This window comes from Pinus tabuliformis, chromosome 8, assembly GCF_031772625.1.
Source record: "Pinus tabuliformis cultivar Carrire ecotype Pingquan chromosome 8, CPIR1, whole genome shotgun sequence".
Taxonomy (NCBI): Eukaryota; Viridiplantae; Streptophyta; class Pinopsida; order Pinales; family Pinaceae; genus Pinus; species Pinus tabuliformis.
The window spans coordinates 1,932,518,674-1,932,662,852 of record NC_142294.1 but is presented as its reverse complement, the minus strand read 5'-3'; the positions used below and the strand labels follow the sequence as shown (position 1 = coordinate 1,932,662,852).

General features: G+C 38.7%; 1 protein-coding gene across 1 annotated transcript; it reads left to right on the top strand.

Moving 5' to 3' along the window:
- The first annotated feature begins 105,416 nt into the window (after nt 1–105,416).
- On the top strand, nt 105,417–107,835 carry LOC149244234 (uncharacterized). The gene is made up of 2 exons (XM_089371478.1): nt 105,417–106,820; nt 107,776–107,835. The coding sequence occupies exons 1-2, from the start codon at nt 105,417–105,419 to the stop codon at nt 107,833–107,835; spliced, it is 1,464 nt and encodes a 487-aa protein (XP_089227604.1).
- Nucleotides 107,836–144,179: the final 36,344 nt, after the last annotated feature.

The window sequence follows — 144,179 nt, the reverse complement described above, 5'->3', positions numbered from 1 at the left end:
GGGGGGTTCTTGCATATAACTCTTTGTGTCCCTTGTTTCATGAATTGCTATTATAACCAACAATAAAAGATATTTTATCACGATTAGAAATTTGTCCTTTATGCACACTAGATTTGAGTAGTCAAATTACTATTTAATCCTAGCTATTTAAAATGATATTAGAGATTTCAAATATATGTGTGTGTGTGTGCATGTGTGTTTTACCTTTTAATATTTTCCCTACAGAATCCATCAAATGCTATGGTATTATTGACGGGGTGAAATGCATCACCAACGGTTATAAGGGGATCTTCCCAGAATAAAGTCTTAACTAGACTTTAGTCCCGCATCTATGGTCTATTAGTTAGCTAGGGAGGCTTGGTCCCCGCAAGCCTCGTGGTCCAATCCTAGGCATGACTATGTACACTTGAGAGCTGCTCCGGGCGCACTTTTTTTTTTAAAGGTCCCAACTAGACTTTACATCATTTAGAATAGGAGTTCCATCCAATATGTGGGCCTGAATTCCACCATGTTGTTTGAGAATTGGTTTTGGATGGATTGAGCGAGAGAAAATCCCAATAAGATTTCCGATAGAATGCAAGTTAGAATAGTTTTATGAAATACTTTAAGCAAACGATACAAGGAATATGACAACAACTAAGTAAATGAACTTGAATCTCAAAGAAGGATTGTTAGAAAACTTTGATTAAGATACAATGGATAAAGAAATGTATTGATTACCAATTGTAAATTATCTCACAATAAAAAACATTCATGAAGGTATAAATCAACAAACAATCTCCAATAAGGCGTGAGTCTCCAATTAACGAAATAGCTCATTAACTTTCAACATACAAACAACAATCACATACCATTAAATCACCACAAAAATGGTCTTACAATGTACAATAACATGCAAACACACCCCTTTACCCTCGGGGATGTGTTCACAATGTTGACCCAACTTCCCTAGAACAGTTAGAGAAAAGGGCTAATAATTTATTGTCTTTCTTCTAAGTTTTTGAAAATCAATTTAGATTTCCTTATCATATTTATCTCAGCAAAATTTTTCCAATGATATAAATTTTGTCCAATTTGGACTCGAGGATTGCAAATTATGATCCTCTAAAGTCTTATAATTCAAATTTGTCACCTCACTTTTCTGCCATGTGGCACCCAAGTGGTCCCTACATGGCATGCCACTATACCTCATTCTTGTTCAATGCCACTATGCTTTCAGAGACATCGGAGACAGTTACAACAATATGTTAACTTCGGTTCCTTGGCATTGTCTTTTCAGTGAGGGGACTGTTAGAAGGTTGGGTCAACTCATCATTAATTTGAATAATAAGAGGATTGAATTGCAAAACGCAAAAAACAGGGAAGCTAGTGGTCCCATAGACTATAGCTAGTCTCGCGGACGTTAAAATTTCATTCACACACACACACACACACACACACACACACACACACACACATATAGTCTATCGCCATTCAACAACCCGCGTTTTTCTGATTTATCCAACGATCAACGAGACCTCCTCCTCCCCTTGGTGACGTTATAGGGGGGAGGCCCCATTGAGATCCTAGCAATTGGTTGATCAACAATGACGATTCAGGCAGGGCATAGCCCTCCCCTCACTGACGACACAGGGGAGAGGGCCTGTCGACTGTCGATGTGATGAGCCAATCTTCGCTGTTTGATGTGATTCACGGGGAAAATCTATAAACTTCCCCTATGACCGACCTCTAACCTACCCCGAGGCTACCAAAGGCTTGACCCCCAACCTGGGGTTAGTCTGATCTTGCTCGATCATGTTGTTTGGTTAGATGCTGAGCCACATGGCGTGTAATGTTCAGGATGACTAGCTCGACCACTGACTTTCCGACTTGGATGGTCCCACTAGTGATATCAACCTATTTTGCAAGTCCTTTACTTAAAAAACTTTGAGAGTTTCCTCCTGGGAATTTACATAGGTCTGAACATTTCGACCCTTCAGCCTAAGCAGACTCGCGCTTCATGATTTCCCTGCATCCCTCCGACTTAAGTCAAATTCCTATACATAATACAAGTTCAAGTCACGAGCTTTTGATTAAGACATTCAATATTACAGGGGCTATTTTAGAATTTCAATATTTTTCCTTACACCATTAACGTATCATATTTATCAATTTATCCGTGCATGTAACCATTGCTAAATAAATCAGGCATTAAGCCCATAATATTAATGACTCAACTCAACAATATTTACACACACACACATATCTTTCCTGCAAGAAGAACATCAATTTAGAACCATGGTCACAAGAACCATTTATTCATATTCCTATGATGAGTCATCAGAACTTCATACTTTTAATTACAAGATAGCCATACAACATTCATGCAATCAATACAAGATTAACTTAATAGTATAAACATAAATTTCATGGCACATGTTACATATGAAGAAACTTATCTTGAATTAAAACTATAGTTGGGCAACTGAGTTTGGGACAACAACTCTCCACCCAACCATAGACAGGCTGCAACCAGTTCTCAACTGTAGTTGTCACCCCCAAGCTAGATTCCAAAGACTAAGGTGGATTTTCTCAAGGGATTAAACTCCAATTGCTAGTTAAGATAGGGATTTTAGAAGTTCTCCCACCTCCACCCACCAACTGTTCAAGCGGTCACAATTGCACAGGGAGTCCATAGGCTCGTTACCTCCACCCTTAACTAAACATAAGGGGGTCTAGACACTTCACCTCCACCCTGAAAACATATAACATAGTGGTTCCACCCAATGAAGGGAATCTAGAACTCACTGCGAAAATCAGATGAGTAAGGAAGGGAGACTTAAGAACTTTCCCTCACTAGGAATCCAAGGATCAAATCTCCATCTCAACTGTTAAGGAAATCTAGAGAAGACCATCTACACCCTTTAACACCAAGGAATCCAGAGCCTTATCCTCACTTGAAGAGAGTTCCTTTTGTGCTCATGTTTCTAAACAGAGATATATATGTATGGCTATTCTTTGTGTGTTTTAGATGCGTAGGATTCCTTCCCTCTGGATGTATTCAATTGTCTCTAAGCCAAAGTTATGCACAAGTTCCCTATAGTCTCCTGCATAATCTATCTTTCATTAACAATTGCATCTCTAGGAAAAACTTTCCCACAAACCATGATTTAACAAAAAAATGAGTTCTTCCCACTACAGGTTGGTTGTTCCACTATTTCTCCACCACTTCCTTCACACTTCTCGTTGTCATAAATCATCACTGTTTTGATGGTATTGCCTCCAACATTCCCTTTGTCTCTTGCCCACCATGATGCTGTTTTGAATGGTCATGTCCCATCCTATTTTTTTGTCATCCTCTTGTCTATTTTCCTTACAGGTTGACTTCCACTATTCCAGCTGCCCGTGCAACCCATCCTCATAAATTTTTGTCCTTTCCGCCTTATAAATTTTTCCAAAGCAACATGGTTTCTTGTCCTTCTTCTTTAGCTCCATTAATTTAGAAAAACATACCATTTGAGGCACACCAACCAATATTCAATCACTATCATAAAACAATTCATATTTCTTGTAGCAACGAAAACTCAAAACAACTGAAGCAAGTAACCCTCCTCAGCCTCTGGAATCCGTTTCCCTTGAATCAACCCATTTGTTTTTTCAAATATTTACATTGCACATGTAAGTGCAAGATAATAGGGGCTATCACATAACACATGAATGAAATACTTGTTGTGGCCTAAAACAACTTTAATAAGCTGAAATATTCAATGCACCTTTAGACAAAGCATCCATAAGATCCAATAGTGGAAATGCTAAATTGTCCCCTGATCTTCATAAGGAATGTACAATATTTCCTCTTCCAAGGTGCTCAAACGAGTCAAAAACTAAAATTACTTTCTAACTAGCCATGATGGTATATTTATACAAAGTGGAGTGACTCTTCACCTCCTATGACCTTTCAACTTCCCTCATGAATTTTCATTTTCCATATGAATTTTCCTTTTTTTTTTCTTCCATATTCTAATTTCTATTTCATTTTTAATTCTAACTTTATTTTATTTAACATATTACATGAAAAAAAAAAAAAATTCCCTTCATGAAACTAATCTCATAATGGCTAAGGGTGATGCTTCAACTTGAAACTCTTGATTTAGGTGAGCATGCCACGCTTTGTAATCGACTGCAATGGATTTGAATTTGTTGGATATTAACCTTTCGAATCTACTTTCACATTTAAGAGCATCAAGTATCATTGTTCTCATATCTATTTGTGCTCTGTCAAAAAATGTAGATAACATTGTGTGCAATTTCGTGGGTTCCACCACGTGTTTTGCAATGATCTCTCTCACAGGTTTTAGGTCCTTCTGAGCAACAACTCATTTTCTTGCATCCATCATCTCTTGAATTTCTTGCCAGATATCCAACTCCAGTCTTACTATTCCTCGTGCTCTGATTGAAGCTATTTTGTGAGACCTGATAAGGGATTCTAATGTGCTATGAGCTACCGATAGATACTCAATGTCCTAGCCACATCTCTTCCCAACTTCTCTTGGGATTTCATAGACATCCTAACTTCCACTTTGTCTCGTTCCTTACCCATTCTATCCTTTCTAGATAAGTTTGTTGGTGCATCAAGATACTTTTTGCCCTGTCCATACACGAGGTATACTACAATCACGACTTTTTTAACAATGCACCTTTTCCCTTAAGCTCATTTTGGACATTAATTAACGAGGAAGTTGTATTTTGAAGAATAATCATCTCTTTACAACTATTTCATGATGTCTTTTGACACTCTTATCTCGTCTAATGCACATGTCTTGAAATCCTCATCATGAGAACTTGAGAATGTCAAGACTTGGATTTCTATGCAAATCCTTTCATTCTCTTATCATAAATTGGCCAACTTCTTTTCTAGTTCTTTCACCTTGTTCACCAGATGCTCAATGTTCTCTTTTGCATCAAAGAATGTAGACCCTGCAGAAGCTATCACCATATGATTGTTTGTAGTATCTACCAATATATCTCTTTTTGTGGTCATTGAGATCAACTTGGCCAGTTCTTGGGCTAAGCCACTATGCACCTTTCTTGAACAATCTTATTTGAACCACAATCGAATCTAAAGCTTGAAAGGTCTAATACTTGATTTTCTTCTTTAGCCAGGATACCCATTTCTCCAAGTGGCATATTTCCTTCGGTGAATGAGGTGGCAGACTCTACATCCAAGGGAGGTAATATGACTTGCGCTTCCTTTTGAGTTTGCTAATTGTCTAATTTCTTCTTGCACTTGGCTTGTCAACCATTTCTTTTGTAAGCCTTTCTTCTTCATGTTTCTTTGACACTTCCTCTTGTTTTCTGTTTTCTTCTTCTTGTCTCTTCTTTTCTTCCTCTTGTCTCAACCTATCCTCTTCGTTTTTCCTCTTTTTCTCCTCTTCTTGTTTCTTAGCTTCTCTTTCAACTTTCAACTTTTTCTTTCTTTACCGCCTCTTTATACCTTTCTCCTTTCTAGGCAAATTTCTTCTCCTTGGTATATCTGTGATTGGAGGATTTCCCGTTTATGTGGCGACATTCGTGGGTTGAGAACTTCTAATCCCCTTTTGTGCATCTATAGCCTTTGAAGCGTTGTAAAAGTTCTTGACTTTTTCTTCTTCTTCATCTACGCTTGGAGTGTATGGCCATATGTACTTATTTGTTTACAATGATTTGTAGTGATGCTCCTAGAATCATAATATGTACTTATTTGTTTACAATGATTTGTAGTGATGCTCCTAGAATCATATTTATGGAAGCTTAATTGATCGAACTCAAAGCGTTCCAGATCACTGGCTTCTACCTTTGCTTCTCTAAAACTTCAAACGCAATATGTGCCTACATATATTGGAAAACGGGATAGGAAGCCTTCTTTGCATGGACTATCATTCCTGGAAGTCTTGTTGTGACTTGGTATGAAACTTGATACAAGACTGTTTTATTTGTAACAAACATAGGAAGCTGTTGAGGAGCCTTGTAAGCTCTGAATACCTTGATATACGTTGAATTTGCGGGTGTGAACCAATCAACGATATCCTGCAATACTGCTCAAGCTTTCTCTAACATACATGGAGAATCTTTGTTGAAGAGTACATAATATATGGGTGAAATAAAACTGTCAACAATTTGATGGTACATTCCCCTGTAGTCAATGTCCCATAGAATCTTGCAATATATGTGAACATGTGGTATGTCTGTAGCAAAGTTCCATATCCATCCCAATGACTCAAACTAACACCTTGCGCATATGGAATTCAACATATATGATGCCATGTAAATTCAGGCTATGTTCCTTTGGTGGCTTCTGGACTCATTTTACATTTTTCGTGATGGAGGCTGTTAGAATCTCTGCCCAATTAAATATATTTGCATTCTGAGTACATGTGTACATCATTAGTACCCAATTATATTCAAGCATTTTTACGTCTTGCCTACCATAAAATCTGCAAAACATTGCTACCACCATTAGATTTGCCTTCCTTAGTAATTTGGTCTTGTAGATCCCATTAGATTGGTACTAAAACTTATTGGGATCTTTCCACCAAGTCTTTAGGATGTCCTTGCTAGCTAAGGAAAAATATTAAACCACTTTGCTGTAAGGGACGCTCGATAACTTTGCAGCTTGTAATATTCAATGACTTCGAGATATATGCATGTTGTTACATCTAAACCATGACTATCCTAGTCATTTTTTATATCTATTCACTTGATTATCCATTCAATAGTTTTGGCACATGGTAGGAAGATAGAGTATGCTGCTACTTTGTGGAGCTAAGAGTTATTGACATTATGATACACTTCACTATCCTCTTCATATTCAGGCACCTCCTTTTGAGCAAATGATTGATAGATATCATACCAAGTCATTGGAATTGATTTGTCAACATAACAAGCCATGTTTGCATAGATGGGAATTGAGATTACAGAAATTTCCACTGCCCCTTCTTCACTTCTTGCAATATCCTTGCTTGTTCTTTTCTTCATTGGAGAATCCATATCTCCCGTTGATGAGGAGACGCTTAGGAACTCGAAGTATATGGTACCTAACATATAAAAAATATTCATGATAACAAAGAATGTTAACAAAAACCAAGTATAATTATAGTGTGTTGCGTAGAGAGTATCTAGTAAGTGTGTTGTTGTAAAAACTATAAGAAAATATTGCATTGAGGAGGGGACACGCTACAACAACAAAACTTCAACTTTGACATGGCATCGTGGCACATTAAAAAGAAATATATTGCAATGAGGAGTTTGCGTTGTTGCACAAAGAAAGAGTGAAGTTAGAGGTTTGGCCTTGCACTGTACCGCATATATGGAAGAGATAAAAATCAGTTGTGGAAAAAGCTATAATAATAGCTTAGTTTAGAAGCATCGTTGCACAAGGGAAGGGAAATTATATATTGAGAAGGATTGTGTCACTGCACAAAAGTTTGCGAGGAAACCGGTTGAGCTTAACGTTGTAGTGTGAAGAGAAGACTTAGTCTGCACTATGGGATTATGGAAGAGAGAAATATAAGTGTAGATAAATGTAGGCTTAGAGGGCGAGGGAAATTTAAGACTAAAAGATGTGAAATACACACCATTGAATTACATATAAAGAAAAATGGGGGCATTAGAAGGTCAAAGGCTAGAAAGTGAAGAATCACAGGGAAGGCGAAGCGCCAAAAGAAAAAATATGATAAGGAAGGGTGCAAGAACTTACCTAATGCCAAGCGTGACTATCCAACTCCTAGCCCAAATGAGATCTCCAGTGGCGCACATACTACTAAGATTCCTTGCAGTGACAAGCTAGAGGCTTTGGCAACAAGAGAGTAGGGTAACAATGAAAGGGGTGTCTTTTCCTTATATAGGTTTATAACGCGTGCAAGATCTTGGAAGTGCATTAAATGCATTTGCGCGAGAAATCTTGCATAAAGTTGTAAGGCAATGTGCTAGGCTAACTGGTTGCTTTGCATTGGTGAGATCGTTGGCAATAAATGTTTTGTAACACGCTGTAGAAATTCCTTGTATATTAAAAATGCAGATTGTAATATGCGAAAACAATTGACTTTAATCTACTATACTCATCAACGAAAACAATAAACGATTGATGAAATCATGAAGCATATAAGAGAAATAATTCAATCACACATAACACAATGATTTTCTAGGGAAAGCCACAACTAAAAACCCCTGCTATCTGTATATTTCATTAATAAAAAAGTATGAGAAGATTACAATGATTTTCTCAAGTCCAAGCAACCTCTACACTATCTCTATCTATCTCACTGATTCCCAGACAATCTCAAGCCAATACTTAGCTAATTCTGTTGTCTGCCAAGATCCTATTATCCTTGTGTTGTTCCCTTGGGAGATAGCCCATATTTAATTGGGAAATTCCACAATTATGAATTGCGCAATTCTCATACGCCTTCCTCTGATTGCATGCACCACCTGTACAATTCAAATGATTATACAACTGATAGTACACTATCCCTAAACTCCAATCTCAACTGGGTCTTTCTCTGATCTGACATGCATGAGTTAATTATGAGTGAATCTTTAGTTTACTAGTTGATAACTGCAGGTTACACCCCACTACTGCAGGTTACACCCCACTACAGTAAGTTACACCCCACTACACAAATTTACAACCCACTACAGTAAGTTACACCCCACTGCTATAGGTTACACCTCACTACTAGATCTCCCACTAATTCCTCCATCAGTTGGAACTAGTTTAACTGACTTTAACTCAGTTGGACTAAATTAAATAATTACAACTCAAAATAAACTCAACTAGTGCTCCTACTTGTAGGAACTCTACTTGATTCTAGTGAGACCCTTAACTCAAATTAACTGAGATAACTAAGTCAATTTAACTTAGTTAACTATTACAAGTTGTCATGAGATGTGGAATTACAATTTAATTCAAGGACAAATTGAATTATGATTTTTTCTTGATTCTATTTTTAACATTTCTTGTTGTTATTTTCAACACTACCTCTCAACAAGAAAGGAATTCAACTCTATTTCGATCCTGTACCTTTGGAATGTTCTGCATGCAACACTTGTCACTGTTGTTTTTGCTAATGCAACATCTGCAACCCAAAAAAAGCATCCAAACAAAATAAACTAAATCAACTGTGTCTGCAACTGTCTACTGGGAAAACTGGGTGCTGCTGACTTTGTTACTGAGCATGCTGCTCTGCTGTCAACACTGCTCTGCACTACTCAATATTTGGCTGACACTAATCGTCTTTATACGGAATACTGTGGGCCCCCGTAGAATGGTAATGATCCATGAGACAAACACACCTCAATGGAGCTTGCCCAAATTTCTGCAACTCTTGGTACTATTGCTTCACATCACCCCACCTCACACCAAGAGGTATGGATGCATGTGCTCCCTCTTCCCACTTGGATAAAAACCCCCCCTACTAGAGGTCTCTGCTTGAGTGGATATCTCCGCTCAGTCTCCTCTTTGCTTCTCCAATTGTGGCTGCTCCACAACTTGTTGAGGCTGCTTGTTGAGAGGTAATTCATGCTCCCTTTCAACCACCAAGTCTCTAACCTTTTCCTTTATCCTCAAGGCTTTGCATGCATCTTGTACCTTAAGTGCATACAAGTTCTTGACTAGAACACTGATCTGTTTCACCTGTCCCATGGCGATGTGTCTACGGAAAACCTTTCCTTTGCTAAATATCACATCGTATCTATTGAAGAATCTAGGGAAAATTAAGTTAATGATATTCTTCTTGCTATGATACCTATTTGTGAGGCTTTTTTTTTTTTTTTTAACTTTTTCTTATTATCACAATCTTCTCTTGATATTATTAGAGTGTGTCTTCTTAGTTCATCAAATATCTATCAAAACAAAAGAGACAAGAACACAAGAAGTTGGCTTTCTACCAGGGCCAAAACCTCTCACTCTTTGAGAGGAAAACCCGCACAAAATTCTTCTTATAGAGATTCCAATTGACGAATGTCAAGATCATGACCCTTGACCTATTATGACACTCCAAGACCAAGACACCAATCCTCTTCTTTGTCATTTATGAGATCATCATCACTGCTGCTTGGACGAGGTCATCATTATTGCACCACAACGGTCATTACAGTTGCACCATTGCAACACCTTCATTGAGATCATTGCTGCTCTTCTATTGTTGCTCCTCCATTGAGACTTTCACCATAACACCGAGATATATACATATATATATACTGGGATTTTCATCATACTCATGACTATGTCTTTTATGATTACTTCTATGCCCAAAATATAGCTACAACTTAAATGTATGTCGAGATAGAGAGTGATACTTTAAGATCTTCCTCTTCACAAGAATTCCAAGACTATAAGGTTGCTTCAAAGATTGCTGTATAGATAGGCTGAGACTGTGATAATCGAGGAGATGCATACTATAATCATTAAGACTTGAGGAGGCCGAGACATCACCTCTATCATCTGAAAAACACAGAGGTCCTTCTCCATCCGAAAACCTTAACTCCTATACTCATCCGAAATTTTTGAGTCACTGTACCTATCCGAGATTTTAGAGGATCTGAGTTACTATTTTTCCTGTAATGCAGATTCATTTCACGCCTATATATAGTGGTTAGTCTTGTATATAAGCCGACATGAGTGAGGTAACCTTTGTGTCTCCTTATTTGAGCCGACATGACTGCTTTTTATTCATTTTGCAGACCAACATGAAGAAAAGGATTGTGCTTATCATTTGACACATACCTAAGAAGGGTTCTTCCTGCATGACATTGACTCTTTGACCTTTAAAGATAAATCCTAAGGCTCTCAATGGGAGCCATCTATACATAAAAATTCTTTCTCATGAAACCCATGAAGCAAGCATAATAATAAATTCATTTTCTTATTTAAAAAAATCATAATTACAATGTCATTATGAAGACCGAACCTAGTTACCATTTTTTCAAAATTAGCCATGGTCTTCCAATACCGTGATGGAACATGATTCTTCTTTAGTCCTAGAACATACATCACATCTGTGAGTCTGAGAGGGGATCTAGACTCCCTATGAAAAGTAACAATACCGCACTATACCTCCCATCATTTCCAAACTCTATGTTTTGCTTGAGGTCTTTCTCCTTCAAGGCACTGAAGAGATCTCTATTCCCCGTCATATGGAACGAGGCACCGCTATCGAGATACCACATTATTCCCATTATAGTGCTTGCCATGCATGCAATGAGGGTGAAATCAATTTCGAATTGTGAAGCTAGAGCTTCACCTGCTGCTTCTACTACATGATCCTTGTTGTTTGATTTCTTCTGTGGGCATTTCGTGGCATAGTGCCCAAACTCATGACAGTGAAAACACTTGATGTTCAACAAATCCTTCTTCTTGCTCCCATCCTCTCCTTAGGATTTCTTTCCCTCGTATTTATTTTCTTTGCAGACTAATGAAAAGTCCTCTTCCATTTCTTTGGATGAGGTCCCATCTCTGTGTTCTGCCGAATCTCTTCTTGCACCAAGTCGGACCACAAACACTCCCACTCTAGTAGCTTCTCCCTCCCATTAAATGAGTCCTGGTAACTGTGCTAGCTCTTGGGAAGGCTTGGAAGTGCTAGGCTCATGATATCATCTTCATCAACTGTAACACCGACACTTACAAGCTCATCCTGACATTGAGTGAACTTGGTCAAGTACTTCGGCATTATGTCTCCCTTCTCCATCTTGATCTTTTTGAGGTTGTCCTTTAGTGCCAACTTCCTATGGTCAATGCATTTTTGAAATGGGTTTGTCAAGGCCTTCCACATTTCAAATGGAGTCTCCCTACTGTGGAGGTCCAAGACAATAGTATCTTGAACTCCTTCTAGGATAATCCTTCTCGCCTTTTCCACACAATTTGTCCACTCTGCCAGATCCTGAGAATCAACTAGCTTAGGAATATCTTTGTATATGAATTCCTTAAGCCCGTTGTCTTCCAAAACTACCTCCATTCTGTCCTTCCAAGCAATATAGTTCTAACTACCCTCAAGGAAAAATTCAAGTCTTAATCCATAGAACAACATCCTGCTGGCTCTGAAGTATGATACTACAAATTTGATTTCTCTTGCAAAAGACAAAATCATATTCTCGTCTTGTATAGTGATTTAAGCTTTGATACCATGTAGAAATTCCTTGTAGATTCAAACTACAATTTGTAATATGCTAAAACAATTGACTTGAAACTACTCTACTCTTAAGCGGAAAAAATAAACGATCAATGAAATCACGAAACATATAAGAGGAAGAATTCAATCACACATAACACGATGATTTTCTAGGGAAAGCCACAACTAAAAACCCCTTCTATATGTATATTGCTTTAATAAGAAAACATGAGAAGATTACAATTCTTTGCTCAAGCCTGAGAAACCTCTACACTATCTCTATCTATCTCACTACTTCCCAGACAAGCTCAAGCCAATACTTAGCCAATTCTACTGCCTACCAAGCTCCTACTTCCTTGCGATGTTCCCTTGGGAATTAGCTCATATTTAATTGGGAAATTCCACAATTATGAATTGTGCAATCCTCATAGGCCTTCCTCTGATTTCATGCACCACCTGTACAATTCAGATGATTATACAACTGATAGTACACTGTCCCTGAACTCCAATCTCAACTGGGTCTTTCTCTGATCTGACATGCATTAGTTATTTATGAGTGAATCTTTAGTTTATTGGTTGATCACTGCAGGTGACGCCCCACTACCGCAGGTTACACCCACTACTGTAAGTTACACCCCACTTTTGCAGGTTACACCCCACTATAGTAAGTTACACCCTACTGCTGCAGGTTACACCTCACTGCTGGATCTCCCACTAATTCCTCCATTAGTTGGAACTAGTTTAAACGAATTTAACTTAGTTTGATTGAATTAAATAATTACAACTCAAAATAAACTCAACTAGTGCCCCTAATTGTAGGAGACACTCTACATGACTCTAGTTAGATCCTCAACTCGAATTAACTGAGCTAACTAAGTCAAATTAAATTAGTTAACTATTACGAGTTGTCATGAGATGTGGAATTACAATTTAATTCAAGGACAAATTAAATTAGGATTTTTTCTTGATGATATTTTTAACATTTCGTGTTGCTATTTTCATGATGCGCCACACTAAATATCAGAAATGTATAGCGCTAGTGAATAGCTCTGCGATGCACTAAGGAGGAACACAATGTGTCAAGGATGAGAACCATTTACTCATTGACTTAGGGACATAAGAGGATGTTCATTCATTGAAACAAAAAATGAGAGGGACTCCAAATTTTAGACGCATGCCAAAAATTTGGGGTTGTTGTAGCTACTACAACAAGTACCTAGGGTAAAATAAGATTCTTAGGGGCTCAAGACCAAGTCAAATTTTCAACAACAATTGACTTGCAAAGAGAAAACATGTCACAAAGTGAGATTTGAGGCTAGGCTGGGGAGAAAGCAACTTTTTCTCTTAACCACTCAAACTATACCCAATTGAAAAATTATATATATATATATATATATATATATATATATATATATATATATATATATATATAAAAATATTATCTAACAATGTTCGATCACTTCCAATATTTTTTTTATCCCATTGTTATCAACCTAATTTCCATTATTAGAGTCATTTGTAGTCATCATTATGTTGTTGACCCTTTTTCATATCCTTAGCCTGTCATTTTGAGATCTTTTGAGCGCAAACGTTCGCTGAACACAAGTAATTTGTTACCTATACTGGTTATTAGTGTATTATTTGAGTTCAAAGTATCATATTGATGAGCCCCCAAATTAGGTAACTTATTGGGCTCATTTTGCCTAATTGTCCTTGTTCAATCCTCCATTTTTCATAGATTATGCATGTTTTTTAGTATGTTTGTGTTATTTGAACGAATAAGGGTGGTCACTCTACCTAGGAGGCTAACACGTGGTTATTTCAGGATTTTTGGACAAATTTTGGAGAAAAACCAAGCAATCATGGGTCAGCTGACAGCGAAGCTTGAGGTGAGGATTCGTAGGGAGGTTGTCTCTTGCATTAAATGGCCTTCCTCGAAATCTCCACCCTCAACACCGAGCTCCACAGGCCACCAAAACGAGTTTTAAAGGCAGCCAAGCAATTTTTGGAGGAGTGACTGTTTACTAGCAGTTGGGACAGCCGAGTCCCTTGAATCTAGGAGGGCTGCTAGCCTGTTGCGGGGAAAAGTATCCGACTCGGATGACCCTATCCCTACTCTAAGGGTGACAGTCCTTAGCAACAACTGAAAGTAAAGCTTTGATATTTTCCTTTATGAAAGTACAGAGAAGGAAGAAAAGATTGACCAACCGGTGTCTTTCGCTTTTGTCGATCCTATCCTCTCTCTTTGTCTCTTGTTCCCAGCTCCTTGCTCTCTTTGCCGGTCCAGCTACACAAAGATCCTGCACAAACAAGAGAAGGAAAACTACAAGAAACATGTACTCAATACTGATGCATGGATTAGAGTGAATCAGATATACAAGTAAATACAATACATCAATGCAATACAAGTATATAGGAGAACATTCAAAGCTTTATTGATAGAAGTAAAGGGTTCTGAGAAGGTTACAACCATCAATGGCTCCAATCCAGCAGCACCTCCCCAGCAGCAAGAAATCTCCTCTTCCCCTCTATAAAAGCAATCACCCAATAGCTCTAACTGTAAACCAACACACTTCCTTACTTTGCACAAAATTCCAGCCTCCCTAGACCTCATAGAAGAGCTCTATATATAGGATAGAAGAAGAAAGGATGAGTCAGCTTGAGACTGACATAAAGCTGCCTTGTGTCCTCTCCCTCTTCAGTTAAACTTCAGTTCTTGAGTCCACTTGGAGATCCTTGCTTACACATGGAGATCAAGTACCTCTTACTCATCACAGGGCGAATCCCTTGAACCAAGTGTCAGTTTGGAAGCTTCCTGGGCAATTGACACCTTGCAGAATGACTGTGCCACTTGGCCAATCTCGCCCAGCGCAGGTAGCCTTCATTAGATTTGACTTTCAGCGCAGGTACAAGGAGGAGCAGTTGCATTCCAGCGCAGATGCTCAGTGGAGCAGCTGACATGATCCAAAAATAGCCTGTTTTTGAGTGTTTTCAGGTGGAGAACTGATGGGAAGTGCTGTGGTTTGCTGACCTTGTTCTTCTAGGGGTAAGAACAACATGTTTAGGGACTGAGGATCCCTGTAATTATTGACATTTCATGCTCCATGCTGCGAGGCACAAAAATGTCTATAACAGTTGCCCCCTAAAGTATGAGGCCGTTTATCGGGTGAAATGCTTTATCTAGAGGGTCCGAAGTTCATTCCAGTGCTGAGGAGGCGCCATGTAATACAATACAATACAATACATTATTTTTCATTTTGTTTTCATGATCTAGCTGAGGCGGGCATTCCCATGCTCAGCTTTATAAATACATTTTGGTACATAGAACAGACGATCGTCTGATGGTAGACTGATAATTCTCTGCTGAAATTATCATCCTTTGAGTAGGATGATCATCTGCTGCAATGATGTACATGACAAATGCTTTTATATTTCCTGAATATGTATCGCTGCCCGGATGGATGAAACTAGATCCGGGGTCTTCAAACTCGTTCGATCTTCACTCTAAGTACAAGTCGATCCATGTGAGAATTTCGCTGAAGTCGAACATGGAAAGACATCGCTTGATTACCGGTCAATGATGAAAACCGTTAACAAGCGCGAGAGGAATCACCGATAATGATAATGACCCTCAAGGTACTGCAGTACAATTCACGTGGCGTGAATAAAGGACTTGGCGTCGAACGCCACGCAAAATCTTCTGGTCGAAGGTCATTGATGTATACCTGTCGCCGGAAGTGAGAAACTTGCCATTGAGGCATGCAAGCTTCAAAGTACTGATGGGGTTGTTCCTAGATCAACTTCTTGGATAATGAGCTGAAGTCGACAAGAAGCGATCCGTCAAAGGAGGGCCTTAATGAATCCCACATCAATGACACGGAACGGAGCTAATGATTTTAGTGGAGGTGAAAACAAACTGTGATATATGATTCAGGGTGGCGATCATGAATGGATGAAGGATAATGTATGGCAGTGGATGGGACACGGTTGACACTTTCAGAATGACCTCTCTTGAACATATAACGACACTGATGCGATGGATCGGTAGCATTACCCCAAAAGTGGACGGTTTGGCGAAGACCATGGTGATGAGACCGGTGAATGAAACAACCCAACCCGATGTAGTACGGAGAAAAAGTGTCATGTTCAAGAGTGACTTGCTACCATTAAACTTTGATGTTCTCCCAATTTTTCCCCAGTCATTTCTGACCAGTACCTCTTTATTTTTGTCAAGCTTGAGGAGGATAACATATGCTTGTTCTATAACCTGCCCTTCGGGCAAGCCCATCGCTATGATTTAACGAGCTTAGCGATAGGGAAACTCGTTCTCGTCTAAAGACAAGTTTGTCGCTATTTAATCATTTTAACGAGTCTAACGACAAGGAAAACTCGGTCCTTTTCATTTTTAGAGAGTCTGAAAAGGTACATAAAGTCAACTCCAGAATTCCTTTTTCGTCATCTAATCCCTTAAGTCCGAAAAAGTATAAAACAATACAGAAGGGATGAATTTTCGATTGCTTTAACGAGCCGAACAAAACAAGCGCTCGATCTTTTTGTGCAATAATCCCTCAGGTCCAAAAAGATTAAAATCTAGAGGAGGGATAGCGTTCCGGTTGTTTAACGAGCTGGAAGGCCAAAACTCGGCAAACTTTTCATATTTTACGAGTCTGAAAAGAGCTCAAAGAGGACTCGTCTTTTGAGGAACGAGTGATGAACAAGGATAGCAGCAGATTCCAGGTACAGGTTGGAATTCTCCAATCACGGCAGTGTCACAAGGATGGCTAGGTGAAATCACTCTTCGCAGATGTTCCTCAGAATGGGTAAACACACATATGGGGGTGAACGACCGGCCAAATGACAGTGGAGGTGATGGATGAAAACACGACCAAGGCTTTTAAGGCTGATGAATTTACGATCGCAATGGTTATTTACCGAGATAGGTTCATTTTTTAATGAGCTTGAACTCTGGTGGAAACTTTTGCTCACACTTTTCTATTTTTTAACGAGCATAAATTCCGTGGTAAAACTGCTCGATTCATGGTCAAATTTGATTTTTTACTTTTACTAGCTTTTTCTTTTCAAATGTAGTACTTCACCATCAATTGCTGCAACAAATTTTGTTAGAAATGGATAACATTTGCATGAAAATGAGATTGTAACCCTAATATTTAACTTTAAACTGTATAAAAAGCTATAAAAAGGTGTTTTTTACCCCTCATTTACCATTTCATTTGCATTTTGCTGGTTGGAGCTCTGGAGGTGCCTCTTCTTCCTTGATTTTCACCAGCTGATTCCGGGAGATTCTGTGGACGATTTTCGGCGCCGTTTGGACCAGGTAGGAGCTAAACCTTAGCCCTTCACTTTCATGGTTTCCTTTTTCAGTTTCATGCACATTTTTCAGGGTTTCTGAGCCCCAGGGGTTTCATTAAGGCGCCCTGGCATCAGCGCAGGTTCTCCTTTCGAAACCTGCGCTGTATGTCAGGTTGTCTTGAGGCAGACTGCGCCTCAGCGCAAGGGAGAGACTCTCTGCCTGCGCTGGGCCTAGAAAAACTGATCCTGCATGTGATTTTTGATGATTTTTCGCCAGTTTATCATCAAAATTGGGAACTTACTCCTTCTCTTGTTTGCTTGCAGGGAACTTTGAACAAAATGTCCCTTACATGGCGAGAACGAGAACATGAAGCAGAGGACATGGTTGCACTCCATGACCCGGTCACGGTGAACGCGCTTCGGAACTGTGGCCTACTGAAGTTCTTCCGTATCTCTAGCATGAGAGCACAGATTTCTTTACTGCAGTATATGCTTGATGCTTGGGATCCTGTTAACCAAGTATTCCAGATTAGGGGGAAAACCATCCCTTTGACCATAGAGGACATGTACTTCTTGACTGGGTTGTCAAGGCGGGGTACCCCCATTTCTTTGTCAGGTACGGCTCGAGGGACTAATTCCACCAGAGACTATATTCGTCAGTATTGCCGGGAAGGTTCACAGCCGAGCAAAGACGGCAAGATCAATATCCGTGACATCACTGACAGGTCTCTTAGATCCATTCTGTTTACTATTGGTAGGATGGCCGGTAGCGCAGCTTTACATGTTGCCAACAGATCTTACATGCAGCACGCCTTGGAGTGTCTCCAACCGAAAGTGTTTAACTGGTGTGATGCAGTACTTGTTCAGATGAAAAGTCAATTGACCAAGGTAAAGGACGGGAGGCTGAAGAACTTTGGATTTGGTTCTATTCTGACCGCCTTCGCCTTGGAGAAAATCCCATTGATGCAGCCTCAGTACATCATACTTGACTTGCCTTCTCCGACCGAGCCACGCATGCAGAGGTGGGTTGACCACATGTCCCGACATGCTGGTCAACCTCAGATTACTTTCACTGAGGCTTTCTTTAGGTGGTTCGAGCGTCAGGAGATGGCGTTTTCTGAGTATCCATATGTGGGTATGGACTACCGAGGTGATCCGGACTTGGCGCTACCGGATGGCGAGCAATGGGGCGCTATTGGTAAAATCTTTGACCATGTTACTGTTTATTGTTTTTACTCATGATGTTATTGTGCAAAACTGATCAAACTCTTGGGTGCATGCAGATGTTGGTCCTGTTCGTCCAGCAGCTCGTCCACGATCGCCAGTTGCTGCCCCAGCAGCAGAGCCTGCTAGGCGAGTTGTTATTCGCAACCTTGGTGATACTGAGATACTTGCAGCTGTGCAGGAGCAGGTCGAGAGCCTTACTCGTGGTCTTCCGGATGTACAGATTGACGAGTTACCTTTACAGTTGCAGCGGCACACTATTGGCGTGCCTAGACGATGGACTCGTCTCTTGCGCATGATTGCACAGACCGTGACGTACTTTCATGAGCACCACTAGGCTAGGGTGCCCCCTAGCATCTTTTTGAGTTCTAGGTCATACGACCAATTTTGTTTTGATTACAGCACATCATGTATAAACTATAAACAACTTTATATATTTTGATTTTCGGGGTTTATCTTGGTTTATTTGCAATCCACTTGCATAGCACCGATGCATCTCTCTTTTATATATGTTGCAAATGTCTATCTAATACATAGTTTGCTAATGAATCTGTTAATGTGTTCAAGTTTCTGGAAATATGCTGGTATTGAATTGAATCAAACTCTCTTTCCAAAATCTTAACCCTTAAAAACATTCGATAAATAGCTGTATTGCGGACTGAATATATACCAGTGAGTTGTAGTATCACAAGTTGTGAGTCTAGCCTAACAATTAGTCGGCGTATACCATGAGCGATGGTATCAGAGAGGAGTTCAATCAACGCGCTATACTCAGCGATGTTGTTCGTTGACTGTCCAATGCACACACCTCTGAAACTCACTAACTCGCCGCTTGGATAAAAAATGGCCCAGGCTGCGGAGGACAAATTCCGTGTACTACGACTTGCTCCGTCGGCATATCCCACATATGTCTCAGAATAATTCGACATCTGCAACAAACGAGAAGGGTGGATTACTAAACCGAAACAAACACTTTAGCGAAAACAAAATACAACAAAAGCACTCAGGTTACTATTCAGGCATAGTAACGCTTGAGGTACAACCCGTTGCGGGGTTGCGCCAGTGGTATCCCGTCATAATCCATTAACTCGTAGGCTCCTTTTGCTAACACCCTTTTAACAATATAGGGACCCATCCATAAGGACTTAAATTTTCCTGCTCCTAATTTGTCGGATTCTTGGTCGTAAAGCAAAACCAAGTCACCCTCAGAGAAGATACGAGGTTTGACATTCTTGTCGAACTGCGCTTTGACTCGTTTCTTATGGGCTTCGTTCGCCAAAGCGGCGTCACGACGGTTTTCATCCAACTGGATCAATTCCAAGAAACGAGCCTCTTCTTCTGAGGTTCCGGGGAGGAGGTCAATTGCGAGTTTAAGAGACGAAATTTCGCACTGGATCGGTAAGACTGCCTCCAGGCCATACACCAATTGGAATGGTGTGAACCCAGTGGCGTTCTTTACCGAGGTTCGGTAAGCCCACAATGCTGAGTACAAGAGTAGGTGCCATCTTCTTTTGTGAACCCCGATCATCCTTTGCAACATACGCTTCAGGACTTTGTTGATTGCCTCAACTTGTCCGTTGGCTTGTGGATAATATGGGGTAGAGCTGTCGTGCGATAGCCCTAGTTTGGCAGCTAACTCAACCATCATGTGATTGCGAAAATGCGATCCATGATCTGTCACTATAGCCTGCGGAACGCCGAACCTGGCGACTACATGATTAAAAAAGAAAAGGGCAGCTGTTTCACCAGTGTTATCCAATGTAGGCATCGCTTCGGCCCATTTGGTAAAATAGTCAACAGCGACTATAATATACCCATGCCCCCCGGTCGAGGTGGGGTTACATTGCATGAAATCGATGCCCCACTTGGCGAAAGGCCCAACAACGACTATAGGCTGCAAAGGTGCGGGCGGTCTCCTGGTTTTGCTATCAAAGATCTGACACGCATGGCAACTTTTGACAGCTATTATGCAATCTTTAAACATAGTTGGCCAGAAATATCCTGCTCGTAAGATTCTTTGTGCTGTTGCATATCCAGATTGATGCCCCCCGCACGCGCCTGAATGACAATCATTCAGGGCTTTCTCGGCCTCCTCATGGGTAAGGCACCTCCTCAGAACCGTATCGACACCACGACGGTAAAGTGTATCACCGACGATCATGTAGTCTTTAGATTGGTATCGTATACGTTTCCGTTCCGAGTGTGAGGTATTAGGCCTAAATTTTTGGGTTTGGAGATACACAATGATGTCTCCATACCACTCATCGCTTACTGATATCAGAAACAAATTTTCATCCACGATTGACTCTTCTGATGTTTCATCGTTGGACGACGATGGGAGATCGCACAATAATTCCGCGAAAACTAGAGCTTTCTTCGATTTGGATTTTACAGAATCCAGATCAAACTCTTGAAGGATCGCTATCCACTTCGAATATTTGCCCCCAAGCAACTGTCGCGACAGTATATACGTCATGGGGTTGCAATCTGACAGAATGATAGTTTTCGTAAAGAGGACATAATGTCGAAACCTTTGAATCGCTTGAACAGCAGCAAGCGCTAGTTTTTCAACATAGGAATATTTACTTTCTGTGTCATTTAAGTTTTTACTTAAATAATAAATAGGATGTTCAATTCCATCGACTTCTTGCACTAAGACCATCGCAATGGTCGTATCTGCTGCAGCTAGATACAGGTTAAAATCTCTTTGATAGTCCGGGGCGTACATTAATGATGCTCTTACTAGAGAATCTTTCAGAGCGTCAAAGGAAGCTTGCGCAACCTGGTCCCAGACGAAAGGTACATCTTTTTTCAAAAGACGAGTATAACCTTTGGCAAGTTCTGCGTAATTTGGAATGAACCTCCTCAGAAAGTTTGCTTTCCCTTGGAGTTTCTGAATCTGGAGCAAATTTGAAGGTGGAGGCAAATTAATGATTGCCTGAACCTTACAGGGGTCGAGACGAATCCCATCCTTAGAGACTACAAAGCCAAGTAAACGACCAGAACCGACGCAAAACACACACTTGTGCGGATTGAGTCTTATCTTGTAGTGTCGGCAACGTAGAAATATTGCTCTCAAATGCCGCGGATGATCAGTCCGCTTCCGCGAATGAGCCGGAAGATCGTCGAGGTAAGGTTGAACGATGTTCTTGATGTCATGGAAAGCATAATTCATTGCCCTCTGAAACGTCGCCCCTGCGTTCTTTAAACCAAAGGGTAATTTTCGATAAGCGAATGTGCCCCACGGACAAATAAATGCAGTCTTAGACTGGTCCTGTGGGCGGATATTTATTTGATTATACCCGGAAAATCCATCCATAAAGGAAAAGATTTCACATCCGGCGCATTCATCAATTATCTGGTCGATGAAGGGTGTAGGGTAGTTGTCCTTTGGACAAGCTTGGTTTACATCCCTATAGTCGACGCACACTCTTATCGTCCCTTGTTTTTTCATAACAGGGACAATATTCGATACCCAATCGGTTAGAGGAACCGGGTAGATGAATCCAGCATGGAGAAGTTTTTCAACTTCTGCCTTAATGGCAGCGGCTTTCTTGGGGTGCACCTGCCGAAGCCGTTGTCTTACTGGTTTGACATCAGGATACATTTTAATCTCATGTTCAACTATGCTCGAGTCAATGCCTGGCATTTCATCATATGACCATGCAAAGACATCTCTAAATTCGCGAAAGAGAGCACCATATATTTCCAGTTCTGAAGGGGAACAACTTTTGCCGACATGAATATTCTCTACAACATCAGATTTTGTCGAGATGTTTACGGCTACGGTCTCTTCAATATTGGATAGGTTTCGCTCTGAATCCACCGTATTTACAGTGTTTGTTAGGAATTCAAACACTGAAGGGTGATATAGGTCGTGTTGAGTTTCTTCTTCACACTCTGGAAGAAGGGAACGATGGTGATGATCATTCCATGGTGCCCCCTCAATCATCATTGATTGTAAGATTCCTTCGTCAGTCCCATGAACTTTTGACCATGGATCTAATGGGGTACCATATTCTCCAGACCTATCTACCCAAACGCTTGACGAGCGTTGATTTGGGCTCGCCTCCCATGCCTGAAATATTGATTGCTACAATATTTCTATAGGGCTAGGTGGCAACACCACTTGATAATCCATGACGACTTTGTCTCCTGCGACCTTTGAAGAAGATACCATGTTGCATGTTGCTACAAACGGGATATTCCCTACATGGAAAGGAGGTGGCAACGCGAAAGTTCCCATCATTGTGGGATCTTTTAGCAAGCCTACTCCGATATCTTGTATTGAATGGTCGCTCCCATGGATCAGGGGAATGCTTCCAGTAACTTGTGAACCATTAGGGAGGAAATTCTGCTGGTCGACGACCGTAATCCCTCCTTCAAACGAGAATGCGATCTTCCTAAAATATGTCGACACTACAGCTGCCATGGCATATATCCATGGTCTTCCCAGTAGGATGTTATAGTCAAGATTGCCATCAATGACTTCAACATCAATTTCCACTGTTTTTCCTCCTAGTTCAACCTTAAAGTTATTTAGGATACCGTACGGAGTGTACGTCCTACCGTCAAATGCTTTCAATGTCGTCGAAGATCGCGACAAGGTTGGAGATCCAAGAGTTTTCCAGCAACTCATCGACATGATACATGTCGAGGCTCCCTCATCAATAATCGTTCTATGAACAGTTTTGTTGAGTGCTTTCACTTGAATAAGGAAAGCTAGTTGCGCTGGTAACTGAGGATCATATCCTTTGTGATCAAAGGATACAAGATTGGAATCTTTAGGATCCACTCCACCAATTGCTGATAACAATGCCTGCCTTTGGGATGGACAATTTTGCAGTACCTCAAGAGTCGACATAGCAGATGGCGATTGGGCCAAATCTTCTACTATGTTATAATGCTGCGCCGCTCTGGCACGAGGATTAAATGTCGACTTGTGTACTACTCCCTTAGGTGGCTTTATTGTTAATTCATGCGTGAGGGGGGGTACAACTTCTGCCGAAGTTGTTGTCGAACTACTGGGTTGATCTTTCCCTTTGTCGTTCGACACCGGCGGATTCCCATAATCTTTATTCCTGGTCGAGATCAAAGCATCATTTTGCTTAGAAACCGACAACATAAGCACTTGAGACGGGGAAGCATTTCCACTATCAACCATATTTTGACCTGGGTTGGGGAATGGATCAGTCAACACAGCTGAAGTTTGGGAACTTTTAAAAAACCTCTTTAACTCAGCTTTGAACGGACAGTTCTTTGTCGAATGATTTTCATCGCATATCTGACATGGATAAAATTGTTTCCCTTGCCCAGGAGGGTTCGAAGAAGTTTTTTGAGGGGATGACTCACCCTGTTTCTTCTTCTTCCCTTTGTTTTGTTTCTTCTTGCTCCCTGGTTGATTGGAGTTTTTGCCTTTATCCGTAGATACAGCATTTACCTCCGAAGCAAGAATCTCTTGATTTGCCTTTTGATTCGAAGTCTTACGGGCTTTCTTATTTGAATCCCTTGTCGACTTAGCGTTTGCAGTTCCAATCACGCCATCACCGGCATGAGAGTCACTATTTGATCCGGGAGGAGGAGGGATTGAAAATTCCGGTCTGGGGGCATCAGGTATCTTATCATAGAGCGTGCCCGACTGAGTATATACTAAGTCCAAATATTGAGCACGAGCAATAACCTGCTCCTCTGTTACGACGCCTCCCTTGGCCACATCTTCTGTTATAGCAGGAAGAAGCGACTTTATAAACCACTCAGCTAATAGCTGATCTGGAACATAGGTCTTTACCATTCTGCGACGACGACGCCACTCATGTATATGATCTGATATATGTGTGGCCGTTGTCTGCTTGAAATTGGTCAAGATCTCTGTTCCAGTTTCGTACCTTATAGGTAACTGAAAGTGTGTCAAGAAAGTCGTGGCTAGGGAACTAAAATTGTCGAAAGAGGCTCTAGGTAATTCAATATACCATTTAGCCGCCGGACCAGTCAATGTCCTCTGGAAAAGGCGAAGCCTTATCGAATCATCATTCAAGGTATTCGACGAACACCACAGATGGAATGTCATCACATGATTCGACGGGTCTTCGCCAGGATTTCCATTGAATTTAGGAATGTTCGAAGGAAGTTTGTGAGGAATCGCTGGCCACCAATGGGCATAGGCGATCGGATCGTTCGTCAATCGATGTAAATCTGGTAATTCTAGAGTTGCCACGAATGGCAACTGCTGATTCAGGTTTGGCGAGGCGTACCCAGGATACGACGGAATCGCCTGAGCAGTAGGCCTTTGCATACCAGCATAATGCAACTGATGTTGATATGACTGATATGGCTGGTGGGCTTGGCCACTGTAAAGTGGTTGATTTAACCCGTTCTGAATATAGGGTTGCCCACTATTCGCAAAGATTTGTTGTTCAGATCCCTGGTACACCTGTTGAAACTGAGGTTGTCGGTATTGCACCATCCATGGTTGCGAAGCCATGTTTTGCTGTGTGACACTAACCGACGGACCAAGATGCGGGGTTATGGTTCCCGTTTGTGTCTGTGTCGTCCCGGCAGTTGGCGATTGTGGTTGTGTTGCAGGTTCAATGGGCTGTTGCATTACAACTTGGGGTTGACATACAACAGGCATCGATTGAACTTGCGACACGGTTACAATTGCTGGTGTCGTCGGGATACTAGACATAGGTACACATTGTTGCATGGAATATACAACTCTTGGTTGTTGGGGTAACATAGGTACCCAACCACTCGTCGTTACTTCAGTCAAACCTGAATGTTGTTGAAAACTGCCGTATGGGTATCCCCCGGAAGGGGAAGTGAAAGGGCATATTGCCCCCCATACGGTAACAATCCGGAACTCAAGGGTATAGATTGCCTTTGAGGACTGGATGGCCCAAACTGATTTCCAAAGGGATCAATTTGTCTAGTTTCAACATAAGAATTACCGGGTATTATACCGGAAGAACAAACTGGAACAGACCAAGTTGTCGTAATAGTCCCTGGGTGGACTCCTTCTAGCTGATGAGAGCTAGTCGGGACAGCTGGTATGCCGGCAAACATCGTTGGATTGACAGCAGGAGCTTCTGCTGTCGCTGTGTCATTTGGCACAGTCCTAGATGTCGACGGTTGCTCAGACATTTTAAGTCTATCCAATAAACTGCCTAACGATTCTACAGGAACTTCCTGTGGCGATGGACAAACTTCTGATGCAGAAGGAAAAAGAGTGGCGCCTACTCCAAAATGAGTTGGAGTATTTGCTTGCTGGTCCTCTACGATTTCCTCTATTGCAATCAGACCAGGAGGAAGAGGAAGACCGTCAGGTCCGTAAAAGATTTCTGGTGCCGAAGAAGGGGTTGCTTCGACAGCGACAGTTGTTTGAGCAACAAGACTCTGTGGACCGGTTTCAGATGGAACTGGTTCAGTTATGCAAGTACTTGTCCTCAGACTGGGATCAGTACAACTGTCCCTCTGTTGCTGTTGAACTTCTTCAATAGAGGCAGGGATTCCAGAAATATTAGGAGTGACCAGAATCTCAGATGTTGTTGGAACTGTTGTTCTAACTTTAATGGGAGATTTTGACCCGGTCAAGCGAGTTTGCTTTGTCCGTACTACTCTCGATTCCGGAGACAAAGACGGTTGACTCGCGAGTCTCCTCGAACGACGGAGTTTTAATTGACTTTCCTCCACGGTTGCGGATTACTTGATCAACTAAAATACAAAAAGGGGAATTATGTTTCCGTATTGAATGAATTTTATTAGACGCTTTTAGACACAACTTTGCTTTTTCATGTTTTAAGAGTCGAGAAAAAGCTAAAGATGACTCTAGTCGCCTTCGATGTATTAACGAGCCCGAAGTGACAAATGCTCGGTTGGACCTTTTCAGTTATAGAGTTTGAAAAGGGCCAAAAGAAACTGCTCTGGAGATCTAGGCAGAGGGTGTGCCAAACCTTTCGCGAAACCACAGAATACGTTTTACGGTACGGGTGGTCGATCTTCGTGAATGCTGTGTTCACTGCATCGCGATCAGTAGGGCGGCCGACACGGCTTCCTAAGGATAAAGGATAAATGCCTATAGGGGTCTCCCAATATACGCGACGGTACGCGGGAGCACAAGTCCGTATTAGTGCCACCGACTCTCAGGAGGAATCACCCACCTTCGTAGAGATCGACAGTCACTATGTTTAACGACGCCGAAACACGTCTCTACCTAGACCTCTATTGTGAGCGTTATGTTACAAAGCGTTTTTAGATTCATTCAATATATTTTAAGTTGATCTTGTTTAGCAGTTTGTCTTTCAGGATCACCACGAGATGTATTGGTACAAATTCCTAAATGCAGCTAAAATGATAAGCAAGCTTTACGATCTTTTTAGCTTTGAAAATCCTAACTACTGAGGGGAGAGAAAAACATAATCTTTCCACACAGAGCACAAAGCACAAACTAATGCACTTTCTCCTAGATCAATCACGCAAACTTATCAAAAAATGCAAATGCAAGATGCATGTATTTCTTTTCTTTTCCCTTAATGTTGATGTAAGACAAAAAGGAAACTGTTGTATAACTTTGAATCTAATTTCGAGCGAAAGTAAACAAGCTTGTCCAAAATCAAAAGACACCTTAAGATCGACTTGATTAGACACTGGAAATGTATAGATTCAAACCACAAAATGAAAAACAAACAAACTCAAACAGCCATGAACAGTAATAAAACTAGCTCTTAAGACCACTATGACACTTTTACAGTTCAGGATCTAAGAGGCCACAGCTATACTGGTTTGCTTTTCACAATGGGAAACTGTGACTGAGACAAGAAATACTGAAAGAACAATCACAGTTTCATCACACAACTGAGGCGGAATAATGTCAAGGAAAGTTGGTTTACAGCAAGTACAATGACAAGCAATCAGCAGCAAAACAACAGTGAAAACAGGGCTAAGACACAGTGGGAAACCTCAGGAAGACATAGCCTAACTGGATCAGCGCAGGCTCTGGTCTGTCAAATTGACTCTCAGCGCAGTTCCCGAAGGGAGTACCTGCGCTGGAATGCAGACTGCCTGTGGACAGCCTGCACTGAGACACGAGAGTTGCGTTTACAAGGATTTCCGGGTCATAAAAAGCTCAAAAATTCACTGTTTTTGCTGAAATAAAAAGCTATAGGTCAAGTACAAGCTAAGGGATGATCAAGAGGATGAAAAGCTGTCACAAAGAGTACAAGAGTCTTTTGTAGATCAGCTCTTCAAATCATGAATCTGCTCAAAAAATGAGCAAGAGTAGCAGCCCCTCTACTTCGCTTTTGATATAGTCAAAAGCTTTTCGATTCGGTACTCTTTGGTTCAGGAAATGAATAGCAAAGATACTACAAACACCAACAAGATACTAGGCTCCCCAGTGGAGTCGCCAGTTTGTTGCGGGGAAAAGTATCCGACTCGGATGACCCTATCCCTACTCTAAGGGTGACAGTCCTTAGCAACAACTGAAAGTAAAGCTTTGATATTTTCCTTTATGAAAGTACAGAGAAGGAAGAAAAGATTGACCAACCGGTGTCTTTCACTTTTGTCGATCCTATCCTCTCTCTTTGTCTCTTGTTCCCAGCTCCTTGCTCCCTTTGCCGGTCCAGCTACACAAAGATCCTGCACAAACAAGAGAAGGAAAACTACAAGAAACATGTACTCATAACTGATGCATGGATTAGAGTGAATCAGATATACAAGTAAATACAATACATCAATGCAATACAAGTATATAGGAGAACATTCAAAGCTTTATTGATAGAAGTAAAGGGTTCTGAGAAGGTTACAACCATCAATGGCTCCAATCCAGCAGCACCTCCCCAGCAGCAAGAAATCTCCTCTTCCCCTCTATAAAAGCAATCACCCAATAGCTCTAACTGTAAACCAACAGCACTTCCTTACTTTGCACAAAATTCCAGCCTCCCTAGACCTCATAGAAGAGCTCTATATATAGGATAGAAGAAGAAAGGATGAGTCAGCTTGAGACTGACATAAAGCTGCCTTGTGTCCTCTCCCTCTTCAGTTAAACTTCAGTTCTTGAGTCCACTTGGAGATCCTTGCTTACACATGGAGATCAAGTACCTCTTACTCATCACAGGGCGAATCCCTTGAACCAAGTGTCAGTTTGGAAGCTTCCTGGGCAATTGACACCTTGCAGAATGACTGTGCCACTTGGCCAATCTCGCCCAGCGCAGGTAGCCTTCATTAGATTTGACTTTCAGCGCAGGTACAAGGAGGAGCAGTTGCATTCCAGCGCAGATGCTCAGTGGAGCAGCTGACATGATCCAAAAATAGCCTGTTTTTGAGTGTTTTCAGGTGGAGAACTGATGGGAAGTGCTGTGGTTTGCTGACCTTGTTCTTCTAGGGGTAAGAACAACATGTTTAGGGACTGAGGATCCCTGTAATTATTGACATTTCATGCTCCATGCTGCGAGGCACAAAAATGTCTATAACATAGCCCCCTCGTATTGTATAAGTAGGAAGGCCTCAGCCTTCGTAGTTTACTTTTGGAACTATTGTTATTTTTGCACTGTAGTGCTGTCATTTTGCTCAGCCTGTTTTATTGTAGCTAATGCTGTACAACTTTCATATGATGGTTATTTTTGAATAATGAGAAGCAGCTTTACTTGGCATCAGATCTGAGTTCTTTATAGGAGCCTGCAGCTCTTGGGGTTGGGCCCAACCCGAGTGCTAAGGCCTCCTCTATGTATTGTTAGTTGTTCTTTATGCATTTGCAAAAACATTTCTGTTAAGTAGATTAAAGTTTGTTGATTAACTAGGTCACTGTTAATGGTTAGAAAGACTTTTTGAGTGCTCAGATTTAGTTGATAGGTTGTTAACAGAAAAAGCTTCAAGAAAAGGGCCATCAAACATCTCTGGTTTCACCTCTCCTTCAATAGGATCTGGAGCTGGGATCAGGATAACTTTGCTGCCCACAAAAACACTGATTTTGCTTTGCCATGCAATCACTAGTGTTTGATATTCATGTGTAGAAGTTGGTTACAAGTTCAGACTTTTGCTTGCTTAGTTGAATGAGTTAAAATACATGGTTTCATTGTAGGTCACACTTCTGTTCATTCTCTTTACTGTTAGCTAGCAGATTAGGTCAACGTAATTAGTTTTTTTTTGAATTTACAAGTCTTCGTTGGATCAGTTGGAAAAACGCCTTGCAGAGCGCTTGTACCACTCCTTCATCTGTTTATTCTCCATCAGCACCGTCCACTCCACCCTCTACTTAGCATCCTTGCCTCCCCTTCGCCATTTGCTCGCATAACCCTAGTTTTGTGTGTAACATTGCTTCAGTCTTCCCTGAGCCAAATCTAGCCATCCACACCTGTCCACAACTCCATCCACCGAGTTCTAGACCATCTCCAAACCTCACCCTACCTCCACACTCACTCCTTCACCTTTCCCTCTCCATTCATCCACCAAAAACCTCATTTCTGAACATCCTGTAGAAAATCGCAGACATCCTGTAGAACCCCTGCAGACTTCCTGTAGAGGCTCACGAATGAGGTTTCTTGATAGCCAAACTCGGTGAAACCCTATGGAAGGGTGTTAGGGACCCCTTAGGCCCTCTCTGAACCTTCTTGACCTCCTCCAAGCATTTCTTCTCGCCCATCCACCTCTGCACAACAAAAAACAGTCAAATCATATGCATAATAACTCTGGCAACTTATTCAAAAATACAAAAAGATGTTTTTCTCAGATGTTACTGTAGAAGTAGCTTAGATACATGTATTTGCCTTTCTATAAGTCAATGGCATTTCTTTCAGTAGCTTGCATCCTCTTTCTTGCATCAGTAGGGTTAGTTGGTAGAATTAGGGTATGCTAGGGTTTGCGTTTTCTTTTAGCTTTTCAGTGTCTTTCTGCAAGTAGACCAACCTTCTTTAAATTAGCTTTCGTCCATCGGTTAAAAAGCTTCTTCTCAGATCTCATAGAAGTTGGCTTGAGCCCCTAGCAGACTTGTGCCAACTGACCAAGTGAAAGCTGCGGCAAGAGCTAGTACTTGTGCATACAGCACCGTCGCTTCCAAGTTTGTTACGAACTACCGGGTCGATAAAAGTAAAGAAGGGAGTCCTAGGAGTTGTAGCATTATTGCTGCAATACTGGAGCTCACCACATATTAGCCTTCTCTAGCCAACATTTGCACATTTTTTTGGAACTCTCATTCCCTAGGAGATTTGATCGATGCTTTATCCTCATGATTTGGCGAGGGGTGAATTCTTAGAGACGTTTCCTAACTTCTCTTCCCCTAAGAATTTAGATCAATTCCCCCAAGTAGTCCAAAAGGCCAATTTATTCTCATAACATCTAAGGGGTTAGGCTAGTTCTGGAATTCTAGAGCCTAAGCTAGAGATCATTGTCACTATTATAATCAGAGAACGAAGGTTAAGGAAATTGGGTTACCAAGCTAGAGGATATGTTTCCTTTGTGTATTTAATGTATACCATGCATTAACTTTGATTATTAATGTAAGTTATTGATTTCCCTCCTCATTTTATTGATGATACTCATGCTGGTTTATTATATGAGCTAATATGGCCTTTGCGGAAGGAAATTGTCCTTGTTTGGTGGTGGTTGTGTGTAGGGTACAAGATTAAGGATTGTTTGGTGGTGATTGTGTGTAGGGTAAAAGATTAAGGATTGTTTGATGGTGATTGTGTGTAGGGTACAAGATTGAGGATTGTTTGGAGTGAGATCTTTTTGTGGAGACAAAGCTCTATTGATTTGCATCATGCTCAACATTTGTCGTCAATTTGCAAGGGATTAGGTCCTTATTCCTACTCTTCTTCTTGAGTAACAACAAATGCATAGACGAATGACATTGTATGAGGAAGTTGATTGCTTTCATGCTATTACAATTTGGTGATCTTTAAGGAAAAGGTCACGAAGAAACAACACTTGTGGTTGTGTATTCATAGCCATAACAACTAATCTTTAAATAATGTTAGTAAAGTTACAGGAAATCATAACACCATTACCCAAACATAGCAATGGAGATGTTTTGATTTGAATATTTTGTTTTATTAAAAACTCATAACAACCATTTTGCTGAAGGAACCCATCAAAGTTGGCCATAAAATGAGTTGAGTTTGAAATGTGATATAAAATTTCAAGTTGATTAGTTAGTAAATGAAACATAAACCATTTCCATAAAATTATTTATATGAGCATTGGTCGTACTGAATAAAGAACAAGGGGCCCTTATTTCTATGTCAAGGGTTGTGAGTAACTTAGTCCCTATTGTTTGAATTAAAAAATTGAGAGAAATGGATAATGCCATTCAAATCAAACTGTCAAGAAGACATGAAGGAATGTAATGCTTATCATCATTAAATATTAGAAGGACTAAGACATATTGTAGACTTCAAGAAAATTGCTAGTGATACTATGTTAGTTACAATATAATTAACTACACTTGATATAGCACCAGAAACACATTTTACAACTCAATATAGACTATATACAGTGCCATTTAAAATGCTTTGTTCTAAAAGAAACAAACAAAATGCAATTTTATTCCATCCAAAATACATAAAACATTACAACTTATAAGCAATCCACCATGCCAAACTTTCCATTTGTGCTCGAGTCTTTGTTACATATTAAAATAAATGTCGAAAAATTTATATAATTTTCTTACATGAAGAACAAAACATCTCATGAACTTTAAATTATCAATTTTTTATATTACATTCAAATAAAAACAATCTTATATGCTCATAGAAACACATGCTCATAGAAACATAGTGTTTTTGTAGGACATAACTTTAGTCTCAAGCAGTGGTGCCTCCAAACAATTAACATGTAGCATCTAAGATTTTTTTAAAATAATACAAAGTGGTATGACAATGTCCAATATAATTGTCTTTTTTACCTTTAAAATATTACCTTTTTTGTACAATTAAATAGGTGCATGCAATATTAAACTATTTCATATTTCTCTAATTTAGAAAATGAAGAAGTGAATTTTGCATTTAGCTTGCAATTTAACTTAGAAATTGAAACAAACCACTACTCACTAGTATTAGATGAAATTTTCATATTCATATTACATTGTAAATTGATCGTTGTTTTAGAATGATAATAGTTTTGAGAATCACAAAGTTGTTCTTATGTAAAGGCAAGCTTCTATATATATAAAATGAGAAAATATGGAGGCACCATTGTTTTAGGAATTAGTCCATATTCAACAAAACACGTTGAACATATTCAACATTTCCATACACTAGGTTATGAATGAATCCTAATATTGTTGTTGGATCACTTTTTAAGGATTTGAAAATAGAGATCATAAGCCAAAGCTGTATGGAAGTGGATTTTTTAGTATCTAGTTCAAACTATTTGACTCTTGAGAGATATTACAATTGTAAATCATTTAAACATCTAAAGGAAAAATAGCATCGCAAATCAAGCTTGACAAGGTTGTTACACAACTTTGGCTAGAAGTGACTTATTGAATATATGGAAAAATGAATATTAAAACTATAAGCCAACTCAAACCAATGAAACAAATGGATCATACAACAACCTTTATAACAACATACAACAACATTTATAACAACATAAAAAAGTGCAAAAGGTAGTTACCTTTTCGATAAGAGCTTTGTGGCATTTTCACTAGGAAATTGAAATTCTTGGGTTAAGTAATTGATCTTTGAAGTTAACAATGCCACTATGTTGAATTCACATTTTATTTTCATGTTCATGCTCAAAATTTTCTTCCACACCTTGGTTTGTGCAATCTTCTTTTCAAGGCCACAAAACAATAATGTTATAACTTGTCATTTCATAAATTACGATAGACACATAAAACTTCAAAAGAACCATAAATACAAATTCTAGTAAATCCATATACAAAACCATACATATTTGGATTGATAACTTTTTTGGGGTTTCAAGGCTACATTATTAAGTGGAAACTCACTTTTCATGCCTACACAGATCAATTTCCAACTCCTTGATCAGACTCTAGAATCAAACACAAAAGTGTTAATTGTGAGAATTATGAAAGTATGAATACTAGTTAAATCTTGAAACCCTCACCATAATATGAGTATTTGTAATATACCTTTCCAAATGATCACTTTTGGAGACTGATTTAATAGCCTATTTGATTCCCGTAGGCTATAGGGGGAAATGGGATCAATGAATTCTTTGAATATCATTAGGGTGAAAAGAACATGTAGAAGTGAATAATTAAGCTAAAAAGTGACTATGGAGAAAAAAACTTTGTAAAGTCGCCTTATATTATTGGCAGGGAAATAGGTAAAAAGGGAGATCCATGGTATTTTGATGACCCATGGTATTCTAATGATAAAAGTTTTAAAAGGAGAACTAGATCTCATTTTTGAGTATACATTGGCTATTATATTTGATAATTGAAATGATAACTCTTTGAGATTGAGTATAAGGGTGAGAACCCAAGTAAGGATTGGTCTTCGGTGGTGAGACATCCTCCCTAACTAATTCTAAGACTGGTTTTGGTGGTGAAACCATCCACCCTAAGTTGTTACGAGGAGGGATGATTCAAATTTCTCACTAGTGCTCAACATTGAAGGTAAACATACTATTTTGTAGGTCATTATCTTCTTTTGGAAGTGTTGTAGCTGCTACAACCCCCTTCCCAAATTTTTCCCATGCTTTGATTTTGGAGCCTCCCTTTGGTCATGAGAAGTGTAGTTTTAGGATACCAAGACCACCCTTGGTCTTATTTTCCTAAGTGTCAAGTTTACTTCTAGGAGTTATAAGTGCCACAACCTCTCTCTCCTTCATACCTAACTTGCAATGTCTTAACTATGCATTCCCTTAAACAACTACTGGACACTTCATGATGATAATCAATCCTTGTCAACAGTAACTATGCAACTTTTAAAGATAGACAGTGAAAATTTTGTGAAGACAAGTTTAGGCATGCCTTGATGACACTGATTGCAAGCCTTGATCTGAAGGATTGCGCAGTTCATTATGGTAGTTAAAAACGCAAGTCCTTGTCAGAGTGAACTGCACAACCCCTTGTGACAGGCAACTATGCAATCCATTGTGGAAGTAAACTGCACACTCCCTTGTGGCAGTGAACTATGTAGTTCGCAGAGTTAGATAATTGCACATCCATTGAAAACATGAAGTGAAAAATTCCCGATGATAGCCCATGCGCACTTATAAATGGTAGTGTGGCATTCTTTTTCAAGTTGTTATCTTTAAATGTGTTAGTTGACTAAGTTTAGCTCCATTTTCGGCATGGCCTAACCCTAACTTCGCGAGTGCTTATATATATAATAATCCATACTATAGCTCATTCTGACACTCATCTTTGGAGTTCTAACTGTTCTCATGAGCACAAGGAGATTTTGGTTTCATTTGTGCCACTTTTCTAGGTAAGATTCTTGGCTATCCCTTTTTGTTCCTTTTGCTTTCACTTTGTTGCTTTTGCTTTTGCAAGTGTTGTTTTTTTCCTACTTTTCACATAAAAAAATGTCATTTTAGCTATTATTAGCTTTTGCATGTGTCTTTTTAGTATTTTATGCTTCTTTTCTAGTGTTAATTCACATTCCATGTCTTTTTGTATGCCAACAATCATTGTTGTTAGGTATATTAATGCATGCTTGTCTTCTTACTTTCATTATCTTTCTTGCTTGATGTGAATGCTTGTTTGGATGAATCTCGAGCTGATCTACATCCTTCCTCCCTTCAATTAGCAGATCTTGATCCTTGCTTTCTATCAGAGAAAAATGTGTATTTCCCAAAGCCTCCTTCCCTTTCCAACTATGCTTTCCACATTTCTAGTCAACAAATGAACCCATTTTTTCCACTGCGATTGTGAAATTCACAATCCTAGGCCCCAACTATGCATCGCGCATTCCAAACCAATAGTGAGGTCCCTCCTTTTCCACTGCCACTGTGAATTGTGTAGTAGGGAAGCCTCTCTCCATCAGCGACTGCACATTGCATAATCATAAGTCACAATGTCTTTCTCTTACTCACCAAACCTACACAATCCTCTCTTAGTCACTACACAATGACCATTTCCAGTGACCAGTGAGTTACTTTGCCTCTCTTGTGCTCAATCATTGTGCAATCCCCCCTCTCAGTGGTTGTCTTCTGCTTGTGATTGATTGATAATTTAACTGATCTTTTGTGGAACTGACTTGCTGTTTCCATGAGTGAATTTGATTCACCCGGTACTACATATCTAAAAAAAATCATTCTTTCATCATCCACCAACACCAAGCCTCCAACTACAAAGAAGAGATCATCAAAAGAGGCCACATATAGTAGTGCCAAGGATGTTGTGGATAATACTTTAATATGAGTGCCCATCATGGAAGACACTCAATGCTTTATTGATAAATATTAGACTATTACATGTCCAATCATCAAATATGTTTTCAATATGAAGGAGTTCTCATAGGATCTATGAGATAGGGAAGTTTATGAGAATGTCAAGAAATCAAGGTTCCACAAAGTTGCTTGCCGTATCCCGTGTTACCTTCTGTTGATGCCATCAAATGGATACTGCAGGGTCTAGACACCAAGAACATGGTGTTTAACAATATCAGTGGGAAACTAATTTCCTCTTACTAGCAACATGACTTACACTTGTAATACAAGTTACCTAAGCTTGAGAAACATTTGAATTCCTAGTTTTATGCAACTTGAAGTTATTTGGACATCAGAGAAGTGATTAGGTCATGGTGGAAGGAACCAAATAAGTTTTTCCAGAAGACAAATGGTATATGTAGGAATAAGTTTCTCAAGAAGGTTTATCAATACCTAATGGATATGTTCTATAGGATATATGGACAAAAGAATTCTGTGACGAGGGCTAGATCTTCATGCTTTATCCACTTGTCAATAAGGAAAAGTGTTCAACTGGGAAAATATTTTGGACCAAAAACTAAAGGTTAATGTGATGAAGGTAAACGAACCACCATAGGGAAAATAATCATAATTTTATATGTTTTCCTACTTAATAGATTGTATTTGTTCCTGCCATGAGTTCCCAGGTCTAGGCTAGAGGTGGACTCCAAGAGAAATCCTTATCAATGTTCATTGTAAGTTATTGTTAGAATACAACTATAAAGGATAAATAGTTATTAATTTATTTTATTATAATAAATAAATAATAATAAGTTAATAAATTAATAAATAATAATAATAAAAATAATGTTAAATAAATAATAGATTTATTTTATTTGAAATTTAAATAATAAACTATATATATATATATATATATAAATAAACAATAATATAATAAAATTATAATTAAATACATAAATAATAATAATATATAATAAATATAATAAATACCTATCTAAACAAATAGGTACTTATTAAAAATAATAATAAATAAATAATAGGTTTTCTTCATTTGAAATATAAATAATAAAAATATATATATATATAAATAAACAATAATATAATAAAATTATAATCAAATAAATAAACAATAATAATATATAATAAATATAATAAATTCCTATCTAAATAAATAGGTATTTATTAAATTATTTTTATTTATTTATAATAAATAAATAAAAATAAATCAATAAATAATAATAATAATAATAAATAGATAATAAATTTATTTTATTTGAAATTCAAATAATAAATTATATATATATAAATAAACAATTATATAACAAAATTATAACTAACTAAATAAATAATAATAAATAATAATAAATATAATAAATATAATAAATACCTATCTAAATAAATAAATTAAATAAGTATTAATTAATTTACCATTTATAAGCCGACTACTAATGAAGACAACAATGATGCTTTTCAAATAACTATTAATAAGCTCCGAAATTTTCACGCTCTCTCTTCTCAAAAACAAATCTCATTGCCCCGATGATGGACTCACTAAGCTAGTCCGAAACGTTGGTTTCAAAACTGTTCACAGGTTTTTCCTCAAAATAAAAAAAACTATAAAGGATTTTATGAAAATATTTTTGAGCACTTCTTCATTGCATTATATTAGATGATATTTGAAGTAGAATCCCATTTCAGGTCTCATGAGGCTAGAAAAATAGTCATAGAGATAACATATTGGTTTCTTTCGCCTCAAGGCACATACCTTAGAGTGTTTGGTTCTCAGATGCCTCAACATCTTTTGCCAAGGTATGTGACTGACAAAGTGGTCATGTAGGAGGGCAGATACCAACTTAGCACAAGTCTATCTCAGTTGTTGTAGAAGAAGAAGAAGGCACCTTAGCCTTCCTTTCCTCTACAAGTGGGATCCTATGAGCTCAAGAGCTTGAAGGTTGCAGAAACAGAAGTTGAGGAACTTTTTTGCCTTAGTTTTGGTAATATGGGTTTTCATAGATATGATCCTAGGGGTGTGTGTAAACAAAATTATGTAAATTTTCATTTTTCTTGGCCATATAAGTCTGATTGCTGAGAAGAAAAAGAAAATATAAATAATTGGTACAATGATTCCCAAGCACATGCATTGGGTGATGAGGTAGGCCCTTCGAATATGTCTCACAAGCAAGATGTTGTTCAGGAAGGGAATAAATAAGAAGTGCCCATTCCGGTCATTATTACTAAGCCTAAGACGAAAGGTGTGCATGATCGTAAAGAGGAGAGGACCTAAAAGTTTTGAGTAGATACTACTATTACTAAAGGGGAAATTGAAGTAGAAAAGAGTATAAAGTAGCTTGAGGAATCGAGGAAGAAGCAAAAAAAGGAGGAGCATAAACAAGAAGAGGAACATAAGAAGAAAGAAGAAAAAGAAAATAAGGAAAGATAAGACATGTACAAAAGATAGGAAGAACTAAGAAAGAAAGAAGAAGAAGAAACTAGAAGGAAAAAACAAGAGGAAATATGCCAGAAGCAGAAGGAAGAAGAAAAAAGACAAAAATTGTTTGAAGAGGAAGAAAAGCGGAAAAAGAAGTTAGAAGAAGAAGAAAGAAAAAGGAGGTAGGATGAAGAGTTGGAAAGAGATATAGAGGAATAAATGCAAGCCCAAGACTTAGAGGCTAAACAAGAGGAAGATAACCAAGAGGCAGACATTGTACTTATTGCAGAACAAACTAGCTATCAACCTCCACCTCCTCTTACTAGTGGCCACATCCCATTCAGTGAGATAGCAATATCTCCATCACAAGATGACTTGGTCATGGATATTTCCAATCTTACCTTTGATCAATTGAAAAACATAATAGTGCAGGTAAAGCGAAGGTATTTTCTAGATGACCTTGTTCATCCTATTTCCATCCACACAAAGAGGGTAATCATGCCAAATACTTGGAAGAATCTAAGAATAGTCGCAATAAAAATGCAACCTTTGCAGAAGCTACAAAAGTAAACACTGATATCTTGATGAAATAAAATGAGCAATTAGCAAAGGAGTTGGTTTTTTCAAAGCAACATATCGATCATCTCCTTGCTAAGAATCAAAGGTTGTCTTCCATTAGTTCTAACAGGAAGGAGCTAAAAGCAACGATATTTGAGGAAATTCAGTCATTGGGAGACACTATGTGACAAATATATGAGGAAATGATCACCCTTCACAAGGCAGTAGTGCCTTTGCATGCAATACAAAAGAAATTGCGAGAGAATGTAAAAGTTTTAAAGATAGTTTATGCAACCATTGATGTGATCCAAGAATGAGACACTAAGTATAGAAATTCACCATCAGAGTTGGTCAGGAAGACAAGGCATGATGCTGAGTTAGAAAGATTCGAGCTCTGGACGCTTATACAGGGTATTAAGCAACTCAACACTTATGTGTCCAACACCATATCCACCTACTTGCGACTGTATCATGGGTTGCAATCCTTGGTAAGAGTGCACAAGATACCTTCCGTTAGAGAATTTTTGAAAACAAAGGGGAGAAATGTTTTCAGGAAAGAGATAGAAGAATTCTTGAGCAACATGAGAGAGGTGACCATTAAGGGATATTTATAAGTTACAAAGGATAATCTTCTACAATTAGTAGCTGGACTTGCCAAGTTGAATATGAAGTTGTTCTTATTCTGGAACAACATTCAGGCTGGTTCCAAAATCATTTATCTGGATGCGATGGAGGGAAGATTTAGATATAATCCAGATCTCCCATCAAAGGTTGAATATATATCAACACAATACAAGGCTTGGTACCAATATGTCACATCATAACTACATGTATAGGCTGCTAAGCTATAGTTTCCTCAAGCTCAAGCATGATGTATTAGTTATGTCTTATAAGGCTTTAGCCACATTTTTGTCTTGTGTAATTTTGTATTTCTAAAATAATAAAAATGAAAATGCGATGGAAGTCCAAGAGTCACATAGTGAATATGAAGAGCTATTAGGTAAAATAAGCCCTCATAACTCAAGAAAAGGAGGGAACTTAGAATTGGGAGCCTTGTTTTCTCTAGCTTAGCATAGGAGTAAATATGATCCTTTGGAGAAGAAAGTGGTAACTTCATGTTCCACTATTGGGACTAGTGTAATATCATTGTATTGTGTAGTTGGAACTTTTCACTTAATCATAAAAATATCTCAGAGCCAATACAGTTTCATGCATGTATCATGGATATTGTAGGACTATTATTTAATGTTTGCAGTATATGTTGTTTCATACATGCTAAGGTCAATGAACTATTTTTTTATCTTTATTATATAACTTATTGAACACGTATTGTAGTTGATTTCATGATCATTGTTATCTTGTGAAATATTTTACAGGTTAACTAATGATTCTTTCATGCATGTGTGTGTCTCTTTTAGGATAATACTATTACTTTTCTTCTAGAGGCTCACCCTCTTTCTCCTTATGTGAAAGAACCACTCATGCATTACAATTGATATTTCACAAAGCTTACTCACTAGTTATCCTCAAAGTTATGTGAATGCCCTCTTATGCTGTTTGTTGCAGCCAAGGCACATCCTTCAGGATCATTTAATGGAAGATAGGCCTATATTTGGATGAGGCTCCTACTCCAAACAATGTGAGGTCTAATTGGGACTTCATACAAGGGAGACCCCATTCCCTGATGTCAGCATCCAACACCATAACAAGAAGCCAAATACCTCTCTTGGAAGGCTGAGTTATCTCTTGGGAGATCAATTTCTTTGGGAGACCAAAATTATATTAGAAGCCAAGCTTGTTTTGCATAGAGGCCGAGCATATTTGGAGCTTCATACTCCTTGGGAAGTCACTTTTTTGGAGGAGAAACTAAGTTTATTTGTGGAGAAGATGCATTTGTCTTGTGGAGACTGAATTGTTGAGTAAGGACCGTGCTACTTTGTGAATGCTACCATTCCTGGGCATAAATCACTTCAACATTATCTTTGTTAGCCATTCTTAAAGCCAAAATGTGCCAATTTTTTGAGTTATTCACAAGCTCCAAATTTTGTATTAATGGAGTGATTGACATGTATTTTCATGCTCCAAATTAATAAATAAATTGACCGAGTTATTATTGTTCATGTGCTGAGTAAGGGTTTCTTATTTGAATACATGAAAATATTTGAATAAATGTCTCTACCATAAAAGTACTCTTCTTTTCATACAAAGCGTTTGAAGAAATATTTTCATGCAAAGTGTTTGTGAAAGAGAATTTTGAGAATTATTGCAAGATTTATTGGCTTATTTTGGCAAGGGAAATTAAAATGGTATTAGAGCTATGTATTCAACCAGCCTCAGGGGTTCTTTCAATTTATTTTCTTCAGAATTAATTCTCTCAACGGAAAAGATGAACACAAAGTTCTTGCAAAAAATTAAAGAATATAACAGGAACCTAACCAAAACGCTAGAACTTGTCGGACTATTGAAATTCCAAACCATACCAAAAAAAGAATCATGACACTGCAAGAAACAATGAAGGACTTAAAGAAATGTGGGGACAAGATGATATATGAACTGCTGAAGAATGAGAAATCAATCTTACCAGCGCAATTGAATCTATTCCATGAAAAATAAGTGGAGCATATGCAATACCTACTTCCATTCCCAACAATGAAACTACATTGGGAAACAAAGTATTTGCAGATGTAAGGGAGATAACTCTTGTTGAAGATGAAATTTTTCTCAGCCAAACTAAGAGGCTATATGCAATGGATTATGAAAAATAACACAAATTTAAAAGAGATAGCCAAAGACGAGAAGTTTCATGGTTTTGAGGAGAGGGTTTCTAGCTTATTTCTGAAACGAAAAAGAAAAACATTGGTACCAAAGAATATTTTTGTGCGTTGACTGTCTCAAGATAATAAAAAAGTATCCATGGGACAGGTTACAATCGATACATATGCCAAAATAAAATGTCTCCAATATTGTGCTTAAGAATGGGGAAAGGCTTAACACAACACAAAGGAAACACATCAGACTTTTTAAAACTACTATTTTTTATTAGCACAAGGGTAAAGATACATTTGGAAAGAAAGTTTTCAATATACTCGTCGATAAGGATTACCCAATTCTAGAAAATGGATAATTTGCAGTTGGCATGAATGGGAAAATTTCTAGGCAATTGGTTGTTGTTTCTAACCCTCCTATAGACCAAATCAGATATGGTAGCAGTGGTAATCAACCTATTATTGAAGAAGGGGGTGATAAATACATAGTTATTCCCAACTCTCTCTCTCTATGAAAACTACAAAGAAAATGTGAGTGATGATCAACCTATTAAGCTTTGATTTATCCTAATCCTTGATGCGCACCTGTTCTCTTTGATTCTAATCTAGAAGTTAGGATCAAGGTTGCCTTAGGAAGTGGAAGTCAAAAAGTCCCTACAAGAAAGTTACTTAGTGTTTCATCCTAGCTAGTAAAAGCTCTTCACTAACACCTTGACAAGAAAAATGATAGAAACTTGACATAAATGCATTCATTTTCCATATGTAAACTTGAAGAAAAATGTTTCTAGTGTGATACTTTCAGTTATAGAGGTATTATCCTTTTACCGGCTAGGCTTTGTAGCAACGATTGGTACAATATAATACTATTCCCTAATAAATACTGGGGAAAAAAATGTTCATGCTTTAAACATTGGAAAAACATTGTTCGATTTTTATTTTAAAGGTTGGACCCTAATCCAACACTATCATATTATTGAATCTATAGGTATATGGTTAAGATATCATGCGACATGGACCTAGTCTCCCATTCACTTTCTAATGTCAACCAAGTTTGAGGCAATGGAACATGGAAATGCAGAGACATTAAACATTTGAAAAGGGGTAAGGCCAAGGATTGACCCTTGAACATGGGTGTTGTTGGAAATCATTGGATGTGCACCTTCATATGTGTCGATGGTGTGATTGTGTGCGATGATTAAAATTTTTCTTAGGACAACCATTTCACCTATGCTAATGACATTTTTTCCTTCACTCGATGCAAGAAGAAATTGCCACATCAACCTTTGGAAATTTCTTATTTTTACTTATGATTCTCATTACAATTCCAAGGAAAAATTCTTAATCCTGCTAGTGAATTACTTGGCATGGGTTTCAATATTTGAATTTGGGCTTATCAAGTGACGAAAGGAGGTTTATTTTTTGCAGACCTCATTGTAGACAACTTTTTTGCAGTTGAAATTATTACGACATTATTTGTAACTTACCTTGATAGAAGAACTTACTACTTGGTGGAAAAACACCACAACATTTCTAAATGATATATTTTCACATGGTTCTTATTGATTCCCTTCTAATGGAAAAAATATTAAAAAAAGGGTTTTGCAGACTTGCTGACATTGTAGATGATCCGTCACTTGACATAGTTAGTGCAAAGGACATGTTTGAATCTTTAATTCTCAAGGAAAAACATATGGTTGGCTTAATCTAGCATCTATCAAGTCTATCCCAAATCAATTGGATGTATTGGTGGAACAAGATAATGCTAGGCCCTTCAAGGAGAGGGAAATAACTATTACTCCGGAGTTCTTTCTTTTTGATGTTATCTTTGAATTCGTGAGGACTTTGGAAGATCTTGTTGTTATTGATTTCAATGCAAATCTTGTTAAGAAGCTTATAACATTCTTTATGGACAAAAATGACAGGGATAAATAATTTTCCTCTGTTGGGTATGTGTTATATTCTTTGCACGACTAGACCCCTGAATGGGGTCCGGGGCAACATCTTGAGATTTTTTTTATGCGAACCCAGTAATGATTGGGCGGACTCAAGGATGGTGTGCGGACCTACCCATGGTATTGAACATGTTTTTTGTGCATGGTTTTTGGCATGATGGTTTCTTTCCCATGGTATTTTATAGATATGGTCAAGGGAACTATGGTTATGTTCTAATCTAGGGTTAATGGATTGGGGTTTATGACTGCTTCGAAATGTATATAATGTATAATGTATTGTAACATTGAAAGAAAAATAATGGAAAATCAATTTGGTTTTATCAGTTTTGGGTTCCAAGAGAAAATCTCCGTGTATATTTTTTTAATATCTTGCCATTATATATTTTTGTTTTTAAGAATTTGTTTGTAGGTAATTTCTACACATGGTTAAAACCTACTACTTCTTCTTTACTGTCTATTCTCTATACAAAAGTGTTTCCAGTTGAAAATGCAAAGGACAAAATTAACAAGCCTTTAGAGGAATTTGAGACAAGAGGACGTATTGAAGAAGCATGCCAATGTATTCAAGATCTTAATATGTCATGTTAGAAACCAAAAAAATATTGAGATGGGGGTCGAATGAATTTTTTAATAATTTTTAACAATCTACCTACTTAAAGTGAAAATACTCAAGATTATAGTAACATTACCATCATACCAGTCTCGTAAAGTCCGGACACAATATTTTAACTGTGGAAACCCAACTTGGAAAACTACAATCTCTTTTTAATTATGATGCAAAGTAAAGCTACAACTTCAGATTACATCAATTTCTGTAGGGTACAACCTACCAAAGGCTTCAACCTCCTTTCTCTCTGTATGCACCAAATTGTTGATTTTTTAGGCACCAACCTGAAAGAAGCACCAAATCCCTGTTTATCAACACCAATTGAAAGGAAACACCAAATCCCTGTTGTGCAAGCACCTACCTACACAATGTTTCAGATCCCTCTTTCATTAATTTTTAAATTTATGTCTTGAAGCTTCTCTTCTACAAAATATTTTTGAAATAATTCTTTGTTCAACTCTTTCAGACACCCATTCAATACTCTCTAAAGATATGCTTTATGTAATGTTATTGTTGCTTATAAGCTTCAAGCTTTATCTTTGATTTTCTATTTCTTAGTTTTTCAGTTTGACTTCGGTTCTGTTTTTAGAATTAACTGATATTCTCTTTATTAAATTATTTGATACTCTTTACTAAATATTCATCTTTGTTTAACTCACACAGAATATTTCTGAACTGTGGTTCTATTTTTGTTGTCCGTCATTCCTTTTGATTTTGGCATTAGAGTGCCAAAATTAACTTTGCAGAATGCAAAATTTAATTTGCTTGTAGAAAACACAAATAGCTCAAATGCCAAATTTCTTAGGTCCTTACCTTAACATTAGAAGCGCATACAACCAAGAGCCATAACCATCATCTTATAATCTTCAGGCACTAAACCTTTTATCTGGTATCTAGGTGTTTTTAACTCCCACTTTCAAATTCTTGGATGTGTTGGCTAAGCTAGATATCTTTTGACCCAGAACTATGTTAGATGGAACCATGTCCAATTCAACTATTAAATATGTGTCTAGTTATTTTAATGTTTTAATGTGTGTATATGCTATAGACTCTCAAATGCCTAGATAAATCTTGCTGTTGCGTACTGTAAGGATGCCACCATTGTTTTGAGACAAAATTATTGTATGTCACTATTTTAGTCAAAAGCTATATATATATATATGCAAATACTAATAATATGCCATGTAAAATTTCCTATGAATGGTGCCACTTGTCACCCAGAAATATGCCACTTAGCCACCCAGTTAGGCCAAAAACACTTGCCACATGTCATATGTATAGACCCACCACATAATCAAATTAACCATGTCATGAAAACCTATTTTCCACATGTCACTTTATCATTGGGCCATGTTGTCTGTTTGTCGCGTCACCCCCACCTATTTTAGTATGGAAAGGGGTTTAGATTTTGTGTTTTTTCACGGTTTTTCTTTGTTATTCAAAAAGGTCCTAGGCACCGAATTTCATGTTACTCACGATACTTGTTGTGTTGGAACTCTAAATCTGGGTATGGCTATCTTTGGCTATAAGCTCGACAATAGGTTCAGGTTGTGGCTCAGGCTTGCTTGATGCATCTTTGAAACTTGTATATGACCATCACTCCCCCCCTGTCAAATACAAGGTGAGAAGTCAACGAGAACTCAACTACAAGAATTTTCAATACTTTGAAAGAAATTATGAATTTATGTCTAGAACATTTTGTCTCATGCCATTAGCCCAAGTATGCGTCTCGGCTTAAACCTCTGTGGAGAGATGTGCTGTTTCATGTTTTCCTTTTTCTTAGCTTAACAATTCATGCATGTTGAAGTCAAAACTCTTATTTGTTTATGCAGTCAAATAATATTTCATGATATCACTACTACCAGATTATGACTTCAACCTATTTTTCCTTCATGACTTTTCCATACTTAATCCATACAATAACATAACTCAACTCACTAACCATGTTTTTTTTTTTTTTTTTTTCTCGCTAAAATACTAATCTATTATATACAGAACAAAAGAAACAGTACATTCAAGAGATGCATCCTCAGAGGCCTGAAATTGGCACTCTGGTCTGTTTGAGATCAGACTGGGCTACCTTCGCAGAGGTGCCATGACTATTTGAGACCTTCCATACTAGTGTTCTTTGTACTTCAAAAAATTTCATCCATATCATACTAGAAGGCCCACGCAGGGGCAGCAAAATATCAACTACAATATCCCACGCAGGGGCTTCAAAAAACTTGAAACTGACAAACATTAAAAACTGAAAATATGAACCGAACGCCGAATTAAAACCTGAGAGTCGCTGAGGCTGGTGAGTCTGCTCAGGAGACCAGCTACTCCTCCGGTTCCTCTTCGACGATCGGATACCACCCGAATCCACCAATTTCCCCCGCAGAAGGGCAGGGGTCAAGGTAGGTGTCGGCCTGTTTGGACGTAGATGCCTCCTGAGGCTGGATACGGCTGGGGGCCTGAACCGCTTCCTTCCCCGTCGATGCCTGGACCACCTCCACTTCCTTCCCAGGCGAGGCTTGGGCCAATTCTGGCTTTTCGCCCTGTTGCATCCCTTGGTAGCGGTGCTCATCATTGACGGATTGTGCCTCCTCCAGAAAAAGAACTGAGACATGGGCATTGATGCGGGGTCTGTCCATCGAGCTATTGAAGGAAAAAATGGCTGAGCCGAATGCAGGTGCAGGGGCTGAGTCCTGGTCCGGGCTATAAGAGTCCATGAATTGTCTGGATTGGATAGGATGGGCGGCAGGAAAGCTATGGCAGCGGCAGCGACAACAATAGGACTGGGAACCTTCAGCAAGTGCCCGAGAGGAGCCTCCTCGTGAAGTTCCTCGTCGGCTGAGCATATGCTCACGGGGACGAGCCATTGCTGCTGGCGCACTGAGACTGAAGATCGAAATGGGGTGGGGAGTCGGCAATGGCAAAGAGGCAAGCGGGAAGCGAGAAATGAAACAGAAGCTGAAAACACACAGAGGTCTTTCAGTCCCAGAATTACAAACAAAATACACTGGAGCGGGAGATAGTGCCTCCGGGAGGGCCAGAGACCATACCAACACCTGAGCAGAGAATTCCGAACGCCAAGCATGAAACTGCTTGGGCAGAGCACCCTCCTCACCTTTCTTAAACCCTGCCACCCATTCTCGAACCGCAGATTCCATAACTGCTCTCTGCTGACGGATCTGCAACTTGAATGCGACAATGAATGCCGACTTACGGTAAGCCTCGACCTAAATACCATGGCGGCGAACTGACGGGGGAGAATGTCCTTCTACCTGTGGCATCACATGCCGGGCATGTGTCTCCTCTCTATCTGCTGGCATGTCACCCGCATCCGGGGAACTCACTAACCATGTTAAGCTAACTCATTATCCTATCTTTTTCTCCAAATAAAATTTGATGGTGCAAACTTGTCTCAGGTGCCATTAGAGCTTGAAATGCTTGGAAACTAGCTTGTTGGTGAGAATTCCTCAAGCATAATAATTTCTAATTGTGAAAACCATTTTGAGAGAAATTAGACAAATCTTGTTTGAAAATTGGTTTGTTGTGGACAAGATTTGCAAATAGTGAAAGATATTAAAATTCCATCTGATTTCCATTGATCCTTATGTCACAAATTTTCACACTTGCTATTCCATCAAAATATTTCAGTCTTGCTCATTATCATACAACTTCCAAGCTTCTATTTCTTGGTTGAAAACAAGCTACAAGTACCACATGATCAAGATTATATAGTGATCTTTTTTATTCAATTCAGTTCAACTCACCATTACGGACCAAGTCAATTCTTATGCCTCTCAGGATGTGATTTCAAGGAACTTTAAGGTTGGTGAAGTCACATTCATTTTCTAATTTTTAATCAACAATTCATTCAATGCTGTAACAAATGTACTTGGAAAATTTATTATTCATTTTTTTGCTACCCTTATATGTCCTTCCCTATTTATTATTTTTTCCGAGGATAAAAAATACCTTTAGTTGGGTGAAACATATTCACAACACATTCTAAGAGATGTCCCATATTCTGATGATGCATTTTGATTTCTAGAGAGGTTCCCTTGTGAAAAACAATGATATGGATGATTTTCTCACATATGACAAATGTAGTTACAAGAAAATCAGTAGAATTTTGTACTCCATCATTCATTTTCATAATAACACTCCTTTAAATTAAAATATGAAACTTGGAGAGTGTTGATGATCATCATGACATAGTGTAGCTCCTATGTAATCTTCTTAAAAATGATAAATAATTTATGATCAATGCATGATCAACTCAATTGATCTAGCATTGTCAAATCTACACCATTTACATGTATTCAAGTCCAAATAAAGAAAAATAGAGACATGTGTTTTGATCCCAGTATAATCATGTAGGAACCATGTTTGCAATTTTTTTAGAAAATGCATAAGGTTGTGTTGACATGTTTTTAAGGTAGATGTCATATTTTATCACTGTGTACATGTAAGTGAAATTCAAGTTTTTTTTAGCAAAAGGGAATTTTCCTTATTAAAATAAAAATATAGAATTGTATTAAAGTGGAGAATGAGGACACACATCCTTTCCCTTTTGAAGCAATTAGTTTGAGCTTAAAATAAGTCCAGGCGTGCATATTTGTGCTTGAAAAAATGGCAAAAAGGTAAAAACCTACTTGTAGCCTCACACTAGAACATTTGAAAACAAATCAGTGATAGTATGGTGATACAGTTATTTAGCAATATTTTTTTTTTGTTTAGCATGGATACTATCATCATTTTTGTTTTCTTAATGTAAATTCCAATTATATTTCTATTAATTGAGCAAAGACAATTTTGAGGCGTAGTTACATACTAGCAACAAATATCTTTTTTTTTTTCCTTGGAAAAAAGTCGTAATTTCTATTAATATATAAGAAATTACATTTTGTAGATGCTTGAGCATATGCATGTGGAGGCAAGTTGCCTATCAAGTTCAAAAGAACAAAAAAGATCCAGATATGTATTCTCCACGCAGGGAGCCTTGATATCAATTCATCTGAATTCCTGTGCCTGTTATCTGAATAGACAAACTGTATCAAAATTTGTTTCTGTCTCTTCTCAGAGAGAGAATTAAAACATCAAAATTGGTACCATATGTCTTAAACAGTAGTTCAAGTGCAGTAAAATATAAATAGCATAATATATACAAGTGTTTATGCAAAAATAAATGGGCCTATAGCCCATGTTCTCGGAGATCAACGAAAGGTTTGTGATAATGCTGGTAGTATGTCCCATCGATCTCTTCCTGTATAAACCAGTCATCGCTCTGTCTAAGTGCTGCCTCTTTGGATAGGAAATCTGCCCCCGAGTTGCCCTCCCTATAGATGCGGAGTACGTGGACTGCCAAATGGAGACAACTTCCAACAGATCTTCTGAAAAATCAACGGAATCGAGGTCATCCATGTTGACAGTTGCACCTAGAAACGGAGGAAGCCTCGAAAATGTTGGTAACGGAGGTCGCAAAATGGTAACGGACGGCCTGAGATAATGACAGGAGTAACAGTCAAGCCGGGTAAAAAATAGAAAGGTAAAAACAAGCAATAGGTAAACCCTTAAAACCCCCGACAGGTTGACAGGAGAAACAGAGAAAAGTGGGAACCGTAGATGATCGTGTGCGGCCAAGATGTCGTCAGGGGTTAACTGAACCAGGGCGAGGGGTAAACTGTAGTGTAGGCAGTACCCTGAACCTCATCCAAACCCTTCGCGGAAACTTAACTGCAGTTGCTCCATTTCTCCTCTCACTCTATTCAGTCAACAAGAGAAAGATATGACTGAAGAAGAAGAAGAGTTTCTTTTTCCAATCTACTAGCAACAAACGTAATAAAGCCTAATTACATTATTTCATCATCCACAACTGTTGCAATTTAGATCCAATCTTGGAGCAATAATGAATAAAGGGTCATGCCAACTAATTATCTTGGTAGATTTCACTCAACTTAAAAAGGACTACAACTATAACAGGAATTAGGTATCTAAAAAAGACTAGAAATAATTAAGAAGACCTAATTGACAATAAGAGTAGTTTCATATTTGAAGTAAACTTGTTTATATTTTGGGCATACATATGCAAGGGTTATGAGCAACATTTAGTGGCAATGTGTGAAAGGTAAAGCCACCAATATTAAGAGCAGTCCATGGCAACTTGTCTGAGGTTTAGAAAGAGGTTTTAACCAGAACTATATCTACTTCAAGAATATGTATAAGCAACACATAATCTTGGTGCTATGTTTTAATTTCATGCCTTAATCACAATGACAAAAGAAGTACAACAATTTTGTTGAAAATTTGCAATTTACAACATTGCATTGAATTTTTTGAAATGCAAAAATTGATTTCAAAATATATTTCAAATGAACCCATTGGTCATGAAATTTGGAGAAAAATGCACCAAGATAATATGAATAATCCTAACAAATTTTAAGTCGAACCAATTCATATTTCTTGATAAATCAACCATCGTCACCTACAACCATTTTCCATTTTTCTCAAGATTCATGCACATGTTGGTTGAAATTTTTGGTGAGAAAGCATAAAGGTATTATCAATAAACCCATTCATAGTTTGAGAGAAAATGGATGATCAACTCTACTATAGGAAATCTTACGAAGATCTTGTAATCATTTATTCATATGCATACTAGCTCAACCTCAAAGCTAAAATCATCCACATGGATTTTGTGCGCAGACTTCATGAGATGGTTTCATACCTATTTAGCCTATCTAAAATTTAGTAAGGAAGACATTAACTCATGGTCAAACCTAGAGTCAACCACAAGTGAGAGACAAACAATAGGAATGTTAATAAATTTGCTGCAAGGATTGATATGATGGGTCAGAGTATGAGTAGGGAATATAAGATTTGGTTGATATACAAACTATTGGGTAATCACTCTACATGTATGCACATGCTTGAATTCTCAAGTTTATATTTTTGCTAGTGAGTAAAAGGGAGAAAGATGCTTTGTTGTAGCAAGAAAGAGAACAAGTCTAAGAGGTAGGGGCTACCATACAAGAACCAACACTTCTAAAACTTGTGGTTACTGCACAATAACTAACCATAAGAAACTCAACTACTATTCAAATATTTTTCAATGAAAAAAACCCCATTACATAGTTCAATAAAATCAAATGCAAGGTTTCATGAGGAAATGCAACATATTCAATCGGGCAAAATTTGAGTCATGAAAATGGCCATCTTTTCACATCATTTTTATTGTCTTTCCATAACCTTTCCCTTGATTTTATCATTTTCTTCTCTTCCATAACCTTGTTTTATTCCATTTTTATGTTTATATGTGGGATTAGCCTTAATATTTTCTAATGCATTTATTTCAATATTTTAAGTGAGTTTATTATTAAATATTAGAAAAATAACACACTTTCACTTATTTTTGAAAGTTGGGTGAGTTTGGTGATGATGATAAGTTATATTTGGAGATTCCAACAATGAAAATTTTTACCATTAAGGTCCAAATTTGATTTTTCTCTCCAACCCTTGAAGATTCAATGATGATTTAAGGGGATAGATCAAGTATTTTGGATGAAGAAGAATCATGGAAGATTTATTAGAAAATATCCCCAAGATATCGAAAGAATATTTTTATAGATATTCCTTCCTAATTATTAGCAAATGATTGTAACCACATGATAGATATGTGGATCAGAATTTATATTGGTTATCTTAGTTTTTGTATAAATAAGACTGCCCACTCCATTTCAAAGGGAGTCTTGGAGCATACATCCAATTTATGATTTAATAGAATAAATTTTGCTAATAATTTCTCTCCCATATATTGCCATTCTCTAGTTTTAGATGTAGTATGTTTTGATTTCACATTGACATTAGAATAAAATTTATGTGTGTGAAAATATATTGTTTTAGAAAGGTATATCACACTCCAAATATTCTAATTCTACACATATAGTGTTTTCATTTTACAAGTTTATGAATTTTGGATTGATAATAAATGTCACACACTTTATGCAAATAAATTCCTAACACAAGGTCCCATGGCTTTGGAGAGCACTGATGAGAATCATCAATCTTCATTAAAAACAATGAAGCTACCAAAAATCACTCCAAGGCAACATATCGTAGGTAGGTGCACTCTTGTTCATTTAATGCAGGTGACCTAATCTTAACATACACTATCACCAATGACACCTTAGGCCTAAGAAAATTGGTACTCCCTAGGTAGGATGATTCATCGTTAAGATTTGCCTAACTTGGTGTGGATACACACTTAATCACCCTAAGGGTGGCCTCCTCAAGTACTTTGCCAATGGGTATTACCTTTTAACTTGTAGTTATTCTAACTTGAGTATCTATATGATCAGGGACCCCATCATTTATACATTATCAATTTCTACATTCAATAGGTTTTTTAATCTTTTTATGAACACTTGATTTTATGCCACTCCTAACTAGTTTTTCACTTTCATGATTAGACAAATGGGTAAACCATTGAAAGTTCACCTTGGTTTTTCCAATGGAAACATTCGATGGACTGAAAATCTTGTCTCTGTAACTTTGCCACTTATTCACCATCACAAACATTGCTTCAATAAGGTGGAATATGTTTAGGGCCGACCATGAATAACCAAGATAAATATGTTGTTGTAATTGGACTATTCACTAATGCAACTCAGCTACATATCCATCATCTAAGTGTAAACTTAGATTCTTGGCCTATTGTATCATAGTTAGTGATCCATGCTTGTCTAGGAACTATTTACAAGTGAATTTTCTATATATATTTTTAAGTCCATCACATTCATACATATTCCTAGAAGTGCAAGTCAATTTATAGATAACATTGTAAATGATATACTAAACTCACTTCTATCACATTAAACGTTATGTTATCATGATCCATCTCATAGATGCATGCATGTCATTTATCATCATAATGGTATATCAATAAAACATGTAAAATAGAAAGTAAAAAGTACATTCACATTCATCATGCAAACACATTAAGGTTGATATATATATAAACACTTTTAAAATGTACATCTTAGTGATACAAAAAATTGGCCTTCAATATGGTTGCACCATCAAAAGATGTGTCATATATAAAAGTGGGCTACACACATATACAAAAACATGTGTTTCTATACATAACCTACACACACACACACAAAATGTTGGCCCTCACTATGGTTGCATCACCAAAAAAGGTATCATTTACAAAAGTGGGCCACATCCATATATAAAAAATATTCTATACACAAGCACTATAGTGGCAAGCGCTTGGGATACCTCCTTGTTAAGGGTGCTCCACTTGCCCCTCCTCTTAGGGGTCTCCTTCGTCTCCTTGTAACAATCTTGGGTTACTAGCACTCATCTCACAAAAGGAAACCACTCTTGAACTATGCTGACACATGCATCAATGATCTCCTAGCTGAAGTCAACCCATCTCGCCTCTGCTACACCATGTAAGTTGATGTCCAAATGTTGTCATAAATCAACCATATTTTCTCGGATCTTTGTTGCTTACTATTACTTAGCCTCCACTAGTGGGTCCAAGCATTGCCTTTTCCCTATAAGGCACACCTCAAATCATGGTGACCCCATCACTGCCCCACCATATCTATCTCCCTAGGAGCTAGTATTTATTCCTTTGTAGCGGCTACTAGGATACCTCATTCTATAAGTATATCACACCTCCTTGGTCACACATTTGCACATAATAAACAAGTTACCCATCAACAATTTTTTTCAATGTAAAAAGCAAAAAGTATTAAAAGTAACAATAAAAACACATACACTCACCCATGGGATCCTAGTCCTTACCTAATGGAAATACATCCTTTAGATACCACTATAGGTCCATACCCATGTATGGATACTCCAACATAATCCAGGTCACCTGAACTCTCCAATGAAAGAAACCAAGAGTGAAATGTCTCCCCACCTTACCTTTTCCCATGTTGATCATTAGTTTTCCCCATCTCACCTCTACCCATGTAAATCATTAGCTACCCCCACTTATTCGTTAAGGGTTGACGCAGGAGCATTACAACTTCCAAACCATTAAGTCTTAAATGTGAAAAAGCTTCAAAAAGGGGTCTTTATTTTTTAGAAGAATTTATATTCTTCTATGTAAATAAATTGTATTTTTTGAGTTGAGATATTTTATGATTTTTAGAACTGGATGAGTCATAGTTTTAGAAAATCTATTGATATTAAAGATTTTATCTATAAGGAAAAATAAAATCTTCCTTATAAAGCCCGAGGGATTCTAAGGATAGATTTGAGTGATTTTAGAATCTAGGAAAATCTGATTTATGGAGTGATTTTAGGATCTAGAAGAATATATGATGTTTCTGAATTCTATTTATTGTAATCCTATGGGCAATAAAATAAGAGAGTAAGTGTGAGGAAATGAGAGAATGGCCAAATGAATGTAGAATTGGGCCAAGAGAGGGAGAGTTTTTGAGTATTTGTGTATGTACATATTTTAATTAATGAAATAGAGTTTCATACTTTTTGTATATGAATTATGTACACGCATGATCACTTGAAGAATTCTAGTTTGTGTGTGAAATCTACAATTAATATGAAATTGAGTCTCTGAATGGGTGTATTATTTAAGTATAATTGAATAACAGAGTTGGGTAGAATTCCATTTGGAATTCCAACTAGATCAAGCTTGAATTTGGGTAGAATACATAAGGATTCCAAATTCTGTAAAAGTCTTTATGACATAGAAGTGGAACTTGCAAAAAACTTCATATTTTTACTACATCAAAGTGGTATCAAGGCAAGATATGCTCTTTGGGAAACACAGATCTAAGACTCTACCAGACTGAAAATTGCTTATTCAAAGAAACACACACACAGCCATGATCTTCACTTTAAGCAAATTCTAATGTTAAGGGTACGTACCTAAGGTCCTACGTTCGAGAAGGCCTTTAGGGTCCAAACCCTTCTTGGAGTTCCCTTCTTCTTCTTTGACCTGTAAAACAAACAAATCAAAGAACACAATAGTACATGGACAAATACTTATATGAAAACCATCTTCATGCTATAAAGTTAGTTATAAAAATCTTTAAGTAACTACTTGCATAAGAATTCAAGACAAGAATCTCATAAGCATAAAGAAAGATTGTTTCGGGAACCAAGACGTGTTTCTTTTATATAAAGGCAAATAAAGTACATATAACGGAAAGATATCACCTGAAACACCTTCAGCAGGCTCCAAGCAAATCTTCCTCCCGGATTCGTTCCAGCCTCAAGCCTCCAACAAGAGCTCCTTCCAAGTCTTACTCAATGATGACATAAAGGATGAATGATCACCAATACACATGGAAACAAGGGTTTCCTATGCAAAATGGGGGAAGTGCAGAAAGCACCAAGGACTTCAGACCTGGTCTATGGGGAAAATCTCAGCATAATAATCTTGCTCTTCTTTTCTCTCTCCCTTAGGCCTTCCCTTTGATGTCTTTTTATACCATCTCCAAAGTAGTTTTTTAGTTAGGAGTTGGTTGGGAACAGTTGGGCCACGGGCACTAACAGGTGATCAGCAGGTAAAACCCGCGATCTCCGCCCGAAAATGAGGAATTATTTATTTTTTAAAGTGTTTTAATACATACACGCGGGTTGGGTATAGACATACCCGCGTGTACACGCGTTTAACTCAGGGCAATGTCGCGTATAGGGAATAAAACACTGTTTTTTAAATTTTAGGACCAGGTCTGGAAGGAGGGGTTGCCCTAGGCCATGAGTGCAGCATCACAAACCATAAGAGTGAGATTTGGAGCTATAACAGATGCCCCCTAATATATGAGGTCAGAAGGGGAACATGATGGCCGAAATATATTATGTAAGTACATGGAAAGGAACTCTGTCGAAAAACCGAGGAGGACTACACCAGAATTCAGCCTGCCAAGCCACCGAAAGGAGATCAGAAAGAAACACTGTCTGAGGCGGGCATACCCATGCTCAGGAAAAGTAAAGCATGTCCGCATAGCAAGTACAAGCAGATCCACTAAGTATACAAGTATAAATGACTGGAAGATACATAATGGATCATCTGATCATAATAAGTAAGTACATGTCTGAATATCACATATAAGACTATCAATGATGCTGAAAGATGCAACGGATCACTGATATCAAAGACTGATCCCAAAAGGTACCAACTGAACATGATGGAATAGGATGGTACTACACTGCAAACTTAGGTGCCAGCATATAGAATGTCGCCACGACTGACTGCAACATATAAGGTGGAGTGGTATCAACTAGTAGTAACAGGAGCAACTGTCAAGTGAACCAATGAATGCTGATACAACCTGAGGTCTTCACCGACCGCCGTGGTACATTTCTACACCATGGGAATAAATGATCTGAAGTCGACCATGTGAGAAATCGTTTGATTACCGGTCATTGATGTATACCGTTAACAAACGCGAGACTACTCACCGATAATGATAATGAGTGTCAAGGTACCCAGTACAATCTAACAAGTGTGAATAGATGAGCTGAAGTCGAACACCTGTAAGAATCTATCGATCAGGAGACAATGATGGTTTCCCATTGTCGATAGCGAAGGATCTGCCACTAATGACTGCAAACCCCAAGGTACTGCCAAATGGACTCTAGATCTTTGCCCCAGAGCAATGAGTCGGAGTCGATAGGGAAAGATCCGCTAGAAGGAAGGCATTAAGGCATCCTCCATCAATCTAGCGCGAGTGTAACCCGTAGGCCAATAATGTGGAAGGAATCAAACGAAAAAGATGTAGTAACCCAACCGAAGTACGTTTCCGGCGTACACAAGATGTGGCTAGCGCACGGCAGAAACCCTCTGAACCAACCAATAATGAAAGCTGACACAGAGGCGAGGTATCCACCAATAGGGTCAAATGGAAACCAAGGTACTGCACGAATCCCAATGTGTGATAATGTATGCTGATGTCGAACACAAGGGAAACCACTCAGTCAAAGACCCATGATACTGATCGATGCTGAGCACAAGGTGACCTATCAATAATGAAAATAGGGCCAGGGTGCGGCTCTAGGCCTGTCCTCAGAGCAAGGTGTCGTCGTCGATAAGGACAAGACCCGCCAGCAAGAAGTCAATGGGGACCTTCTCAAACCGGCACGAGTAAAGGACCAATATAACTGATGTGATGATAGACATGACACTGACAACCAGGGATGGCCGACTGAAAAATGAGTCAAGAGACACCGCAGAAAGGCCGACTTAGGCTAACTTCCCTTGAACAAAAGCACGACTCAATGTGACTATGTGGCAGCATATGATGAATCTGTATAAGTTCGTCATGCAGGAGGCACGAACAAACCCTCCATATGATTGGAAGAGATAACCAATTGGGGGAGAACTGACTCGATAACAAGGTTATGGCGTACCTAAGTCAAACTAAATCCCACCCATGCGGAGGAGACTTTGTTTTGAGTGCTTTGTTCAAGGGCGACATGACTAACTCTAGCTGCCAACAATAAATGGAAATAATGTCCCTGTTCCCGCTCTTTTTTGGAATATTTAATTTTTTTGTCTTTTTCTGATAAGCCGGAAAAATAATAAAAGAATGCTATGGTACAGTGGAAAGAACGAGTGTCGGTGAAACAGATGATCTAGTTCCTGGGAAAGGAACGTTCCTATGCTCAATGCAGGGAGGTGAAAACTAGTCAGTGATACTCAGAGGTATGTTCCTTCCACGGATCTGGGTATGTCAAGCTGCAGAAGTCAAAGGTATGCAAGGTTGATTTTGCAGACGTCATGGTCAAAAGTTGGCTTAAACACGAGTCCAAGTGAAGCCGGCTCTAGGCCAAAAGGTGCAAATGGTCAACATGCAATGCAAAAGTACAACTCGACACTCATAGGAGCCTCTAGGGTATAAGGCCAGAACGAAGCGAAGAAGCAAAGAGGAATGAGTCTTCAACGCATAAGTCATGGCGGGACTACAGAGGACTCCCGAGCCTACTCAAAACGAAGCAGCATGGGCAACAAATTTCAGTGAGGTGCTAACTAGGATGCCCATGTAAAAGGATGGCTCTACCATCGTGTCATGATTTAAAGAATCGGCGAGTGAAAATGGTTAACGAACCATAACACGATGGGGTCGACCCTATGGAAGATGTATCGGTCAAATGGAGGCTAGTATGCATAATGCAACGGAAAAATGGTGTCCCTAACCTATATGCCAGTGAGAACACGATACCTGCCATGACGGGTCAACAGTCATGGAACCGTCTCGAATCGTCGAAAAATGTCCAAAATGTCCTGAAAAACAACCCAATCTCGACATTCCAAGCTCCCAAGTTAAAAGTGACATGAAACCAAACAAAATAAAATTTTGAAAAAATTTTGCATTTTCAAAACTTATAAAAAGAAATTTTGGACTTACCATTTTCACCGTTTGACTTGGAGAGCAAAAATTGTGGAGCAAAAGGAGAAAACTTCCCTGTGACTTATCCAACCGTTCAAACTTGCCGAAAACTTCCAGGTAAGCACTAAACTTGTCTTGCAATTAATTGTGATAGTTTTTTGGAAATTGATGTTTTACCGTTGGATTTTTGCAAAAAATTCCTTTGCGGCGTACACGCGGGTTGGCTATATAGAAATCGTGTATACGACGGCCCTACACGTGACTGTATACAAAGGAACCCGCGTGTGCGCAGCAAACTAATCTTATACACAAAACTAACGGATGGAAATGATTTTTTCTTCCAGGATGACTCTCACATGGCGTGAAAGAGAGCACTCAGCCGTGGATAGTGAAGTTATGAACAATGATGAGGCATTAGACGCCCTATGGGGATGCGGGTTGCTAAAATTCTTCAAATTGCCAAATATGAAAGCCAACACGCGTTTGCTCGAGAGACATTGATTATTGGGATGTCGATGAGGAAGCATTCATCATTGATCAGATGCCACTCAGGGTAGAAGTGGAAGATATATATTTTATCACGGGCCTTTCCCGAAGGGGAGAGGTAGTACATTCCCGGGGCAGGACATGGAATAGCCTCAGTGTAGATGACTATGTACAGATTTATTGCCCGGGTCATCGGAAGGTCGGGAGTCAGATCTCTATCCCACATGTGGCGAGTTTGTCACTTAGGATAATCTTGTTTACCATAGGTCGAGTGAACGGATCATCCTCACTACATCAGGCATCACGGGTAAACATGAGCGTGGCAGTGGACTGTCTCACTACAGTGTTTGACTGGTGTACTCCTCTCCTTGCCAACATGAAGGAACAACTCACTTCTATCAGGAGGGGACAGACCAAGAACTTTGGGTTCGGAACCATCTTGTGCACTTTCTTCTTCGAGAAGGTTCCCGCACTCCGCCCCAGGGTAGCAGTTTCCATCAGTAGTCCACGTGATCCACGCATGGGCCGGTGGGCTGACTTGATGAAACGTCTGGGGGGTGGGGAAGTCCCTAGGAATGCATTCGACGATGATTTCTTTACTTGGTGGGAGCAGCAGATCATCGCCGTGGATGACTACCCCTATGCCGGACTGGATTTTCGAGGAGATCCTGATCTAGTGTTACCACCAAATGCAGCATGGGGCGAGATTGGTAAGATTTTTGATTTTTATGATTTTATGATTTTTTTGGATTTTTCAAATATAATGATGAACTTTGAAAAATATTTTTTGATGAGATTCAAATGAATAATATGATGATCATGTTCCAGACATTGGGTCCGTACGACCAGATGGATTCCCGCGGCATGGACGGCGTGGCCGAGGAGCCGAAGAGGCGGCTGCGGATACGGAACGGACCCTGAACAACGTCCAACGACACTTGGCGAGACTGAGCTGCCAAGTACCGATGGCCGAGATAGAGGACCTTCCTCCGGATATGCAGCGTCATGTGGTTGGCATGCCACGTGCTTGGGTTCGCATCTTTCGGCGCGTGGCCCACGCTATAGTGACATACTTAGATGCTCATCCTGAGCCGAGGCGCTAGATATGCCTGACATGATTATGGGCATTTGAGTCCCAATTTTGTATATTTTTGGACACACATATGTACACTCGAGGCGTTTTATGATATATATATATATATATATATATATACAGTTTGACTTTTTGATGCATGATTTTATGATGATGAATGATTGATATGCCAGTCTAATGCTTGATTAGCGATAGAATCAGCTAACCAATTTTGAGATCTTGGAATGTGCAAATAATTAATGTAAATAAATGATCTTTGCAACAACCTCACCCTTAAATATTGGCGATATAATAATGGATCTCTAACCCGATAAATGTTACTTAACTGAGACACTATCAATTGAGAATCAAGATATACTACCAACGAGTCGATCCCATAAGAGATTGCCTCAGATAATAAATTGATAACAGCTGTATACTTGGCCATATTGTTTGAAGCAGGACCGATACACACGCCTCTCGATATCATCAACTGACCAGTTGGGTAATAAAGTACCCAAGCTGCGGAAGCAAGATTCCGAGTGTGCCGACTAGCACCATCGGTGAACCCAAAATAGACCAAATCATCCATCAGCACCTGCCACAGCAGACCAAAAAGCACTGATATCAGAAAACGCTCGACAATATATGTATAAATATATACATAAAATACAAAGAAGTCATTACCCAACCTGAACTAAGCAAAGTACTTCTTTAGGTAGAGCCCGTCAGGGGGCTCCGCCAACTTACTCCTAGGGATGTTTATAGGTACGACGATCGAACCAATCAATATACTCTCTTCGGCAAATGAATGTGTTGGAGCCAAAGGGACCGTACAAACATCACTAGTCGAACTGGAGGACCGAGATTCGACTTCACGCACAGGGGCATAAAAGTGTAACCGACGATGTAAATCTTCCAAAGGTTGATCTACGGCCGTCATTGCTTCGAATATCGCTTCATCCGATGGAAAAATAATATCCGAGCAATCCGATGCAAAGGTGGAATCAAGGGTCCGAAAATGAGCCACATCACCATCTATTTCTTTCCCAAAGGAAATAGTAGAATGGTTATCTACAGAGTTATCGATAGATTCGCATCTAGGTTCCATTGTAGATATAAGAGATTCTATTCCACCCACCTTGTCGTCACCTTATGTGGTCGCAGATGAAGCTAAGGTTCCAGGGTTCGAAGAATAAGGAGTTTGGACAAACTCTCTCCGTAAAGGATCCCTGGAGGATGAAATTGTATCTATACCAACTGTAGGAGGGGGAAGATTAAACGTACCCATCAATGAAGAGTACATCCCGACTCCTAGACTCTCGGTAGGCGGACGAGGGTTACCCACTAAGGGAATAGTAGAGTCAGAGTTTGCTTGAGGATCAACTGGACAATAGTCCAATTGGTCAACCTTAACGATTTTCCCCTCATGAGGAAAGCAAATGACACGAAACAGAGTCAAAACCACGGCATCCATCTCGTATACCCAGTTCCTTCCTAAGAGGAGATTATAGTCTAGGTTAGCATCTATGACCTCTACTTCAATATTAACGACCTTTCCTCCAACACATATAGGAAATGCCGGGATAATCCCGTATGGCCTATGAGAGTGACCATCAAATGCTGTCAATAGGGTAGGTGAAGGAACAACCGACGGTGATCCAATGGCCTTCCAGCATGACATAGACATGACACATGTGGAAGCTCCCTCATCTACAACCGTTCGAAAAATATTCGTTTTCTGGTAGGTAGACTTTATCTGGAAAGCCATGTGATGAGGAAGTCTCTTTTTGACATTACTCATATCAAAAGTGAGAGCTAAGGAGTTACTTGGATCTACTGCCCCCATTGCCGATAGAAAGGCACTTCGTTGAGCAGGACATGACTGGAGAACCTCTAACGCGGACATAGCACATGGACTCTGGGCTAGATCCTCAACAATGGAGTAATTCTGGGCTGCCCTAATATTAGGGTTGATAGTTGCGCGTTTTGCGGAACCTTTCGGCACTCGAGGTATAGTCTCAACAGAAGGTCGCTCAATATGAAGTGGGTTGTTAGTTTCGGGAACTGATTTACCCTTAGAATTTTCACCTTCACCATAATCGCGTGACCGTGTGGCCACATTAGCGTGAGCACCCATCATGAAAACATTCGATGACTTGTCCCCTTCCTGGTTGCCCCCTGAGGAGGTACCAGGGTTTGAACTTGCGCCAGCAAGAAGTTGCTGCCCTTGGGGGAAAGGGTTAGTTAACACAGCTTGGGAACTAGAAGTCCCTTGCTGTCCTAACAAGCGCTGAGCGTCTTCAATCCTAGGGCAGAGATGAGTTAGATGGTCTCCACTGCATAACTTGCAAGGAAACTTAACTTTCTTTCTCGACTCATTTCCACCACCACCGGCGTTGTTGCCATCCAAGTTCTTCTTCTTACCACGTCCTTTCTTTTTCCCATTGGAATTTTGATTTCCTTTGGGGTTATCGGATTGGACGGCGTTAATTGAAGAAGTTTGGGAAGCGGGAGGATTAGACAATGTGGCTTGGTTGTTAGAAGCAGTTTGCAAAGACAACTGCTGCAATTGATTCAACAAGTTCACTGTAGATGTGTCTACTGACCCAACGATACCGTCCGCGTGCGTACCTGGCTTCGGCTTAGCTAAATCAACCTTAGATCCAGGAGCATCTGGCAAGTACTTTTGGAGGATCCCAGACTGAGAGTAAATCAGTTCTAACTGCTGGGCCCTGAAAATGGCTTGCTCCTCAGAATAGACCCCAGACATGGAGACATCCTTGGAGATCTCGGGTTGCAAAGACTTCAAAAACCACTCTAGACGGTACTCCGGAGGGATTTCGGCTTTAATGAGCCTCTTTCTCCGTCTCCATTCCTGAATGTGATCAGAAATGTGGGTTGCCTTATCCCAACGAAAGGTGGCCAGAAGTTCGGTTCCGGCGTCATAGCGGACAGGCAACTGGAAGTGATTTAAGAAAATATTGGCTAAGTCGGTGAATGATGTAAAGCTGCCCCCTGGCAACTCTATATACCACTTGGCCGCATTACCAGTCAAGGTGCGCTGAAAGAGTCTCAACCTAATCGAATCCTCGATGAGGGAGTTGGATGAGCACCACAGATGGAATGTGGTCACCTGGTCGCCCGGGTCCTCACCACTCTTCCCTTCGAATTTTGGAATGTCCGAAGGGAGTTTGGTTGGGACCGGAGGCCAGGCCGGATTATACCTGATTGGGTCGTTTGTTAACTTTGTGAGATCTGGCAAGTTTAACGTTGCCAGAAACGGAAGCCTAGGAGGACCTAGGGGATTCCACCCAGACTGGGCAGAACTCCCAAAGTTTTGAAAAGATTGTCCTGGGATTTGGGAGGCACCAGGCTGCCCGAAGTGACCAGTAGAACCGGCTGAACCAAAAGGCAAGCCTTGTGGTCCAGCAAAATTCGGAGTTTGACCAACTCCTGTCGTATAACCTCCATAGCCCGCAAAGTTTCCTCCTAAAGAATGGTAAGGAGTTGATAACCCCTGATATGGGTTCCAAGCCAAAGCAAAGGGAGGAATACTTTGAAACGAACTAACCGTGGTGTACGGCCTATTCCCTTGTTGGCCGATAAATGGATTCCCAGTTCCTGCACTACTAACCCCAGGTTTATTCCAACCTTGGAAAGGATTGCTGCTTTGTCCTATGGAAGAAAAAGGCATGGATCCTACCGTCGGGTTGGAATGTGGTATATGACCACTTCCGAAAGGAAAACCCTGGAATGAAGCTGATCCGCCCATCATGGACGTAGCGGCACTAAACGTAACCGATGGAATACCCTGTGATTGGGTGCCAAAAGAGAAGAGTCCAGTACTAAAAGCATTGGTTTGGGCATTTCCACTCGTGGACGGAATGGAGGTAGACCCAAGTAGAGATGTGCTCGCAAAAGATCCAAACAAGGAAGTGGAGGGGATGGAAATGGTTCCTCCCCCTTGCACCGATGTAGGGGTTTGCATAGTCGCAGCACTCGTAGAAGCCATGCTTCCAGTAGTGGTCATGAATGGTAAACGCGTAGCGTAACCTGGACTTGCTGGTCTATGTGACGGAGTCCCAACGTATTGCAATACGTCTGGATGACTAAATGGTAGAGGAGAATTTGGAACCACTAATGATTCTGAAAGTTCTTCTACCTCTACGTTATTCTCCGCTTGAAAGCGAACTCGAGAAAGGACTGGAGTGTCCCTCTCTTGCTTAGAAGTACCAGGCCTTGCTTGGCCGCTAATGTCCCCGAGAGGAGGATCAATCCCCGATGCGTCAACCGGCGTGGGACGGACCCCACCGGTAGTACTGCCTCTGCGCCTTCTAGGAGAAGGCTCTAAACTTGGTGGCAAGAGACCACGAAGTCTTCGAGACCGTCTTGGAGATCGGTCAGCCACTTTGAATTTTTTGTTATAATCTAACTAAAGACTCAAAAAATTAAAAGCTAAGCCGACTAGGAGCACAGAGAACACACTATAAAGTCCCTAAAGATACAGCCAGTCAAACAACTTCCAAGTATTTCCACTCCGGGTGATTAGGACCGGACACCAAAATACGAGAAAGTGAATCAAGGGACCTTCCGAAGATAGTCTGGGATGATGAGGGCCCAGTCCTATCAGCGAAGGTATCAGAGGAAGTTACGCTGACCTCCTAACAATAGCCTGTGCCGGTGCAAGCCCCCAAGCTTCGCAAGGGTGCCCTCCAGTAGTACTGTCGAGAGTGATACAACGTCGACCTCAGGTGCCACGGGATTCCCCTCCGCAGCCACCTACGCAGATCCCTAGGAGAGGCAACTATGGATACCAACTCGTCGCAGAAGCCAGGCGGAATAGTCGTGAGGTAAGTTCAGACAAGTAGGAGAGGGGGTATCTCTCTTCCCTGTCTTCACAGACCCTCGTGCTTAACTCCCAGATCCGGAGCTTTCCTGGTCTTCCTAACGCTATTGGATTTACTCTCGTTAATCAGACTCTTATGTTTGACGTTTTATGTGGCCTTGGAGAGTTAACTCTCCACTCGCCTAATCCAAGGCCCTAAAATCCTAAACTTGTTGGTGTAACTGACTAAAACAAAAAAGTTCTAGTGGATTTTAATTTAGCGCTTGATTTTATTAGGCTGTTCTTTAAGTCACAAGGTAATGGAGATGAAACTTGTGGTGTTTTTATGGACGCAAAAGAAATTAATAAAACTTAGCTACATGCACATGCACTTTTTGTTTTCGATGAAGAGCAATTTCTATGAGGTTCAGAGGTACTTCTAATATAAACAAATTTTCTTTTTCTTTTTAGACTCCACACTCACAAAAACTAACAAAACTAAATATGCCTAAAAAGAGATGCAAATCTATCCTAATGCAAGAACTATATGTGGATGCAAGATTTAAAGACTACTTCTAAAAACAAAGAAGGAAAGTTGCTGCTTTACCAAATTTTGTCTTGCCACTAAAATGCTTAGATAGAAGATGATGTGTTACCAATCATTTCGTCCAAACAATAAAAACAAGTTTTAAGATAAAAAAAAAACACTTTCACTTCGCAAAAAAGGAAATCAAATGAAAAGCAAGTTTAAGAAAGCGAAACTCAACTTTCAAAAGATTTTCTTTCAATCAAACCAAAAAGTCTTTTTCAAAGGAAAGCTCTCAAAAATATTGACACCAATGATTGATAAATAGGCAACCAAACACTTTTGTGAATTGACACCTTTCAAATGATGAAAACTCAACAAAAATAAATGTGTTTGAAATCGCTTTTGACAATCAGAAGCAGCAATGAAAGTCCAAAAGATCAAAAGACAAGTTTCAAGAAAATGGTATCAAACAACTTTCCCGAAACGAAGGAGCAAATGGTCACAAAAATGGTTTCGTTAAGCAAACAAAAGGGTCATCAACACAAAAATGAACACAAAGCTTGAAATCCAATCTTCCTACTCTGCCAAAACAGAGCAGTCAAGATTCTTAACCAGAAATCTTGTGTGTCAAAGATCAATGACGCTTGCAATCAACGAAAACAAGACTAATACTCCTTATAACTAGAGAGAGTTCAGCACAAGATGCCCCCTGTTAAACAGAGGACTGTTACTGGAAAATGACTGCTTGAAACTGACCCAAACCACCAGACAAACATTCAGCAAAAAGAAAATTTATAAATCTTGAAAATTATATGGTATACGCGCCTGCAGTGATGTGTAGAATGCGTGTACACGCGACTGTAACTGAGGAAACCTGCGTATACGCGGGTTTACTTAGTACAACTTGCGTATATACACTTCTGTAATCCAGAAAAACAGCGTATATGAAGACTTTCAAGAAAAATAAAAACACAGACTGAAAAAACTGGAAAAACTTAGAGTTCAAGAATAGATCAGACAGTCAGAGCCAACAAACAGAGGGGCTGAGCCTTGATTGGCTTGAAGACTACCCAAACTAGGAATAACAAGAGTGTTGTCCCCAGCGGAGTCTCCAATTCTGGTTGAAGGGAAAATACCCCTAGGGTCCTTTGGGTTAAGAGTCTACCAGACTGAAAATTGCTTATTCAAAGAAACACACACACAACCATGATCTTCACTTTAAGCAAATTCTAATGTTAAGGGTACGTACCTAAGGTCCTACGTTCGAGAAGGCCTTTAGGGTCCAAACCCTTCTTGGAGTTCCCTTCTTCTTCTTTGACCTGTAAAACAAACAAATCAAAGAACACAACAGTACATGGACAAATACTTATATGAAAACCATCTTCATGCTATAAAGTTAGTTATAAAAATCTTTAAGTAACTACTTGCATAAGAATTCAAGACAAGAATCTCATAAGCATAAAGAAAGATTGTTTCGGGAACCAAGACGTGTTTCTTTTATATTAAGGCAAATAAAGTACATATAACGGAAAGATATCACCTGAAACACCTTCAGCAGGCTCCAAGCAAAGCTTCCTCCCGGATTCGTTCCAGCCTCAAGCCTCCAACAAGAGCTCCTTCCAAGTCTTACTCAGTGATGACATAAAGGATGAATGATCACCAATACACATGGAAACAAGGGTTTCCTATGCAAAATGGGGGAAGTGCAGAAAGCACCAAGGACTTCAGACCTGGTCTATGGGGAAAATCTCAGCATAATAATCTTGCTCTTCTTTTCTCTCTCCCTTAGGCCTTCCCTTTGATGTCTTTTTATACCATCTCCAAAGTAGTTTTTTAGTTAGGAGTTGGTTGGGAACAGTTGGGCCACGGGCACTAACAGGTGATCAGCAGGTAAAACCCGCGATTGGGCCATGGGCACTAACGTGTTTATGAGGATACTACAACAAGAAGCTGAAGATCAAAGATGCAGATGGGTGCTATAAAAGAAAGTGAAATGGCACAAGTCGCAGGTGAAGATGAATCACAACTTGAGCATTCAATAGAGGGAAGAAGAGCACGAGGTAGCATAGTTGGAGGTTTGCATTTGCGAACTGGAACAAGGACCATTTATTGATGAAGATGAATATGAAAGAGTTAATGAGATCGAATGATATCATGATTTTAAAACCAAATAAATGTTTGTGAATGTAGGTCATGCGGGTGTAGATGATGGAGAGTTTCCTCATGAAGGAAATACTGAGGAAATTCCAAATAATGGAATTGTGGATGAAATTTTAGGGTAGAGGAAAGAGATATGGACTTCAAGGAAGAAGCAAAACTTTTAAAGGAATGGTAAACAAAGGACATAAGTGATGAGTTTACAAATTTAGTTCGAGGTAATTTTAATGATTTGTGTGGAGAGTTGAAACTTCTTGAGGAGAGATTAATAAATCAGAAAGTGCATATTCAACTTGTAAAGTTGAACCTGGAAGAAGAGGAAATTATCTCAAAAAAGCAGTAACGAGGAGGAAGTTACAAGGCTTGAGCAACATATAGTGAAGTAGGTGTATAAACTAGAGTGTGTTAAGTGTCTTGAAATTAATGTGGACAAAGAAGATGTGCAACAACAAGCAAGAGAAGAGAGAAAGTTTCAACAGTCAAGGATAAATGTGGATGAGGAAATTGAAAGGTTATGTATGCTAAGGAAGAGGATGATGAGGAGAAGGTACAACAAGAGGAAAAAGGATATCTAATAACAAATTACAACTAGCTGAGAAACTTTGAATCAACAAGGTAAGTGGAAGAGAACAACATAGTTTGGAAGCCTAAAGAAGTGAAGGAAACATTAGTAGTAGGAAAACAACATGCTAAAATGGATGCACAACTATAACACAAGGTTTGGGATCCTGGAGGATTCAAAAATTGATGACACATGACCATGAGGTCATGAGATTTTTCTACCTTGGGAGTCTGATGTGAGAAAATTAGAGCTTCCAAGCCATTAAGTCTTCAATGTGAAAAATATTCAAGAATGGGTCTTTATTTTTTAGAAGAATTTATAATCTTCTCTGTAAGTAAATTGTTTTTTTGAGTTGAGATATTTTTAATGATTTTTAGAACTAGATGAGTCACAATTTTAGAAAATCTATGGATAGGAAATATTTTATCCATTAGACAAAAGGAAATCTTCCTTATAAAGCATGAAGGATTCAAAGGATAGATTGAGTAATTTTAGGATTTATGAAAATATGATTTATGGGTGATTTATGGAGTGATTTTAGGATCTAGAAAAATATAAGATGTTTCTAAATTCTATCTATTGTAATCCCATGGGCAATAAAAGAAGAGATTAAGTGTGAGGAAATGAGAGAATGAATAAATGAATGTAGAATTGGGCCAAGAGAGGAAGAGCGCTTGTGTATGTACAAATTTTAATTAATGAAATAGAGTTTCATACTTTCTGTGTATCAATTATGTACATGTATGATCACTTGAAGAATTCTAGTTTGTGTATGAAATTTAAAATTAATATGAAATTGAGTCTCTAAATGGGTGTGTTGTTTAAATATATTTGAATAGCAGAACTGGGTAGAATTCCAGCTAGATCAAGCTTGAATATGGGTAGAATCCATAGTGATTTCAAATTTTGTAAGTCTTTATGAGATAGAAGTGGAGCTTGCAGGAAAAATCATATTTTTCCTACATCAAGCATCCCTTCGATCCCCTGCATGAATGTAGACCTATGGGTATAAAAAAACCACTCATACATAAACGTAGTAGAGGATTGAGCTAAAGGAAAATCCCCCTTATCGGTGTGGATGACAATGTGTCAATTGAGTTATTATGACTTCTCTCATGATGAAGTTCCATGCAGAAAAATGTCCTTGGAGCACCCGATTAAGGACCACCGTCTAGTCTTTGGTAAGTGATCCACTACATTCCAAGGATCCATATATTATCACTACCATCACAACCACTGCCCATGTGGCCAAGTCTCAGATGGAGACACTTACTGTTGACTCCCCCACCACACCCTCATCACTAGAACAATATTTGACTGCTAACTGGTGAATGGTCGTTTCCCCACCCACAAGAGGCCTTAGATCAAGGCATGTCTTCCCTAAAGGGGTGTCCAGTCACAAAGTATAGGTTTACATTGGCAAGAAACTCTAGCCTATGACCTTGCACCTCAAAGGTAGGTTTATCCTATTATGATATCTCAATCAAGTCTTGCAGCAACTCCTCACAGGAATATAATAGGAGGCAATCAAAATATTTTAGTGGGCCATAACTAGCTAGCTCAAACTTTGTGATCAATTCATCCCTAACCTTTGTATGTAGGATGTTATAATAATTCTCTTTCCAATGGACATGCATCACCCTATTTTATGTGAACACTCATAAAACTAAAAAAACTAGAGTTGGTGTTAGAAAGTTTATCATTCATAAATTATTGCTCAAAGTCACAAACATAGTTTACACAATTATTTAATGAGCAACTACATAAGTTACTTACACAACTATTCGCTAAGAAATCATGGCATTTGCATGAGATCCATTCCATCTATGAATTTTTTGTGTGGATGTTAAAATCAATTGCCACACAAAATTCTTGCATGTCTATTTCAAGAACAATTGCATAATTTGTATAGTTATTTATAGGAATACCAAATAATTTGTGCAATTGTTCAATGAATATTTATGCAAATATAACTCATGAATATTCAAGATAAATATGTGCATTTGCATTGATATCCATGGAACACCCACACAATCTTGCATGTCTATCCCATAGATTCCCACAAAACCTACATTGCCAACCTCAAATGCCATCACACAAGCTTCGAGACACTCTAATACCTACAAATTGAAATTTGAAGATGAAAGAAGAGTTCATGACCACCTAGCCTTTGCATAACTAAAAAATGTCCATGAATGTGTGTACACCAATCTCTAGAAGATTGTGGGATCCATATAGGATCACATCTAACTCACCAAGGTACAAATGATATGTCCTTATGGGCCCCACCACATTTTTATATGGTCTAATCACAAGGTTCTCTAAGCCCATGTGGGAGATCAAAAAATCCATTTTCTATAACATTTGAATGATGGTGTTATCACCTCTACTGATGCATGTTCTACTCATTTTCAATAAAAAATGGATCTATGGGCCATTTTCCTCGCCCTATTTCAATAAATAAGTACACAAGTTCACGTGTTCAATTTCTTATGCCAATTACAATGTCAAATTTATTAACATGAATACTTTAACGTTGAGTATTTAGTTCCATCTTTGTAAGAATATGACAGGAATCCCTTTTCATCTCCTTAATGAATGTAATAGATCCCTTCACCTCATCCCTTTAGGTATATAATTCTTCAAAATGGCATGCTAATATTCCCTTTGAGATCATTGCCTTTACCAATATCACTTCATGTAAATGTAATTTACGAGTATCGCTTTTTACCACCACATTTGATCGAATTTCTTTCAAACCTAGCATCAATCTTAGTCACCCTTGGTTAGAACAATTGCATTGAGTCACCCATGACCACAAATTCTAGTTGCTAGCATCACCTAACATATCCAAATTTCTACCATTGTGATCCTCAACATTGCCATCATCAACTACCTATCCATTTGTGGAGAAATCTAATAAGATGGAAAGTTGATTGATTTATCTTATTATGACATTATCTTGTGATGTTTCATTATTATTTATCCTTCTTTTAATTTATATTTTCTTATAATCAAGACTAATTCCAAATAAATAGAAAAAAGGAGATGAGATGTAGGCATGCAACTAGGGCAAAACCCCTCTCTAGGGGAAAAGCCAATCACAAATTCTTTGATAGACTCATAGGAAAATGGACAACCAAGACCAAGACAACAAACTCCTTTCCTCCATCAAGAAAACCTATTTAATATTTGATGAAAAACCATGGAATTCAAAGTCAAAGTATTCATTATGTGGGTCGCCTTCTATCTCTGTAGAATTTCAAATATCGACTTCCTTCATTCACTGTGGGACTTTAGGATTTAAGCTATATTTATTCATTTTAAGACTTCATAATTTTGGCTACTTTCATATACCTAAGACTTTGACTATATTTCTTCTCTGTAATACTACAAACATTGGCTATCTTTATTCACTGTGATGCTTCAAAACCTCAACTCTTCTCCTTCACTGTGATTATTCATAACTTCAACTCTCTTCCTTTACTGTGATTCTTTAGACTTCAGATGTCTCCTTCACTGTCATGCTTCAGACTTCGTATGTCTTCCATCACTGTGGGATTTCAAAACCAATTTATCTTATATACTTTTCAAACTAGGATGGGATAGCTTGCTATCTATAGTCGTTGAAGCCTCCAAAATGAGCCGACACGATCAATTGAAGAGAAGTCATATTTATATAAGGTTACGCTGACTAGTAAATAGACGAGGAGGCTAACTTGATGAGGAAGGAGTAATAAATAATTTTATTGACTTTAAGGAGCCCAAGAAGGGTTTCTTCCAAAAATGATTTTTGTCTTTGACTCAACAAAAATCCTAGAGCACACAATGGGTGCTTTGACATATTGACTATTAACCCAAGCATGAAACCCATGCTTTAATAAGTTAATAATAATAATAATAAATAAGTGCATTTCATTGTGACTCAAATATAATTATGAAGACCGAACCTAGTTACATTATTCAACACTCCCTCTTAACTAGGGAGATATTCATACTTACATATACATGTACATGGAAGATCTCAAAACATACGAACTATGAATAGTTTAGGCATCAAAATGCCATGGACTAGATTCCTAACCAGGGAAATCTATCCAAGGTATCTCAACAGTTTAGGCAACGCAATTCCATGGACTATATTCCTGACAAGGGAAATCTATCCAAGGTGGGACTAACATGGACTAAAGCTTTCAACCTCTCTAGGTACCATCATGCTTACTTGCTAACTACCAACCCAGGGATCCATGTGCGTATCCGAGGTCAGAGCTATATGAATAATGCCACCCTCCCTACTTCGGGATCTATACATCAACACATAGTTCCGACCTGATGTCCTCCCAGGAAATTCTTCACTCACAAAGCCTCAACAAATCCGATTAATCAATATCAAATCTATCTCGATCAAATAGATCGGTAACAACAAATCTCTCCCGATCAAACTGATTGATAACAACAAGCATGTAAAACATTCTATCAAAACTTCTAAGAGATTTACGTGTATAAACACAACCCCAATCAGTAACAAGCTTTCAAATGTACATAAGTAAACATAAATCTCCAGGGTCTTCCATGTTAGTTTTTTGTAGCATCGGATGTTCTCTAGCCATGAAAATTGGTGGAGAGTCTAAAGCATATGATTTCTAAAGACCCCAGAAACCGTTTGGTGAAATTCCACCAGGATTGTATTTTATTAAAATAATTATTATTTTTAATGGGGTTCCTAAGTCTAAACTTAGGAAAATTAAAGTATTAATTGGTATTAATCAAAATATGGGTGAGAATGATCTAGAAGGTGGATCAAGTCAAGTTTAATTTTAGTCGTTGATTAGAGACTTAATCTTGGCCGTTGAAGTCTCAATGAGAAAAGTATAAGAAGGAGGCTTGGGTTCATTTAGAAATACAGACGAAGAGAATGAATTGATTTGGAGTTCTATTTCTAGGGCTAGGAAGCTGAGAATTCAAACTGAGTGATCATTCTGCAGCAGAGGGGCAGGGATAGTTCAGGAGTACTGACAAAGAGGAAGAGAGACACTAGTGGAGGCAGTGCAGTAGTTAGGAGGACTGACACTGGGCCAATTTGGGCCCACGCAGGTCTGACGCAGAGCCAAAAGGGCCAGCATAGAACCAGTAACTACCCTCAAGCAAAGAATCGGAACTGCCAAAAAATCAGGAAGGTTGATGCAGAAGGCAAAAGAGACAGTGCAGAGATAACGCAGGGCCTACACAGAAGTAGTAGGGGTTAGCCATTTTTGTTGCCGAATCAACCATAATCTATCGGGTGAAGTGAGGTAAAACTTACTCAGTTTTCCTCCATTGTATTTTATCTATCACTGGGTTATCAACAGGGCATCCAACATTATATTCAGAATTACTGTTTAATAATAGAACACCCTCAGAGATGCTACACCAGTTTCCCACATTAGGTTTTTCCGGGGACTATTTTGTCCAAAAATAATTGTGTCCTATGTATCTTGTTCTTTACTCAATTTTCTGTTTCATGTAATCAAATTTAAAGTAGTATAGGTTGCAGAAGTAATTTGCTTCAGTATTCAGAAAATAAATTGATAATGTATATTAAAATCAAGTAGGAGAAGTAAATTTAGTTTTTGCTACAGTAGGGGTTCCTTGGACTAGGAATTTTCACATTCCAGACAACTGATGTTGCTTCTAAATTTACCACAGTAGGGATTCCAAGCAAACCTTGACAAAATATTCCTTAATCAAATGTGTTATGCTCTTAACCTGCAAAAAGATACCCAAATACAGAATATGCGAAGAAATATACCCAGAACATAGAATAATGAGAGACAACAACAAATATTTTATTATTCAGAAAGCAATGTTCACTGGCCTCTTCGAGGGGGCAACCTCCAATAGAGCAGAGCTCGACACAAAATAAGACACAATGCTCCTTGCAGGGAGTATCTATCCTTTATATATGACTCATACATGCAATACCACGGATCAATACCATGGGTTTTATTAATACCATCTATCTAATACTACGGCCCATTTGCAACTAACTGTGGTCTCGTCATTAATTGCGGGTTAACCACTTACAATTATTAATATGGGATTTATTGACTCTTGACTATGACTCAATCCCATTACACAAATAAGGGGGTTAGGGTGGGACCCTAACATGCCCTCCCCCTTAAGACTAGCCTTGTCCTCAAGGCTGAAGCTGCGGAAACTGCTGAAGAATAGTGGTTGGTTCCCAAGTTGCATCTTCCGGAGAGGTGTCTTTCCACTTGACGAGGACTTCCCTAATCATGCAACCCCGCAGGTGCCTGTCTCGTGTGTCTAGGACCTGTTCAGGTTGGAGCCAGATTGACCCTTCTTCGTCCAATTCAGGTAGTCTGGTTTGAATTCTACAATTGTTCCCAATCACTTTCTTGAGGCATGAGACATGGAAAACTGGATGGATTTTTGCAGTAGGTGGCAAAACCAACTTGTAAACCACTTCTCCAATGCGTTGAAGTACTTGATATGATCCGTAGAATTTTGGGGATAGTTTCTGACAACCCTTGTCTTTGAGTGATGTTTGCTTATATGGTTGCAGCCTCAAAAAGACCTGATCCCCTTCTTGAAATTGGCGCTCTGAGCGATGTTGGTCTACCTATTGCTTCATGCGGTTTTGAGCTTGATGAATATTCTATCCAAGATGGGCGAGCATGGTTGCGCGGTGTTGTAGGAGTTGATCCACTGCTTGTACTTTTGAGCACCCCTTGATATAAGAAGTAGGGGAAGGAGGGAGTTGACCATATACTGCTTCATAGGGAGTCATTTTGGTGGTGGCATGATAGTTGGTGTTATACCACCATTCAGCCAGAGGTAACCACTATACCCAAAGATGTTTCTTTTCTGAAGTGAAACACCTAAGGTAGGTTTCCAGACATTTGTTGACTGCTTTAGTTTGACCATCCGTTTGCGGATGATAGGAAGTACTGAGTTTTAGTTGAGTGTCTTGTATCCTGAAGAGTTCCTGCCAAAAATTACTGGTGAATATCGGGTTGCGATCGGACACAATAGAAGTGGGCATACCATGCAATTTGAAGCTCTGATCCATGAAAGATTGAGCGACCAAAGTTGGTGTAAACGGGTGGGGTAGGGCGCAGAAATGAGCATACTTCAAAAGTCTGTCCACCACCACCATGATGACTGACTTGTTTCCTGACTTTGGAAGACCTGTAATGAAATCCATAGAAACCTCCGTCCAAATTGATGCCGGGATGGGAAACAGTTGTAATGTGCCTAGTGTGTTGATGGTCTCCCCTTTGTGGCGTTGAAAAACATCGTATTCTGCTACGAAATTAACGATGTCCTTTTTCATGCCTATCCAAAAAAATGATCTTCTGGTGCGAGCATACGTCTTCTGAAAGCTTGAATGTCCTGCAATGGGGGATGAGTGCAATTATGCCAAAATGTGACTTTTGAGGGTGGATGTTGGTGCTATTACGACTCTGTCCCTGTGGCGAAGAATCTCATCCTGCCACGAGTAGCCCTTGGTGGAATTTGGATCTACCTACAATTGAGAAATGAGTTGGGAGAGCCCGGGATGTGAAAACCATTCCCTTCGAGCCTCTTCAATCCATTCTGGAATGGGGAGGGAAATTGCTAGCAGAGTACTTTCCTCCTCAAATTGGCGAGATAATGCATCTGCTACACTATTGTCTTTCCCTTTCTTATAAATGATCTCATAATCATATCCCAGCATTTTGGCGAGCCATTTATTTTGTTGTGGGGAGGATAGGCATTGCTCCAAAAAATATTTAAGACTGTGATGATTTGTGCGGATTTGGAAACGTCGCCCCAATAAGTAAGGTCGCCAGGTCTCTACTGCATGTAAGATGGCCATCATTTCCTTCTTGTAGGTAGATTGGCCCAAATTCTTCCCACTTAGTTGTTGGCTTGTGAAGGCCAAAGGTCACCCTTCCTGCATTAAGACCGCCCCAATACCTGTACCCGAAGCATCACATTCAATGACAAAAGATTTGGTGTAGTCAGGTAGTGTTAAGACTGGAGTGGAACACATGGCATTTTTGAGAGCTGTAAATGCCTGTTGTGCTTCCTCATTCTAGAAGAATGAATTTTTCTTGAGGAGTTGAGTGAGGGACTTCGCTATGTGACCATAGTTGCGGACAAATTTACGATAATAGCCTATGAGACCCAAAAATCCTCTCAAGCTCTTCAAGGTCTTAGGTTGAGGCCAATCCTGCATTGCCTGGATCTTTTTGGGGTCCACCTTGACACCTTCACGTCCCACAATGTGGCCCAAATACTCAACTTCTTCCATGCCAAACGAACACTTGGACATCTTGACAAATAATTTATGCTTGCGGAGCAGTTGCAAGAGTTGATCTACATGCTGAAGATGTGCGGCCCAAGTGAAACTATAGATGAGGATGTCATCAAAGAAGACAAGGACAAATTTCCTGAGATATGGTTTGAGAATGTGGTTCATAAGGCTCTGAAAAGTAGAGGGGGCATTACAAAGACCGAATGGCATGACCAGGAACTCATAATGGCCTTCATGAGTTCTGAAAGCAGTCTTTGGAATGTCGACTTCCTTCATGCGAATTTGGTGGTAGCCCGAGCGAAGATCCAGCTTAGTGAATAATTGAGCCCCATTGAGTTCATCCAGCAAATCGTCAACCACCGGAATGGGAAATTTATCTTTGACTGTCAACTTATTGAGGGCCCTGAAGTCTGGACACATCTGCCACTCCCCATCTTTCTTGAGCACCATGACCACCGGTGATGAATAAGGACTAATGCTGGGATGAATGACACCTGCTTCCAAAAGTTCCTTGATTATTTTTTCTATTTTATCTTTTGGGTGAACGGACATCTGTATGGGCGCACATTTGGGGGTTGGGCCCCTGGAACCAAGGTGATTCTATGATCATGTTCCCCTCTCGAGGGTGGAAGCTCATGAGGCTTGTCAAAGACTGACAGATGGTTATTTAAAATCTGTTGCATCTTAGGATGAATCGGCAGAGACTTGGTTTCGGCTGCCTGGATGGCATTAAATTGAGCTATAACTCCATGATGGCCCTTTTTTAGCAATTTTTCCATCCTATGCGAGCTGATGATAGAGGGAGCTCCCGCCTGGAGTCCATGGAGGGTATGTGTGGAGTTGTTCTGCTTAAAACTCATATATAACTCCTAGAAATCCATTGTGATTGGCCCAAGAGTGCGGAGCCATTCAGCACTGAGGACAATGTCGCATCCTCCCATGTGTATGGCAAACATGTGGGTTTTCAACTGATAATCCCCCATTTGAAGTTTGACATTTTCACAGCGGCCTTCACATTTCATTGTGCCCCCATCCGCAATTTGGACTTGGAAGTTAGAAACTGCTCATACAAAACAATGCACTGCTTCCGCGACTTTTTGATGGATGAAATTATGTGTACTTCCACTATCAATCAAGACTACTACTGGGCGATGTTTAATAAAACCTCTGATTTTGAGAGTTTGAGGTGAAGAAATCCCTACCAAAGCATGCAACGAAATAACTGGTTCATTAGAGACATTGTCCTTTTGGTTGTCCTCTTCTAGCGCCTCATGTTCCTCAAGTGGTGGATCTTCCTCTGATGAGCTGTAGTCAGTGGCATCAATTTGAAAAAATTTGGGCTCCTTGCATTTATGACCTGGGGAGTATTTTTCATCACAGTAGTAACATAATCCTTGCTTTCTTCTTTCGGCCATTTCTGCAGGTGACACCTTTTGGACCTTAAGTGTTTGAGTCGTGTTGGGAGCCTGTGGGGGGCGACCTTTAGCAGAGAAAGTTGGGCGACTATACTGGGCTGCTAATGCACGTTCCATATTACGAGCTACCTTGCAAGCCTCTGTCCATGTGGGAGGGTGGTGCAGTAGGAATTGGGCTTTTATGGCTTCTTTAAGACCGTTGATAAAACATTCTATGTAAAACACATGTGAGAGACCCCAAGTGTGGAAGGCTAAGGCTTCAAAGGCTGTAATATATTCATCCACTGTGCCAGTCTGTCGGAGCTTAGTAAGACGACCCAAAAAAGAAGATTCCTGGTCAAAGCAGTCTGTAAGAGCTTTTTTGAATTTGGTCCAAGCCCGAAAAGGTCCATTGCAACGTTGATGCCATTCCCACCATTGCCACCTTTCATTGTCCAAGTACATGCTCCCCACCATAAGCTGAGTCTCATCATCTAAGATGTTATTCAGATTGAAATACTGCTCCATTTGTGCTATCCATGCTGCCGGGTGAGAACCGTCAAATTTATGCATATCCAACTTGGGGGGTCGCTGACGGGATTGTTGGTGGTTGCGCTAGATGTGAGGAGAGTGGCTAGACTCACCCTCGCTGTGTCCATTGCCATTATATGCCTCCTCATGGGCTTCCTCCTTGCCCTTCTGGATTATGCTCGGGATCATGCTATTTAGTTGGTCAAGCTGAATTTGGAGGGATTGCAAGGATTCTTCAAGTTTGTCCATCCTTTCATTGGCCATAGCTTGAGCTCTAGTTTCTACCATGCACCGACCTGATGTTCTTGAAAATTGGGACCGCCTAAAAAAAAAATTTCACTAAGAATTGAATGGTACCACCGTGCTCAGCTCGTCGTCCCGATTCTGATGGGCTAGATCACCAATAAGCACCCTGGTATAGGAACCCCACACAATTACTCAGATCTGAATGGCGGATCAGATATCTCTGGGCGGCGGAACAGACTGCTGCTGCATATCTGATGGATCTAATAGATCATAATGGCTGGTCTGGAACTGCGGGACTGATGTCTGCTGCTGCTGCACCTCTTTGCGCGCTGATCTGGTAGAGATGATGCGTGGTCCCCAGATAGAAAAGGGAACTATGGTCTCGAGGAGTGTCAGGTGCTACAGATCGCAATATACATAAGGGTTTGACAGTAGTACTCGGCCCAATGTTTCAGGGCTCTAACTAAGGAGGATCAACCGTACCCTTAGCCATACCACCCGACTACCTTATCGTATGGGCGATTAATCTCTCCGAGTGCTGTTCTCAGTGTACTGTAGTAGCAAGACGGCCGATGGTTTATCTATGGCGAGGTTGCAGAGGAGCTAAGGGGCTTCCGATATACCCAAAAGCTACTTGGAAGACAGTCCGTACATGGTTCTGTCTAATGCGCTACTACTTGAAGGGGTACCCATAGGGGTTACAAGGGAGTCCAACAAGCGTGACCACCTCTTGTATTTCCTGCATGCATGCCTCCCCAAATCCACAGGTTTATGCGCTTAACGATAGATCCCGTGGTTTAAAGATGCCGGAACACGTCTCTAGCCAATTTTTTTTTTTGCTAAGAAATGGAGATCCCACTGGCCCTAGAAAGTGCTCTGATACCACTTGTTATGATCTTAACCTGCAAAAAGATACCCAAATACAGAATATGCGAAGAAAGATACCTAGAATATAGAATAATGAGAGGCAACAACAAATATTTTATTATTCTGAAAGCAATGTTCACTTGCCTCTTCGAGGGGGCAACCTCCAATAGAGCAGAGCTCGACACAAAATAAGACACGATGCTCCTCGCAGGGAGTCTCTATCCTTTATATATGACTCATACATGCAATACCACGGATCAATACCATGGGTTTTATTAATACCATCTATCTAATACTACAGCCCATTTGCAACTAACTGTGGTCTCGTCATTACTTGCGGGTTAACCACTTACATTTATTAATATGGGCTTTATTGACTCTTGACTATGACTTGATCCCATTACATAAATAAGGGGGTTAGGGTGGGACCCTAACAATATGCCTTCCTTTCTTACTTCACATGCAACGACATATTCTACAAACATATCATGCTTTTTCTTATCTTAGCTACTCCTCAAGATGCATTCTCCAATTTTTTTCTTTCAAGGTGTCCATTATGACTATAATATGCCCTCCCTCTTAATTAGGGACTTGTTTCCATGAAGACAAGAGTGATGTGTCCCTATCTCACTCATGGCCTTCACTAAGACTTACGACTGTTAGTCCTGGTCTAGTGCATGACACATGAAGTAGAGAACCATATACATCACTCCCTCTTAACCAGTGAGGATCTAATCATTCCTAAGCTCCCTTTTAACCTAGGGATATCAACTTATTTTCTATGACATCAAAGAATCTTTCATGGCTTCCATCCTTCTTATTAGAGTTGTCATGACCATATATCTTTCTTCATCGTGCTTATCATATCAAATTTACTTTACGAGCATCTTCACCATCTTGAAGATTATGTACCTGCATAACTTAAGTAAAACCAAATCTATAGAAGCATGAAATTAACTTATTTCATAATCATACAATAATTGAAGCATTAGATTTTATAAACATAATCAACAAGAGACTTTACTACTATTTTACAACTTCTTGTCCATGTTTTGTTACAAACCCTAAATCACATTAACAACTCAATCAAGATATCAATCTTATTATATCTAGGGCTTCAATATATCTTTCAATGATATGACAAATCCTTTGACATAGAAAACCCTAGAAACAATTCAAACAAGTATAAAAATGTATATAACAACTTCCAAGATTCATATGTTAGACTTCCTACTAGGATTTCATAAAAACCCTAGATTTCATACATGAGCCATTGAGCTTCAACAATCAAAACCAATCACAGTTCAATTTAAAGTTTCAACAACATGACTAGCTTCTACTAGGGTTTGTTGTAAACCCTAGATTTATCATCAAGGCTAAATAATATCATCCTAGAATATCAAACTTCTACTAGGGCTTAATTACAAACCCTAGGAATTATGACCATAAACAAATAGGTCAACACATATATCTAGGATTTCATCATCATTCACAAGCATATCACAAAAACATAAGTTAGGCAATCCTAATGACTAAACACATTCAAACATCTAACATATTTGATTAGATGGAAAAACATATACCTAGGGTTTCATTCCTAAGACATCATAAGGGTCTTGCTTATGAACTCTACCAAACCCTAAAGATATAGGGTTTCAATACATAACACAACAAACCCTAAAAATACCAATACTTCAAAGGTTTGGGATTTCAGAAATTACCATCCAACCCTAATAGATTATGGTTTTCATAACCATACCAAAACCCCAAACATGATATCATCATCAAAACTTTAAATAACATTTTTCTTAGACTTCACCAAAACCCTAAGTAGGCTAGGATTTCACACATTATCATTGACATACCCTTAAGTTAGGGTTTTTCCAGAGAAACCTTTTTAGGGTTCCATAAAAATAATCAAATATACAACGGGGGTAGATTTACGTAATGATGAATCACCTAATCAAGAATTTTCATGATTCAAGAGAGCTAGACACGACGATGTTAGTAATGTAATGAAAATTTCAAAAGATGTACTTTTTATATTAAGAGAATTTCATAAAGTGTATAATCAAAGACATACCTGGAGATGTTTCTTGACAAACCTTGTAAGGATTCCTTGAAGTTTTATATTTGTATTAAGCCATGATATTTTATACCTGTAATAAATACTTTCAAGCAAAACATGTTATACCAAGAACATTCTTTTATTTTTTCAATCTAGATTTTCTAATAATGGAGGATGGAATCCTTTATATATTAAAATCAAATTATCCTTTCTTCCAATCAATACTAAGAATTTACATGACATCCTAGATTCCTTGTAAACCCTAGAAGGTAAGGATTAAGGTTATTGTATGTCATATAGGTATTACATTATGTATCCTAGACTAATTGTAAACAAGCGTTATATGGACCATCTATGATTAGATATATTGAAAATCTAAAAAATAATTTAAATGAATATACATACCTTGTGTTTACATATCTTTGATTTGATAGACCAATAGACTTGTTGCATATGCATCTTGTTAAGTAAGGAACAATGGCAATACTTACTTGATTTCTTTGAGTTTGTTCTTTGTGTTGGTTACAGAGAGAATAGGGCTAGACTATCAATTCATATACTCAAGAGTAAGGCTTGCATTTCTTCTCCATATGTTATACTTCAGATCCCTTTCACATTCCTCAAATGTATGCTTTAGATATTAGATTAATCTCACAGTAGTGCTTAGAATTTTGGACTAGACTTGGATCACCTCATAGAAGTAATTTGGACTTCCAATTGCTATTCAAGGAGGACTTCTACTGCTCTTGTAGCATGTTGGTGATAATGAATACCCTTCTGTTGAAGACTCTTGTGGTTTGAATTGTTTGCAAAATTTTAGATCACTTGAGATTGCTTATTTGACCTTTGATTTACTTCAATATGACACCTTCAGATTAAACTAGTTTATCTTTCATATTCAACACTTAAATGATGAATTCCTGCATGTAGTGAAGGTTCATTCAAATTATATATCTTAAATAAGGAGGATTTTAGACCTTTTTTCATCTTGATGCTTCGATCTAATCTTGACAATGAATTCGATCTTAGATAATGACTTTGCTCCAATTCCAAAACCTTCTTGCTAATAAGGTAATTATCGACCTTCTTTCACCATAGCTCTGATACCATGTTGAGAAATCCAATAAGATGGAAAGTTAATTGATTTCTCTTATTATGACATTATCTTGTGATGTTTCATTATTATTTTAACTTTTTTTTCGATTTATCTTTTCTTATCATCAAGACTAATTCCAAACAAATAGAAAAAGGAGAAAACCCCTCTCTAGGGGAAAACCTAGTCACAAATTCTTCAATAGAATCATAGGATAGTGAGACAACCAAGAGCAAGACAACAACATCCTTTCCTCCATCAAACCAACCTATTTAATCTTTGATGAAAAATAATGGAATTCAAAGTCAAAGTCTTTATTATGTGGGCCTCCTTATATCTTTGTAGATTTTCAAATACCAGCTTCCTTCATTCATTGTGGGACTTCAAGCTTTCAACTATCTTTATTCATTGTAAGACTTTAGACTTTCGGTTTCTTTCATAGAACTTAGAATTCGGCTATATTTCTTCTCTTTAATACTTCAAACTTCAGATATCTTTATTCATTGTGATGCTTTAGAACCTCGACTCTCCTCCTTCACTATGATTCTTCAGAACTTCGGATCTCTTCCTTTACTATGATTCTTCAGACTTCAGATGTCTTCCTTCACTGTCATTCTTCAAACTTCGGATGTCTTCCTTCACTATGGGATTTCAGAACCAATTTATCTTATATCCTCTCTAAACTAGGACGAGCTAGCTTGGTATATATAGTCGTTGAAGCCTCCAAAATGAGCTGACATGATCAATTGAAGAGAAGTTGTCTTTATATAAGGTTAGGCCGACTTGTAGACTGACTAGTAAATAGATGAGGAGGCTGACTTGATGGGGAAGGAGTAATAAATAATTTTCTTGACTTTAAGGAGCCCAAGAAGGGTTTCTTCCAGAAATAATTTTTGTCTTTGACTCAACAAAAATCCTATAGCACACAATGGGTGCTTTGACCTATTGAATATTTTTTTTTAACACTGTCGGGTATTGATTATATTGCAAAAAAAGGGAGGAGCGGGCTCCTAAAAGATTCGGAAGGAAAATGATTCAAGTATAGAGCAGAAAATGGGATCACAGTCCCTACTTCTACACTTGATACCAAATTTCTATGTATTTCATTGAATGACTTGGCATATTGCCATACAAACTATCCTAATAGTAAAATAAACTTGCAGTACGTTTAAATTTAAACAAGTTCACCAAAAATGGTTGACTGATTATTCTTGTTGAGGATGACACTTCTTGTTTAGTTTAGTGGAGGTTTCCCCTTGCTGGCTCTGATTGGTTGACTTTATCTATTCAATCATTTCCTCGAGGTGCTTTCACTTGCCTTTAAGCTCTGCTATTTCGGCTTTCTGCTTGTTTATGTCTCTCTGTTTGTACACATTCTCAGTTTTTATTTCCGCTCTGAGATCCTTAAGTTCTTGATTGAACCTCCCGATCATAAACCTATTAGCCTTGCATGTTGGGCAACTTTCATTCTTTTCAGCTCTTTCTATTGGATTGCAGGCCATTGTGATTCTTTGAGTGACTGTGTAATTCGTAGCTTTTTTGTTCCTTTTCAGAGTGCTCTTGCTGGAGTTCTTTTGCTCTGCTTCTCTGATCTTGGTGTGAAAATTCAATGTGATGTAGCCTGTTGCTTTACATATACCCAACGACTAAAGACCCAAATGTACACTGTGCTTGTAATACCAGAACTTTATCGGGAGTAGAATGACTGGTCGTGAGGACACTAAGATGATGCAGATGAGGCGAAAGATAAATGGCCAAAGGAAAGGGCGCTATTGTGAAGCAGATGACGGATTGATGAGAGCACTGAGATGAAGTAGGTGACAGGGTGAGAAGAAGGGGATGATGTTGGAATTATATCTTGATAATACTAGGTTACAACAAAGAAAGGATACATAGAGAAATAGTAAGAATGGAGAGCTAGTAATATAATACTGAAGTGTCCTTGGTATGATGGGTTTTGGGAATAGCTGAGGGGTTGTCGTTGAAACATGACAACATAAAACATGTATAAATGGGAGAACCTGACTAAGAGAAGACTCCGCTATTGGCTTGAGACCATGAACTGGAGACTTCTGCCTTCTTATCGATCACTACATCAATATTTAAGCTTGTCTTGAGAGTATTGGGCCTGTTGATGCTCGCTGATATGTATGTAATGTTGCTGAGAGTGATCATTCAGATATGATTTTTGAACCCATTGATTTCCTGTAACTTGACCTTGAAAAGACATATATTGACTCTACTCATAATAAGAGGATATATGTGATCCTTGGCTTGCGTGTTTTGGATATTTTTGGATTTAGATTGGATTTTTTGCTTAGATTCCTGTAAATAGCATTTGAGTGTCTCTGAAAACATGTCTTCTTTTTGATCTGATGGTGTACTTTCCGGGTGTAGGAATTACACTTAAGCAAACTCCTCAACACTTGAATTGTCAACCCAGGGACTTCGTAAACTTAGAGACAAAGCACAGGAAATGCCAGAGATGGTATGAATATTTCTAATGTCAATCCCTACTTTCTTTAAAGGAAATATTGTAGAATCAACCTAAAAAAAGAAAAAGGAAACTTGAACCATCAAAATAATCTAGGATTGGAACAAGGAAGAATGCATTTGCAAAAGGGATCTAGAAATAAAGGGGCAATCACTCTAGCTAACTATTGATTAACTACTGAGTGTGTGTTTTTCTCTAGCAGAGACACTTAGCAGTCTCATCAGATGGGCCCTTCAAACCTGCTTATGTAGAGATTTCCTTCTTGCACTAATCTGTCATGCACTATCGCAGTCTGCTTTCACTAGTGTAGGAACAAAGATTTATGCAGAGGGTATAAATGGTGTCTTTACTAAAATCGTTTTACTTCCTGCAAGGGCTTGAACTTCTTCAAGTTCAGAGCACTCAGATTCTGTGACAATAAATTAGTTCTTGCACCAGATCAGAGCTGCTTGCATTTAGAATTTAGTTCTTAAAATAAGTTCTTAGTTATTGCAAGTGTTATTATACTGTGAAATCAAATTGCACACATAAAAATGAATGTTTCTGATTTTGACTGAGTGCATAAATAAAGAAACAATCCATATAATTTATCCTATCATAAAGTATTTAATGAAAGCAAGAAAATTGCGGGAAGTAAACTAGAAAGGTTTGCTGCATCACACCAACATGCACTGGTGAAGGTTCATTTCTCATGCTTGGACTAGGTGGGGAAAACCCACCAAACAAAAATGCAGAAAAGGAATAGCACACCAATGTGCACTGGTGCAGGTTTATTTCTCTTGCTTGGACCAGGCGGGAAAACCAATCCAAAATCAACTGCAGAAAATGAATAGCACATCAAAATGCACTGGTGCAGGTTTATTTCTCCTGCTTGGACTAGGCGGGAAAACCAATATGAAATCAGGTGCAGGAAAAGGAATAACACACCAACGTGCACTAGTGCAGGTTTATTTCTCCTGCTTGGACCAGGCGGGAAAACCAATCTGAAATCAGGTGCAGGAAAAGGAAATTTAACTACTTCACACAGCGGATCTGCTTTCACTCAAACAATAATACATGTGCTTGAAATTAAATCACACTTGACAATATAAACATAAATTACAAGAAACAGGAAATAGGGTAAACGTGCTGGGTTAGTTGGGCCCTAGCCAACCATCACATTTCCCTTTCAAATAGAAACACTGCTCAGTACTTTATCAATTCATCAGCTTTCAAACACATAAATACAATTTATAAAACATGAGGTGGAGCTCCCTTCTTATTAATTCACTGAGGCAAATACATGTGTGAATACATAGTCCAACCCAGATTCAGGCGATAACAAAATACAAGCCTGTTATTGCCTCTCTGGCTGTATCTCTGTTCTATACAAAATTCTATCAAAAAATATCTCATCCTATTTACATTCTTCATTATATAGATCTTTGGCAGAATTCCAAAAAGATCGTTTAACCAATTACATAACCGATATGTAGAATTTAGTTTCTCGGCCTTCAAAATTAGACAATTCAACAAAACTGGCCGTAGCCAATCTCTAGCTATTCATTCTTCATAAATTTTATCTTGGCTACTTTTGGATTGACCTTGCTATCGTGGCTGGAGCTCGGCTGCCTTCAGATCTATCTTGTTGTTGTGGCTAGATCTTCTCAAAACAAGGCGGTGATCAAGGAGGTTCGGATCTGCTGCAAGGATTTGTTGTGCTGGCACTGGTGCAAGATCTGATCCTACACTAGGATCAGCGGTCATGGTAAGCAATTGACTACCAAATAAACATTGGAGATATCGATAAGTTACAAGAGTGATTATAAGCAACAAATCATGTAATAAATAATTAATTAATTCTAAGTTGAGTTAAAAATATGAAATATAAAGTTTATACGAAATATGTCATCGTTCTTGGACTAGTGCAAGATGAGGGTGTATAAGAGAGGTAAAACAACAGTAAATGGTTATGATTTAGGAAAGGGAAAATGGAAAAAAGAGAGCAAATTAGGGGGCTAACATGCTCCCACCCCTAAATTGTTGTGTGTCCTCACATAACTCTTTACCTCTGCAAAAGACTTCAAAACTTTGAGCATTCCAGCTCAATCCTGCTCTAGCATACTTTCATTAGCCTGCATTGTTTCAGACTTCTTATTTCTAATGTTGTTTAGTTTTTTTGTCACCTTTTTAAGTCGCTTGAAACATTGCGCAGCTCGGTACTTCCAGACTTTAACTTCTCTTTTATTTTTCTGGATCTCCGCCGTTAATTCTCCTCTACTATGTTCTTTATCCTCATGCGCTTTGGCTATAAGCTGTTCTAAGTTCTGCACTTGAAGCTCTAGTTCAACTACCCAAGTAGCATGAGTTACCAAATATTTTTCCTTTTCTGTTTTGGCAGGGGTTGTGTCTTCCTCAGGGACCTCAATATCGGCCATGGTTACATCAGGAAACTCTTCTTCCTCTGGTCCCTCTTCTTCTGGTTCTTCTTCTCTTGCCTCCCCTTCTTCTGCTTCTTCTTTTGCAGGTTCTTCTCCTCCTGCTTCTTCTTCTTCTTCTTCTGCTTATTCTTTTATGGGTTCTGCTTCTTCGTTTTCAGATTTTGCCTCTTCTTCTTCGGATTCTACCTCTTCTTCTTCAGATTCTTCTCCTCCTGCTTCTTCTTCTTTTGCTTCTTCATTGTCCAGTTCTTCTCCTCTTGTCTCTTCTTCTTCTGCTTCTTCGTTTTCTGCTTCTTTTTCTTGTACTGGTGCAGGAGGGGATTCAACGCCATTTGGGGACTATGGTTCTTTGCCTGCAACAAATACTTTATTATTTTTCCAGAGCTTTTTAATGAAATCAACCAACAGAGCATCGTCTTCAACCTCTGCAAATTTTGCTGCGTCTGCAAGGACTGACAGGTTGTAATTTTTGGGGGTCTGTGTCTGCACTGGTGGCATAAAAGGAGTCTCTTCAACTGATGTGCTCACTGTCTTCTGATTTGAAGATGGGGCCTTTTCTGCTTTTTCAGATTCTTTCCTTTTTGCACTGGTGCAAGAAGGACTCCCCTTTTCATTTTTACTGAGGCCCTTGCTTATGCTGGCGGGGTCCTCTTTCTCCTTTCCAGCGGCTGTCTCTTTGTGCAGCTGTTTTAATAGCGCCTCCCATGTCATACCTTTAACTTCTAGCTATTTCAAGAATTTTTTTTTATCAGGCCATGGTGATATAGCCTCTTGTCAACGTGATCTTCCTATCTATCCTGCACACTTTTAACCATTATTTCCAAGATCTTAAGCAGAAAATGGGGGAAATTCATCCTCCACCAAACGTGTCGGTCGGCTTCAAAATGTTGCAACATTCTAAAATGATATACCAAAGTGCGGGTGTATCTTCTCTCACAGGTTACAAACTTTTGTAGGATGAAAAGGAGGTCTTTCCACTGACCCAGCAGGGCATTGCGCATAACTCCACCTTCCAGTCTACCTCTATCTTCTTATCAACGACAAAATGCTACCATCACTTCCTTTCTAGCTTCTGATTTTTAAACCATTGTTCACCAGTGTTCTCTAAGCCTGTCGCTGCTGCTATAAATTCTTCTGTGACTTTAAATTTAAGAGGCCCAATTTTCACTATGCCGTTTCTGAAACTCTTGGAAAAATGTAAAGCCACTTCTTTATCGTGCCTGTCAAACTTCTGCAAGAACTGAAGAAAACCTGAGTCTCGCAATAGTGCAAGACTATTGCGATACTCGGCAGTCTGCTCTACCTTACTGAGAGACGAGGGTTCATTCCGAACAGGCGGCATCGCTGCTTAACGGCTATGAACAGTTAAAAATTTTACATGCAATACCGAGGAAATCAGCTCTTATAAATAGAGATCCAACTGTCCGCCATCCTTTCCATCTTATCATCCATTCATTCACCGTAGATGCACAAAAACTTTGAGGTCAAGCTGGATTGGTACTTGCTGTGACGTTTTAATGGCTAGGTGAGGTAATCATTATGAGTGAAGGACATCTAGGATTATGGCGGAGAGGGGTAATTATGTCCAAGCAATGGTTAAAACATTTCCGCATTCCTTCATAATTCAAAAAAAGAACTTAGCATTCATTAAAAAATGATCATGATTTCTAACTTAAAAACACCTTGTACTTTAAATAATTTTCTCCTAGTTAGTATGATAGCATAAGTACTCGTCGGCTAAGTGAAAGGACTTCATATAAATTTTCATGATGACCACTTTCCTATGTCGTATGCTATGAAAATAATAACTTGTACTATGTTTCTGACAGGGTGCATGCTTGCATTGATTTGCTTGCACCGCTTAAATTATACTATTCTGTTGGTACCATTCTACTTTCTTTATCACATAGGACAACATGCTTGCACTAGTGCAAGCATAATATCTAAAAACAGAGAATTTAAATAAAATATAGGCTGGACTTCCACATGACTTCCTCAACTTATACTGGAAATTTTCTTCGCCCTTTCTTGATGCTTCAGAGCATATCCTTTTGCTCTTTGTGCGCAAGATCCTGCAATAAATTCATGAGGGAATAAAGAAGTGGGAAAAGGGAAATTTCAGAATGGGAAGGAATTCTGTTACAGGGATTCTAGGAATAGTACCAAAAGAGGGAATAAACAGAAGTGGGATAGGGAAAAAATTTCAAGGGTAAAGTGGGATTTTTTTCGAAGCGGATAGGGTAAATTTAGAAGAATGTGGGAAGGTTAATCATTCTGGGATTGAAGAAGAAAACTGAGGGAATATTACGAAAGTGGAATATGAAGAAAGGCAGAAAATTTTCTAGAAGGTCTACCTGCACTGGTGCAAGAAAAAATAACTGCAGTGAAAATTAAGCGTTACTTGAGTAAAAATATCCATGCTAATTACCCCAATTGTATAAAGGTTGGTTCTGCTGAACCTGCTTTTACTTGGTGGTCACTAGCATATCTAAAGATCAAGCAACATTTTATTTTTATTAGAAAATTTTGATCTTCCTGCCAGCAACCGGTTTTTAGGTTGATCCTTCTGCAATCATGTCAGTGAACTGATTTTCATAATTACAGGAAAATATTTTTCTTTACTTTTTTTCTTATTTTTTATTTCATTTTTATTTTTAAGAAGAAAGATAATTCATGTTTTCAAAAGATTGGTATTACCATTCATCACTACTATCCCAAATTGCTTTTGGACTTGTTGTGTAAAATCTTTCCTGGTAGGTGGCTGAAAATACTTCTTTAACCTGTGTCCATTTAACAAGAATATTGAATTTTGTCCATCAATAGTTTTAACTTCTACTGATACATTCTAAAATACTCGGATCACTTCAGAAGGTCCTATCCAACATGTATGGAATTTCCATTTAAAGACTTTAAATCTAGAATCATAAAGGAGCACCCAATCACCTGGTTGGAATTGCTTTTTCTGAATAGACTTGTCATGACACCTTTTACATTGCTGCTGAATTAGTATGTTCTGCTGAACAACATCCCTACGAAATTCATCTAACTCATTTAATTGGAGAAGACACTATTGTTGTGCCTTAGAGAGATCTCGTCCTAACTGAATTGTAGTTCTGAAAGTTTTGATCTGGAATTCAATTGGTAACAGAACCTGTTTGCCATATACCAGCTCATATGGTGTATGTCCTGTGCTATTTCTCCAAGTGGTTCTGTATGCCCGCAAAGCCTCTGGTAATCTTTCAGCCCAGTCCTTCCGATGCATATTTACTGTATTTGTCAGAATGGACTCGATCAATTTGTTCGTGGATTCCACCTGTCCATTTGCTTGCGGGTGATACAGCATGAATTTCCTGTGCCGGATCTTGTATTGCTTCATCACATCCTGTACCAGATTAGAAATACACTGCGGACCATTGTCAGAAACAATTTCTCTAGGCACACCAAATCTAGTAAAGATTTCAGTAAAAAGAAAATCAACAACTTTTTCTGTAGCAAAAGAAACAGCTTTAGCTTCTACCCATTTCGTAACAAAATTTGTACAAACCAAGATATGCCTTTTACTTAATGATGTTGGACTTATTGGCCCTATAAAATCAATATCCCATTTTTCAAATGGCTTAATCATAACTCGGGGGCATAAAGGCATTTCATTGGTTTGGTTAGGTTGGCCCATTCATTGACAACTATCACGATGCCTGACATACTGTTTGGCATCCTTAAACAAGGAAGGCCAAAAGTAACCAGCACTCAATACTTTATATGCAGTCCGCTTATCAGCAAAGTGGTCTCCACAAGGTTCATCATGAGAAAATTTCAATATGTCAAACACTTCCTCCTCTCTTACACACCTACGGATAATCAGATCTGGACCAGTGTAAAAGAGATCTCCTTGAATCCAGGAATATGCAACACTTTTTTGAACAATACTTCGCTTTTCATGGGCGGATAAGTGGGGTGGTCTTTTCCCAGTAACCAAGTAATTAGCAATGTCAGCAAACCACGGGGAATATGTTGACATAGAAAAAAGATGTTCATCCGGAAAATCATCATTAACAGGAGTTGCTTCACCAGGATTATCTAATCTAGAAAGAAAATCTGCTACAACATTAGATTTTCCTAGTCTATCAACAATAGTAATATTAAATTCTGCAACAATAGTAACCACCTAGTCACTCTACCGCTAGTTAATGGGTTGTCCATCAAATATTTAATTGCAGAATGATCAGTATGTACAAATATTTCATATCCTGTAACATAGTGCCTGGACTTATTAATTGCAAAAATTACAGCTAAAAACTCTTTCTCTGTAACTGTATAATTTAATTCAGCGGAAGACAAATTCTTACTAATATAATAAATAGCATAGGATTTCTTATTTTCCTCTTGTCCTAAAGTTGTGCCAATAGCCAAATCTGAAGCATCAAAGGAAATGTGAAAAGACAGAGACCAGTTAGGACCTCTCAAAACTGGTGCATGTACTAAATTTTCCTTCCATGTTTCAAAAGACTGTTGGCAAGCTGTGGTCCAAGAAAATTCACTATCCTTAGCTAGAAGTCAAAAAATAGGGGCAACTATCTTAGAAAATTTTTCAATGATTCTCCTATAGTAACCAGCATTTCCTAAAAAACCTCTTACTTCCCTTTGAGTTTTGGGTGCAGGAAGATGCAGAATGATTTCGATCTTTGCTGGATCAACCTGGATACCTTTAATAGAAATCAAATGGTCAAGTACCACTCTCGCTTTGCACATTAATCTACATTTCTTGTCACTCAAGGCGAGATGGGCTTCCTCACAATGAATAAGTAATTTTTCCAGATTTTCGAGAGCTTCCTGAAAAGAATCACCAAACACAGAAAAGTCATCCATATAAATTTCTACAAATTCTAGATCAGCAAAAATGGCCAGGAATGCCCTTTGAAAGGTAGCCAGGGCATTACATAAACCAAAAGGGAGCACTCTATAAGAAAATGTACCCCATGGACATGTAAAAGTAGTTTTATACCGATCTTTGGGTGCAATCTATATCCGGTTATAACCACTGAAGCCATCCAAAAAGGAAAAATATTTCTTTTCTGCAAGGGTATCAAGCACCTGGTCAATGAAAGGGAGAGGGAAGTAATATTTGAGAGTGGCTTTATTTAATTCTCGATAATCAATACAAATACGTCATCTTCCATCTTTCTTAGGTACTAGCACTAATGGAGAGACCCACTGACGGTCGGAAATAGGATAGATAAAACCAGCATCCAAGAGTTTGTGTACTTATTCCTTCAAAATATCTCTTAGAGCTGGATTCATTCACCTTTAGGGTTGTCGGACAGGTCGGGCTCCTTCCTGAATATAGATATGATGTGTACAACTTTCAGGAGGAATACCCTTCATATCTTCATAGCCCCATGCAAAGGCACTAAGATGGTTTTGCAACAAATTCACAAGTTGCTCTCGCTGAGATGAGTCCAAATCTGAAGTAATATATAAGGATTTACCGGGGCTAATCTCAACAAGAGTAGTATCAGGCTCAGGAGTACTCAAGGGGGTAGTCAAATGTAGTGGTAGAGAAGAATGAGAATCATGGTTATCTTGAAAATCTAGGCTAAAAATCTGACTCAGTAGCTCAAAATTAGGCATAGTGTCTAGATTATTTAGGGAATCTTGAATCTCATCTTCTTGTGAAGACCCAGTATGCTGATGGATAAGGGAAATGGGCTGAGTCTCCTCATTACTACTCTAATCCAACCATCAAGTATCTCGAAGGTCTTGAATGGATCTGGTAGGGGGGTATAAGGTAACTTTCTTCCTAGAATCTCCATGCGAAATATACATATCATCGGAGCGACATCCAATATATGCATCGGCTGTAGCAAGTCATGGTCGACCCAAGATCAAGGGATGTTCTCCTACTAGGTTCTTTAGCTGAAGCACAATGAAATCAATAGGATATTCCCAAGAATCTAATGAGATGATCACATCATCCAATACTCCTTCCGACTTAATTTTAGATCTATCTGCTAATTCAAGCACAGTGGGAGTAGGGCGAAGATGAGATAGCCGAAGTTGATCCATGGTTTGCTTAGTCATGAAATTAATGGCTGCCCCCAGGTATATAAGAACATTAGAGAGAAGGACATTACCAATCTGAACTAAGACAATGGGGTTTCTGGGATCAATATATTTTTCCATAGACACACATCCTGTCATCAACTCTGCTTCCCTACCAACAAATTGAATGGTTTGCGGTTCCAATCTCTTCCTCCCGAGTTTCTTGAGACAGAGTTCCTTAATAATATTGGTACAAATAGGGATCTCTTTGATGGCTTGGAGCAGAGGTATCTTAATGAAAATATTCCAAAGCTCCGATGCCAAGCTAGTCTCAGAAATAGGCTCACTTCTTTCCATTACTAGCCTCTCTAGGAAGGGAGCTGGTTGGAAGAAGATGGAAAGGATTCAGAGGGTAAGGGTTGCTTAGTGACAACTTTTGGAGAATGATTAAGAGTTTCCTCTTCTTCTTTCTCTTCAACAATCAGTCTAGGTTGCTTTTGATTTTTTGATGTTACAGTCCTTTCCGATCTTAATTTAATATCATGAACCACAACTGGAATAGACTGGTACTTGAATAAAGGTGGGTTTGTTACATAGATCATTTGCACTGCTTTATTATTGTTAGGATTGGGCATAGGTTGAGCAGGCAACTGAGGGGGTTGAAAAGGTGGAGGTAAATGTAATGGTGAGTAGACTGACTCGGAGGTTGAGGCATTGAATAAGGTGTATGTGTAGATGGATATGACTGCATGGGTGGCTGGTAGGAATATGGAGAATGAGTTGGCCCTCTCTAACCTTGTTGCCATGGTTGAGAAGGCTGTCCATGCTGATATTGGTTCCCATAATGCCACTACTGATTAGTGTTAGGATAAGAATATGCATGTGAATTATAACCAAAATAGTGTGGAGAAAATTCAGGAGCCATACTTTCACCTACCTGAGGCCAATTTCTTTTTGATCCCATAGCATACAAGTATTCAGCTTCAGGCTGTCCCCCTGTAAATACAGCTTTAAGTCCTGGTATAGAGGGACATTTTTCTGTGACATGGTCTTCTGCACAAATAACACACTTATTAATTTCTTTCAAATTAAGAGGACATTCTTTAGGAGGATGCATGTCTCTACATTTAGGACATAAAATACTTAATGACTCTTGTTCCTTCATGAGTTTTTGCTGAAATTTTAAAGAGTTCAACTGTTTGGTAACGGTATTCATTATATCAATTTTCATGTTTTCCATTTTATTTTCTAGTCCAATAATCATAGCATCAGTAGATTCGGTTTTTCTACTTTTGTTTCGAGTTCCTCTACCGGATCTATACTGATTTCTTGAAAATTTCCCGCATAATTCACAAATTTGTTCAAAAGTTTGCTGAGAAATATCACCTTGTCCTAATAGATTTAAATTATTTCTAGCATTATCAGTAATTCCCCTTAAGAACAAGGTTCTAATAGTACTAGAATCAAGCTTAAATTTCGACCTTTGTAAAATATACAGAAATATTTCTAGGTAATCTTCAAGAGTTTCATCATCATCCTGTCTGATTGTAAAAATCTCATCCTGCATGTCTCGAGTTTTGCAATATTCTTGATATTTAGACAAAAACACTCTCTTCATCTGATCCCAAGAGGATATAGTGTTTCCTCCTAACCCCATAAACCAGCGTAAAGCTAAGTCCTTGAGAGTAACAAGAAATAATCTTCATGAACTTTACCATGGAAATGAGGGAGAGCTGATGGTGGAATATTCTTCATTTGTGCCATAGTGTCGGGGTCCACAATTGGGAACACAAAAGTGGATTGTTCCCTACTTACTTGGTTTTCACTAGTTCCTTCCACATGATCTTCATGGTCTGCCATTGTCTCCCTTTTGCTCCCAACAGACTGAACCACACCTGAGCTGTTGTCACCAGAATCCAGGTGGGCTGTTCCTACGTGATGGGTTTGAATTCGATTGGGCTTCCTGCTCACAGAAGGAGACCCAAAATGAGAATTGTTTTCAGAATTCTTTCAGCCCTTAGTGGGCTTTAAACCCCTACCTTTTCTAGGCACTCATTTCAGAAAAAGAAAGAAAAATAACAAAACAATTTCTAATAAAAAATGCTGTCAGAAATCAATCAACACCAGTAAAATTCCTTCAAAGAATTTTTTCTTGCAAAAAATAAAGGAAAAATTACCTCTATTGTATAATCAGAAAATTCTTACCAAATCAAATTGCCTCCTCGGCAACGACGCCAAAATGTTGGGTGTAGGAATTACACTTAAGCAAACTCCTCAACACTTAAATTGTCAACCCGGGGGATTCGTAAACTTAGAGACGAAGCACAGGCAATGCCATAGATGGTATGAATATTTCTAATGTCAATCCCTACTTTCTTTAAAGGAAATATTGCATAATCAAACTAAAAATAGAAAAAGGAAACTTGAACCATCAAAATAATCTAAGACTAGAACAAGGAAGAATGCATTTGCAAAAGGGATTTAGAAATAAAGGGGAAATCAATCTAGATAACTATTGATTAACTACTGAGTGTGTGTTTTTCTTTAGCAGAGACACTTAATAGTCTCATCAGATGGGCCCTTCAAACCTGCTTATGTAGAGATTTCCTTCTTGCACTAATTTGTCCTACACTATCGCAGTCTGCTTGCACTAGTGCAGGAACAAAGATTTATGCAGAGGGTATAAATGGTGTCTTTACTAAAAGCGTTTTACTTCCTGCAAGGGCTTGAACTTTTTCAGGTTCAGAGCACTCAGATCCCGTGGCAAGAAACTAGTTCTTGCACCAGATCAGAGCTTCTTGCATTTAGCATTTAGTTCTTAAAATAAGTGATTAGTTACTGCAAGTGTTATTATACTATGAAATCAAATTGCACACATAAAAATGAATGTTTTTGATTTTGACAGAGTGCAGAAATAAAGAAACAATCCATATAATTTATCCTGTCATAAAGTATTTAATGAAAGAAAGAAAATTGCGGGAAGTAAACTAGAAAGGCTTGCTGCATCACACCAACGTGCATTGGTGCAGGTTCATTTCTCCTGCTTGGACTAGGCGGGGAAAACCAACCAAATAGAACTGCAGAAAAGGAATAGCACACCAACGTGCACTGGTGCAGGTTTATTTCTCCTGCTTGGACTAGGCGGGAAAACCAATCTGAAATCAGGTGCAGGAAAAGGAATAGCACACCAACGTGCACTGGTGCAGGTTTATTTCTCCTGCTTGGACCAAGCAGGAAAACCAATCCGAAATCAGGTGCAGGAAAAGGAAATTTAACTACTTCACACAGTGGATCTGCTTTCACTCAAACAGGAATACATGTGCTTGAAATTAAATCACACTTGACAATATAAACATAAATTACAAGAAACAAGAAATAGGGTAAACGTGTTGGGTTGGCTGGGCCCTAGCCAACCAATGCGTTTCCCTTTCAAATAGAAACACTGCTCAGTACTTTATCAATTCATCAGCTTTCAAACACAGAAATATGATTTATAAAACATGAGGCGGAGCTCCCTTCTTATTAATTCACTGAGGAAAATACATGCGTGAATACATAGTCCAGCCTAGATTTGGGCGATAACAAAATACAAGCCTGTTACTGCCTCTCTGGCTGTATCTCTATTCTATACAAACTTCTATCAAAAACTATCTCGTCCTATTTACATTCTTCATTATATATATCTTTGGTCGAAGGCCAAAAATATCGTTTAACCAATTGCATAAACGATATGCAGAATTTAGTTTCTCGGCCTTCAAAATTAGACAGTTCAACAAAACTGGCTGTAGCCAACCTCTAGGGGTTCGTTATTCATAAATTCGATCTTGGTTCTCTTTGGATTGACCTTGTTGTCTTGGCTAGAGCTTGGATGCCTTCAGATCATATCTTGCTGTCATGGCTGAAGCTGCTCAAAACGAGGCGGTGATCAAGGAGGTTCGTATTTGTTGCAAGGATTTGCTGTGTTAGCACTGGTGCAAGATTCGATCCTGCACTAGGATCAGGGGTCACGGTAAGAACTTGACTACCAAATAAACATTGGCGATATCGATAAGTTACAAGAATGATTATAAGCAAAAAATCATGTAATAAATAATTAATTAATGCTAAGTTGAGCTAAAAATATGAAATATAAAGTTCATACGAAATATGTCATCGTTCTTGGACTAGTGCAAGATGAGGGTGTATAAGAGAGGTAAAACAACGGTAAATGGTTATGATTTAGGAAGGGAAAAATGGAAAAAAGAGAGCAAATTAGGGGGCTAACAGTACTCTCCCTGATTGAATGTTTTTGATCATGTTTTTTCCCATTTTTTTATGCCTTTTTCCATTTTTTCTTTACAATAAGTTTCATTGTTTTCATTAACACTTCCTACTGCTCTTTCTGTGGCCTTGTTGGTAAGGATGCCGACCTCTTTATTTTGATCTCTCAAAACATGTTTGAAGCTGACCTTCCCCAATCCTTTTATATTCAATCAGATCCTCTGATATATTCTACTGATGGCAGTGTTACTGGGATTTTTTCCATTTACCATTGCTTCAATAACGATTGCAGAATCGCCAATTATTATAGGATATTCGATTGTTTCTTTTTTTAATATCCTTGTGCCTAATAAAAGGTTGTAGGCTTCTGATTTGTTGTTTGTGGTTTCCGTTAGGTCCCATTCGTATGAAGCAATTATTTTCCCTTCCTGATCTCTGATTACTCCACCTGCTCCTGCTTTTTCTGGGTTGTTTTTCGAAGCCCCATCAAAAAAGAGACTGAAACTATTTTGTATTTTCCTCCACTCTTCAAGTTATTTTTCGCTCATCCTTAGTTTCCAGTTCTTTGCTGTAGGGGCTCTCTTTGGTCCTGCTTTCCCTTTGTTTTCCAAAATTTCTTTACCAAACCAATCTCTCTCTTCTTGCTGAAGGTTGTTGTGGTCCACGACTGTCATTCCTTTAGAGTTTATACTCTCTAAAACTAAAATCCATGTTTTTGAGAGGATTTTGCCTATTCTTGGCTTTTGATATTTGAACATAGTTTTGTTTCTAGCTAGCCAAATCTGCCAACACAAGACTACAGGGAGGCATTTCCAAATCCTGATTATTGTGACCTTATTTTTTTTTAGTAAAGATAGGTCTTCTCACATGTTTTATGAAAATCTGAGAGAAGGTTTGTGAAGTTTAAATTAATTTGCAGCGGACTTGTAATATGCTTCCAACATTCTCTAGCAACCCTGCATTCCAAGAAGAGATGCTAAATTGACTCTTCCTCTGTCATACATATGACACACCTAGATGGACCTTGGATTCCACTTTTTTTTAAGTTATCAGAAGTTAGGATTTCCCTTTGAGGAGAGTCCATGTAAATGCTTTGATTTTAGAAAGGCATTCAGTTTTCCAAATTACTTTCCATAGGCTCCATTCCTGCTGATTTTGCTGATCTTGGAGGACTTTATACCTTGTTTTAACCATGTATGCTCCTCCATTTGGATCCCACACCTATTTATCCTCTTCCTTAATGTTTATGGGTGCTGCCCCTTTGAGGTGGAGTTTTAATTTATCCCATATCCTTTTAATTTTTTGGGGATTATTGGGATTTTCCATTTGAGCCAATTATTCTATTCCCATGCTGAGATTGAATGAAGGGTATTAAGCCTTCTTTCATCCATCCAAATTTGTAAGCCAAGGAGGCCCCATTGAAGATTTAGGGGCTCTCTTCCCATTATTCGATCCTCCCAAATTGCCACCGATTTTCCATTCCCCGGATTTTTAGAAATATGATTCCTAATTAGGGGAATTATCTTCTTTACAAGTTTCCAAACTTGCGTGCAGGGCCTAACATGAATGGAGTCTGTTATTAGCTTTGTTCTGGGATGATTCATATATTCCATGGTAAGGGATTTTTTCCACATATTTTCCCTTCTGGCTATCATTCTCCATATATTTTCATTCCTAAGGCAACGTTCATGAAACCTGGTAAGAAGATTGAGAGACTTCCCTGTTCATAAGGAAGTGTGACTTGGTCCCACGTTACTAGACTGAATTTTTTGTTCTCTTGCTTTCCTCCCTGCCATAGAAAGCTTCTTATGATTAGTTCCATTTGCTTGTGTGTGCTTGCTGGGACCAAGATAATCGTATACTGATATATTGGGAGGGCTGACAGGAGTGCCTTGATCATAATCACTCTGCTTGCCATATTAAGCCACATCATTCCCCAATTTTGGATTTTGTCCTTCATTTTTTCCACTTGTTTGCTCCATACTTCCGATTTGACATTCTCCTTGGCTATTGGGAGCCAAAGGTATGTAAAATGCGTCCATCTTGCTTGTGATGGGATTTCCAGAATTTGAGAGATGTTCTGCATAATTCTTGGAGGTGTATTCCAGCCATATATTCTACATTTTGTATTGTTTAGCATCCCTCCGGAGGCCTGAAGAAATTCATCCAGAACTTTTTAAAATCTTCTTTCTATTACACTTGATGCTCCTCCTAGAAGAAGAGTGTCATCAGTAAATAGGGAATGATTTACATTTTTGACACTTTTTGCTTTTTGAATACCTATAGTTTTTCTTTTCTTTTCTTTGATTTTCCAGTGCTGCACTCAAAGTTTCAGCCACGATAATATATAGAAAAGGGGATAGAGGACATCCTTGTCTCAACCCTCTTGAGCTCTGAAAGAATTTGCTGGGCCTTCCTTTTATTAGAGGTGCTATCCAAGGGTTTGGGATGCATTCTTGTATGGTCTCTATTATGTCTTGTGAGAATCAAAACTTTTTAAGGACTGCTGCTAAATATTTGTGGCTGACTCTATCAAAGGTGTTTGCCATATCTAGATTTACAATAATTCCTTTCTCTTTCCTTTGGATGTTGCTATGGATTGCTTCTTGGACAATAATCACATTGTCTATGATTTTCCGATTGGGGACAAAGCCGCCCTGATTTTCTGAGATAATTTTAGGAAGAGCTCTCTTGATTCTATTTGCAAGAATTTTTGTAAGAATTTTATAAGAGGAATTACAAAGAGATATTGGCCTAAATTTGTTGAAGGTTGTTGGATTGGACTCTTTAGAAATAAGAGCTAGATATGAATATTTTGTATTTCCTCCCATTTTTTTTTGAAAACATTTTTTGTCATTCTCATGAAGTCTTTTTTGATGATATTCCAATGCTGTCTATAGAAGGTGATTGTGAACCCATCTGGCCCCGGAGACTTATCAAGATGTGGACTCCAAATTTCTTCCAACACTTTTTCTTCATAAATTTGTTTATTTATTTCTGAATTTTTCTCATCACTTTTTATTTTTATTTTTTATATGTGTTGTAAAAAATCCTTATTGTCTGCTTGCTGTTAATTTGATGTTATTAACTCTTTAAAGTGGTTATGTGCTGCCATTTTTAATTCCTCTACTCATTTAATCTCTTTTCCATCCACTTTAATTTGGTCTATCTGATTTTTGGCACATTTGATTTTCATTGAATTATGAAAGAAGGCAGTGTTTTCATCCCTTGCGTTCAGGCATAAAAATCTAGGCTTCAATCTAATCTCTTCTTCTTCCTTTCTATTTTGCCTGTAAATTTCCCAAAATATTTCCTTTTCTTGCAAGTAATCTTGTTTGTTCTCCCCTTTATTTTCCTTTTCTTTTTGTATGCTGTCCATTTTTTTTGAAGTTCTATTTTCCTTTCTTCTTTTTTTAATATCATTCTCTCTTGCCCATATTTTTAGATTCACCCTTATATTTTTTAATTTTGTTTCCCATACATAGTGAGGGGATCCTGTAATGCTTTTTGCCCATCCCTCTTTAATTTTATTTCTAAATTCTTCATTGCTGTCCTAGCTCGAATTATATCTGAACGGAAGAGGACCTTGGTTCTCCAATTTGCCCATACTGATTGCTACTGGCTTTTGATCTGAAGCTGTTGTATGGATGATTTTGGCTTTCACCGAGGTGAAGTCAACTACTATATTTTCTTGGACTAAAATTCTGTCCAGCCTTTCCTTTATATTTCTCTTGCCCAATCTTTTGTTGCTCCATGTATATTTCCCATTACTTGGAGGGATATCGATTAGATTGTGTTGCTCCATTATTTCGTCCAGGGCTTCTCTTGACAGATTTGCATGATAAATCCCTCCAAATTTTTCTTGTGTTTCTTACCAAGTTTAGATCCCCTCCCAGAATTATTTTCCCATTTTGTCTTTCTGTTAATTCTTTTTTTATCAAGTTCCAGCAATGTTCTTTTTCTTTGTAGTGGTTTGGAGCATATACATTTATGATACTGTATGTTTCCTTTATGTTAAGATCTTTTAAATATGTTTTGATCCAGTGCCTGCTGATTTTTTGACTTGTCATTTCCAATTTTCTTTTTGCCCATAATGTACATATTCCTCCTGATGCTCCTATTGCGTCTAGCACTATTTATTCATAATTTCTTAACTTTTGTATCAATTTTCTATTTTCTTGACTGCTTGTTTTGGTCTCCTAGATCATGAAAATGTCCGGCACTTCTTTCGTTAGTATGTCTCTTGCTGCATTTGCTTTGAAGGATGTGACTAGACCACGATAGTTCCAAGAGACCACTATCATTATTTACTGGTATGGTGGTGTGTGATGCCCTTCCCCCTTTGTTGATTTTTCTCATTATTTCCTGAATTTTTCCCAAGAAAGGAGTCCATTGGTTGTTGGGTTCTTAAGGCCATCTCTTTGGCTGCTGCCTCATCCCTTATTTCCTTATTAGATTTTATGCCTGCTTTTTTTGTTGTTCATTGATTTGGGGGTTTTCTTTAGCTTGGTTTCTGGTTAATATACAATCCACTAAAGGAGGGGGAAGAGGGGAGTGAGGGATTGAAGGAGTGGGGGAGAGAGAGAGGGGGTTGGGAGAATGCATTGGGGATCTGGGTGAGGGAGGGTCATTGGAGTCTTCCAAAGACCCGAAGGGATTCGATATTGTGAGGGGTGGGGGGATAGCAGTGTAGGGAGATTGAATGGTGGTTTCATTTGGTTCCTATGGCTGCGAAGAAATAGATATGGGCTACTTGTTAGTGGATTTTTTTCCTTTTTACTTGTTCCCATGTATTTTCTTGTTCCTCAACATTTTCACCTTTTTTTTTTAGGACATCTATTTGCAAAATGACCATACTCGTGACATACCTTGCATTTGAATGGGATCTGCTCGTAATCCAGCTACTGTATGTGCGTCCATTGATCGACCTTGATCTTTATTGCTTCTGGGAGTCCTTTTCCTAGATCCACTTCCACGCATATTCTGGCACATGCATGCATATTGTCCTTTAGTTCGCATCTATCTATGTACTTTCCTACTACATTTCCTATGGCCTTTACAGATTCATCTCCCCAACAGTGTAAAGGGAGATGGGGTAATCTGACCCAAACTGGTACTGCACTTGGCACATCCATTTCGGGATCGAAGTCTGGGGTCCAACAATTTAGATATAGTCCTCTGGAGTCCATGAAATATGGGCCATTTCTGAAGATCAAATCTCTGTCTTCCTTAGTTTCGAAATGGAAGGTATAGTATCCCCTTCCGCAAAACCTTATAGCTATTTTCCCATTGATGGTTGAGCTCCAGTTTCTTTCAACCCATATTTGAATAGATTTGGGAGACGGCCATAGCCCAGTGAATTGTCCCACTAGTCCGTGTTCCGCAAATGACAAGGTTGCTATGCGAGGGAGAGTGGGTGGAAGAGAAATTTTTGGAATATCCTCGAGCTTCTTGACAAAATTGTTTATTGTTGGCCTGATCCTTGGAGCTCCAGTCGCTACAATAAGGGAGGCGAACGCTTCTGCGTTTTCTTCATTTCCTTGATGACTATCTGGTAGAGGCTCGCCCTCCTATGAGGGATCCATGGTCGTTGGGATCCCAACAGTAGAGGGCTACTGAGAAATGGCTGCGTAGCAGGAGGGAGCCTGCTAGGTCAGGCAGCTGGGTCGCGCGCGCAACTCCTCCAGAGCATTTTTTATGGTAAATACTCTTTTTAATTAAAGGCCACAATTGTTAGCAATTAACACCAACCTATTGACTATTGACCCAAGCATGAAACCCATGATTTAATAAGTCAATAATAATAATAATAAAAGGTCGTGGAGGCGGCGTAGTGGTAAGGTCGACCTCGTCATGACGGACCGGTCTTGTGTTCGATCCCGAGCAAGGTCGGTGCTCGTCGTGCGAATAGTAACCGAACCGGGCCAAGCCCACTACCTTTTGATGCGCTGCTGCTGCCGTGAGCCGCTGCCGTGAACCCCGCCTGCTCAAGCTGCGTGCTCCCGCCCAGCCCCTAGGCCTAGCCTGGTCGGGCTCCCTCGCCCTCGCCCTAGCTGAACCCTGCCCGGACCCCCTCGGGTCTCTCCTTCGCCGCTGCCCTGAACCCCTGCTCTCCCAGCGGGCCTGCCATGGCAGGATCCGCCTCCCCTTCCCTTGGCCCTGAAAAGCACGAAGAAATTTTTGACTCTTTGCTCTCTGAATCTTTAGATCTGAGACCAAGGCCTTCTCAAACTAAGTTTATCAAAAAGCTGGATGAGATGCCAGAGGTGGACTTGCCCCCTGCTTTGCCAATGAAATCAGCAATAGCTCTCGCAGAAAGAGGTCTGGTTGGCCAGTTTACTGGACTTTGGCCATCACCAAGGACGGTTCAGAAATGGACGGAACGCAACTGGAGCCCAATGATACAGGGCAAGATCGCCATAAGATTTTGTGGCCGTGGCTTCTTCACCTTCCTGTTCGAATCAAAGGAGGACAAGAACCTCATCTTTCGCAATGGGCCCTATTTCATGGATACAAGAGGCTTATACCTGAACAAATGGACCCCGGAATTTGATCCGGAAATGGATATCCCAAACGCTGTTCCTGTCTGGGTTCGCCTCCCCCATCTCCCACTTCACTGCTGGGCGGACGAATCGGTAAGAGCTATAGGCAATGCTCTTGGAAAATACATTGATAGATCGGAACCAAAAGAAAACATGCACGCATGCGCAAGAATCTGTGTTGAAGTTGATCTCGGGAAAGGACTACCAGAAGCCATCAAAATCAAGGTAAACAAGTGGATGCACATTCAGCAGCTGGATTACGAACAACTCCCCTTCAAATGCAAGGTATGTCATGAGTATGGCCATTTTGCAAATAGGTGTAATAAGCTAAAATCAAAAGAAATAGATAGCAACGAGGAACCCCAAGAGGGACCATGGGAGCAAGTCAAAAGGAAGAAACCCTCTCAAAACCATGGCCTCAATTCCTCAGCCCACCCTGCTTCAGGCATTCCACCCCCGCCTCCGCCCCCTCCCATCTCAACCATCCCCTCGACCTCAAACTCCTTCGAATCCCTAACTGCCGAAAACCCCCCTTCGCCTCCTCATTCACCTCGCCCTGTCTCTCCTTGCACAAACCCCCCTCCCTCCCCTCCTCACACAGTGGAAAGAATTCTTACCCGAAACAAAGCCAAAGAAACCAACCAGCAATCAGATCCTCCGAGGAAAGTGGGCAGGAAATCGAACAAGGAGCTAAGGGATGAGACGGCAGCAAAAGAAATGGCCACAGGGACACAACAACCTATGGATTCGTATTTGGGACGGCCAAAAGGCAGCGGCGAGAAAACAAAGGAGAAGACAGGATCCCACCCTTCAGCGGGTAAATAATGAATTTGGTCTCCTGGAACTGTAGGGGGATGGGCACCCCTCTAAAATTAAAAGCCATCAAGGACCTTCTTAATCAGGAGCAGCCAGATATCCTTCTTATTCAGGAGACCAAACTCATTAATCAGGACTTTCTCCAACAAACACAGCGATTCAAAAACTTCTCAGGACTATCCAATGACTCAGATGGAGCATCAGGAGGGATTGGAACACTATCGAATAAAACAAAATGGGACATCTACAACTCTCACCAATGTACATGGTGGATCAGAACGGACCTGAAGAACAAAAGCTCACAGGAAGTCTATCACATCTATAACATCTACGCCCCTAACCACTACAGGGATAAAGCATGTTGCTGGAACTCCCTAGAAGAAGACATTTCCTCTATACAAGACAGCAGACTGATCCTTGGAGGAGATCTGAACCTAGTAAGGAATGTGCAGGAAAAATATGGAGGGAAGTATCATTCAGACCCCTCAAGAGACAAATTAGAAAATATAGTACAGCTATACAACCTAATTGACATCCCCCTGTCAAATGGAAAATATACCTGGTCTAACAAAAGGATAGGTGCTCAAAACATTAAGGAACGGCTTGACAGATTTCTAATTCAAGAAAGGGCAACCGAAAACTACTCAATTCGAAGTAAATTAATCCATGGATCAGCATCGGATCATAAACCGGTGGTTCTCTCTATGGACAAAGGCCCAAACCTCGGCCCTCTTCCCTTTAAGTACAACAAAAACTGGGATCTCAAAAAAGATTTCAGTCAACTTATCCAAACTCAATGGGCAAGAGAAGTGATCGGATCACCATATTATGTTTGGGAAACAAAGCTGAAGCAGCTTAGGACAGCGATAAAACAATGGGCCAGGGACCAAGCAATATTAGAAAAGAGGGAAAAAACAGACCTGCTAAACGAAATGGAGCGTTGGCACATTCAAATGGAACAAATTCAATACAAGGCAGAGGACATTGAAAAAGAAAAGAATCTCTACAAAGAGCTCTACAGGCAAAACCGCGCAGAGGAAGAGGAGCTCAGAATAAAATCTCGCTGCCTCTGGCTAAGGGCAGGAGATAAAAATACCTCCTTCTTTCATAATAGCATCAAGCTCAGAAGAGCATGTAACCAAATAGATAAAATCGAAGTAGCGGGGGTTGAGTTGAAAGGTCAAAACGAAATAAAAGGGGCTGCATTCAATCATTTCAAGAACCTTCTAACAGCAGACAATCATTATCATGACAGCGAGACCTTCCTCAACATTCTTGAAAGCAAAATCACAGAGGAGAACAATAAGGAGCTGGAACAAGAACCCTCAGAAGAAGAAATCAGAGAAGTCATCTTCAGCATGCAACAAGACAAAGCCCCGGGGCCGGACGGCTTTATAGTTGCATTCTACAGGCGGCACTGGGAAACTATAAAAAAGGATCTGGTAAGGATGGTAAAGAACGCCTTCAGAAACCAAAAAGTAGGGGAAAACACAAAGTCCACTCATATAGCTTTAATTCCTAAGGAGGCAAACCCCAAAACCTTTGACAGATTTCGTCCCATTTCGCTATGCAATGTCTCTTATAAGCTTATCACCAAAATTATTGCCAATAGAATAAAGAAATTTCTCCCTTTATTAGTTTCTGAGAACCAGGGTGGGTTTGTCCCAAATAGACAGATCATTGACAATGTCATCCTAGTCCAGGAAGCCATTCATAGCAGCCTCAATAGAGGAGAAAGGGGAATGATAATTAAATTAGACATGGCTAACGCTTTTGACCGAGTGGACCACTCTTTCCTTACAGCAGTCCTTCTTAAATTTGGCTTCTCCCCCCTCTTTGTAAACATCATCAAAGGATGTATCAGCAATCCATGGACCTCACCCTTGATCAATGGACGGCCAAGTAATTATTTTAGAAGTTCAAGGGGGCTAAGGCAAGGCTGCCCCCTCTCTCCCTTTCTTTACATCCTAATGGCTGAGACTCTGAGTGCTCATCTAGAGAATCTCCGAAGCAAAAAGGAAATCACGGGAATTCGCATTGAAAGGGGAACAAAAGAGCTCAATCACTCCCTCTTCGCGGACGACACTCTCTTGATTGGAGGTGCATCAAGCCTGATGGCCAGAAGATTTAAAGGAGCTCTGGATGCCTTCCTCCTAGCCTCGGGAGGAAAGCTAAACAACAGAAAATGTAAAATTTATACATGGAATGTCCCTCTTCAGATTCAACAAAGGATTTCACAAATTCTAGATATTCCCCTCCAAAGAAGTTGGAACTCCTTCTCTTACTTGGGCCTCCCTCTGGCTAAGGAGCACATTAAAGCGGAGGTCTGGTCTAAACATATTGAGAAAATGAGAGGCTTATTGCAGAGCTGGGGTGTTTCCTGGTTGAATCTTGCAGGTAGAACCATCATTATCAAAGCGGTCCTATCCGGCCTTCCTATCTACCAATATGCAATAATAATGGCCCCTGCAAGCATCCATAAGCATATGGAAATCATCATGAGAAGCTTCCTCTGGCAAGGAGGAAAGCAGGACTCAAAGAAGTTCAGTCTTGTCAATTGGGATCAAGTCACCCTTCCGTATGACAAAGGAGGTCTGTCAGTTAAAATTCCGAGCCTATCCAATCAGGCAATGGGACTCAAGCTACTTTGGAAGATCATTTCAGGACAAGGAGCATGGTGGGTCGAAGTTATCAAGAGGAAATACCTTAATGGCCCAAACTCGAACATCCTCCAAGACTCAATCGTGGATAGGCCGTGCACCCCAATGTGGAGGTTGGTTAAAAAAGTTCTCCCTCACTTTAAAGAACAAGTATCTAAGAAACCGGGCAGCGGAAAAAATGTCAAAATATGGCAGGATAGAATCATGGGATCAAGTCCCAGAGAATCTCTGCAAGATCTAAGACCCCTCCAAATTTGGATGGAGAACCAAAACATATCCTCCTTATTTGACATTTCCACCTGGTCCCAAAATGCTTGGTCAGATTGGAAGGTCGTGAACCTGCCCTTGGACCTAAAAGATCAATGGCATAAACTAAAAATCTCTCTAGCAGGAGTTGCGCCAATGAATAAAGAGACGGAGGACAGTTATATATGGGACACCTGTGGGGGCAACTTCACAGTGCGAGAGGGCTACAAATCACTGCAAGATAAGACTCACAGTGCTAGCTGGAACCTCTGCAAGGCAGCCTGGAACAATGAGTGCATACCCAAGGTAAAGCATTTTAATTGGGCCCTTCTAAAAGGGAAAATTCTCACTGCAGAAAACCTGAGAAAAAGAGGAATACAAGGTCCCTCAATTTGCTGCTTTTGTCAAGCTGAGGAGGAATCCATTCCTCACACTTTCCTCCAATGCAATTTCGCACAAAATTGCTGGAAACAGCTCCTTAGTCCTTTAGAATCCAGAAGCAGGAATGGCCACGTAAATAACTTACAGAGAAACTGGAGAAAAGACTACCCTCTGAGCAAGAAAGGGAAAAGAAATCTTCTTCGAATTTGGAATTGTATCCCAGCAACTCTCTGCTGGAATATCTGGTTGGCAAGAAATCACTATATTTTTAACAATGAGCAGATTAAAATTGACAAGATAATTGCAAGGACCATAGCTGGGATTTCTGAGGCAATCAGCGCGAATCACATAACTCTCCCTGATCAGCAGGGATGGACAAAAGAGGAGATGGATTGGTACAAAAGATTCAACCTCAGCCACTCCCAAAATCTTCCCCCCCAAATCAAAATTAAACAGAAGGGGCAAAACTGGAAACTGAGGGGGGACAAAGAAGAAGTAAATAAATGGATCACAGCTCAGAATCGCCCCATTCTCCTCTTCGATGGAGCATCAAAGAGCAATCCCGGGAAAGCAGGCGCTGGAGGAATAATAAAAGATCAGAAGGGGATCACAGTAAGCTACTACGAATGGGGTCTCGGGCAAGCAACCAATAATGAAGCGGAAGCATACAGTTTACTTTTAGGCACGTCAATCCTACACAGACTCGGTCTACAGGATGCTCTAATCCTTGGAGATTCCGCTATACTAATAGCAGCAATGAACAAAGGTAAAGAATTTGGCAAAGCCTCTCTCAATCGCATCAAGGCAAGGATAATGGACACCCTCAGCCACTTGGGAAATACTACCTTGAAGCACGTACTAAGGGAGCATAATGCTGAGGCGGATAAGCACGCAAATAATGCGGTCAATCTCCAGCAGGGTCAGGTCAGAGATAACATCAGAACTTATGAAAAACCCATCCCATAAGGACGGCAGCTGTCTGTCTGTACATAGGGCAGATTCCACCAGGAAAAGTCAGAACCATGATCTACTCCCCTGCGAACATCAAATCTTTAACATTATGCCGGCGTTCCCATCCCTCCTCAACCTCAGAATTTCCCCTCATCGTGACAGTCCCACGCTTCTTCTGGGCACTCATCACCTCGATCACAGAGATCGGAGATCCCTAAATCTGCTACCCGATTTCCCCTCTGCAACACTTCGGAAATATCTGGAGCTTCATCACTATGCTATCCCTCCCCCTCGCCCTTATATTCCTCCTCCTAATCCTCCTCTCCACCATTACTCCGAGAAGCATTTAGGGTGCGAAGGCTTCTTTGAGATCAGTGGTTTTCAAGGGAACAAGCAGTGGAGTCCCGCTCCAGCTCATTCAGGCAGCAGACGTCAAGGAAATCAGCAAGGCTCTTCAATCAATCCGACTCTCCAAGAAGACATTAGGTATACCAGAAGTCATTTTCAAGGTTACTCGTTTCTTATTTGTTTTGCAGACATGGCAGAGGGACGTCAACCTGAAGCGCAGGGAAGGGCCAGCCCCCGCGAGAACCCCCTAGAAAGAGTCCTGGGAAATGATGCATGCGCGCTGTGCAAAGATCACTATTTCCTGATCTCTCGTTTCATGAAGCACCATAATGACCTGCGTGAAGACTTCATTGCGGATAGCCGGTCCAAACGCAAGAAACTAGAGAAGCGCAAGAAGGAAATTGAGAACCTCCAAGACAGATGTGAGCACCTAGAGGAGGCACTTAAGCACATTCAGTCCATCACAGCAAGCATGCAGGCAGAAGCGTCTTCCAAGGAAAGTAAAAAAGAACAGCAAGAACAGCAACAAGAGGACCACATGGAGGAAACCGTCAACCAATTTTGGTGTTAATCTAATGACCTGCAAAGTCTGCCTGTTAGATGGCATTTTTGTAAGACAATACAGCAGGCATCTTTTTCAATTTCTCTTCTTTAAGCTAATCTATAAGGCTTCCAGGGCTGCGTCCCTGTATAGTTTCCTCTCTTCCTCTCTTCTTCCAGCATATATGTATCTTACTCTGCTCTTTGCAGTTTTTTTATAATACAATAGTACTCGATCTCGTTAAAAAAAAAAATAATAATAATAATAATAATAAATAAGTACATTTAATTGCGGCTCAAATATAATTATTAAGACCGAACCTAGTTACATTCTTCAACACCATTTGCATTCACTTATACTCAATCCCATCTTAATAACCTTCAATTCATTTGATTGTCCCCTTGATGATACATTACCTTACATCTAGTTGATTTTTTTTCAACCGTCATTTATGCTTCACCCAAGGGAAGTTTTCTGTCATCCTTATTGAACATCTCATTTAAAGTGATAAAAATCATCCCCCAGTTATAGTATCAATATCTAGTTCATCCTTAGTCAATTTCGAAGGACCCTTCGCCCTTTGTAATCACATCTTCATTTGTGTCGAAATCAACTTATGTTTTTCTAATATTGTTGAGGTATCTTGGTTCTCATTTTCATAAATAATGATGAATCCTAGAATGAATAGATAGTCATCGTTGCTCTTTATTTTGGTGACCCTCGATGTTCGACGTCAACTTATTTACACATCAAAAAGGGTTGTACCTTGTAATAGTTACAATTTCGAGTTCTAGTTGAAGACCATTGGGTTTGTTAGGCTATCAATGCCACTAAACATGAACACGCATCATATCTCCTCCCTTCATGTTCTAGGGACCTCTTTCACTAAAATAGTTCTTTATTATATACCAAAGTACCTAAGGGAAATGCATATTTCTGCATCACACATTTTCTAGCTACAATATCATGTACTCGCTAGAAAGTTCACCATGTTCAAACATGCACCCAAATAATACATGCTTGCTTTTGTAATATTTTGATAATTTCATGAGGATGGGAAATGGTTTCCTTGTTTGTGTAAAAAATTTACATGCCCATGGATTTTTTGTTTGCTTACATGGATTTTTCATCACTTCTCTATGGGAGATACTTTCTTATTGGTCATGATTCTCTTTTTATCTCAAATCTCTCTATAGTATGTCAGATCTATCTCTCTCTAATCTCTCTAAGGCAGGTAAAAAATTATACAAATATGATACTTATTTAAATTATACCACTCCTAATTTTATACACCTAGGAATAATTGTTATCACCTAAATCTCATTCAAACATCCTAGTGGAGAAAGATTTAACAAAACAAATTTATCCCATAACTGCTCAACTTCACTTCAAAAAGTAAAATAACAAATCTTTATAGTAATGATTTCATGAAAGTGTGGGACTTTCTCTATTAAGTTTTTCTCAACTTGCAAAAAAATATTTAATGTGTACAAGCCTCGAACATTGATCACATTGAAGATAAATCCTGGCAGGTAGTTGGAGGTCACCTCAACACATAACTGGTCCTACGCAAAATTATTTTTTTTGTATTTGGAGTAGGTTAATTGAAGGCGACTATGAGCACTGTAAATACAAGGCCCTGAGAAAAAGTCAAAAAATAAGTTGAGAAGCAGATTTATGTTGCTAAGATAATTTCTTAAAAGAAGTTGAGAAGTAGATTTATGCCACCAAGGTAATTGCTTAAGCAACTATCCCTTCTCCTACTCTCTTTGTTTATATTTGTCTTCTTGCTTAAGGATCGGAATCCTGAGAGCTTAAGCACTTCTCGAGATTTGATAAGAAAGATAGAGCAATCCCATATTAAAGGACACTCTTAGTGAGCAAAGTGGAACTCATTTGCATCCATCCACACTCTCCATATATTATTACACCTAGTTACCAACTTTAATTTTTAATTATATTTAATAAGGAAAAAAAATGATTATCTAAAATCCAGTATGGGAAAAAATCAAGAGTACACATCTTACCCATACTTATGCTCAAATTTATCAATTTTCTTTCAAAATTTTAAAAGGCTGAAATAAACATCTATTCATATTCAATGAACTATATTTGCACATATTTTGAAAAGTAAAATTTGTCACACTACAAAGAACACAATATAGAGAAGCCTAATTATGATGTTATATATCATTGACTAAAACATATGACACTTTTTGTGAAGTTAAAACATAGCATTCTCTAGGAATTTCATAGAATATTGAACATATGGCCATAATACACTGTTTCAAAACTATTACCACAATAATTGGGTAGATATAATCAAATTACTATTTATTTGTGAATGAACAAATAACACAAAAAATTTGAGGACAAATAACCGTTCATTCATTTGAGGATAGCCTAATCCACATGGGATTCCATTTAAAGCCACAACTACAACTACAAATATTGGAAATGGCTTAGAGACCAAATTCATTTTGGCTTTAAAAAAGGGAAGGAATGCATGCATTAACATAGTATTCAAGTAGCCCAGAGTTTAATAGTTGAAGGTTGAATTATCTATGAATTGAAATTACTTAAACATCATATTATTAAATTCATAACAACTTAGATAATTGTAGGAAGGTTTGATAGTGAAGTTAGCATATTTTTTAGTAGGATTAAAACTTCTCTTAATTCATCTACATCAAATCCAAATTTATTCAGCAATAACAAAGACTATTGTCAGCATACTAACATTTTTGTGGTGGACTAAGGTAAATGATCCCTCTAATTAAATTCCACACCATTCCACACCATTCCACACTAGTGATCTTCTTTTTGCAGTAAACTAGAACCCTGGTAATGATCACAATCATCCAAAAGAAATATGGAAATGGCAGATGCATTTTAGATTTTTTCTCAATTTTTCTAATATAAGCTTTTTGTAATTTTTTAAATATAAAACTTTCCGTATTTAGTTTTTTTTTTTAATATAAAAACGGTGGTCAGCTAACCATTCCATCTACTTGGTCTAACTCTTGGGTATAACCTTGTTATTTTGGTTAACCTGGTGTTATTCTACCTGCTTGAATACATGCTGGTAAATCTCTGGTTTCTTGATGGCAGGATTTCTTTAGTTTAATCACCTGAACCTATCTGATAAGGGTTCAAGGTAAACTCCAGTAAAAGGCCCCAATGTTCAGCAAGAAGCGGGTTTGTCGTCCTATAGTGTACTCTCACTATTTATTTAATATAAAATCCATCAAGTAACCTGTTGTATCTTTTTTCTCAAAGAAAATTCTTGGCTATGATACTGAGCCGAGAAACCAAATTGACCAAACTTTAGGTTCAAGCTTTCCCTCGAACCATAGGGGGCTCCCTCAAGTGTTACGAGTTTTTTTTTTAATGTTTTTCACTGTCACTAGAAATAAACCTTTGAATAAAAATGGCTAGATCTATGATTTGTTGTAGATGGTTGCTGATGAATATCAAATCTCTACTAAAAAATAAAGCCCTCTCTTGCTGAAACTTAATTAAAGTGCCAACGTCTAGTTTAGACAAAAAAACACAGCTTAAAGAGTTTTGTGGAGGAATAGAAGAGAAATAAGATAATTAAGTATTCATACTAAATACTTAATCAACCAAACATAGCAGATGCATGTAGAATAATTCTGCAGCCAAACATATATACATTCTAGAGATGATAAAATGCAGCAATCAAATGAAGCAGAGGAGGTAATTTAAACAGATTGTTTAATTAACTAATCTCAGTGTAGATGATAACTTTGCAGCGGGATGTCAAGGAGGTTGATACTCAAATCTAGCCTTTCCCTAACTCCCATGTTACCTTGAACATATGGAGAAACAAATTATGAAATAACAAGGATATACATACATGAGAAACAATTTCTGTCATGAAACTAAATCCATAAAGTTTAATTAAAATTCCTGTAATTAAAGTCTTTACAAAAATGGCAGGGTTTTAGCATCAAAATCCAACCCTTTTACAATGAAAATTAAATAATATATAGAGTATTACATCAAGCTAACTGTGTCTAGTTTTCTGGAATAAAAATCTGAACAATATACTAAAAATAAAAACAATCTCTAAAAAAATGTAGGAAATTTGGAGCTACCCCCAAGGCTTTGCCTCCAAATATGGGAATAATCCTTCAACTGCTTCTATTATGATTTTAAATCTGATTTTTTTTTTACATAATGTTGATTCTCCTCCACATATGGATTTGTTTGAAGTTGTCTCCACAAAATTTGTTCCCTTCCCATTAAACAAGGCAACTCTACCAGCTATGTCAACGGATTGTCATCTTACCTTTTGACTTTCATTTCATCACAAATCACCTTTAGAAACCATAACCGTTAGATAATCTTACTCATGCATTCGAATTTGTAATGAATTGCATAATTTATGACTTGAAATCTGGGTTAATATTTAATTGATGATTTTCATTTCTTGGAAATTCGGAATTATGCCAGATTGTTTGGTTCAGGAATAAACTGGAAATTTTTGATTTTTTTTTGTAACTTTTAAAAGTGTCAAAAAAGCTACAACATCGGCTCCATTTGGGGACTGCTTCCCCGTATGGGATGCAAAGAACCTATAGACCTATGCCTTGTAATTCTCTTGGGCATGGAGTCATTGTCACAAAAGAATCAATCACTTACCGACTGGAACCTACAATTTGTGGCTTGAAACCTGTTCTACTCAAACTGAAATATGCACATTGAAATATAAAAAATTCTGCACACTATAATCTAAAAATAAATGATTCGATCTCACACACTGCAAATTGTCACTGTTGAAACTTAAACAATCCATATATTGCAAATTGAAACTGCTTTATTCTGGAAACCATAAACTCAATTTTCCGAAATATGCCGAAACAAAACCCACTGATCTACTGCACACACTCTTACTTTACTGAACTAAAATTATACCTATTAAGTGTAATCTGACTTCTAGTGCAACCATGTGAGGATTGAATTGACTGGAAGATCACTTTGTATGCAGCTGAAAATTTGAAAAATATTTGCAATATGAAAGACAAACTCCATAGGTAACTGATACTTACAAATGAAACTTGAGGACTGCATGTTTTGTTGATGTTTGAAATTTATGGTCATCATCAAGAGGAAGAAAGATATTTTGTTGAATGCAACTGACATTTCAAACCAAGGGAATCAGTAACCCAGTGGAATCACCATATAAACAAAGTGGAGTCATCAGGTGAAGGAATTGCAACCAATATCAGATGCCTACTCGCTTTTTCACTAGCAGGGAATAGATCTAGGCTTGATCGTTCTCTGGGGAATGATTTCTTCGTTACTTCCCTCCCTGGCAACATCACCAAATGTTGTAACTTTGTAGATGGTTCTAGGCTCGGGAGTTGTGCCAAAACATCTAAGTAAGGTTTTGATTTAAGTGGATGACCAATGCATTAAACCTTTAAACAAATGTAATTTCTAAGTATTTCTGAGAAAACTAAAGGGTTGATTTTCATTCCTAACAAAATTAATCTTAAATTGATTTTAACGGGAGAAATAAAGAAAGTATATAATTATTAAACATTCATATTGAACATCTAATTTATCATATATAGTAGAAGCGTGTAGAAGTTTTCTACAACCAAACAATCAAATTCAAGAGATGACAGAAGGAAACAATTAAAAGATTGAGAGGAATTAAATAAGAAAAACTATTTAGTTAATTAATCTCTTTTAATAATTATAACTTTGCAGGGGATTTCAGGGAGATTGATATTCAATCTAGCCTTGGCCAAACTTCTATGTTGCCTTGAACATGTGCAAAAATAATTATGAAAAACATAACTGATAACAAGGAAAACTCACATAGATACACAAGTTGTTCATAATGAATCCAACATCCTTCAATTATATTCATAAATAGCTTTGAGCATTACAATCATGTCACTAGTTCATTACAAGGGTTCAACCCCGACTTCTTAGAATTACCAAATACTTATAGAAGCTAATTCCAAAATTTCTTAGATCTAAACTAAAATTTATTACAGAATGAGATAATATCTGAAACTATTTTGGATTTACAAAAATAGAACTAGAAAGTAGCTGTTCTAAACTAATTTGAATAATCAACACACAATTTAAGGGTGTTATTTGATAACTGTTGTCTTTAACTGAATTTTTTGCTTTTTGTTCCTCCTTTTCAACTTACTTCTCCTTCTTTTCCTATGACTGGTCACTGAATTCCTTGCATTCTGTTTTACTCAATGAGTTCAAGTAACTTATCCCATCTTTTATCATCTGGGATAGAAAATTTTGTTACTTTCCTATATGCCTCATCGACTTCTGTGTATTTTTCAAAAGTTGGCCTAGTGATGAACAAATGGTTAACTTCATGTTGAATGAAAAGATCATACTCTAGGCCTTCTAGGAATGCTTTACCACTGATTATCCCTTTGAATTTGGAAAATTTGGTTATGTCTGTTGCTATCTGGTGCAATTTGTACTGATAATCTTCTAGTGGAATCAATTGGCCACTAGAATGTCATAGAGTTGGAAGTCCCTTTTGATGCAGAATATTGAAATTTTTGGGAAAATTTTTAATCTGTGTTAACAAGTTTTGACACTTGTTGTCTAATTGTAACATCAAATTTATTTTTTTCAAAACTCTTCTTACCTCTAGGACAGTATCAGTTATGTCCTCAATTCAAAATTCTTCCAGTTCTTCTTTTGTTTTAGAATTGAGTACTTTAATTATTTTATTAGCTTCTCCAGGCATGTGCTCCAAATCTTCTTTGATTCTTGTGATGACTGCTTTTGATCTTTGCACTAACTCCTCCTGTTCAAAAAATAATTTGAATAGATGTCCAAAGTTCAATCATGGTAGAATTTATATCAATCCATATCTTCTCCTTTGCCTCGGCTAATGTTTGTGAAATCAATGACTCATTCTCATATTTCTCTATTTGTCTAGTTAATATGAAATTTTTTTGAACTTTGGCCAGATATGTATTATCAACCCTTATCTTGTCATTTTTAATTTTCTCCAGTTGAGTTATGAGTTTTTCAATTTCAATATCTTTTAATGACAAGTCTCCCATAGCTTTTGACAACTGCTCTGCTGAATTTTGGCTAGTGGGCTTTGTCTCCACTGTGGACACTGCCACTGTAGAAATTCCTGTTGTTGAAGTCACTACTATAGAAGTTGTTACTCCAATACCTATTTGTAGAAGACTTCTTCCAAAACTCTACATATGTGGAAGTTTTTAGGGCCTCATTTTTCTTCTTCATTTCTAAGAATTTTTCAAAAATACTTTGTTGTTTTGGAGAAGGAGAATCCAATGTGGCTTCAAGAATTTGTTGTAATGAAAAAGGAGACTGTGTTGATAGTACACCTGTATTAAGCTCTTCGAAAGTTTGAGCTTATGAAGACTCTTCATCAATACTTATAGTTTCTCTCCTTTTGAATACTTTAAATGTTGATTTTTGTAACTCTGACCTTGTTGGAGATATACTTTCTCTTGGTCTCTTTAGCTCTCTTTTTGTCATCCTTGGAGTTTCCAATGTTGATTGACATGAAACTGGCTCCTCAATCTCCTACAACGTATTCTCTACCCATTCTTCCTTGTTGACATATTGCTCAATTTCAAGTTTTTTCACATGCATATAGGATGCATATTTCTGAGCAATTTTCATTGATGAGATTACCCCTAATGGATCATATGACCAACTAAAACTCAACTTAAACTTCATTTGGATCAATAAGTCATTGACTTCTTTTTTTGCAACTCTAGTGTTGACTATGAATGGATCGACCTGTGCTTTCAATTTAAACTAAGAATTTTGTTTTCTGGAAACAAAATGAACCTCATCCATGTTCATCATCTGTCTAATGCAGTTGAGTGCAAAAATCCTCATGGGGAGGAACACTGGCAATTTATATGGTTGAAGCTCGCAACCATAAATCCTGAGTATAGTAAAATTATGGTATAAATACTAGTCTCCAAATTTAGTCTACTCACTCAAATGCAAGATTCTCTTGATCTCCGTTGAAACCTTGGGGACTGCATCATTGTTTAACAAACAAGTAGCTATATACAAGAATTGATTAACAAAATCACTGAAAGAAAACTCTTCAGAGGTTTTTCTCACTAAAGATGTCCAATGGATCATTGACCGAGGTTTACCTTCAACATCCAACTTTTGTAAAGGAAAGTTGAATATTTTTTACTGATGATATAAGAACAAGTAAACCAAGACTCACTAATGCTTAAATGATCCTTCAACACTGAACTTTAAAAATTGATCATGAATTACATCGGAAAGAAATTGACTGTAGTTGAACATAATTGAAGATTTTTTACCAGAAGAGAACACTGATAGAAAGCCCAAAATGACTTCATCAACCCATTAATCACTGGGATATCCTAATAGACAAGACACTAAGGAGATAAACTACCTAGAAATATCAGGGAACACTACAGAGGGATAATGTGGATACGTTCTAGGTAATTATGAATTTTCTGGTAAAAATGACTCAAATATGTGAGCTCTCTGTGAGAAATAAAGTTTATGATATATTTCCATTAGAACATGTTGTAGCCAGCAACACCCCCCCTTATTCAATTAAGTATCAACCATGATACTGAATGAATGGGGACCCTTAGTTAATTTTTAGGAAAAGCAAGAGTTTCTTTTTGAAGTCACAATCATACGCTTAGAAAAAGCCTCTTGGATATTTTAAAGCCTAAGTCTATGATAAAAGAGAAAACCTTTGAGGGGGCACTGCAAAAGGATAGGAAACACCTTCATTTCCCCTTTTATGCGCACCATCCTCGTGTTAATAATGACATCACATCGCAAATTAGTAACGCTCATAAAGAAAAACTTAAATATTCGCCGATTTGCGATAACGCCGATCGCTAGATCGCATATCGCAGAAATGAGCCAGGCAAGATTTGGTGAACATCAAATTCCTGCGATCTGCGATATTGCAATCGCTGTTATGCCACATCCATGCGATTTGCGATGATGCGATTAGCGATCGCACGACATACGGGATTACGTCAACAAATCATAAATCACTTCAGTACGAATCCTTCAGGCGCGTCATTCAAAGAAAAAGCCACTTACTATAATCTGACCCGAAATCATGCGCTTTTAATGATAGTAAATGAATTAGTTGTCAGTTATTAAATGGATTAAAGACACGTGCCTTGGTAGAGATTTGCTTCACGTAAGGTGGCATATTTGATTTATCTCTTGCATTTAAAACTCTCCCATCACCTTTCTGGATCAGTCATTTCCATTTCACTCGTAATCTGCAGGAACAAAACGCTAAGACGTCTCAGACAGAAACGCAAAGAGAAATGGGAAAGAAAAATAGAGCTCAAAGCTCTGAAGCGAGGGAGAAGACCAAGGAGATGGCGCCCCTGTACACAGACACAGCCTGCAACAAAGACGCAGGGATATCAACATGGGAAGGCATGTACAAGCTGCTAGAGGAAGAAAAGCCTAAAATAATGAAGGTGACTGCTGTCGCGGGCGCACCACGCTCTTCTGAGGTGTCCTTGGAGGACCTAGCATGTTCATTTCTTCACAGAATAGCGGCAAGACCCAAAATTCTACCATACACAGATATGATCAAGTGGATACTGGATGATGCAGAATTGAAGAACAGACAATTCAAAGTTCATGGACATGGGCTCGTGGGATCGTTTGTTGCGCAAGATTTGAAGCTTATGTATCATCTTCCTGAACCTCAAGCGACCTATAATGCACAATTTGTTAAGAAGTTCGCGGCGGAGAATCCAGATCTATCAGACACCACTAAGGAATGGTCTAGAAGAGACGAGCCGCTAAAAAAGGATAAAAATGGTATGTACAGCACTGGTTCCCTCACCTCTCCATATTGTTTTGCTGCGGCCATGCTCTGTAGGTTATTTGGGATGCCGGATATCAACAAGTTTTCATCTGAATGGCTGCCATTAATTGATGTTGCCACTAACGCCGACATCCTAGATTGGGCCAAAATCCTTTCTGATACTCTATACATGGTTGTTCTCAATTACCGGTCTAAGAGATCCTTCTCTCAAAGGGTCTATCCTCATTTTTATATGTCTGCCTATATTATGGATTCTGTTTGTCTTGTATCTGAATTCCCTATTATGGGTTGGAAATGGACTACCCAAAACCCATTGCCCATCCATGTTTATCATAAGATCTTATGGGATTCCCAGTTTACCCCTCACTTTTACCAGATTTTCCATGGGCTTATTTTGCCCCTATATAGAACGATATATGATAAGGATCCCCCAAGGTTCTCTCCCGAGGCCCAAATTGACATCATCCCCGTCGCGAGATGGTTTGGGGAAGAATGGTTTACTTACATTAGAGTTTTTGGAAGCACTGTACCTCCACATGTCCTACCCCTATATATCCCTGATAAAATTTTGGCCCGGGAAATCACTTATCAAACCTGTTCTGAAGGCGGCTTGACCAAAGACCTAAAGGACAAGAAGAAGGCCATATGGCCTCAATTTCCCGTAACTTGTGGGGCCTTCTCTTTGTTCGATGTAGGACACGCTTTTGGTGAAGTGGAGAATGTGACGTGTCTTCAATTATTTAAGTTCCCAGTGAGGCCATTCGACCCAAATGATGTGGCCCAAGAATTCACAACGAACGTTAAGATAAGAGTGTTCTCTGGAAAGAAAGATCCGTTTGATGATCTATTTCAGAGTAAAATTTCGCTCAAAGAAATTTTGCGGGAAGCTCAGTCGAGGTTGTCTCCAGATGACCTCCAAAAATTCACGTTATACAGAGAAAGAAGGCTGGCCAGTATACCACTAGAGAGGCTGCGACTACCTACTAGAGAACCAACTCCAAGCATCAGCCTCAGTGAAAACTCTAGCACTTCCAGGTCTAAGTCCAACGCCGCACAAGAAGTATCTGAGCATCCTGAAGAGTCTGGTCACGAACAAGGAAAAAACGAAGAAACAACCAAAGACACAGCTCAGTCGAGTGCAATGTCTCAGCAGCAAGTTATCGCCTCACCACCAAGAGATGTCCCCCCTCCTATCATTGAAGCACCACTTGTCACGGCGGAGCTAGATAAAGAGTGGGAAACCTTCAATGAATTGATCAATCTTGAAGGGCAAGTCCCGAAAACACCTGTGAATAATACACAAGTGGTGCAAGAAGTCGTTTCAACCATGGTCAGTAGCACCACAGAAGCTGAACACCTTCCTATCGCTCCAACCTCAGAACTTCTACTTAACGTAGAAGAAATTCCCCCACTGGATGTATTCTATAGTCCCCAACACAAAGCAGTTGTAAGGAGACAGAGAAAGAAAAGAAAGCTTGAAAATACACTGTCTCAAAAGGCTGAACATTTGGACGTCTTATGGAAAGACCCCAATAATAATCCGACTGAAAATCTTACGAAGCTGTCTCAGATTGCAGGAGCGTATGCTTCTGCAACTATTGATAAGGCCTCTGAAGTTCAGCAACTATTAAAGGAACAAGAAAATCATATACAACTGCTACAACAACAGTTGTTGCAAGCCAACGCGAACACTGAAGCTTCCAGACAGCTTGAAAAGCTACAGGAAGACTTTCAACGGATGTAGATAGGCTATCAAAGGAGTCTCGAAGAAAAAGAAAAACAATTGCAGACTTTGCAAGAAATGCATAAAGATGAGCCTAAGCTGGCAGAGTTTATCTCAGAATCTATCGGCTTGAACGAACAACTACTGCAGCAACAGGAAGAGTTGGGACGTAAAATATCACAATGGAGTCACTATTGTGCGCTGAGCGAAAAAATCACTAGTCAAGTGGTGGATTTGCGGAGCGACTGTGATCAGAACGACAAGAGGGTGACAGAATATTTGACTTGGCAAGATGATGAGGAAGGGAAAAGAGCAGGTGCACCCAGGATTAATGAAAATCATAAATAGTTGCTCTTTAATAAATGGGACGATCAAATCACGCGGGCAGAGCAAGCAGCAGAGACAGCAGCGACACAGGAAAGCACTCTTATCGACTGTGTAAATGAGAATTTACACAGGGCAAATTTAATTGCAGAGACCACCCCGGGGTACCTACCAAACAAGTTGCAACTGGAAACAGAATGGAAGCAGAAAGCACAGGCAAAAGGGAAGGTGATCCAAGCATTGGCCAAGCTGAATTGGGAATGTTACTGGACGTATTTGGTTAAACCACACAGCCAATGGATGACGGTGCAATGCATTACAAATGTAGCCGAGAAGTTAGAGCCAGCTCTTGTAGATGCCATTTTCGCAGCACAGCTCAGCACAGAAATGAGTCAACCGACTCTTCTCAAGCCTATGTTGGACACTTGCAACTTTAAAGACCAAGTTCATAAGTGATTTCATTTAGAATGTTGTTTTTTCTCTTTTAACTAGATTAGAAAAAGGACGGTCATTTGAAAACCGTATCCTAAAATTTTGTAATGATACTATTATTAGAATTAGGAAGTAGTATTTTAACCCTTCTCATTGCATTGGAGAAGGGTCCAGAAATTTGTCAAAAACTTGTCCTCGGAACATGCACTTCTGCACCCTCAGAGGAGGTTTTGATGAATGGAATGATCGAGATTTATTTATGTTTGCATTTTAATATCTGCTACTGATATTGCACTTATGTACTCTTAGTAGATGTTAGAAGTAAGTAGAGATAAATCGTTATTGCTTGAAGTTTGTGAGTGAAAATCAGTCATAAATGGTACTTTTATCTCTTGACGAATTTCTGCTTATATTCTTAAAGTGATATGCAGTTTTAGTTGCTTATATGTTGATGTATGAATGTCTGGGTTACTATTTGGCACTTCTGTACAGTGGAGTCATTTATTTATGCTTGACATATGAATAACTTACTATGCGATATGTTGTTCACAACTGTTTTGCCTAACTTCTTATGCAGAATGGTTTATCTTAATTGATTTATATTCTTATGATAGCAGAATGATCTTTATTACCAGTTATTGTATGAAATCTTTTTAGATCGCGTAATAGAAGAGATATATCCCGGGTTAGCGTAGATTAGATGTGTTGTTTTCATTAGATTACAATAGCATAGAGTCAGTTTATAAGTTAGATTTGAGTTAGCTCTACAATACTTCTAGAATCAGCATAATCAAACCCTACACACACACACATCCTTTGGATTGGGAAGCTGGTCCCATTATCCCCAGTCGGACCCGCTACACCAAACGGGCAAGGAGCCGCCAACCAGGTTCCGGACCGGGTGGGTATCCCCCTTGTTGTTGACCCGATTTCCGGGCCCTCAACATATTTGGCGCTAGAAGGAGGGCTGAGCCTAGTGTCTGTTGGAACGTTTTCCAAATTATAAAGCTTGAAACAGGATGACTGCCCATAGAATCCCTATTTGGAGTTGCATCCATGTTCCTACCTCTTCCAACACTCCACCAGATGTGGTAAGGCTCTTGTCTCAGGTAAAATTCAACGGTAAGAATAATTCTTCTGCATTTAATCATGCCCTTCAGTTTATTCAAAAAGTTTCAAGTTCTGATATTCAAAGAATTGATGAAGGCGTTTTGTGCATAATTTTTACTCTTACATTCACGACGGAAGCTAGAAAATGGTGCAGAACCCTCCCAGTTGCATCAATCCACAGCTGGGACCAATTCGTCAAGATTTTCATTTTGGAATTTGATTGCTATGACTACGACCAGGTGTATGATGAAATTGACTATCTACGGAAGAAAGATGAACCAGTAAGGGATTTTAATATGCGATTTCATCTTAAATGCCTAAAGTATGATCTTGAGAGTGAGCTCACGGATGAAGAATCTTCAGATTATGATGAGTATTCCCCACCTCCTATGTCTGATCAAGCGGAAATTAGTTCAACCTTTGTTTCATTTTCTTCTAATATGAAAGAGCATTTCAAGTCAAATACACAAAGCATCCGTAATGAAGAAAATCTGCAAAGCCTAGGAGTCATGCATGCTCTAATGCCAGAGAACAAAAACGAAAATATTGAAAGAGAAACTACCTTGGAACCAGAAGATGACCCTGACACAAAGTCAGACAATATCATTACGAATCAACGAATGCAGATGCCAAGGTTAGAACAGCGAACTATTTCTCTTTCAAAAAGTATCAGCGCACAAAGGTATGATCTAAAGCCCGATGTTTATGATAGATCTGATGAACAAAGTTTTTTTTATGATGTTTTCAAATGCATTATTCCAGATTCACATTTTTCTCTTTATCCCGATGTTTTTAGTGATGATAATTTTTCCCCTCTCAACATTAAAGATGTCTCAAAGAACACAGAGGGTTATTCAAACGACTTGTTATCACAAAATCACTACTGAGGGCTGCAACCAAGCAAGATTTCATGTAACTATTTCAACCTAACTTTAGACCAAAGATTAGCCTCTTTGATCAGAGAGGGCTCTCTCACAAAGTCTTGATAAAATCCTTCACTACAATAGATGGCTAACTCTTTATTCATTCATGAAAGCAAAGCTGGTTGGAAACATATCAAACTGGTTCTCATTGGGCAATGGAGTCTAATATATTAAGTAAACAAGGAAAACATAGTCATCTCATGGAAGTCAAGGCTCTTTGCATTACATGTCAAACATACTCCATCAAAACATAGCTTGCCAAACACACAGGAAGTCAGAGCATAAGATTATGAATTCTGAGTGATTGTGTTACAACAAGGCTATAAAAGAACATAAAGTATAAAACACCATCATTATATTTGAACATAACAATCCATCGAGAATCTTGAGTAGAGAACAACACTGTTTTACTATTACTGTCAAAAAAGTCTTACAATGGCCCAAAACAACTCTGTTTTTCTATAAAATGTCCAACCTTTTTTACATATGAGTCATTTCTATATATAGCCAATCAAAACATTACTACCTGAGACTCCTCAACAAGCATGAAGGGAGCTCGGAATTCTAACATTAATTACCTTATCTCTATCATAAACAAACTAATTAATTACAAGAGATATTGTGCTACGAAAACAGAGGACTCCATTACATTGTCACTTCAAGTCTATCTCCTCGTGTACCTTGTTGCATCCTTGAAACTTGACACCTGTAGCACTTCAATAATAGCCAAACCAAACTGAAAACACATTCACTGGATGAGCAGCTTCGGATGCCTGATGTGTAGGTGATTCATCAACCAATAAGAATATGTACCCTATGTTCACGGTTTCTGCCTCCCATTAGTGTTCATGCATTTAAGATCATGTTTCAAGCCATTTAATCCTCTGATAGTCCCGTATGATTGAAGAAAACTTATGATCTGGCCATCCCATAACTGAACAGGTGTACCACTCAACACCTCAGCAGCCCTACCAGAACCCTAAAAATTCGGACATAAAGTGAAAACTTTCAACAAAAGACAAAATTTCACCTTTTCTTCGAATACTTACACCTGGCACCTTTTTTTTAAACATCTGACTGACTTTCCATAGTCTCCATGCTGGCCTTAAGTCATCCCTTTAAATATTTGCTGACCTCAGCATTCAAACTCAAGTTTTCAACATAAACAGTCATCTACAGCAGTTTCGTAGCACGCTACGAAACTGCTGTAGGTCATCAAAACTAAGCATATGAACCTTAAAGCAACAATAACTTAACTCTGTGATTTCTTCAGCCATTCTACACAGGTGTAAGGACATCAAAAAGTATCAAAAAGTTTTAAATGATGACAGCCAAAATATACCAAAATTTGGAAAGCAAATTTCTCCTTGGATCATTTAGCGAGTTTGCCTAGCTTCCCTTTCAAGCTGCTGACTTCTTCCTTTAACATCTTATTTTCTGCTCTTAAACTTGTATTCATTTGTTTCATGATTTTTGCCTGCTTCAGAGCTGGCACTGTCCACACATATGCATCAGATACTGAGTCAGCTTGGCTAATCAAACTTGTTCTGCCTTTCATTACAGCCTTTTTATAACTTGTATATCTCACTGCCTTTTCCTTAAAAACATTTTCAATCTGAGGAATTCTTTCCCTTGTTGCTCCAGCTTGCTTCTTAATAGCAATAACATTTCCACTTTGACTGATAATAACCTTATTATCCTTGCTCTTGCTTTTGGCTGCCTGAACTATTTCAGAGAAAACTTCAAGTGCCTCTGTCCTAGGCATTTCTAAAGGTGCTTTCTCTTTCTGAGCTTTCTCCACTTCTTTAATTTGCCTTCTTGTCACTGGTCTGCGTGGTTTAAAGGCATATTCTTCACTTGGCTCTTCAAACTTTAACCTTTTAGAAGCCCTTGATTTTTTAGAACTTTCAGGTGAGGACTGAGTTAGATCAATATGCATTGGTGGCACCAATTGATCTTGCTCAAGTTCTAGTGGTTCAATTTGAATTGGATGATCTTACTCTAGTTCAATGGCTTCAAGTAAGTCATTTAAACTACCCTTTGAAATAGGACTTTCTTCCACAGGGACTGACTTTCCTTTCTCTTTGCTTAGTTGACCTCTAGTTCTCACCCTTGAAACCCTTTCAACTTCACTGGATTTAGTTTCATCTTTCTTTTTGTGAGTCTTCTGCTTTGATGACTAAGGTGTTCCCTTAGGTGATGATTTAGGGGTTTCCTTTTCAGATACTCTAGATGACTTAGGAGTTTTATCTACTGATGCTTTAGGTGTTTCTTTAGCTGCTGGCTTAGGAGTTTTCTTCATTGATGTTTCAGGTGTCTCTTTAGCTGCCACAGACCTCTCTGATTTCTTTGCTTTAGTTTTAGGCTTCTTATGGTCTGTCACTTCTCTTCTAAGTTCAGCCAAAGTGGGTTCCTCATTCCTTTCTTCTCTTTCTCTCACAGGTAATGGAGTGAGGCCTGTTTTGCTTGGGAAACCGGCCATAAACACAAATGAATCCCAATCTTTACCAATTTTTTGTAAACTATCCAACACCAGCAATTTTACTAGACCATGATGAAAAAGGGATGTTTCACAAGCATCTTTCTTTAACTGAATCTTATCACACATTTTGCTAATACTCCTGAACAAATAGAAAGGTATGTCTATCGAAACCTTACCTGTGAAGTGTAACAGAAGTTTGAAGTGGTAGGAGTAAACTTTATTGTACCTACCCTCACATGTCAGGTACTTCTGGATACATGTCAATAGCGTAGCATAATTCTCTTTTAGATAACTCCTTGGGACTGCTTTGGTGAGATCTTCATCTACATAAGGTGCCTTCAAAAACTCTTTGCAGGAACCCATGTCGAATTTGAAGTTTTTGAACCATTCTTGGCCACTCCTCGGAATTTCTGTGACAGTGGAAATAACTTCAGGAGACACCGGAAACTCCAACATTGCCACCTTCGAATTCAGTCCAGTGAAGTTTAATGCGAAAGCCTTGGTCACTTCTGCATGTCCTCCCTTCAATTTTTCGCAAAACCGCCAGCAGCCAGCACTTCGAAAGGCCTTTGCTACCTCCTCATTCCTGAGATTAACATCTAACCCCTCTGGCTCTGTCCTCACACATTTACCAGATCGGTGTTCCTTTCTTTCCATGCTGCTTTGAATATTTTTACACAAGAAACTAATGGTGGCTTGTAGCATGAAAACAAATTTCGGCTTTGGAGAGCAGGCTCGCTTGCAGTAGTCCGTTTAAATAAGAACTTGGGCTTTTCATATAGCAAACACGTTCACATAATATGAAGAACCCATTATGAAATGACCATCTCTTATAACATCCCCTAAACTAACACACAAATACATGACTTCGGACCTTATGACGAAATAATGGCTTATCATGACATGGAGAGGGTGTGAAATGACAATCATGAACGGACTTATGACTCACTACTCTCGGATTTGACATTCAGAGAAACAGCGCTGCAAAAAACCCTGAAACCCCGATTTCGTAGCGCGGGCAGTTCAAATTTAACAGGATGCGCTACGAAATCGCTGACAAACAGAGCGCTGCGAAAACATGAAATCATCATTTCGCAGCTAAACTGACCAATCAACCCTGCGCTGCGAAACTGCGCAAGTACCAATGACATGACATGCTTTAACTAACAATGATGGAGGGTGTCTAATGATTTTTCCTTTACACGAATTCACATCAATAGCTCTTGAATTTCAAATTTCAAATTGACACATACTAATAAACCTATTCACAAGACCTCAAGACTTTATATAAAACTTATGGACAACCTTATATACATGCACTATAGTTTCAAGTGATAACACGACTCATCACTAGGTCTTCAAGATAAAGAGACAGCTTTAGCACATCCTTTGATTAATGTCAAACAAGAGCTGTTTGACCTCCCTTGTCTGAAAATATATAATGAAAAAGAGGAACCTAGGGAAATCTGTAGAGTCTCTAGTGATAGTTACTTTGACGACGATGATGTTGTTGAGTTATCCCAAGTAACTCAACTAGGTTTAGATAATGAGGAACAGCTTGAATCAGAAATCATATCAAACAACCCTCATTTCAAAGTAAAAAATCATTTGGATGATTCTACTATCCAAGACAATACCCCGATCTATGATTCATATCATGAGGAAAACTCCACTCCTGTTCGCAATCATAACTTATTCCCTGATTCACAAGACCTGACCAGTTCTTGTGAGGAGCAAGATGTTACAAATAAATCCCAGTTGTGCTGTAACAATATTTGTACAAATAATCATTCATTTCTTTATCATTTAAACTCATTTTGTACAAAATCGGATTTCTTTTTAAATTTTCAAGCTTTGGATAGATTATGTTTTAGCGATTTATATATGAGAACTTTCGTTTCAAACGAAATCGCTAAAAGTCCAGCGTTAACAAAAAACAGGTTACAAGCCATTGAAACTAAAAAATCATCTTCACAATCTGACTTGATATCCTTCCTATTGCGAGATCATCAATTCATAACAGAAATTCATCCTAATTTTTATGATCCAATAGGTATCCAGTTGGAAAAAAGTTCTCATAAGAAAGGAAAATCAGACAGAATTCCAATTGAGGTTGTATGTTCTTATTCTACAGCCAATATTTATGATCCAAGAAAAGTTTGGTTCTTTACACTGATGTTTGAAAGTTTCATACGGCTAGGAATAAAAATGAATAGATGGTTCCATTAGAAATATCATTTCACATAGTTGATTTTATGTATATAGTTAGAATAGGAGTAGGAGCAATTTAGCTAGGTTATTAGGTTTGCTTTTAATAATTGATAGGCAGAGTTATTCTGTACATAACCCTAGGGAATGCTCGCCTCTCATTGCGTGAAATATTTTTCTCCATAATAATGTTTGCTTTGGTTAACGGCATTTGGCATTTACTAAAAACACCTTTTCTCTGTTAAAGATTTTTGAAGCTTCTGATTCTATAAACATCAAATCTTTTGGGAATTTGATCTTTATTATCAATAGAACTTTAACCCAGATATGATGATAGTTTCAACTGCAAAAAATTTAAAGAAAGCTATCTCAGTGGAGAATTTGTTTTAGGTCAGCACAATGAAAGGTATCAATATTAAAATAAAGATTCTCTGTAGAAACAGCCATTACCAAAACAGCCCTATCATTGTCGTCCAAAACTTTCTTAAGAAAAGAAAATTTGACTTCCTCCCTGCTAAAGGAAAACGCAGCATTCAGAAGAATAATCCAAAAAGACACTATATCTCAAAGAATAAGAGGTCTCATCGCGAGCCGGCTTATCATGATCACAGATATTATAACTTGCTGACCTTGCCAAAACTGTCTACCAAAACAGGGCAATGACTCAAGATTGTTGCAATCAAAAGACAAGGGGTCTCATCACGAGCTAGCTTGTTCAGCAAAAGTGTAAATCAAGTGAATGACTGTGTCATAATTTGGCCACCAAACCAAGACATTGTTCTTTAGAGAATAAAAAGGAAAAAAGTGTCAAAAAAGGATTTTCTCTGAAAAAGTTGTAAATAACCTTAAGCAGGATAAAGGATCATTGCTGGATAATAGGTAACCCTATCGAGGCTATGGACGCCTGCTGGCAGCAGAGGCTCTACCTGCGACAAAGGAGCATATTTAAAAAGAGCTGATACATAGAGAAGACTTTATTTTATGTTTTACAAGACCAAGTAATGACTGATTTAAATGCAAAGACAAGCTGAAGACGCAAGTAATTGAAATAGAAAAGAGGTTGAAACAAAACATCATTGACAGTTTGAAGTATCATTTGCTTTATCTTTTTATAATAAAGTTCAAGTTTTTCTTTAAGAAAATTTTTCAGGGGTTTCAAAGCGTCAATATAAAAGCAGAGATAACTGGTTCTCCCAAGTGAATCGCCAATTGTTGTAGCCAGCAACACCCCCCCTTATTCAATTAAGTATCAACCATGATACTGAATGAATGGGGACCCTTAGTTAATTTTTAGGAAAAGCAAGAGTTTCTTTTTGAAGTCACAATCATACGCTTAGAAAAAGCCTCTTGGATATTTTAAAGCATAAGTCTATGATAAAAGAGAAAACCTTTAAGGGGGCGCTGCAAAAGGATAGGAAACACCTTCATTTCCCTTTTTATGTGCACCATCCTCGTGTTAATAATGACATCGCATCGCAAATTAGTAACGCTCATAAAGAAAAACTTAAAGATTCGCCGATCTGCGATAACGCTGATCGCTAGATCGCATATCGCAGAAATGAGCCAGGCAAGATTTGGTGAACAACAAATTCCTGCGATCTGCGATATTGTGATCGCTGCTATGCCACATCCATGCGATTTGCGATGATGCGATTAGCGATCGCACAACATACGGGATTACATCAGCAAATCATAAATCACTTCGGTACGAATCCTTCGGGCGCGCCATTCAAAGAAAAAGCCACTTACTATAATCTGACCCGAAATCATGCGCTTTTAATGATAGTAAATGAATTAGTTGTCAGTTATTAAATGGATTAAAGACGCGTGCCTTGGTAGAGATTTGCTTCACGTAAGGTGGCATATTTGATTTATCTCTTGCATTTAAAACTCTCCCATCACCTTTCTGGATCAGTCATTTCCATTTCACTCGTAATCTGCAGGAACAAAACGCTAAGATGTCTCAGACAGAAATGCAAAGAGAAATGGGAAAGAAAAATAGAGCTCAAAGCTCCGAAGCGAGGGAGAAGACCAAGGAGATGGCGCCCCTGTACACAGACACAGCCTGCAACAAAGACGCAGGGATATCAACATGGGAAGGCATGTACAGGCTGCTAGAGGAAGAAAAGCCTAGAATAATGAAGGTGACTGCTGTCGCGGGCGCACCACGCTCTTCTGAGGCGTCCTTGGAGGACCTAGCATGTTCATTTCTTCACAGAATAGCGGCAAGACCCAAAATTCTACCATACACAAATATGATCAAGTGGATACTGGATGATGCAGAATTGAAGAATAGACAATTCAAAGTTCATGGACATGGGCTCGTGGGATCGTTTGCTGCGCAAGATTTGAAGCTTATGTATCATCTTCCTGAACCTCAAGCGACCTATAATGCACAATTTGTTAAGAAGTTCGCGGCGGAGAATCCAGATCTATCAGACACCACTAAGGAATGGTCTAAAAGAGACGAGCCGCTAAAAAAGGATAAAAACGGTATGTACAACACTGGTTCCCTCACCTCTCCATATTGTTTTGTTGCGGCCATGCTCTGTAGGTTATTTGGGATGCCGGATATCAACAAGTTTTCATCTGAATGGCTGCCATTAATTGATGCTGCCACTAACGCCGACATCCTAGATTGGGCCAAAATCCTTTCTGATACTCTATACACGGCTGTTCTCAATTACCGGTCTAAGAGATCCTTCTCTTAAAGGGTCTATCCTCCTTTTTATCTGTCTGCCTATATTATGGATTCTGTTTGTCTTGTATCTGAATTCCCTATTATGGGTTGGAAATGGACTACCCAAGACCCATTTCCCATCCATGTTTATCATAAGATCTTATGGGATTCCCAGTTTACCCCTCACTTTTACCAGATTTGCCATGGGCTTATTTTGCCCCTATATAGAATGATATATGATAAGGATCCCCCAAGGTTCTCTCCCGAGGCCCAAATTGACATCATCCCCGTCGCGAGATGGTTTGGGGAAGAATGGTTTACTTACATTAGAGTTTTTGGAAGCACTGTACCTCCACATGTCCTACCCCTATATATCCCTGATAAACTTTTGGCCCGGGAAATCGCTTATCAAACCTGTTCTGAAGGCGGCTTGACCAAAGACCTAAAGGACAAGAAGAAGGCCATATGGCCTCAATTTCCCATAACTTGTGGGGCCTTCTCTTTGTTCGATGTAGGACACGCTTTTGGTGAAGTGGAGAATGTGACGTGTCTTCAATTATTTAAGTTCCCAGCGAGGCCATTCGACCCAAATGATGTGGCCCAAGAATTCACAATGAACGTCAAGATAAGAGTGTTCTCTGGAAAGAAAGATCCGTTTGATGATCTGTTTCAGAGTAAAAGTTCGCTCAAAGAAATTTTGCAGGAAGCTCAGTCGAGGTTGTCTCCAGATGACCTCCAAAAATTCACGTTATACAGAGAAAGAAGGCTGGCCAGTATACCACTAGAGAGGCTGCGACTACCTACTAGAGAACCAACTCCAAGCATCAGCCTCAGTGAAAACTCCAGCACTTCCAGGTCTAAGTCCAACGCCGCACAAGAAGTATCTGAGCATCCTGAAGAGTCTGGTCACGAACAAGGAAAAAACGAAGAAACAACCAAAGACACAGCTCAGTCGAGTGCAATGTCTCAGCAGCAAGTTATCGCCTCACCACCAAGAGATGTCCCCCCTCCTATCATCGAAGCACCACTTGTCACGACGGAGCTAGATAAAGAGTGGGAAACCTTCAATGAATTGATCAATCTTGAAGGGCAAGTCCCGAAAACACCTGTGAATAATACACAGGTGGTGCAAGAAGTCGTTTCTACCATGGTCAGTAGCACCACAGAAGCTGAACACCTTCTTATCGCTCCAACCTCAGAACTTCTACTTAACGTAGAAGAAATTCCCCCACTGGATGTATTCTATAGTCCCCAACACAAAGCAGTTGTAAGGAGACAGAGAAAGAAAAGAAAGCTTGAAAATACACTGTCTCAAGAGGCTGAACATTTGGACGTCTTATGGAAAGACCCCAATAATAATCCGACTGAAAATCTTACGAAGCTGTCTCAGATTGCAGGAGCGTATGCTTCTGCAACTATTGATAAGGCCTCTGAAGTTCAGCAACTATTAAAGGAACAAGAAAATCATATACAACTGCTACAACAACAGTTGCTGCAAGCCAACGCAAACACTGAAGCTTCCAGACAGCTTGAAAAGCTACAGGAAGACTTTCAACGGATGCAGATAGGCTATCAAAGGAGTCTCGAAGAAAAAGAAAAACAATTGCAGACTTTGCAAGAAACGCATAAAGATGAGCCTAAGCTGGCAGAGTTTATCTCAGAATCTATCGGCTTGTACAAACAACTACTACAGCAACAGGAAGAGTTGGGACGTAAAATACCACAGTGGAGTCACTACTGTGCGCTGAGCGACAAAATCACCATCAAGTGGTGGATTTGCGGAGCGACTATGATCAGAACGACAAGAGGGTGACAGAATATTTGACTTGGCAAGATGATGAGGAAGGGAAAAGAGCAGGGCACCCAGGATTAATGAAAATCATAAAGAGTTGCTCTTTAATAAATGGGACGATCAAATCACGTGGGCAGAGCAAGCAACAAAGACAGGAGCGACACAGGCAAGCACTCTTATCGACTGTGTAAATGAGAATTTACACAGGGCAAATTTAATTGAAGATACCACCCCGGGGTACCTACCAAACAAGTTGCAACTGGAAACAGAATGGAAGCAGAAAGCACAGGCAAAAGGGAAGGCGATCCAAGCATTGGCCAAGCTGAATTGGGAATGTTACTGGACGTATTTGGTTAAACCACACAGCCAATGGATGACGGTGAAGTGCATTACAAACGCATCCGAGAAGTTAGAGCCAGCTCTTGTAGATGTCGTTTTCGCAGCACAGCTCAGCGCAGAAATCAATCAACCGACTCTTCTCAAGCCTATGCTGGACACTTGCAACTTTAAAGACCAAGTTCATAAGTGATTTCATTTAGAATGTTGTTTTTTCTCTTTTAACTAGATTAGAAAAAGGACGATCATTTGAAAACCGTATCCTAAAATTTTGTAATGATACTATTATTAGAATTAGGAAGTAGTATTTTAACCCTTCTCATTGCATTGGAGAAGGGTCCAGAAATTTGTCAAAAACTTGTCCTCGGAACATGCACTTCTGCACCCTCAGAGGAGGTTTTGATGAATGGAAGGATCGAGATTTATTTATATTTGCATTTTAATATCTGCTACTGATGTTGTACTTCTGTACTCTTAGTAGATGTTAGAAGTAAGTAGAGATAAATCGTTATTGCTTGAAGTTTGTGAGTGAAAATCAGTCATAAATGGTACTTTTATCTCTTGACGAATTTCTGCTTATATTCTTAAAGTGATATGCAGTTTTAGTTGCTTATATGTTGATGTATGAATGTCTGGGTTACCATTTGGCACTTCTGTATGGTGGAGTCATTTATTTATGCTTGACATATGAATAACTTATTATGCGATATGTTGTTCACAACTGTTTTGCCTAACTTCTTATGCAGAATGGTTTATGTTAATTGATTTATATTCTTATGATAGCTGAATGATCTTTATTACCAGTTATTGTATGAAATCTTTTTAGATCGCGTAATAGAAGAGATATATCCCGGGTTAGCGTAGATTAGATGTGTTGTTTTCATTAGATTACAATAGCATAGAGTCAGTTTATAAGTTAGATTTGAGTTAGCTCTACAATACTTCTAGAATCAGCATAATCAAACCCTACACACACACACACATCCTTTGGATTGGGAAGCTGGTCCCATTATCCCCAGTCGGACCCGCTACAACAAACGAGCAAGGAGCCGCCAACCAGGTTCCGGACCGGGTGGGTATCCCCCTTGTTGTTGACTCGATTTCCGGGCCCTCAACAGAACATTAGAAGAAAAAGGGTTTAAAGAGTCTTGAGGGTTTACTTGGAGGGCTTGGAAAATTGACTCAAATGTTATATGGAAAAGGGTTTCATTATTCTGAGCGATTACAAATCTTTAGCTAGGAAGATATCAGGCTCCACACCAGGCGACAAATCCTGGAAAATGATGGGTTTGGGGGTGTTGAAGCCCCGAAAATCAGGTCTACAACAAAGGGGATACCCGCCCGGTTCGGACCTTGGTTGGCAGCTCCTTATCCGTTTGCTATAGCGGGTCCGACTGGGGATATGGGACCAGTTTCCCAATCTATAAGTGTATGTGTGTAGAATTTGATGTTCCTGATCTAACAGTTCCTAATTAAGATATTCTAATTCTAACTTTAATCTAATGCTATGCTATTTTAATCTAATAAGCAGCAACATCTAAGTCTATACTAACCCGGGATGTAATTCTTCTATTATGCGATCTAAAAAGATTTCAAATAAAAACTGGTAATAAAGATCATTCAGCTATTATGAGAAAGGAAATCAATAAGGATGAACCACTTCACATAAAAAGTTAGACGAAACAGTTGTGAAAAACATATCGCATAATGAGCTATTCATAGATTAAGCATAAATAAATAGCTATCACCATACAAAAGTGCCAAATGATAACTTAGGCATTCATACATTAATACATAAACAACTAAAAACGGTATATCACTTTAACACATAAGCAAAAATGGTTAAGACATAAAAGTACCATTTATAACTAGTCCTACTCATGAGCTTCAAGCGATAATGATTTATCTCTCCTTGCTCTAACATCCACTAAGAGTACAGAAGTGAAACATCAGTAGCAGATATCAAATGCAAACATCAACAAATCCTGTTCCATTCATTCATCAAAACCTCCTCGGAGGGTGAAAAAGTGCATCTTCTGAGGACAAGTTTTTGATAAATTTTTGGACCCTTCTCTAAATGCATGAGAAGGGTTTAAATACTACTAACTAAATAACTTATTTACAAAGATTCAGGATGCGGTTTAAATGACCGCCCTTTTTCTAAGCAAATATAAAGCAAAACTATTTCTAAAAATTAAATCTAATATCTAACTATTTCTGCATTTGCTCCTTAACGTTGCAAGCATTCAATATTTGCTTGGTAGAGTCGGCTGACTGTCTTCTGCTTTTGGTTGAGCTAAGCAAACAGAATTGGCAAGAGCTGGCACCATCTTCTCAGCAAAATTGATGATATACTTGAGAGTCATCCACTGACTATGTGGCTTTACCGTGTATGCCCAGTAATAATCCCAGTTCAACTTGGTTAACCCTTTGGATTGCTTCTGCCTTTTCTTTAGCTTTCTGTTTCCAGTTTGTTTTTTACCATTGCTTTCTTGCAGTTTTCGGGCTTATAGGTGACTGAGTAGTTAGAGGCTTTCCTTCTCAAGCAATTTTCTCAGCGATGCTCGATTAGCGCTAGGCGCTAATCACGCATCGGAAACTGCCTCCGTTCTTTGATCCAGGCTTCTCTGATGCGTTTTTTGCCTTTTGCGCCTCTTTCTCTTATCAGGTATAAAGCTCAAAATTTGTAAAAATATTGATTTCATGAGCTCTTGACCTTGAGCATTAAACTGTCTGTCCCTGATATCAGCATCGCTCAGTACCCATTTAACCATGGTTGTATATGAAAGATCTGTAATGGATGGCTCAGCAACATTTTGTGAATCTGCGGCCCTATTGCATGCGGTATCTGTTTATAAGGGCACCTTTTCTCTGTCTTTGAACATTGGAGCCTTACCCTTTTTCCCCATAGCTTCCTGCACATTGCTTTGTGTAACTTTTGTCCTTCGTTCCTGCAGTTCACAAGTGAGGAGAGAGTAATGATAATAAATAATGACAAGAAAGCTTTAAATGCCACGGATATGCAAAAACATGCCATCTGACGTGAACTGGCTCTTCGAAAAACACAAAACCATATTTTATTACCAACTGGCGTGTAATTCATTAATTATCATTAAAGCGCGTAACCAGTTCTTGGTTTATGGAAAAAAGCTTTTCCTTGAATATTGAGCCAGGAGAATCTACGATGGAATGTTTCTGCGATTTGCATCGCAATATCGCATTTCGCTGTATCGCATTACCGCAATTTCATCATGCTGTTCTATCGCAATATCGCAAAGATCGCAGATCGCAATATCACAAGATCGCAAATTGCTTAATCGTTTGATTGTTATGTGTATTTTATGCAACTTTGCGATATGCGATATGTGATATCGCATATCGGAGATTTTAAGGTTTTCCAACGTGAGTGTTTATTAATGCATGCGATGCGATGGAGTTCACGTCGCAATCTCGCATTTTATCATTTTGACTCATAAGGAAATGCCTTATCATTCTTTGCGCGATGCGATATTTCTTAAGGAGTGACATATAAGCACTAATTGATTTTTTTAAATTTTTTGACTAAGGGTCCCCACTTACATAGTGTTATTGCTAATACTAAATAAGGAGGGGGGTTGTTGGTGGCCACAACAATTGGCGATTTACTTGGAAGAACCAATTATCTCTGTTTTTCTATTGAATTTTCTAAACTTCCAAAACAGAAATTTTTTCAGAAAGTTAAACTTTATTATGGAAAGATAAAGTACATTATGCTCTAACCTGTCAATGACATTTTGTTTCAACTATTTCCAAATTTGATTATTTGCTTCCTCAGGCTAGTCCTTGTATTTACATCAGTTATTACTTGGTCTGTAAAGATAAAACAAAGTCTTCTCTGTAAACAGTTTTAGATATGCTCATTTTTCGTAAGTAGAGCCTCTACTGCCACCAGGCGTTTATAGCCTCGACAGGGTTACCTGTTACCCAACAATGATCCTGTATCATACTTAAAGCAACCTACAACTCTCAAAGAAGAATCCACATCCACACTTATTTCTTTGATTTTATTTTTACTCTTAAATAACAATGTCTTGGTTTGATAGCCAATTTATGACACAGTCATTCACTTGATTTATAACTTTGTTGAATAAGCTGGCTCGTGATGAGACCCCTTGTCTTTTGATCGCAACAATCTTGAGTCATTGCCCTGTTGTGGTGTACAGTATTTGGCAAAGTCAGCAAGTTTATAATATCTATGATTATGATAAGCCGGCTCGTGATGAGACCTCTTATTCTTCAAGGTGAAGTGTATCCTTGGGTTCTTGTTCTGAAAGTTGTGATTTCCTTAGCAGGGAGGAAGTCATTGTTTCCTTAAGATAGCTCTGGACGATAATAGTAGAGTTTTTGGAAACAACTGTTCTACAGAGAATCTTTATTTTGTTATTGATACCTTTCATTGTACTGACATAAGACAATTTCTTCACTAAAGGTTGTTTTCATCAAACTTTATGAAGTTGAAACTAGTATCATATCTAGGTTAGAGTCTTTAACTGTATCTATCAATAATAAAGATCAATTTTCCAAAAGATTTGCTATTTATACAAGCGAAAAATCAAAATCTGAAAGAGAATTGGTGTCTTGTTCATAAATACCTAATGTAACCACTCACAACTGGTTTTATTATGAAAAGAAAAACAACTACTATACAAAAATAGAAGAATAATCTTCTATGGAAAATATTTCTTGAGAATTTGTCCGTTAACAAGCAAAGAGTCTCTCTTACCTACTAAATCCTGTAACACAAACGTTGATGGACCTATGAATTCTACAATTTGAAAAGGACCAAGCCACATTCTTTGAAATTTTGTATGTTTACCTTTCTCTTCATGAGCCTTATCCCATTTTAAAACTAAGTCTCCCATCTGAAAATCTTTTCTGGTCATTATGTTTGAATCAAAAGAGGATTTTACTAGTGCTTGATGATGAGCATGAGTTTTCTTAGCCTGTTCTCGTTGTTCTTCTAATTTGATTATTTCCATTTGTCCTAGCTGTAAGGAGGAAGTGGGTACTTCCTCAATGTATTGAACTAGAGATAAAGAGGGAATTGCCAAATGAGTCGGAAGAACCACTTCTTTCCCATAAACTAAATTAAAGGGAGAAGTGCCGATAGAAGCTTTTTGCGTTATTCGGTCTGCCCATAAAGCATATATCAAAGCCTTATGCCAATTTTTATGATTTTGGTCTATTGTTCTTTTGATAATCCTGATTAGATTTTTATTTGTAGACTCAGCTAACCCATTGCCTTGCGGGTAATAATTGGCCGAATATTTAAGTTTGAATCCTCTTTTAAGTGCAAATTCAGTCATTGCATTTCCAGAAAAGTATGATGCATTATCAAACATTAAAGCGGAAGGCAATCCAAACCTGGTGATTATAAATTGATCTATGAACTCAATGATATTTTCAGCATTAGCCGTCTTGAGTGGAACTGCTTCTACCCACTTAGTAAAATAATCTGTTGCTGTAAGGATATATCTATGCTGCTTAGAAGAGTGAGGAATGATCTCACCTATTATGTCCAATCCCCACTGACTGAAAGGTTGCTCAATGTTAACTGGTTGTAGTGGCAAGGATGGCTAATGTTAACTGGTTGTAGTGGCAAGGATGGCTTCTTTTGTCTTCCAGTAGTAGTTTGGCAGACTTGACATTTCCTCACGTAACTGTGCGAGTCTTTAAATAACGTGGGCCAGTAATACCCTGCGCACAAGATTTTATGTGCAGTAGCATCTCCAGCATAGTGTCCGCCTATTGGCCCATCGTGAAGTTCCTGCAAAACTTTTTCAGCTTCAGATTTCTCAAGACACCTAAGAAGAATAGAATCATAATTTATTCTAAAAAGAATATCATTTATGAGCTGATATTGTTTGGCTTTCAACCTTAGAGCTCTTTTCTTAGTATGATCGAGGTGTGAAGGAGCATACCCGTTCTTAAGATAATAAATGATATCAGCGTATAATGACTCTGCATCGTTTAGGCTTACCTTGCACATTTGTACCTCTGCAGATGGAATTTCAGAAATTTGCGACGCTCCAGCCAGCATTTTGCAAAAGCCTTGGCCTCTTACAATGTTTGTTGGTTTAATCTCAATGTCATATTCCTGTAAGGCAGTAACCCAATTGGCCCTTTTCTCACCCACATCCTTCTGTACTAGAAGATTCCTTACCGCTGGAAACGGTACTATAATTTTAGTATGGGTTTTGAGCAAAAAAGGTCTGAAGTATTTGACCGCTTTGAAAACAGCATAAGCCTGTTTCTCCACGTCTGAATGTTTTAATTCAGTGCCTTGTAAATTTGAACTGAAAAAAGCAATTGGGGCTTCTGCTTTTTCTTGATTTGCTTGAGTGAGTATCGCAGCATATGACCTATCTGAGGCAAATGTATATAAAATAAAAGGCTCTGAAAAATTCGGAGTTGCTAAATATGGAGCATTAATAATAGCTTGTTTGATCAGGTTGAATGCTTCGTGTTCATCTTGGCCACATTTAAAATTTGAGTTCTTTTTAATCATGGCTTGCAAAGGAGACACGATTCGTGAAAAATTTGAAACGAATCTCTTTACAAAGTTGATCTGACCAAGGAAAGATTGCATGGCTTTTTTGTTGTGAGGTAAGGATATTTTAGAAATCTCTTTGATTCTGTTGGAATCGATGTGAATTCCGGATTTTGACATTATGAATCCTAGAAGTTTCCCTTTATTGAATGCGAAAAAAAAAAAAAAAAAAAAAAAATCGGATTAAGTGAAATTCCATACCTTAAACACCGTTGGAAGATTTGTTTTAAATCTCTAAGATGGTCGCTTCATTTCTTGGAATACACGATTATATCATCCAAATAAATTACTACAGATTTATTGACTAAACCTTTGAATGCGATGTCCATGGCTCTCTGGAATGTGGCACCAGCATTAATCAAACCAAATGGCATCATTCGATATGCGTATGTGCCCCATTTAGTTTTGAATGTGGTTTTTAATTGATCATCAGGATGTACCAACACTTGATTGTATCCTGAAAATCCATCCAAGAAAGACATTAATTCTGAGCCCGCCACTGCCTGCAATATCTGTTCCATAGATGGTAAAGGAAAATTATCTTTTTGGCAGGCCTTGTTAAGGTTTCGAAAGTCAATGCAAATCCTAATATCTCCGTTTTTCTTTCTAACAGGTACCATATCGGAGACCCATTTAGAATGTCTGACGGGAAAGATTATTCTGGCTTTCAATAACTTATTGAGTTCAGTTTTTATCTAATTTTCTAAATTGGGATGGATCTTTCTCAGCCTTTGCTGGACAGGTTTTTCATTATTGATCATTGGAATAGTATGTTGGATGATGGAAGTGTCGTATGTTTTGATTTCATCATAATTCCAAGCAAAAACATTTTTATATTGTCTCAAAAGACGAATATACGTTAATTTTTTCTTCAGGGGCTAGGCCGAGACCTAGATTAATGTTTTGTGGTTTGCCATCGGTTCCTAGGTTTACTAATTCGTAGTTCAAAGTTGAACTTTGGAGTTTTGAATTGGTGGACCTTTTAAACCGATCTTTTAAATGGTACAAGTCTTCTAACTTGACTACTGACTTAGGTATAGCATTGTTAGTGCTATCTTGTTGCAATTGTCGATCATGTTGGTCTTCGTCAATTATTTGATTGGATTAGGATCCTTCAGATGTGAGGAAATTTACGATATCAGGATCGTCGTTGAATACTCTCCAACTTGTGATGTTATCAGGAATAGATGGTCTAAAGATTAATTCTATTGAGAATCTATCTGGACTAAAATCTTCTGAAGGAATAATCTTAGAAGCTACGTTAGCCAAAAGGTCTGCACTTGCATTTTGGAGTCTGGGAATTGAAGAAATGTTAAATGCTATAAAATGCTCAGTCAGATCTTGAACTAAGGATTGATAATGTTTTAAATGACCTGATAAGCAATGTATAGTATTACGTACCTGTCTGACCACAATCTCAGAGTCTCCGAAAACTTGAAGGTACTTGACGTCTAACCTGATTGCTTTATACAACCCTTGGACCAAAGCCTCATATTCTACTGTATTGTTAGTGCAATCAAATTCGAGTTTGCATGTTAGCATAATTTTATCTCCTTCTGGACTAATTAGAACGCATCCTGCTCCTTCTCCTTCGTTAAGAACCATCAAAAATTAATTTCCAAAACAACGATTTATTTACAGGACTATCTAAAAAATTGTTACATTTTGAACTATCAGTTCGAGAAAAATTTTCGACTTGGGACAAAACAGAGTGTTCTAAATAGGGTGACGTATGAGCATTGAAATTGCCGAGGAAAGAATCTACTGAGTAATTGTCAATAATGCTACTGTTATATGCTACTGGTTCATTTTCCCCCTCTAGCTCCGTTACTATGTATTTCTGATGTAGTTCTCGTTCAACTTTTATTTGATTTGGTTTACCATTGTAGGGCAGCCACATGTGCGACCAGTCAGTTGCGAAGTATCCATGAAGTTTTTCTGACCAATCCCTGCTAAGAATTAAGCCATAAAATTCTGGAATATCAGCAACTAAAATGTCAATAACTTGACATACCTTTGGGTTGGATAATGGCCTTATGGTTACTTGATTTAGTTCGCCAATCACTTCGACTTGAGATCGATCTAGCTGAACTATGCGCACAGCAGATTTCTGTGTATGAACGTTTAACTTGGCACATATGGACTTTGGTAAAATATTCGATGAAGCACCAGAATCCACCAGGCAATTGTGCACATTTTTATTGAAAATTTCATAAGTAAGGAGAAACAGGGGAGTATGAGATCTTGATCTTCCTCCAATTAGAGCGATGTCATTTGGATCAATTTTATTGATCGCATTAGTTGGAGGTCTTCCCATGTTATGAGAAGCTTGAGAAAGTACAGCGGCAGGTAAAGGTGCAACTGGCACAGCATGTAATTCTTTCAACATTATCTTCTGTTGATGCTTTAACTTGCTCAATTCGTAAAGAGTGATGTTGGTCCTAGTCTTTTTCATATCTTCTATAATATTGTACTCCATTTCATCCGACACGATCAGTGTTTTAGATGGATTTGATGCATCTGTTTGGACTGGGCTGGTTTGAGTCGCTTTAGATGTCATTTTCTTTCTTGCGACTTTATCCTTTATTGCAGAGCTTGCGCTCTTTGGCTTAGGGATAGTTTTGGGAGGATCAAGCTGATTTTTACTTCGTGTGCTAATTGGGAATACTTCTTGATATTCTTCTTGTGGGAGGATGAAATCCCACATTCCTTGTAATTCTACAACTTCTTCTTCATCAGTTTTCCCTTCAATGGCAATTTCCTCTTCCTCTTCTTCGGATTCAGCATTTGAAATAGCATTGGGTGGCTTTGAATCCGTTGAAGGTCCTCTTTTAAAAGCTCTGTAGGGATTTTTTGAAGAAGTTTCTGCTACCTGCTTCTTGATGTCGACCATTTCATTGGACATGGTCTTCAGAACTTTCTGCAATCCTTCCAAATCGAATGGATCTTTTGTTTGTTTCTTCTTGGAATCTTCCTTGAAGGTGACTTTCTTGGATTTCCGTTCCTCTATCGCGGATTTCTTTTCCAGGGCTATTATACGTTTCTCTACTGCTATTGCTTCTTTCATGTTTTCGGCTAAGGTTGTTTTATTAGCCCTGTCCACGAATATTGCTATGTTTGATGGTAGAGCAGTGATATACCATTCACTTCGTACTTCTTCGCTGGGCTGGGAAGCAGTAGGAATTTTGTTTAGGATTTTATTGAAAC

Coding starts and splice junctions, on each gene's coding strand:
- LOC149244234 (XM_089371478.1), top strand. CDS start 105,417: ATGGGCACCCCTCTAAAATTAAAAGCCATCAAGGACCTTCTTAATCAG. Junction 106,821..107,775: donor AAACTATAAAAAAGGATCTG/GTAAGGATGGTA, acceptor TGAATCTTGCAG/GTAGAACCATCATTATCAAA.